The sequence below is a fragment of the Cystoisospora suis genome (assembly GCF_002600585.1).
Source record: "Cystoisospora suis strain Wien I chromosome Unknown contig_1237, whole genome shotgun sequence".
In the NCBI taxonomy this organism is placed as follows: Eukaryota; Apicomplexa; class Conoidasida; order Eucoccidiorida; family Sarcocystidae; genus Cystoisospora; species Cystoisospora suis.
The window spans coordinates 1-102,675 of record NW_027154038.1 but is presented as its reverse complement, the minus strand read 5'-3'; the positions used below and the strand labels follow the sequence as shown (position 1 = coordinate 102,675).

Genomic DNA, 102,675 nt, shown 5'->3' with positions numbered 1-102,675 from the left:
AGAGAAAGACCAAAAAAGAAGAAGAGAAAGAAAGGACGAAAGACAATCGATGCGCTAAAAACTCAATAGTCTGGAGAGAGAATGGACTGAGAGAAGAAATGAATCGCTTGAAAGACCAAGAAGAAAGAGCTCTGGAAGACCTTTAGAGAAAAGACAGACGAAGCGAAGAAGAAAACAAAGGTGTGGATATACATATATATAAAGACCTGCACAAATCTATACAGAAAGATGTATGTATCTATGCATATATATATAGACAGATATATATAGATATACGTGCTAGAAAGAGAAGGGGTGAGGAGAGAGGAGGACTTCTACTGAAGTCACCTCATCCTTTCCAGTTAAGAAAGAATCTCTCTGATGGTGTTCTATTGACGAACAGCTCTAAAGAAGGATCACGAAGAGATGTGATTCACTTCCATGACGACGTTTTCCTTCGGCTCTCCCCACTTCATTCAAGCTGAGGTGTACATACACCTGGTCTCCGCAGAAGTTCTCGTAGAGGGAAAGAGAGCGGAACTGTCGAGAGGGTCTATTGTACATTCAAGAAGAGAGGGAGTATGGTAGATGAAAAGAAGTGGAAACTTTTTATCAGACAAGAGAAAAAAGAATAAATGGCTCGGACAGTTTCTTTTATGGAAACCAGAAGTGCCCTCTCTCCTGTGAAAATGAAGGAGAGAGAGACAGGAAGAGAACGACGTGCTTGAATGAGGTGTTGTAAGGAGAAAGAAGCTGCTAAGGCGAATTCAGAAAGTGAAGAAGGAGAAAGAACTAGAAGACAGGGAACAGAGGGGACAAATGCCAGCTGCTCCGTCCACCAGTTGATATGAGTTAGCACTGAAGGGCATTCTTCCCGACGAAAGAAGGGAAGGCCGGGAGAGTAGTAGTGTGTGATGCGGGATTCCAGAGAGAAAAAGAGGTGGAGAAACGATTGTAAGACGGATGACATAAGAAAGAAGACGAGAAGGAAAGAAGACGGGAACAGCTCAACCCAACTGGAAGGGGATTCTTTCAGCGTGTCGCGTCTTGCGGAGTTCTCGAGAACTGAGCGGAAGAGAATAGAAACAGGACAGACGATTTGCTTCCTTCCATTCAAGAAGACAGACAGGAACGGAATGTTGCTAGTGAAAGAGGTAATTAGAAGTTGTTAACAGTCGATGTAAAGGCGAAACCCTCCGCCGATCTTTCGCACATCATGGTCATGATGGCTACACTCAGTTACCATCTACAACAGAATCAGAAAGACAGAATCTTGCGTAACACCACTGCCCGTAAAGTGAAGTGTTGCTCACGAAGCAGAAAGAGGTCTGGTTCTCATTGTGGTCGCACGAGATGAAGAAGAACAGGAGAAAAAGCAAGAAAAGGGGAAGAAGGAGAAGATAGAATGGTGGAGGAGGCGACGATTTCACATGAGGACCATGATGGAGCGTATGTGGTCTGAACAAGAAGATGTGAAAAGAAGAGAAGGAGGGAAAGAAGACACACCAGATAGGGGTAAAGAGAGACACAACAGCCGACAGAAAGCAGAGACAGCCAAGAATGAATGGAGGAGACCGTGTTCTTAGTGAAACAAGAGAAAACGCTCATTCCCCGTTGAGATCCTCTTGAAGAGAGAAACGTAACAAGGTGGTTCCCAGATGTTTCTTATTTCTTTTTTGATGTCAAGCAGCAAGAGGAGGAAGAGCAGCAGCTGGCAAAAAAAGAAGAGTATCGGGAAAAGAAGCAACAGCAGGAGCAGCACGAGGCGAGAATGACGCTGAGCGCCGAAGTAGTCATTCATTAGAAAGGTTTGCTCAGCTGTGAGGAAGCAGGTGAGCCAGTGAGAGGTGGCTGAATGACCGACTGGATGGATGCAGCGGGATGGATGTATTACAACGGCTCGCGATCAAGCTATTCAATAATACTTGTTGTTCGTCGAGAAGATGTGATGGTTTTGAGAACAAACAAGCAGTCTGGAAGTCACTTCGATGGAAGAAGCGCCTCTTTTCCCTTTAGACTTTCTTGCTTCAGATTCTCTCCAGTGCTCCCTGTGTTCCTGGTCGCGTAGTGCTATAGAGAACGCCAGCTGCGCCGCTCCCCCGTGCGCGCGGCGTGTGTGTAGAGAGGGTCTGCCATATGACAGCCGACGAGGAACCCTTTTGTCCCCGGTCGTCTTTGTCTATAAGTACCATGTAATGTATTAAAAAGTCAGTCGTCGAGAAATCGACGCTGTGCCGGTGTAGAGCCTGAACGTAGGACGCAATGCTATGAGTGGGAAGGGGCGCCGATCCCGTGAGGGAACGAAGGGTCCTAATGATTTCTGGGCATTGTGCGTGCGCGTGCTCAATGAGAGGCTTCTTATTCTCGACTTCCAAAGTTTTGCACCAGTCGCTGCAGCACGTGGGTTCTCGCGTGGTGACAGAAGTATAGCTGCCTGGAATGAAACGATTCCCCGAGAAACAGTCCTTTCACTATCGCAGCAATCTGCCGTGAGTTGGTCGGCATGCGTACGTTGTATTCCGCAAAGAGAAAGGATCGAATAGAGTTAGAAGGAGAAGAAACTTCGCTGGGCTTCGTTTCTCATGTGAAATAGTCATTTGTATAATGCTGATGAGTACGAGCTCTAGTGTTGGCCTCTGTTGTCTGACGGCTGGATTTCTAAACTGTTTCTTCTCGGGCTCAAGGATGCGGAGGCCGCACACACCACCGCAGGATGTCATTGTTTAGAAAGAATAGGGTACATTCGAAACCTCACCTCAGCTGATGCAGATCGGAGCTCTCCTCACCACTGACGCTCCCCGCACGCCGCAGCAGCTCTACGGCATAAGAAGGATTGAAGGTGATGTTGAAACAAATATTTCCGCACTGCGACGCCATGTCCATTGTACACACCAAGGATCCGAGACCATACAATACAGCGCACCGCCGTAGGGCAACCAGGTGTATTTTTATTGCAACGCAGTTTATGTGGTTGAAGGAGGCGGCAAAGGAACTAATGAGGTGACCCTAGAACTCCGGTGATTTGAAGAGTGGAACATTGGGGCATGGGCTTCGGAGAAACAGGGGCGCAGTCCACTTCTTCCTGGTAGCTCGACAACGATAAACGAACCTCCTCTCTCTCCCGCTTTTCTATCAGTAGAGTTGAATAGATGCACAGCGTGAACAGCTCTGCAGCTCCCTGGAGACACCGCGTCGCTTGGGTAAGAATGCGGGCTGGAGTCCACCCGCGCTTCCATAGAAGCTCCGGAACAAGTGGCAGGACAGCACGAAGGTGAATGATACCGCTGTCGGTTTGTTTACAACAACTACTCCACAGACCACTAAGAGCATATTCTTTTGGAAAGAGAAGCCGCCAGGTCGTCGCACACACCACACGTGCGCTGTGCTCCAACGTTGAGCCCCGGAGCGCCCTCCGATCACGGCGATCCGAAGAGGGAAAAGAACTCTTCTCACCTGCCGAAAGATTCTCTCAAGCGTTCGCGTCTGGTCTGACGTTACGGAAGGCTGTAATGCGTAACACGAGACACGGAGACCACCAGGGATACTCGTCAAGTCGTCGCTTTTCCAGGTAGTCTACCCCCAGACTGCTCCACTGATGGCAGCGTAGACCCATTCTCTACGCCAAAAGACAATACGATAACCCTCTGGTGCGTACAGTGGTTTGTCTCTAGGGACCCAGTGGAAAAGCAACGCAAACCACGGAAAAATGTGGCGACGGCGGTACTTTTTGTGAATCGTCCTCAGTCGGTGACTCAGATCGCGTCACAGCTCTGAGAAAAACGCGAGGGTTTGCTGGGCAACAAATCGGCTGGAGTCCGCCAGAACCGTGGGAAAAGCCGGACCGGTCTCCCTCGTATGGACAACTCCATTCTGCTAAGAGACACTGCGACTACAGAATTCCCAAGCCCCTTCCGTTCGCCGGACAGGGGATGGATCCCGTGAGCGACAATTCACACCCGGGGCGAACGAAAATCCGTTCCATTTTGAGGTGTCGACAGCAGTGAGTGCTTGTTCGCAAATTCTGTACCTTCGAGCAACCCCGCGGGCCGCCACGCCAAGAACAATTGATGTGAAGAAGAAATCAGCATCTTGTTCTGATCCTGCCTCTTACACCCACTCACCCTGCACGGTCTAAGCCAAAGAATTTTCGAACTCTGAGAGGTACCACTCTCGTCTGCCGGAGCCTTGATGAAACCTCAGAGGTCGTCCGAGGAGGTGTAACCAACTTCTTGCTGGCATCGCACCACGCGTTTGGCTAAAGCGCGTCGGTTGAAAAACCACTCTTTAAGTATTATCATGGCAGGAGAAACGCCGATCCTGTATAAAGCACGGGGCGCGCCATGGCCCCGGCCAGGTGCTGTACGACGCAGTCCAAGCCAGCGCGCCAAACAATTCGCAGAGGAACGAGCTGCATCTTTCTCCTGGTGGCTGACTGGAATGCTGATAAGTGTTCAGTACTCCGTCGGTTTGGCGTCTCGACAGCAGAAGAACAGTCGCCAATTCCCTCTGCCGCCCAGACCTTATTTGAGACGAGGAGCGGACCGCCTCAAACGGGCTTCAAGAGACGATAGAAGAACTGTTGCCTTTGAATACGACGACAGTCGGTCAGGTTATTGTTCCGTGGAACAGAATAGTTAGCATTTTTGTGGAGAGCTTTTACGCAATTTAAGAGAGGACTGAATGCTGACAGGGCTTCCTTTTTTTCCTTCTTTTTTCGTCTTTCGTTGGGGCTCCGACGCTGTCCTGCAGTTTAGCAATTTCATGTATTGGAGACGCCACTTCCACTTTACCAGATCAGAATGAAGTCAAGAAGTGCAGCCGTTGCGTGTATGTTTTTCTTCGCCGTGCAAGCGTTCGTTGCGGCTGAAACGAGTGAGCAGCAGTGGTCGTGGCCGTGGTCTAAGAAGAAACGGAACAAGAATGAAGGCTCATCAGGTATTGTCCAAGTGTTATCATCATGCTATCTCTTTGGGCCAGGCGCTGTGGTCGCAGTATGCCATGCTTAGTCTTCGCGTTCAGGGATCCTCTGTCTAGTGTTCGCGCGATTGAAAATGGTGCAGTTTGTATGTGATGGGTGGCGAGCAGTTTGTTCGTGAGAAGGAGGGCTGCTGTCTGGATGGACAACCCAGGCAGGTTTATTACATTTTCTTGTAGGTGGGTAGGTTCGTTTGATTTATTGTCCATACAGGATAGATGTGAAGCGCACAGTTGCGCTTTTGTGCAGACGGTGTGACCTGTACTTCGGTCCCAGACTGCAAAGCCGGGGAGAGCTGATCGGACCTGTAACCGAGCAGCGCTAACGCGTTGATGCCGGCCTTGCACGCCGTTGTCTGTGCGTTTTTGCAGTTGATCCGCAACCTGGTGAACCAGCCGGGGCTGGGTCCAAGGCGAGGACAGCCGTACCGGCAGAATCACAGATCAGCGTCCACGAAGGCTGCACGAAGAAGATGGACGTCTTGTTTCTTATCGATGAGTCTGGTAGTATTGGAGGACGCAACTTCGAGAAGGTGAAGCAATTTATTGCAGCGTTCATCAAAAGCCTCCCCATCTCCGTGGATGATGTAAACACCGCTCTATTGACTTTCGCATCTCGTGTTCGGCTACACTGGGGCTTGAAGAGCCCGTTAGCAACGAACAAAGAATTAGCTGTTGAGCGTGCGTTACGCCTTCCTTACGGTATGGGTGGGACCGACACAGCGGCAGGGCTGAGTGCGGCGTACAACCAGCTTTATACTTCCGCTAAGCTCGAACGAGCGGCAGTTCCCAAGCTGGTTATTCTGCTCACGGATGGAAAGTCCGAATCGGTATTCGCCACCAAGGCAACGGCCGCAAAGCTCCGGGAGAAGGGGGCGGTAATAGCGGTACTTGGTGTCGGCTACCGTATCAACACAATGGAGTGCCGCTGGGTAGCTGGGTGTCCTGAGTATGGGCCTTCTCCGTGCAGCTTGTTTCTACAGTCTAACTGGGAACAGCTTGTCTCGAACATTGACCCGATGTTGAAGGAGGTTTGTAAGAAAATGCCGAAGGACGCCGTTTGTACCGAGTGGTCGGAGTGGAGTCCCTGCTCTGCTTCATGTGGGACTGGACAACAACATTCTAGTCGGCGTGAGATCTCTCCTCCTGAGCCTGGCACTCCGACTTGCCCCACTTGTGAAGCCCCGATGGGCAGCTCTTGTGAACAGCAGGGGGGTTTGGAGCGAACGCGGGACTGCGATGCGGGAATTTGCCCGGTCGATGCTGGTTGTGGTTACTGGGGTGCGTGGACAGAATGGAGCTCTACGTGCGGAAGCGCCACACGAAAGCGCACTCGTATTGGATATAATCAGCCAGCCGCACAGGGGGCGGGGCTTCCCTGCGAGCTTCAGAGTCCACCTGTGAAACGTGAGGAGGTTCAGACAACTATGTTTTCTCCCTGCGTGGTTGTGCCCCCAACTCCTCCCGACTGGGGAGAATGGAGTGAGTGCTCCGTTAGTTGTGGCGGTGGAAAGCGTCACCGCACCAGGAGCGGGCTGAGCCCAAGTCAGGCAACGGGCAAGAGTGGAGCTTCTCTGTTCAGCGAGCAGTATCCTGGTTACGACCTCTATGAGGAAGGATCGTGCAATGAGTCGCCCTGCCCGGTCAACGCCGAATGCGGAGAATTTGGCGAGTGGAGTATATGTTCCGTTTCCTGTGGAGGTGGCATCTCAGTACGGGACAGAGCTTATTGGAGGAACAATCAAAAACATGGGGGTCTCAGTTGTCTGCAGCAGTTTCCTGAGGGTCCACATCAGGAAAAGGTGTGCAACACAGAGCCGTGTCCGGTCGATGAAGTCCCTGGTCCGTGGGAGGAGTGGAGCCAGTGTAGCGTCACCTGCGGCCAGGGAGTCCAGGTCCGAAATCGAGGAAGGAGTGCTGTTCCTGCTCAGTTTGGGGGCCGAACCATTGCAAAGCAGAATGAATCGTTACCTAAGGACAAGCAAATTCTTCTGCATGAAGAGCGAGCTTGCTCCATGGCTCCATGCGGCGGTAAGCTTCCGTCCGGCACGTTCCACCCGACACATGTAAAGCAAACTTTGAAAAGAATGCGATGAATCCTTCCCGGATGCTGTGTTTTTGCTGCGGTTTGTTCGCAGCGTCTTGCACTTTCCCTTTCACTGAGTGGAGTAAGTGCCAGTATTGTGAGAACGGCAGAGGACTTCAAGTCAGACACACCACTGTGGCGTTTGACTATCAGGACCGTCCGTGCGACGCCCCAACATTCGAAACGAGGTCTTGCACGGACTGTCCTGCATCCGTCCCACCGGCGGTGGTGACTCCTGTAGCTCCAACTCCGTCGCCGTCAGTCTCTCCCACCACTCCAGAAACTAACGTTCCTGGCGGTGGAGGAGAGGGCTCTGCTGCCCAACCTGGTGAAGAGGAGAAAGAGCGCGAAGAACGTACGGGGGCCCCAGCGGCAGCGATTGCAGGAGGCGTTGTCGGAGGTCTGCTGCTGCTGGCTGCTGCAGGTGGAGGTGGCTATTATTTCACTCACAGGTACGATTGTGGGACTGTTTTCTGCCGTGCAGAACTCTACGTTGGACGTACCGTGTGCTTAGGTATGCAGTTTGTACGCGCTCGGTCGGAGTACGTGTCCGAGTCTTGTGTAGTTGTAGCCTCTACGAGTGTTATGTAGGTGCAGACTGCACGAAACGCAGAGCGATAGTGTGATAGTCGAGTCTTCCAGGCTTGTAGGTCGGTCACTCTCAAATAGAGCGGGAGTAGATTTTGGGTGCAGTCGCGATGAAACGAAGCTCAGGTCAGAGTCTTAATGCGACGGTGTCAGGCGGGAGCGGACGAGTCACTGCGAGTATGCAAATAGCCCCGCCATTCGCTGTATGTGTGTTTCCCATGGCTTTATTTTGCCTCAGAGGGGGAGAAGGAGTCGGACGGCAGGCTGAGATAGAGTATGACCATGATGCGGGAACGAATGTGACGTTGGATGAAGACAAAGAAGCGATGGTTGAAGTCGACGAAGACTCAGGAATGTGGGCCGACGATCGTTAAGGCGGTTTTTTTTTTGTTGTTGTAACCTTCGGCGATTTTGACTAGGCCGAGAGCTTCCAGGACGACGTGGTATTCAAGTTCGAATCACAGGAAGTGTCCTGAGTATCTGTTTCCGTGTGAAAGGCAGACTATTTTGGGCACGGAAGAACTCAGCGTCCTTGGGTCACTGTTTCGTATTCGTTTTCTATATTCGAAACATCTACTGTGCGTAGTCCGTGAGATGGATATACGGAGGCTGGCTTGCGTTGAGAAAGCCAGCCCCCCTAATATACATCCCCTATTTCGGCGCCAGAAATATGAGAGCCGTTTTCATGGTGCAGATAAGTCGTCTGCAATGTGGCTTTTTTGTAGCCGCAACTTTCGATTGTGGAATGAAGTGTTAGTGTCGCGTTGGGTATTTCGAGTTGGATTCAGAGAAGAAAGAGAGCTGCTGAGCTTTCATGGTTTGAGAGCAGGAATGAAGCTGTTGAGCTTTCGTGGTTCGATCGTGTAGTTGTTCCAGGGCTTGTTGGCAAAGGCAAGCGGTGACACGGTCCACGGCTTTAAAATAGCATTGCCGTTCGCCTGAGCAAAGCCATTTTCTGACCAACGTCTGTGGTGCAGCGACACGGCGTTCAACGAGGCAGTCGGTGTCTTCGGAGGTACACGTACTCGTGTCCGAAATCGCGAATGCAATTTGTGCGACACGTTCCCAAGGGTGGAAGGCCGAAGGGGCCAAGTTATACTCTTCATTCCTGAACCCTGCGCTCTTTTTACTGAGTTCTATGAAGTAGTCCCGGGGCGTGACCACGCCAGTGATATGAACGGAGAATGAAGCTGCACTTCAGCAGCCGTCGTACGCATTCCGGCTGGTTGTGTTGTACAGACGAGACCCTGATTGTGCGGAGCGGTGAGCTGAAAGTTCTGGGTATGTTAGTTTCAGTACAGACAGGCTACAGCCAGCGAGCCGCGGCAGTCGTCGGAGTCTGCAGCACAGAGCTGGTAGAGGATGCCAAGTCTCTACTTGGTGATCCCGGTGAACCGCGCATACACACTGACGATCAGCTGACGGCGACCCTAGTGGAAACTCTGGTCCGGTTAAAGCACCTTAACGTGGCACGTTCGAACTTGCTGCGCACGGCGAACGAATGGTACGGTCGCGTAGATTATGGCTACGGAGCGGTACGTGACAGCCCCCGTCGGAACTTCCGCCGTCATCGGGGAACTCCGACAGGCTCCTGCTGTCTGGTGGGCTCCCACGGAGTCTGGCGGCTAACGGTTTTTTCAAGAGCCAGTCTTAAGCTGCCCATACTAGCATGCGAGAGTTCGTGAGGCTGCAGCTGCAACACCTGGAAGGTCGCGTGGACTCTCTGGTAGGAAATCCTTCCCCAGGCAATATTGTGAAAGCAAACACGTGCGTTAGTGATGCCGCATTGTTTGTCGCAGGGAGCGGGGCGGTCTTTTTCGCTGCGACACAGTACGCTGTTCCGCGTCGACTTGGACTCCGCCTCGGATGTCGATTTGGAGACCCGACATGACCCGGCACTCTCGTGCGTCTCTGAACGGTTAAGCTCGTTTGATGCAGATGATGTAACCGTACGGTTTTACGTTGTTGTGGAGAAGCTTTATTAGAGACGGGCCCTCATTGCCGCGACCGAAAGCCCGTTTGCTCACAAAAGATCTCCGTGAGGTCTCCGTGTCTCCTAGTGCTGTGCAACTTATCCTGACGTGAGCGCATACTTCGGCTTCCTACTGGAGAAAGGCAAGAGTATCGCAGTCCTTCACGGTCACTGCTGATACTCAAGCCTTACCGTCCAGTTTTAGTCAAGACGATGCGTGCACTCGTGGCCTGTGGCAGTCGGCACCGATATGGTGCAGTTTGTTTGGTTCTTGCCACAGTTTCTTCTCTCGTGATAGTAAGTCTTCTCCTCGCTTTTGTGGCCGTGAGCGTCGAACTCGGGCAGCCTGTCACTATACAGGAAGAAAGTAACGAGTTGGTGCAGGCACCGGGTGACGGTTCCGATATTGTGCCATCCGCCGGGCAGCAGAAAGTACGGGATGGACTTCCGATAAGGGATCGCCGCAGCCCGCGTCACCTGGGAGATAGGGATGCGGGAGCAGTGCCGGCACCCGGAGGCCGGCGGAGGGGGGAGACTAAGGCGGAGACACCTCCTCCAGACCCTGCATTGCTCGACATTCAAGGCCTGGAGCAGCTGAAACAGCACCTAGAGCTGATGCGCCATCAAAATAATGAACTCAGGAAACTGAAGAGCTTGGTGAAATCTCTCAATCGTAAGCAAGGACGTATCAAAGACGAGCTCAAGCGTTGGGACAGGGCAGATGTCCGGCGCAAGACCAAAGTGTCGAAAAAGCGTCTGGCAGTGAAGGCTTTTCTGTGGGCTTGCATCTCGTTGGTGGGCCTGGGCGTTACGTGCCTCTCAGATGATGAAGATGCTCGGCTCGCAGGCGTAGCTGCAGGTACGCTAGCTGGATATTTCTCTGGCAGCAATATTTGGTCCATAGCGATGTCTGATGACAAGTAGGGTGCTCCTGCCGGGGAGATGCTGATGTGTTGCTGTGCCCACCTGCGGGCGGGTACCCTCCCTGCTGGTCGGTGCACAAATAAGGGTGCGCAGGCTGTGGAAGTTCTCTTTCTCCTCGGGTCTCCCACAAAGTATAGTATCGGGGCAACTGGAAAAGGGGTGACATTTGAACGGAGTGAAGGGCCAGAGCACTTTCCACTCCTGCACACAACCTGGTTCGCGTACTCCCCTGGCATGACGAGGGCCCGGGGTGGTCGGGCAGGCTGCGGCTCACTTTTTTCGACACGTAGAAGTTCGCCAAGAAGCCGCTTATCATAGGAGACCCGGCTGAAGGGAAATTATCAGGGACGTGCTCGCTTCCTGGCTAAGCCGGCTGGGCCAAGTTGAGAAATCAAGATACCAATGACAGTTAGCACGGCTGGAGACAGTTCGACTCCGCAGCAGACTGTCCTTCGAAGCCGGGGCTGTGACCCCTCCTTTCCTAGGGGGTCGCCGACCCTCTCGTTTCTGTCTCCTCACCAGCAATAGACACCGCGTCGGTGCGTTGCAGAACTCGAGCACCTCAAGGATTTCAACTCGAACCGGGTATCCTTGTCACGCTGAAGTCGATGGACGGGGGGCGGCCGGGCGTAACTTGCCTGCTTCGAGGTTCACAGCTTTCCTACAACCCTGCCAGCAAGGCCGCTTGTTGCTATCGGCCTTGCGTCCTGTCACCACCTGAAAACTTGGCTTGCGGAGTTCTCAAAGACGGCCTCACCATCGCGCCACATTCACAGGCCGAGCGGGCTCAGATAACCCCATATTGTTTGTTCTGCAAAAACTGTTATGACGTTCTTTTCGCGTTACGCGCTAATAATCGCAGGAGAATCCATCCACACAACCCGCTCCGGCGCGGAAAACGGAAACGACTACAGGTTGTGTTTGCCGAGGTCTGGGGTTCTTTCCAGAAAATACCGAAAGTTTCGCCAGATGACATGCGTCAGGTTTCCGATCTGTTGGTAACACATAATCGGCGTGTTCTCTAATCGCACCAAGAACGGCTGGGATTTTCATTGGTTCCAAGTGAATCTAAACGTGTACAGGTCCGGCGGCTCGTACACATGGGAGCAGTCGCAGCAGTCAAAGAATGCTGGGGATTTGGTTAGTCCGTTCGGCGGTCACCTCACTGAGTAGGGTGTGGGACCCGTCAGTAGGGCCCAGGGTACCCGTTTTGTAGACACGAGGACAGCGGGCTAATGACCGGGGCTGTGACACGGTTGAATGTCGCTAGTCTCAGACTTTAAATGCAGATTGTATAGTCCGGCTTTTCCGTGGGAGCAAGATGCTGCGGACCCTCACGCGGGTTATTGAGTGAGGGCTTGTTTGTCAGCATGTCCTGCTCAGATGCACCTTCGACGCCGCGCTATGAGTGCGCCGTGGGATTGCCAGCTTTTTCCGTAGAGTCCGACGCCCCCCTTGTTTCGAATGCAGCGAACTGCACTCGGTGTCCGTGGACAGCGTACCGAATCGGTGCCGGCTAGGAGGCGGTCGGCACGCGAAGAAAACAACACTCTTCAACATTTTCGAAAGTACAGCGCAGTTAGCGGTAGCGCCGACGCCACGACGCGCGAACATTTTTGCCAAGGCGAAAAGCATTCCCTGGCAAGCTGTGATGCAGAATACATTCTTGGGTAGCGAACCGAGCGTTTCAGGACACGTTCAAGCAGCTGAGCCCCTTTCATGGTTTTGACCAGGGAATACGCTCGAGTTCGGTACGCAAAGAGGAGGGTTTCCGTCGAGGATGGAAATACAAATGAGGATATGCAGCAGGGTGGACTGCATCTGAGGATGCACCGGGGACTTGTGACAAACAAAAAGAACGCAGAGGGTTGTTACTTTTTGAATGCACCTCCGTCGTCTTCTTCACTCGAGAGACTCTACTTTTCAGCTCAAAGTGGTCCGGAAGGACTATGCGCAGTCCTTTGCCAGTCGAGACCGCGAGGTTCACGTGCACGGGTACATCTCGACTCCCGTGTACGACGATTTCCTCTGTTTGAAACACGGTATCCCAGGGCCTTAACTAAGCACACGCTGTTGACTGAACACCGGATGCAAAGCTTTATGAAGTGATCAACCGTAGCAACAAGAAATCTCACCCTTGTCTTCACCTCTCTCAAGCTGCGGAATCAGCTGGACTGGCAAGTCAGTCGTTACACGCGAACACTGCAGAACCGGATACTGCAGTCGGTTACCTGCTACGCAGGCTTGGCTTGATTCTCTAGGCACACGTCACTCTGGATTCTGCGGTTCAGATTTTCGCCACCCGCTTCTCCCAGGCGCGTACGTACGCACTGGGAGTCCAGTTAGTTATCTGTCCATCTGGATGTTTCCTCGCATGCGCGGCTTCTTTCCTTGATTGGTCTGCTTCTTCCCAAGGCAAGCGAGCTCTCTGTCAATGCTAGATGTGTCCACTTCGTTTCCTTGTAATCCACTTGAAGCACCTGTTATTTCCTAACCTATCGAATGCTTCGTGTACCTGCGTTGAGTCAGAGAGCCTCCTTCACTTCACCTGCGCATGCACAGTAAGGCTGTCAGGCCATCCACCAGTTTTCCAGCAAACCGCATACCCGTCTTCTGCTTCGGTTCAATCGAATGACTACAGCTATGCTCCTTGTTTCTTGTCCTCTGTCTGAGATTCTCTATCAATCTCTTTGCGGAGAAGCTGTTTCTGACTCCTGTTTCGGTTGGACTTCCCGTTCTCTGGTAGGCTCACTCAGCCACTCACCCGTCCTTCTGGGTTTTGTCAGGCTCCCCGATCTTCAGACTTCTTAGCAGGAACTTGAATAGCTGATAATCACCCAGACGTCTTGTCCTCACACTTTTGCAAAGAAGTTTTTCGTTGGGCGGAGACGATCTCTGCTTCAGAATGACTGTAGAACCCTTCGCAAACACCTTCATCGAACTCTTTACAGAAGAATGAGTCTTCTTCACCAAGGCATTTTTCTTTTCTTTGCCCAGCAACAGCGGACTTGCCTCCGTATCCATCACAGATATCCGCGATGATGTTTTATCGATCGGTCCGGAAAACCGTAGGTTTTCCGGTCATCTTCCCAAACCTTCCCTCAGCCTTGATCGTGCAGTGTGTGACCGCTTACTCTTCTTCTTCTTCACTGCAGTCATATCAGTCTTTTTGATACAGCGCCCAGTCACTCACCTTTTCATTGCATCTCAAACTCTGCCTCTAATATCCCTATTGTGAAAGACGACTCTATGGTGTTCCTTCAATGGGAAGAAAGATGGCTGAGTCAAAAAGAGACAGAGAGATCAACAATATTCGAGATAGAGATAAGTCAGACGGACCTCTCCATCGACGTTATTCCTCCCCATCGTCCTCTCCTTCTCCCCGACGAAAGAGACATGCTCACGAAGAAAAAGAAGATAGAAAGAAGCAGACAAGAGGAAGTCGTTACCCTGACTACCGACCTGAAGGGGGACGTAGTAGATCGGACCATGTAAGTGATGTCCCCAGAGGAGAAACTTTAAGAGCAGATGACAAGTACTCTTCTCCTTGTTCATCCCGTCCAAATCCACCACCTCCTCATCATAAAGCATCCTCTTCTTCTTCGTCTTCCTCTCATTTCTCCTCTGGAGACTTGCGTAGAACTTCTCCACCTTCTCACACTTCTGTATCATGCCTTGAGAGACGTTCTGAAAATGAAGATTTATCTCCTCCACGTTGCCGAGAGAAAAAGAATGAACTCTCTTCAACCTGTAAAGCCTATGAAACAAGAAACGCCCAGGGAACCCTCGAGAGTCCTCGAGAACGTGTCATTCAGTCTTCGTCTTCTTCTTCCTCCTCTTCTTCACTCGCAAAGAATTCCTCCTCTCCTTCTCTTTCAAACGACAAGAGACTCAGCAACACCTCACGTCATCATATCTCCACAGATGCACCTGTGACTCCCTGTCTATCTTCTTCGTCGTCTTTATCATCTTCGCTTCGCCATGAGAGACAACCTTCTCCATCCATATCCCGCCCAAGTTCTTCTGGACCTGGAATTAGTGCAGTAATGCCTTCTTTACCTCCACCTCTCTCAGCCTTCTCGTCATCTCGTCAGAAAAAAGCCGACATCCGGGGCCTTGTTCAACCCCCTACAAAGAAACCTCCTCCTTCTCTCCCGTCTCGTCTCCATCCACAGCCGAAGAATTCTCTTCTTCCGTCTGCGATATCAACATCAGATAAGAGACATGGAAATGAAAGATATTTCTCATCTCAACCCCAGTCTCTTTCTTCCTCTTCATCAAATCAGAAGGACCATGATCGACCAACCTTAGATGACGGACGAGGACATTCAGGTGTATCTACAGCATCATCTCTCCCACAGCCGTTAAATCAGAGAAGAGAAGAAGGAAGAGAGTTAGGAGGTGGGTTTGCTCGTCTTCTTTCTACTGCAGCGAATGCGAAATCCTTAGCTGAAAAAGAAGCTTATCTTCAACAAGAAAATCTTCGCCGTGGTGCAAGAGAAGCGGAAGAACGACTTTCGAGAAATCACAAAGGAAGAGGAGAACATCGTCCTCTTGGCTCACGTCAGCTAGATTCGGAAAGTCTTCGAGAGGCTTCGGCGGCTGATACTCCTCATCTTTCTATCAAACAAGAGCCAGATGAAGAGATAAATCGACTCCGTGTGAAGCGAATCAAGAGAGAACAAGAAGAAGAAGAAGAGACAGGGAATCAAAGACAGCGGAGAGAAAGAGAGGGAGGAGGAGAAGAATACGACCGCGTCAATGTGAAGCTCGAGAAGAGGCCATATAACTCTATAAGTGATGAAGGGAGAGAGAAAACTTTCAAGACGGAGAAGAAGTTCAACAAAGAAGAAGATTATGAATGGGGTGGCAAGGCAGATAAGAAATCGAAGCCACAAGAGAATCCCAAACCGGGTAAGAAGATTCTCCATCACCCAACAGAACACCTTGAGAGACGGAGAAAGAGAAAGAAAGAAAGAAAGAATGAAAGGAAAAGCAAAGAAGTTGAGACACGGGAAAGAGAAGAAAAGAAGGCATGTAGAATGCACTATCTGTGTCTTTGGAGAATCCTTTCAAAAGGAGAGATCAGAGGAAAGTCTTCTCCGTTTATACATATCTTTCTTTCGTCCTCTCTCACTCTTCTTTCTTCCTTTCTAATGTGCCCGGAGAGTCAGACTTAGTGAGGATGTGAGATACAACACGTCTCTTAAGAAGAAGAAAAAAGAAGAGAAAGGAGAAGAAGAAGAAGAAAGACAAACAGATGCATATGTGTTTCTTTGAAAGAATTTTAAGATCAAAATATGTAGAACGAAGAGTGCAGCAAGTAGATGCGAAGGGCTCACGACGGAAGGTTGCGTTGAGAGTTAGGAGATCCCTTCTTCTCTTTCTTGATTTCAGTTCCTTCTTAACTATGATTCTGTCATACAGTCTCGAGGGTCTCTGCGTTCTTAGCCTCCTTCACACACAACCCACTTCAGGTGTACATACACCTCAGGCTTCCCGACTATGTTCACACCAGTCTTCCGAGATCCCCGCAGGTACAAACGTTCCATCCATAGTAACTTCTCATGTCAAATATTTTCTTTTCTCATCAGATGTCTCGTGGCGGTGCGGCTAAGTCTCTTGTTTCATCTCACTCATGTCCCCTCGGACGTCTCCTTTGCAGGTGTAGTTTATTTCTATCTATGGCTCGCCGGGTAGATATGAAGTGAAGTGTATAGATTCATTGACAATACCTGCTGAAAGTGCTACGAGGCCTTGTCGTCCGTGTACAGAATCTTCTTAATCCCTCTCGCAGTCTTCTCTCATCCTCAGTCTTTCTCTTCCTCTCCACTCCTCTCCCTTGAGCTTCGCACCCTTCACTCAGACAATACGCAGAGGAAGAGAAGTGTCTTCTTTCTTTCTTTCATTCTTTCGTAATCTTTCTTTTTTTCTTGATCTTTCGTAGCTCTCAAGCCGAATTTCGAGCCCTCAGGCCTTTTGAAAGAAGAACAAGGGGAAAAAGAAGAGACGCTTAAAAACGGTATTCCTCTGAAGGTTCGTTTTCGGTCACTTCTCTTCGTCTTCATCTTCTTCTTTGCTTTTCCTCCAACTCCTTTCTACGGAAGCTATCATGAAGAAAGAAGCCTAGATATCGCTATGTCTGTCGTCCAAGTGCCCACCATACACACACTCACATCCATTCATCTACCACACCTACACAGACCTATTTCTCTCTCTCTCTATTTATATTTGTAGATAGATATACATGAGGCTGGGGTAACAAAGTCGCCAACACAGCATGTCTTCTCCGGATATAAGACGATCGCGTTTCTTCGTCCTCCTTATGTGTTGATGAGGGGAGTTTCTTCGTAGCTTCAGTTACGCGTAAAGTCATCGAGTGAAGGTACATGCAACAGCACGCCGCGGTACTATTTTCAAAGAATTCTAGGAGAATCTTTTCTTTGGAGTGATAGATGACACAGGTCCCCCTTTCTCCACGCGTCGATCTTTCAACACCCGCATTCATATCAAATCTTCGGACATACATATATAGACATGATCATACGTCTACACTCTTTCCTTCTACTTCTCTTTCTTTCATTCTATCTTTTTTAGTGCAACAGCTCACGGCGAGGGGGAGTCTCAAGCCTTCTTGAGTTGTCCGGAATGTCTATGTGCGTAGGTGTGGTTCTATAGTCGACTTACATGGATCTTCACACCATGCATCGCTAGTGAAGAAGCGCGTTTTCTTTATCTTTCTCCTTCTTTCTTTTTCTTTCTATCTTGCTTAGCATACAGAGCCGGCAGATTCGGCCATGCCTACAAAGAGATGGAGACTGTACATGTTCAAGAAAGATCGAAGTTCACAGGTCTCGACAGGAGCCTCGGCGGCATCTCAAGAGCCTGATAGTAAGCCCGGCAAAACAGTTGGCTTTGATGACTTCTCGTTGTTCTTGTCAGTTGCGTGAAGAGGGGGTGTCTCTCGAGCAGTCAGTCGATGTAGAGGGGCCCTACGAGCAGGAGGAGGAGAACTACAACGAGTAGTGGTAGTTGCTGTAGTTGGTGGTGTATGAGGAGGAGCTGTCGGAAGGGCCGTCGTCGTATGAGGGGCTAGTCCAAGTAATCGTAGTAGCAGTAGGAGTAGTGGTACTAGGAGTGGTGGTGCGAGGAATACCCGCAGAAGGACTACTTCTAGTGATAGGAATCATGCTAGGAGTGGCCGTGTACTAGTAGAGATTCAGCTGTAGTAGTGGTAGTCGTCTCAGTGTACTCGTAGTAGTAGTAGTAGTTACGGTAGGAAGAGTTGCTCTGATAGTGCTAGTTCTGGTATCGATATTAAATGATAGTAGCAGAAGTAGTAGTCGTAGTTGAACGGGAATCCGTAGTAGGAGAAGGAGTCGTTGTTGTCTTTATACTAGCCGTAACTGTCATAGTCTGCGTGTCTAGACAGTGCAGTACTGGTGTGGTAGTGCTAGCCATAGTTGTAGTAGTAGTAGTAGAAGTGATACTACTAGGAGGACGACTCGGTTAATATTATTATTAGTAGTAGTAGTAGCATGAGTCTATGCAGTTTTAAGCATTATGATGAAAAGCAGTTTTTCCCTAGTAGTAGCAGCGGGATTTTCCTACTAGGACTAGCAGTTGGAGTTGTGCTTCTATGACGGTGGTCGGACCGGTACTTCTCGTTGTTGGATTAGAGGAGGTTCCATCGTTTCCGCTTTACTTTCGATCTATTTTATATGAATTGTCCTGCTCCTATCAAACGGCTCTTTTCTTCAAAGAAGTGAGTGGCTGCCCTTGTCCTTGATTTTCTGTCCTTCCTTATCTCTCTCTCTCTCTCTTTCTTATCTCTTTCTTTCTGATCGCTTTCTTTCTTTTTCTCCTTGGCCTTTGCGTTCTTAGAGACTCTTCATCTTCATCGGCGTAGATCGTTTATCTTTGGGAAGGATAACCGTGTCGTCGATATTCTTCTTATGCATCCAACTATATCTAAACAGCATGCAGTTCTACAATTCCGAAAGAAACTTGGAGATGTCCAGTAAGCCTTTCTTCTTTCTCTTCCTCTTCTTCTAATATCTCTACTTACATACCTAGTCACCCATGTCTATACATACGTACGTACACTCGGATCAATCACCTTCATCCTACTATACATATAGATATATATTTATATCTATATCTATCTGTATATCTATATATAGCTGCCTGTATACTTGTATAGTAATAGGTATGGGGGGCGTCGTGTAGGGTGGATATGGTAATAGCGAAGAGGAGAAATATGAAGCTTACTTGAAGACGTTCTTTTCCGATGCTCGGTCTGCCTGTCTGTTTTCATGAGTTTAGATGTAGAGATCACCCAGAAGGAAAGACAGAGAGGGAATGACAGTGACATTCTTACGTGAAAGAAAAGCGCATGCATTCTGCATGCGTCAGGTCAAGTTGAGAGGTTTGCTTGATGGATGTGAAGCGTTCCCAATGTTTCTTCGTCTTCAAAAGGCAGTCTAGAGCACCATCTTCCATTCTTTCTCTCTCTTCTCTCTGAGCCTAGTTAATGCTGTTCTCATATATCTCTGTGTGAATTCACCGTGTGTATATACACCCGGCGGTTAGACATATACATGATGATTGTTAGGTGAAAACGTGTGGAAGCAGAAAGCTTGGAAAGGACTATCTTTCTATCTAGAGAGAAGTATAGATTGCAGTTGTGTTTGAAAGAAGAACACGACAGAAAGACAAAGGTAGAAGGAGAACAGTCCGGCGGATGTGAAGGGCTGTTGGTGTAGAATTCCGGGTGTATTTGCATCCAGCCATTTCCTTAGATTGCACTGGCAGTCTACCAGTTTCTTTTTTTTTCTGGGGTGTATATACACAAATACCTCCACATGCATGCAGCCCCTATATCATCGACCTGGAGAGTACCAACGGCACCTACCTCAACGGAACGAAAATTGATACATGTAGATACTATGAGCTCCGGTAAGGAAAGCAATCACGTCTTCTTCCTCTATCAAAAAGAAGAAAAGCCAGACTTCTTCAACACTTTGCATGCGGAGTGGTATGTATATGTGTATACGGATGCAGGTAAAGAGACTATCTTACTGACTACGGGTCCGTACGGAGGTATACATAGTATATCTATATCTCTCTATATGTATTTATGTATATCTACGTTACCAGCGTGAGCGAAACATGTGCTGGGTGTATAGATATGCTGAAGTGATCCTCTTTCTTATTTCACTTCTTTCGGCCTCCTTAGTTTCTCTTGGTTCTCTTCTCCACTCTGTATCTGTTTTGTTTTCATCCTAATTCCTACCTCCCTCTATCTGTGATGTATCTAGTTGCCTCTAGCCTATGGACCTATCTTTTAAATCTATCTATTTCTCTCGTTTACGATTTCATTCTTCAGATCGTTATCAGTACACACCCCAGACGTTTGTTTTTCTCTCTCCTGTTCAGCATACACTTCACTCTCCTCTGTAAGATCGTTCTCTCCGTCTCCACCTTCTTTTCTTCTTCTTCTTTTCCTTCATCGTCTTCTTGTTCTTTTTCCTCCTCTCCCCTCCACACATCTTTCCGACTACCCCCCCCCTTCAACCATGTACAGATAGATGTATATCCATAGAGCATCCATGCGTACTACATCCGTGAATGCGTGCGTATGTATATATAGATACATGTATATGTCTATATGTGCTTATGAGTCTATCGTGGTGTGTATTGGATTGTGTTCTTTCTGTCTGTTCTCTTGGCAGGGAGCAAGATGTCCTTCGCTTCGGAAAGAGTAGCCGAGAGTTTGTATTGTTGCATGCAGGGAGTGTAACTGTTGATCTTTCTTATCGTTCTTTCTTAGATTCACGAGGTTCCCATCAGAAAGAAGAAGACCAGCCACAGCAAGTCGCATGAAAAGAAGAGAATACAAATCTCTCCCCTCTCGCTAGCTCTCTCGTGTTGACCTTTTCTCGTGATAGCTCTCAATCATACACTTCTCGTGTCTTGACGAGGAAGATCTCCTCTCCTTGAAGATAGATGCAGAGATATCTTCCTCTTTTCCTGTCTCTCTATCTAGCTACCTCTACCATTTTATCTCTCAGACTTCTCCTGTCTGTCATCCTTATTGCTGTTGACATACATATGGATCAAAGTCTTGAGGAAACCGGGGAGAGATCCAGGAAGGGGGGGGAGAAGAAGAAGGAACCGAGGGGGGGAGGAGAAGAAGAACAGTTTTTCTGACTTTTCATGAGTTTGCTGGATGGATGGATGGATCATTCTTTGAAAGATTTCAAGCTCTCATCAGCGCCTTTTTTCTTTTCTTCTTTCTGTTCATCTCCTAAGCCACAGCTAATGCTTTTTCTTCTTCTCCATCGTTTTCTTCATTTTCTCTCTTCTTGCAAGCTGGGAGAAGTGAGACGCACGGGAGCACCAGGTTATCTTCTTCAAGTTTTCTTTGCTTTTCGAACGAGAAGGCTTGACGTCTTCTCCGACAGAGAGATTTTTCTCTTCTCTCTGGATCTTGTATAGAATATACATGTCACTTTTCTATTAGGAAGAAGATAAGCACGTCTTCTTCCTCTTCGCTCTTTCCTTCTGCTTCTCGAGAAGTCCTTCTTCCTCGGTCATGTGTGGAGGTTTCGACCAGGAGGAAAGAGAAAATTTCAAGCGGGCGAGGCTGCCTTTCTAGCGACAGACAAGACACAGGTGGTCGATTGATCGAGTGTATAGACAGTTGAATATACATAGAAAGAGAGGTATAATGATGATGATGATAGAGGGCAGGCTGTTGAGTTTAAAGAAGGGGAGACAAGCCCACTTAGAGTGAAGGCCTTCAGTTACTTAGAGAGATACGCAGATACTTATCTCCCTCTAAATAGATACACATAAATGACTGGAAGATAGATAAAGACACATATCTAGATCAAAGACAGAGAATCAGGGGTGTGGTGGGGGCTCTATACATGTAGGGGGAGCCAGTTGGGTAAAGACGTAGAGACGTACACATCTATATACAGATAGACACGCGTGTCTTTACACGTACGTACATGTTCATAAAGAGAATATCTATCTGTCTTTTACGTATCTGCGTAAAGTCTGGGGGAGATATGAAAGGAATCTGGCGCGAAGAAAGAAATACACCTTAATAAGACTGGAACTACTACCTTTGTGGGATAGTAAGAAAGGCTTGTCTTTATCCGTTCGATCTTCAAGTGTCTCCGTTACTTTCGAGTCTCTTCAGAGTGAAACGAAGAGAGCGGGGCTACTTTGTTTCTTTCTCTTCTCTTCAGGCAGTGATGGATACACCTAAGAAGAGAAAGGTGAATACCCATAGGTACATAGAGTACATAGGGCTGGTCACCCTCTATGTATCTATCTACCTCAATCAGCAGATCAGATGAAAGTGCATACAGGGAGAGTGAGAGATCATTCTTTCCAATGAGGGGAAGGGAGTGAGAGTTTGAGAGATGTCACGATCTTCTGTAGGAAGAAAGGAGAAAGGCCAGCATGCGTCTATCGTGGTGAACCCGAACAAAAGACATTCAGGTGTACATACACCTCTCAAAAAGACACTATATGAGAGAGAGAAGCACCCATGAACACTCCCGCGAAATGTATGGCCGCAAAATATATCCACCGATAGTACCCGCATGCATGCGTGGTTTACAAATAGCTAGAAGAGAAACAACTCTTCCTGGACTCTATTTCACTCCTCATGGATGATACCTTCTTTCGCTTTGATCATCTTCTGTAAGACATCTCTCTCTCTCACACACATAGCACATGCATGTATCTTGAAATCCCCTCCGTCCTAGTAGGACTGTTGAACAGAGAGAAAGACAGATCCATAGATACTCTGTCTCCTTCACAGAGACGAGAAGGTACATTCACTTTCCTAGATCACATCCAGTCACATTTCAACACGAACCGCAGGCCTCGTCGAAACGAAGAATGAAGAGAACACAGAAAGAAAACAAGACACGACAGAAAGGAGGAAATAAAAGAAAGAAATCGCACATGCAACACCACTTGGTTGATTAAGTAATAAGAGAGTTCATTCAGTCCATCCACCCCATCTTTCTCAGACACATTTCTCTTGCAATATTCTCTTCTTTCTTTCTATTTATCCTTTCTTTTCCTTCGTCGTCTTATCATGGGTTCTCTTTCATGCGACAGGCCAGTGCACGCGATATACATTAAGGTTATCTATACCAATATTGTGTGTGTAGGAGGCATAGGGTGAAGACAAACAGTCTCCAGACTTCTGCTGTTCAAGACGTTGAGCTTGTTCTATCGCACCTCGCGTCTCTTGAATCAAGTCAGCCGTCTGTACACCCGAAAAGAGGAAAAGGAGGAGAGAAAAAGGAGTTCTACATGCGAGCTGACAATCCAGATCTACTGACTTTGCAGGGACAGGGCTTTTCGATTCTTCTTCGTGGCTACTGTAGAAGCGAAGCTTCATTCGAATGAACAGAGAGAGTGAGAAAGAAAGAAAGAAAGAAAAGAAGCGAAAGAGGGAGAAAACTGGCTGGCGGACACGCTCGTAAAGAGGTCTGCCTTTCATATCATAGATTCATCGATGATACGTCTACCTCTTTGTCTTCTCTTACTGCATCTCTTACACGACCGACCGTGCCTCTGGTAGGAAGGGAGACATGGAAGCCCTCATAAAAATCTCTCTCTCTAAGATATATGTATATGTATAGATACACACGCACATGTATAAAGCATACATGCATGTACACGCATATGTACGTATGGATGTAGGTAGTATGTATGTACTGCCCATACCGACCGGAAAGCATGCAGAGGAACATGTATCCCTCTATATGAAGGTACCGTATCTCTAAGACACCGGTGACGAGGGAGGCACAAATTCTCTCTCTCTATAAATATGTATACTCTATGTATACATGTCAGAGAGAGGAAGACACATGGCTGTATGGATGCGGACTATAGCTTAGGTCATCATAAAGAAAAAGGAGGTGTGCCGTTGTCATTCTAATATGTCTACAAATAGGAGACGCTTCGAGAATGAGAGACAGGACTTGTAGCCTCTACAAGGAATCATCCAACATGCTTCCTTCTTCCTTGACTGCGAAGATCTCCAACTCATCCCCCATACACGAGACTGCATGCAATACAAGAGAGATGTATACATGACAAGATATACACCTGTATCTTTTACATAGTTATGTACGCAGTAAATGCATGCATGCATAAACGTATATAGGGAAAAACAGACAGCGGGACAGAATGACCCCCTGTCCGGTAGTGTGAAGCTTCAGGAGTGCTGAGGGAAGAAAAGAGAGCTGATATGTAGCTAGCTATCTAACATACACATACACAGCAGGCACCCACTCTTATGTAAGGAATGACGGCGGGACCGGACGAGAAGATGAAACTAGACAAATAGTTATCTACCTCTCTCTATATACACATACGTGTACGTATCCTTATAGACATATATTTATATACATGGATAGATACAGACTATGTATGCATATACATAGAAGAGAGACCTTACCGATTTCACCCCGCCGACTTTGTCTGTGATGAGCTGACGGAAAACATCGTCGTTCTTCATGACGACAATACTTGGCACGTTCTCCACCTATAAAGCATACATGTATATATATATATATACATATATATATGTATAGAGAGAGATGTATATGAACCAGCATATCTATATACATATTGGTTTATATACATTTGCAGTACAATGAGACAAGAATGAATCAATACACGGACTCGAATGTTTTTCTTCTTCTGAGGGAGGGGGTGTGTTTTCTATGTAGCTGTCTTAGGAGGTCTATCACTATAAGAAACTGTTTCTCCTGTTTGATGAGGAGACACAGAAGAAAAATCAGCTAGGAAACGAATGATGAATGGACTTGACTCCATACAATTTGCTATGAACTCCCCCCCTCACCTCATGAAACATCTACTCTTATATCTGTGCGAATACATACGCGGACTACCTATCTCTACATACACATACACAGGCTAGAGAAACATATCCTGTATCTACAGATCTCTACATACAGACGTGCTCGGATACACTGGACACTTGAGAACATAAATAAGGATTGATCGATCGAAGGAAGGGGCCTCCACGGGGAGCGGAGTCATCTGGCAAGAGAGAAGAGTGATATGGAATGAAGAATACGCTAGAGTTTCATGCCTGCACTGTTTCTTCTTCTCTCCGGCAAAGGAACACAATACGGTATATTCTTGGTTAAGAAAGAGATCGAGGTAAAATCGACAGAGAAGAGATGACTCACCCTAGCATGATAGGCAGCGCGAGGGACTTCATCACAATCGATAAGGAGAAAATGAACATTCGAAGCTGAGGCAGAAGCCGAAGTAGAGGAGGAAACTACGGCTAGATCAAGAAAAGGCTGAAGGAGCATTTTGCCTTGAAGAGAGAATCTAGCGGAAAACAGACATGCCAAGATCTTTTCGGGGTGTTCATACACCAGATGCTCGTACTCTTCCATGGAATGAATGCCTTTGATTGTGTCCTTTCCCAACTGTTCTATGGTAGTTTCATCATAAAATGAAGTTGTAGTTGTGGAGGTAGAAGAAGCTGACGGCGAACTTCCCGAGAAAACTCCTGAGGCGGGAGGTGAAGGAAACGGACGTAAAGGGTCAGCCAGTGCCGCAGAATTCGCAGGGGGAATCGAAGAAGAAAACATTCGAGAAGAGGAAGAGAAAGAAGAAAGTAAAGAAGACGACTGTGTCCTTAGGTTGGTATAAGAAGAGACGGGTGATGAGCTCGACAATGACGTCCGATTGAAGTGAGAGAAAGCAGGCATGAATACGGAAGCAAAAGGTTCTCCTCTCTTTCCCATGGATGTCTGCTTACTCGAGGCGCCGCGTGGGATAGTCATGAGAGCGCTGAAGAAACGAGGAGATGAGTGAGAGAGTCGCTTGAGCGACTGGGGAAGTCGACAGGAAGAAACAGAAAGCGAAGAAGATGCCATGATGTCGAGGGAAGCGAACTGTCTGGGCGCAGGAGAGCAAGAAAGAGACAAAATGGAAGCAAGACGAGAAGTGACCATGAAGAATGCAGGAGAGAGGGCTCTATAGTATGCTTTAAGAGGACGAGAGGTGATTTTGGACAGATGTAGAAAACGACAGAACAACGTTTGTATTATGAAAAAGGTCAGATTTGTCTCGGACAAGAAACCGATCCAGAGAAACAAGAGTGAAGTGTCGTCGTCGGAGCTTCGCAGAGAAGACCGGCCTGGGGGAAAGCCGGAGACGACAATGGAGAGCCACAACTTGAAAGGCGACTGTCCCATAGAAAACGAATCTCCTTAGTTCTGCTTCATTTCAAAAATCGGACTTTCCAAGAAGGACCTGAAGAGAAAATGCGACACACAGATGTAATATGACTGCAACAAGGCTCTTCTCTTCATGAACTCTCTATCCACACACATGGAAGAAAGCGGGAAGAAACGCAGCTGTTTCTGCGCGACTTGCTTCTTCCTTTCACAATCAAAACGTAAGAAAAGGCTCGATTTCGAATTTTTGTCTGTGTTGGTCTAAAAAGCAACACCAGTCGACCAGTCGTCTCACCCCCTGCAGTCGAAGACTTCCTTCCAGCTCCTGCCGGCTTAGATACGAAGAAGGCATTTTCACTCCTTGTGTAAAGAAGCAGCATCGGAGACGTCTCGGGAGATCGCGCCACCTCTCCCAGGGAGGCAGCCTGCTGTCAAAACTCTCATCGATCCTTTCTTGCTCTTCTCTCCTTGTTCTTTGGCTCCTGTCTGTTGTCTATCGACCGAAGTGAATGGAGACTTTGCTGTTCTCCGGTTCGCTCGGGTTCCTTCATGTTTCTTTTTTTTTCCCAGGTTTCCGATCCCGTTGCCCTTCTCCTACCCTCCCGTCCCCGGATCCTCCCCATTAACGCAATTCTCTTTTCCCGTCAGATATCTCCATGGCGGGTTACTATCTCTTTTTCAGAACAAGCGAGCAATCTCTTGCTTCTTAGGAGGGTATAGCTGCTTCCCGAATGCACGCATCCGCATCACACATGAGAAAATAGGAGCGGGATAGAGGCGAGAAAGCTTCTTGCAGAGAGAGTTCAGAGTCAGGCTTGATACCCGTCGTTGAAGGTAGAACACCAACGTCCCGGGTATCAGGAAAGAGGCATGTTCTATGCTGTTCTGTTCACATGCGAGGGAAAGAAAAAAGACGACGCGGAAAGAACAGATGGATATAGACACGGAGAGAGAAAAGAAGAAGAGTCAGCAGTAGGTGTGGCTTTACAGAGGCTATCCAGGAGTGATTAGCTTTTGTGCCTGGGACAGGATACTCAAGAAAAGATGAGGACTATGGAGAAAGGCAGGCTTGTGTCGGAGTTGAAGCTGTCGTGATGCTGAAGCAGAAGGAAGGAAGCAGAACGATATGAAAGACCAGAGACGATGTCCATGCTTCCGGCTGTTGTCATGCAACACAAAAGAAGGAAAGTGTTCAGTGCCTATACAACAGACAGGATGGTATACGAGAAGTTGTTTTTCTCTGTGTTGTATCTTCCTTCCGTCGCCATACGAGAAGATGCATCTTTTTTAGCTTCTTAGTATCACTCAACCAGTGCTGGCGTGCATGCGATTCTGTGGTTTGACATTCTTCCGATACCTGGTTTCTTGATTCACAAGCGCACTCCTGAGTGCTGCGGACGTGTCCGATACTTTTTCTGCTGCATAGAGAAGCTTATTTCCGTCAGTCAGGAGTGACTGCCTTTACGCATCGCTTTAATGTACAGCTGGCGTTCTGTTGTAAGCACAAAGAGTTTGCGTGGAGCTCTCGCCGGACAAACAAGAGACATTAAGGTGGATGAAGGAGGAGTGTGTCCTCACTGAGGTTGTTAGCTAGTTCGCGGTGTGTTTGTCGCCTCTGTGCTGGTCTTCATTCTCCCCTGTATGCTATCTCCCATGATTTGGACGGGTAGATGGATACACACCAAGATAATTAGATCTATAGATCGATACATAGACATATAGACTTCTAACAAAAGGTCTTTTTTTGTTGACAACCTGATTGATACGGATGCTGGTGTTACTTTTCGTGTCTCACGCAAGGTCTTTTATCACCTGGTAAGTTTCAGGAGGCTATGAATCCTAAAATTGAAGTTCGACGGTGACAGCGTCTTTTCCTTCCGGTCTCTTTCATTCGTGCAGTCCCCCTCGTCCCTCATTTGCACATCACGTGTGTTGATGACACTCACAGGAGGAAGGCATGCGTAGTGATTTGCTTTTGCCGTAGGTCAGCGCCGTTTGAAGAGCTTCGAAATCCAGCGGCCAACCGACATACGTGTAAGGGCAGTGAGCCTGCATGGCATCACGCACTATTCTTTACAGTGGGTAACCCTGTTACCTTGCGCACTCAGACCAGGTATATTTGTACCACGATTTCAACTCACGTTTCGTCGTTGCCGCTACTGGAAGTGTGCTTCAAAGTTTGAGACTGATCATCACATCGATCTAACCTGACGGTATCGAAGTGTTCATGTACATTATCGGACACGCGCCTAGTCAACTTGCATGAAGGAACAAAGTTGATTTCGCTGCGGTACGGTGATCTTATAGATATCTGTGCTTGCTGTTTGAATGAGGATATGTAACAAAGCAAATGAAAACCCCTGGGAGGAGGGTTTGTCTCCAGTGAGGAGAGCCGGTCAACAAGAGATAGATAGAATCACAGGTTTTTCGTGAGTGTATATTGCTACACACAAGATGTGTGTCTCTTCACACGTCTTTCCTGAGCGACGTGCTGTCAGCCTCAATACACGTGACAGATGCGTAGATGGAGAGCCGTGTGGTAGATGGGGTCCCATCTGTCGTCAGGATTGTCGGATGCGTACATGGAGAGTCGAAATGGGGTTCCATCTGTCGCCGGGAATGTAAACATTTTGTTTCGGGGCGTCATAGCAACAGGACCGAGGACGTCGAAAACAATGACACCTGGTTTATGGGCACTTGCTCGTTCGGAAACGCAGAGTAGCTGCGGGAGTAGTAGCAAAGACGACAAAACAGAATCCTTGTCTAACTCTCGGGTGGAGGCGTGGTTGCGTCCGAAAGTTTTGTGTCTGCTGCTGCCCTGCAAATGACTTTTGTGCTTCTGCGGATGATGACCGGTGTCGTTTCGAGTTACGGAAAAGTAGGCATGCTTTAATGACCCGCGTCTATTCCACGCGAAGATGTGTACCTACAGGCGAGGGCCGATGGAACGGGGACGCAGTTCAGCAGACAGTTCTGCAAGCCTGCGTGCCTCCTCAGTTCCATGGTAGGCGCCTCACGCGGATCGACGGTGGGCGCTTCATTTCTTGATGCCACGAGAGCACTCCTCGGAACACTAATTCGAACTGCTGCCACGAAGCGCATCCCCCCTGACCCTGACGGGTGTCAGCGGAGCAGGGATCTGACGCGACAACCGAAGAGTGTGAGGCGCTCGATCTTTGGTCGCTCAGGTGCTTCGCCTTTCATCCTTCCGGCGTTACAAAGAAGTGACCTGCTACTAACGAACGCGGCTATCGGCGGAGGTCCAAATGAGATTCTCATAATCTCTGGGGAAAACACACACTGGGCGCTAATAAAAAAAAACACGGCGGGTATCAGTAACGGTGCCCGTGTCCACTGCAGACGGATCTGTTGTACAAACCCCTCTCCGCCTCAAGACGGAAAACCGCCCATCACACGAGTCTGTTCTGCTACTCGCCGTGCCGCCCGATGTTCGAGCGGTACAAATCACAGAAATGTTTGATATCCGGACCTGGCAAATTGAACAACGCTGCTCGAGACGCTCACAGACTAAGTATCGCCGGGTACAATAGAACGGCCTGGACAAGGCGCTTCACTTCTCATTGCCTCTGAAAACGAAAGTCTCAGACACTGCAAGGCACATACACCTCCGAGAAAAACAAAAAGATCATCGCACATCCCCGTCGCTCGGTGAAAAATTTCTGTGAGCGAACATCCCGAAATTTCTCACCCGGGCAACGTCACATTAGCCGGCTAAAAGCAAACTGCACGGCGGTCTCCAAGTGTCGCCGTGAATGCCCTGACCGAGCTGTGACTATGCAAGGCAGTGCCATCTGCAGGACTCGCACCCACATCTGCACGAGTCGTAGGATTCGTAGGAGGGTCCAGCACAATTGACGAGGACGCCTCCAACAACTCAGGAGACCAGGTCCCCACAGCGATCTTTCGTGCCGCAGCGCGGCACTCACGACGGCCCTCGGTTCCGTCGCACAGTTGTGCTAACCACTGCGTTGAGGGCGAGTAACCGTGTCCGCACGTCATGACGTGCAGGGCGTTCCTGCGGCAATGAAGGAGCAGCTGCACCCAACATGCTAGGGGATGATCTGCTAGACTCCGGCAGCGGCGAAAGTAAACCGGCAGTGAGGAGATGCTGTCGGGTCCGCCACAACCATACAGAAGTACCAAGATTCCTTTCCCTCTGCTCTAGAGAGAGCCTACGCCTGCGACCTTCTGCGAGGTTGCTCTGGACCTTCTGCCGTGCTGCTGCGTGCTCGTTCAACTGGCGTCGTTTCTCCCGATGCACCCCCCCTTCCTTCTTTCCTTGCTCTAGAACAAGTCGCGTCTTCCGCAGCTGTTCTCGATAATCCGTGAGTTGACCGTGCTGAAGATGGGAGCGCATCGTTACAGGTATAAGCTCTAGCCTCATCACTTCATTTTCGAGAGAGGCCGCTGTAGCCAAGGCTGTCGCCTCCTTCTGAAGTCTCAACTCCTCATCCCGTTGCAAGCTTCTTACCAGCTGCTCCCTCAGCTCACACTTGCGACAGGGAGATATCAAAACCGAACTTGGTGGGCTGCTTCCGAACACATCAGGACCGGCCCTCTGCTCAAGCAGGAATCGCTCAACCGTCTCATCAGGGGGAATTGTGAACCCAGGACCACTTGGCCTAAAAGGCTCAGGGGACGGTACTTCCACTTCCTGTGTGCTGGAAGGAGATCTGTGCCGCCGTCGCCTAAATCTGTGCCAGGCAGCAGGCATCGTCAGCAAGACCGAGCTACGTCCCGAGGAGTCTGCAGAAGATTCCTGTCCTGGCAGTGATGACCGGGCTGTCCTCGTTTTTGTCTTCCTCGCGGAGGAGCTGCCGGCGGGGTCTTCAGACCCTTCGGCGGTTTCACCCTGCCGTGACGGGGGCTGCTGAAGGCCGCCCTCGTCCCCGGGTAGTCCAGGCAACGAAGCTGTTGGCTCTTCGCCTTGGCTTGAGGGAGAGTCTCGCCGACCGCCTCTGCGGATGCTTAGTCTCTGCATCAGCCAATCCACTCCCGGAACCTTCGGCCTCGCCCCGGTCCGGTTTGGATCATCTTCTGCCAGCCGTCTTGCCACTCCGCCACTCTCCAACCTCTGGTTATTGGATCCCGGAAGGAATGGGGCGGAGACAAAAGAGAACGGGTACTCACGACCAACGCCGTCCGCCGAAAACCTGAACACAACAATATTCACGGACATTTGCGCAAACAATGCAACGAAATCATCTGAAGGTGCCCTTCACGGCCACACAGTGTGACGCGTCCACACGATCGACTACTCGCTATGAGTTGGTTGGGACTGAAGCTTCTCTTCCAATCCGTGTGAAGCCACTACAGTCCCCGTCGCCTTGAGGGTGACATAGAGAACTGGGCTGATGCAGACCAGACGAACATCAACAGCCTTCCCACTTAACCCGAGCTACACGGCCAGCAATGAAGACGCCAGCCCGTCGCCTACTGGGGTCTCGACTGGCAAACAGTGTCCTGGATGAAAGACAACAGGCGCACTCCGGCTCAGAGGTATACACATGAGCCGGCTACGTGTTTCGCTCGAGGGAGCTGGCGGCTGCAAGGCGGAAAACACTGACGACGAGCGACCGCAGCAGAGAGGAAGTAACGAATCTCACCGGCTGCGTTCGGTGACCGTCTCCAACAACCCGTTCCGACCGGTGGGCCAAGCCGACAGCTCTTTCTCCGCCGAACTAGGAAAACCAGAAACGCTGACCAACCCGCCGGCGTCGTCGCCTTCGTGAACGTTCAGTCCCAGGTAAGTCGAAAAACGAGGCGGCCGCGTGACTAGCTCTAAACAGTTGACCGAATCAGGACATCCGGAAAGGAGAAAGCCGAGGCGAGCAGCCACATTCAACAGGCTCAACATTCTGGCTCTCTTTGCTTCTTCCCAGATCCAGCTCAACAGCCGCCTACAGCTCCCATGAGTATTCGCTTGTGTGATTGAACAGCCATGACCCACTGAGGCGGAAGTTCGGCTTGCCATCTTGACGACCTCTCCTGGGAACCACCACCGCCGACGAAGGCGAAATGCCCAAGAAAATGGTGTCCACAGCCTGATAGACGAAGAGGCGGACTGGTTGCCCCCAACAAAAATTTACGAGGACGCGCTCATTGTCACCACGGTCGCAGCGCGACAATTATACCTGAGTGAGTTACAGACCAAATGAGCCGACTCTTGCCATGATAATGTCCGAGCGTACCCGCCTGCAGCACCCCGAGACGCAACTAACGCGAGGCATGCACAGTGCTTTCCCTGCTCCGGAACGATGCATCACTCAATTAGACGCACTTGCGTGGAGTCCGCATTCCCGAAAGGCTGCGTTTACGTGATGTCCGGCGTCGGTCCGAGGCGGAGGGCCGCGAGACGCGAATGAGCAGCATCTCGTGGGGGAGGGGCTCAGCGCAGCGGCGCCAGGAGCCAGAGCGAGAGCGGACTGTAATTTCCTGCGGGCAGTTCTCGCCTGGTACACTGGTCGCGAGTGAGCGGACGGCGCTACCGGGACCAGGAGGAGGTGTACTGCCGAGACGCTTTGCCTGTGAGCGACACTGTGTATTACTCTAGGCGTATACTATATCGCCAGGCCGCAGGCTATGCGCGTCCGTGGTTGAACGGGAGCTCCAGGCGCTCCCAAGAAATGGTTGACGTGTATGTCCTGGGACGCCACCCGCGTCTCTCCAAAGAAATGTAAAAGAAGGTACAAAATGTATTCGCTTCGATGAATTTTGACTATATCCCCTGTAACTGCTGGAATTGTCGCTAAAGGTACACAGACATCATGTCAAATCATCCGATGTCTTTAGTCCCGTCACTGGGCGCCTGCTGTCTTGCAACCAGCGACGAGGTCCGCGACGTTCTCGCGCGCCCCGCGCGGGGTTCCAGCGCACGTGCAGTGTTGCATCGTCCGGGGTTTAACAGCGAGCTTGGCAGCTAGTTGGCCCGCTGTGAATCCCGTGCTGTGGTATCTTCCTGGTTGTTCGCGACTTGTCCGTAGCTTAACTCTCGGTGTCGCTATCGATCTTCTCCCCTGGATGATGAACAGAGTGCGACCAGCCAGGAGCGGCCTATCGGCGTTCACGCGGTTACGCCTCCACGCACGAAGTGAATATGCGGGCCCCCGTCAGGGCTGTCGAGACAGTAACTCAAATAATCAGCAAGTACGCGTAAACCAAGAAAAAACCTCTCCAGCAGTCCATTCTGATAGTTGGTACCTTTTCCGGGCGCATAGCCATTAGTCTGCGTGCTACGCCAACCGGGGCCAGCCCCAGAGACACAACGAACGATTACGGGTCCCGTTGCATGCAGGGAGCTGCCTAAACTGACACACTCTGGTGTTCGAGACAACACGCAGCTGAGTGTTTGCCGTGACCTCGTCTCTTTCATTCTGTAGAAAGACTACGCTGTTTTCACTTCTGACACGGTTATCCGAGGTCGCGAGTTTGCTCTGTGGTATTGGCCACTCTGCCGGGAAGAAGGACACGAGCGGAGTTGCATCTCTGCGGTGTGTGGCGTGTGAAGGAGACGGTAATTTTCATTCTCTAAACACGCGGCAAGCTAGCATGTTACAGAGTCCATCACGTAGAATTGACTCCGCGTGACTGGTACGAAGGTCGAAAACGTTCAATGACCCTTCTGCTTGAAGGTCGTCACTAATCTCGTGTCCTGCTGCACTCAGCGAAGGGAACTTCGCTACCAGCTACCGTTTTTGACTTTCTTTGCACAGGCACTGGTATAACGCTCCGGGTCAGTTGCCCGGTTTTTGCAGAAGACCGCGTCGGGAGAAAAAAAAAACAACCGGTGGACTGTAGACGGCGTAGCGTTGAACTATTTAGCTTTCTGAGGGGCCTTCCCGGGAATTTTCTTCTCGTCGCAGTTTTCTTCCGGCTTGGTTTCTTTTCCAGACCATGGCAGCGGCCTCTTCATCCGTCAGGGGCATCCTAACGAGCCCTATCCGCTGCGAAGACGGTTCTAGTTCCCTGTACGCGTCACTTCTGAGCGCAGATCCCTCGAGCGTGAGCTCCCCTGCGTCCGCACAGGAAAAGGAGGCTTCTTCGCGCGGCTGTAATCGCACCCAAGAGTTTTGGGTGAAGAGCAAATGTCGCCTCCGCCATTTTCTTCGAGAGATTGTACTATCTTCCTGGAAGAGAACAAGGCTTGTGTTTTCAGGATTCGGAAGAGATAACAAAGACCGTCGTCTGAATTCAGGGTTATTCATGCGCGTGTGTTTCCTTTGTCTGTTTCTCGGGGCCATATTCTTCACGCTCTACGGATTCGTGAGGTTACAGTCTAACGGCGATGATAGCAGGACTCCGGTGCAGTCACCGAGTTTAAGTGACCTTAGTTTTGATCGACTACGAGGGCGAACAAATTCTCGAGTGATCCCCCCGGTGGGCAGTGGCTCCGAATTTCCCGGGGAGGGCACTCCCAGTGACTATCCTCACAGTTCACCGGAACTTCAATGGCTTCAAGATTCCGTCTCTGGCGACTATTTGCCTTCTCTTGTGTCGAGCAGCCTCAAAAACGGTCAGGATTTCCTCCTGCGCACTATGAAGATTCCGACCAACAGCCGCGGTCTCAACCGTTTACAGTCTACCTGTCAGATCGCTGCTTTGCCTTCTCCTGTCTCCGTAGTGGAGACGCCGCCTTGTTACCGAGCAATTCCAGCTCGCAGTTTTGCTGTTTCTCGTGCGCTTTTCTTGTGAAGGGCAGTCCCAACGAATGATACAGAAATATTTCACTATGTACCCCGTTGCTGAAGGTACACTCAGTGGCACATGTCAGTGTATCTTCAGTCGCTTCAGCTCATCCGCCCATACATGTATGGTCCATGTGTTTTGATTTCTAGATTCGTAGCTGCAAATAGCTACCCTCGTTCATGGCTAGGCAAATTCGTTACTCTGGACAGCGTAGACACACCACACGCACGAATCGGTCTGGTGTATCTCTCTTCTGCCCTAGCTCTGTCTGTTGTTCTCTGAGCAACTGAGCGCCTCGTCTTCAAGCTCTTTCTATTGTACAGAGGAGTCTGTCTGGAGATTTTGCTTTCTCTGCAATGTAGGTGAGGTAGCGATCATGCCAATGCGTAAGATGAAGCCTCTTCGCGAGATTGGCTGGGAGAGGAACACGGTGCTTGTTCCTCAGCTGCATCAGCATCTCAAAGATACCTTGGAGCGTCATGAGAAAGCCACTCAACGGGAACCTGGTGATGGCGATGACATAAGTATTCATGACTACATGAATGCGCAGTACTACACGGAGATATACTTGGGGTAAGGAAAAGACCGGTCACGAGAGCGGACTTCCAATCATGTATACATATATATGGGTCTTCTTTTATGCATGCGCAGCTGTTTATGTACTTTACCGAACATACGTAAGTATGTAGATACAGTGATGGGAACCCCGCACTATTTACCTGTATGTCTATTTGCCTATGAGAAGTTATTCGCTCACAACTTCATTGCTGAGTAGAAAATACCCGCGGTATCGGCATAGCAGACTCGAACAACTAAGTAATTTTGTCTTGTGCTCTTGAACTCCGATTGAGAGGTTTCTCTTTCGGCTGATGTAGTAGGGGCGGTTGTCTGTTGGCGCAAAGAAATCTCAAGAACGGTATTTCTATTCCTTCAGTCTCGAGATCTTACGCTTATCTGGTCAACACCCTTTCTCACTCACTTTTGTTAGCCCAAAGATAAGGAGAGCATCCTCGCTTGCACGAGAGCAAAGAGATCAGAGATTCCATATGTATGAATGAATGTACGTACGTGTGTACGGATGAGTGAATGGACGTGTTGATAGCACTTGCTATCTCCGCCGTGTGAATGAGTTCCTAGCTTCCCTGCAGGACATCGTTCTGTGCACGGCCAAGGCAGCAGATACAATTGTAGAGACAGGCGAGATTCCTTTTCTATATTGCAGGAGACCCACTATATACGAAGCAGCATCAAGTGTAGACATGTTTGTTCATCGTGCGCGCCTGCAAGACTTGGGATCACATTCGAAGAACTTGTCGTAGGAATTACAGACAATCACATACGTGTTCATGGGATTGTATGTATCTGTGTACCTCTATACGCTTGTAGGCCCAACTGGATATACGAGGCCGTTCACATACGAAGGATCGTTCAGTTATCTCTATGTACAGGTGTCTATTCGTATAACTATGGGGATCTAGTCCCAGTCCACTGTTCTCTTTTCAGATACTTGGAGACAACAACAACAACAACAGCCAAGGTCGTGGTGTTTCTCGTGTAGTATACAAATATATGTATGCCTTCTGTAGATATGTGTATGTATGTATTCATATATATGAATATCTACTGCACTGTGGATGTATGCCCCGCGGTAACGTGGGAGTAATGCATATGCATACAGGCCGTTCTCGTTTGATACATCGCTCCCTGTCTGTCTGTATATCTTTATGTTGTGTATGGTATTTTTCTTGTTAAGTTCTCCAGGACAGAAGGTTCGCGTAGTTGTCGACACGGGCAGCAGTGATCTCTGGGCGTGCAGTAAGAAATGTGGTGTCTTCTGTATGCTACATAAGACGTATGATCATGACAAATCAAGTACTTACGAAGAAGACGGAACCGAATACCGCGTCCAGGTGAGGAAGGGGGGGAAGTAAGGGCTTTGTAAGGAGCTCCTCCACCTTCGTTGAAAACGGCGCTGTGAGCTAGGCGGAAGAAAGAGAAAGCAGTCTTCTCGTCGTCCTGTCATCCTGTTTTCTTCAGTATTCATAACTGCATGTGCTAGGAGCGTTTCAGTGGTGGACATCAAAGAGTGCGGTACATGTGAACAGTAGGTATACAGGAATTACTTGCATATCAGCGGGGTTGCTCTCTATATGCATATATGCGTAGATAGAGAGGTAGATACATGTATATGTGTGTATAAATATAGATAGATAGATATATATAGATGTACGTATATATATAGGTATATATATGGGTGCTTTTGTACAGCGAGCATGCCCCGCTGGAGAAACTTGTATGTAGATCGTGGAGATTCAAGTTACAGTCTGATAAATGTCTCCGTTTACGTCATACACTCCTTGGATGCAGGAGCTCTCTTGTGTATAACGATCCACTGTATCTTCGCATCTTTCGTGAAACCGTGCGAAGCTTCTGCCCTCACTTACGTCGGAGACGAGAGACAAGTAAAGCAAAAAGACGACGTGGGGAGGACTGATGGGACTATACAATCATATATGAAGGCGTGCTTTCTTTCTTTACACGGACTGCATGCATTCACTTTGTTCTCATTACCGGGCCTGTATTCCTCTCAATCCATGTATGAAGTGGAGGAGAGGGATTACCCCTACCTTTTTCGCTACTTTACCGAAGTCTGAGTCAGACTACGGACAAGAGTTTTGTTTGTAAGTGTTGGTTCTCAAAATGAGTAGGAGGTCTGTTTATGCAAAATGCGGTGCATGCAGTCTTCTTCACACAAATTGATTCTCTCATACACGATGTACCCAATCTAGAAACCTTTCGAAATAGAGATATATATGTATATATTCACTTCACTTCAAGTTTCTTGGAGATTCTCCTATACACGATGTACCCAATCTAGAAACCTATCGATAGAGCGATATCTACGTCTATACACGGCGAGAGAGAAATAAGACGTCCAGAACTGCGACACATGTGTGTGACATATACAAGGTATCTTCGTATACAATATTGTTGTCTTGTTTCTGTTGCCTGTATAGTACGCATCTGGGCCAGTCGGGGGATTTCTCTCGAATGATCAAGTAACTCTCGCTTCTCTTCGAGTAGAAAACTATCTTTTCGCTGAGGCTGATGATCTAAGTGGCTTGGGGACTGCCTTCTTCTTTGGAAAGTTCGATGGAATTCTTGGTAAGAACATTGTGAAAAAGCACTCTTCCTTCACCATGATTCACACGGTGAGCTGCGTGAAAGAAGCTCGTCAAAACGCTGTCGTCTTCTGAGGGAAGCTCTTATAGACTCAGAGAATACACTACACCCTATCCTACTTCCCAGCCGGTAGCATCGTATGTATACATATATATATATATATTTATGGGGATGTGTAGTATATGTATACGGCCATACCCAACAGGTGTCATCCTAGATATATATATATATATATAAGCTTCATCCATTCTTGGTAAGGGAGATATACCTTGCAATTTTGACTAGCTAACGAACAAAACAACCAACAGGGTGATACACCAAAACGAAGACGTTTTTGATATAGAACTCATGAACGTGAGCGATGAAAGATGAGAGAGGAATCGATTGAATCGATGCACAGCTTCATTGTTGCTTCCTCAAGAATCAGTTTACTCAAAGAAAAGAACAAGCAGCTGTACGTACATGGAGGGAATCGACAAATCTCGATTTGACGTCTCTGCCGTAATGTAGTATGCGTTTTTGATCGGTCCCTTCTTTCATTCGTTCTTTCCTTCTTTCTTTCTGTCTTTCTGTCTGTCTTCGGATCTCTTTCCCTCTTTCTTTCTTTATCAGGCATGGGTTTCCCTACGCTTGCTACGAAGGGCTTGAAGCCTTTCATGCAGGCAGCACTGGAACAGAGGGTTGTTAAAAGATGGATGTTTGCCTTCTATCTATGTAGGTTTTTGATCTTCTCCTCCTTTTTCATCTCTTTTGGATGATCTATCTGGACAGAGTTGAGGTTTCTCGGCGGGTCATCCATTTAGGAATAAAGAAAAGAAGAAGGATCTGATCGCTGCAACTACACTGCGGAAAAGGTGACTTGTTTTTTCATTTATGTATGGGAAAGGGTTCTTTTCTAGATCTCTCCCTGTTCATCTCTTTCTTCTTCTTCTTCTGCGTCCCTTGGTTATTCTGTGTGTTCAGCGTCAGAGAATGGTGTCGACGGTGAACTAGCGCTAGGTGGGGTGAATGAAGATCGATTCATTGGAGATATCAACTTCTCTCCTGTCGTCGATGAAAGATACTGGATGATCAACACAAAGGGCTTGAAATGTGATGGAGAGTTAGTAGCTCCGACGACAAAGGTAAGGGAGACATTCATGGGACACTGGTCTGTTTCTGCTGCTCAAGGAAGAAAAGGAAGAAAGGAAAAGGGGGATGTCGTGAAGTTCTCTGCTTTAGGTCGATTTTGTAATTGTCGTCATGGTGGTATTTTAGATTTTCTTAGCTCTTCTCGTTTCGTAGTACAAGGAGGAGGACGTTTCTTTCCTCGGCTTATATACGAAGTGGTGTCTGTTTCGATGTCCGCCTTGTAAGTACTGCCCCTGGGGTATGATATAGGCAGTTGGGTCTAACGAGAGTCAGTTAAATTGAAGGCGTCTAAAAATAGGACGTGAAGAACGGTGTACGTACACCTTAATGAGTCGTCACTCTATTTGACCATCGTTCGAAGCCGAGGCGAGATATGAGGGACTACCTATGAAGGTGCATGTGGGAGATGAGATGGGCATCTCATCTGATATCCAGAGAACAAGCTTGATAGTGCTCAGCGTTTGATCTAGTTGTTTAGCACAGGAAAGACGAACCAGTAGAAAAGTTCCTTGTAGAACGATGGTGGTCCCGAAAGAGACCCGAGTGGTTTTCTCTTCTTCTTTTGAAGAAGGGAGATCTGTCATCCGTCTATCATAACGTCTGTCGTCCCCCAAGCGGGTGTCAAATATAAGAGTTCCTTCATAGCTGCTTCAAATAAAGTATAGGAGATACAGTATTCAGGCGGTCTTGAATCTCCTCTGAGTCATATGGTGTATATTGATATATGTATATATACTCTCGTACTGTAGACGTGTGTATGCCTACGTAGGATCTATATATATAGATATGCTATACTTCCTTATCCACAGAGTGGACATCTCTGTGGTGTGGTTTCGATGATGACGACGACCGATTCAAGGAAACTTTGTCTGTGTAGGAATAGATTGTGTTTTCTGCTTCTAGGGCATGAATTTCGTCCTAAGTTATGGTCGACAGATTCAAGAGAATAATGTGCTTGTTTCTTTAAGTCTGGAGTGTAGAGGTGTTTTGTTCTTCCATTCCACTGTAAGAAGATCTAGGCTATTGTCGATGTGTGCGTCTGACTGTATGTGCCGTGGGTTTCCTGTCACCTTGTTTTAGATGGTGATTGATAGCGGGACGTCTCTGATAGCCGGGCCTCTCGATGAAGTCACACGCATAGCGGCCATGGTTGGAGCCTTCAAAGTTCCTCTCCTTCCCGCTGGTCAGTCGAAACAGGGTGAAAGCTGTTTACTTACATGCCTATGTATCGTTGTTTGTCCTTTATCTCCATGAGCATCTGCTCCGCTTCTTGCCGTGATTGACTTGAATACAATCCTTTTGCTTCTTTTTTTTAGACAGACTTAGTGAATGGCTCGCCCACATCTGTGTGACTCACTACATTTGTTCCTCATACATCTATACAAACAGACGTACACATGCACAGATATATATTCATACAGACAGACGTACGTACACAGACAGACAGACGCCCATACATACACATCGTTCTTTCATCACTGGGTAAACACTTCGTTCCAGGGAACTGCGCCCCTCTTTTTTCTCCATTGAGTTTTCAACCAAAGTGCTAACTGTTTCGGTAGGCCGGGGTGTATACGGAAGAGGGTCAGCCTGTTTGCCGCAGATGGTTCATCATGTCAGGAGGAATCTTCGTAGGCATGTCTAGAATTCGTATCACCGCTGTACGGTGACACGTGTGCACTTCCTTGCACTGTATCGTCGCACGTCATCACCTTTAGACGGCTGTCCATACATCGACACCGAGATACGGAACATTCATTTACAGTGTTCATACCTTTCTTGTGTATATGACAGGTGTCTGAGAGAACTGCCTGTCTTTCGCGTTGGGAAACTTCTTCACTCATGCGTACAGTCTGTCGGGGATACCTTTCCCCTCTCTAGATTATCTGTTCATCACCGTGTTGCTTTGCTTGTCATGAGGTGTGTTCTTTTTTAGGGACTTTCTTCATCTCGTGTGACAAGGCGAAGGTCCTGAGAGATTTCGTGGTTGAAGTAGGAGGCCAAGACTATCCTATCAGAGTGAAAGATCTGATTATACCGGTATGACTCTGCTGCATGCATGTCTCGGGTAGGAGGTAATCTCGTTTCATGACTTCGTGTTTTGCTGATCAAGTACGACGATCAGTCCTTCTCTTTTCTCCTAAATTCGTGAGTGAACACAAAGGGGTTTCATATGTGTGGCTTACACTAGTAACTGACGACAGTTCTGATTGCACGCAGACGTGAATGCGGTGTGAACCTTTGCTAGGGGTCTCTACTGACAGTGGGTCAGACTTCCGCACTTGGCAGCAGGTGTTCCGTCACCAAGTCAGGACTTTCGACCCTACCTACATACACCCCTAAACACGCGTATGCATATGTGGATATCTGTATGTATGGCAATGAATAATATATACATCGGCACAATATTTCATATTCAGAAGACACAGGCAACTCTGTGGAAACCGCTGCTCAAGCTCACATCTCGCTCCTGAACGAGTAGGCCCTATGAAGGTGAAAGGAAAGTATCCCAGCAATCCACAGAACAAGCACACCTACTACCAGTTAGTTCACGGTGATAAAATCCGAGTGAAACGGCCTTCGAGAGGTATAGGTATGAATGTGTAGCCATGAGGAAGCGTTGATTGAGATAGGAGCACAGTCATGAAAGCTTTCACGTCATACGACGGGGATAAGTCATTTGAGTTTCCCTGTTCTAGTAGTAGTAGGTTCCGTTCAACCGTCTGTGTGTCTACTAGTTCTAACAGAACGACCGGCACTGTCAAGACGTTTTCTATGTACACTTCTTTGGTTTGTGAACGGAAACCACGGAAACAACACCGTAGCTCGCGTTTGACATAACATGACGAGGTGTACAGACACCTGGGAGATCGACTACGAGCGTCGCTTGTTCGGAGGGATTGACCATGTGCCCCGAACGAAGTCGAGTTTTTTTTCCTTTTTCTGTTCTTTTTCGTTCTCAGGTGAGCACATCACAAGGGACACCGTGTCTGTTTGGTATGATGGGACTGAAGGCGCTTGAAGGTCACAAGAAGAAACAACATGAGGATTTCGAAGAGGAAGAAAGACGATTATCTCGATTTGTTGCTTCGGCACGAGGCTCTATAGGCCGCACATGGATTCTAGGAGATCTGTTTATGAGAAATGTCTATACGGTTTTTGACTACGATAATAAACAAATCGGGTTTGCGATGCTAAGGAAGTGATTACCCCTCCCATGTGAAGTGTACGATGTCTGAAGGATACAGCTTTTTGACTATTGATGTTTGGCCGGTTTTGTTCCATTGAAAGAGCGTAGGTACATAGGTATGTGTGTGAAGGAGGAAGTGAGAAGAGTATAGAAGATATTGTGATATCTTGGTATCTGAGGTGCGACTGCTTGGCTGGCCGTGTTTACATGTTGGCAATGTAGGTGAGAGAAGAGTGTTTCTCGAGGGAAGTGATGAGTCGTCATTATCGTTGATCATGCGAAAGAAAGAAGTGAACTCAGGTTTCAGGTTCTTCCGAGGACTGTGAGTGAAGAGAAGGCTGTAATGTTCTTCTCATGTATGTACAGCAGACACATGTGTATGTATGTATGCGCGTGTGCCTGTGTCTCAGTACGTGCACAAAGCGAACCAGGTATTCTCACAGATTCATCATCTAAGTCGTTTGTTTGATGTTCTTGTACTTCTCTTTCGGTCGTTATCGTGGAGTGTGTTGGTGGATAAAGACCGCAAGCTAGGATTTTACTGATCAGTCTTCGACAGGGATAATCGACACATTTGGGAGGGAAGCGAGGAGTAAAGGGGACTTCACATGCAAGCGGCGATGCATGCTAGAATGGTGTCTGAAGGAAGAGTATGAGAGACAACAAGGAACAGAACTGTTAAGCTTGCAACGAGAGAAGCCACAGTAGGCTGTACAAGTAACAGACGGCGTATTCCTGCTTAGTTAATTGAACTGTAGATCACGGTAGCAATCACTTGTATCCCCCTGTCCATCTCTTTGCCGCTGTGAACGATCTGGGACGCACGCGTCCACGTCTGCGGAAGTTAGCCGTTAATGTTTCCGGTGCTAGGTACGAGGCGACTCGAAAATCAGGGAAAACACTCCAGAGCTTCCGGGGATGCATTGTGAAGTCGCGCTGTTTTCAAATCTCTTTGACTAGGTTTCCCTTGCGCCATTTACAAGCACACTATCCTGTCACCGGGTTACCTACCTGGTAGACCGTCTCCTGACCAGACAGCTAGCCCCTTCTGTGTGCGCCGGACACGGCGATGCTATAGCGACACTCAGCCTGCCGACTTTCTCGACTTCAGTTCCTGCCCGTGAGACTGCTGCCGATTGCGTGGCCACATTACAACAGAGAAAGATCAGCCGAGTCCAGGAATTACTTCAGACGCCACTCTTTCACCCCTCATAACAACAGCTATGTATACGGACTCTTTGCTTGGTTGTCCTCTCTAGTGCGGACGAGGGCCTTGAACTTCCATCTTCTGTCCTCCACATGAGCAGATGATGGAAGTTCAGCTGCTTACAGAAGCGCCGATCTGCTTCGCTCGCACACTCCACACGCCTGCAGTGACCAGATGCATAGACTAGAGGGAGCCAGTCGCTTCTTTATATAGTGACGGTGTTTACGGGAAGATTCGGTTATGTTGACAACACGTTAGAGCTCGGGCCACCGGGGAATCAATAAAGGATCCGGGTGGCGGGTAGACATGACGGATTCTCCTTCTGATTAGTTGTGTGAAGAGTTTTTCGTACCATTTGCATGCGTCAACATACACAGCGGAAGGCCAAGAGTAAAACTGCGCATGCGTTATGGTTATAGCCTCTACATGAAAAAGCTATCGGAACGAGCGATAACAGGGGGTAGTTCCTGTCGAAAGGACAACCCAAGACTGCTTGCTAAATCAGACTTTTTTTTCGCGGACGCAGTTGCGTGAGGCTCATCGGTCCTGGTTGTTTAGTCACTTCCACATCACCGTTTCCTTTGTCTTTCGGTGGTGTACACTGGACTTCTTTCTTCTCGGGGCGAAGAGTTACTCTCGTCCTCAGCGCCGTCGTTCTTTCTTCTCCGCCTGATCGAGCTTGAGTGCGCGCCGGAATCTTTGTGTCTGGCAAGTGAAGCCAGACTGAAATCTGCCCTATTTGCCCAGCTGAGTTACAAGAACACACCCACCAACCACCGACCCGCTTTCATCTTTCTTCTCTCATCAAGGTGTCCAGTTTCACCAGGACGCGCGAGAAATTTCTCCGTGAAAAACGGGACAATGAGGAGGAGCCATGTATGCAGCAATCTTCCCCTGGTCTACAAAACCTACTCACGCCGGAACATGGATACCCATCCGGGGTACGGCCTTCCGAACCCCAGCGTCACCTCCACGCTTTTTCACGCACGTTATTTTTCTTTATTCACGGTCCTCATCGGTGTGATTGGTGATTTCACAGTGGAAATGGGTCCGGTAAGCTCTGCTTACCATTCACTCGTTGGTCTTCTTTCTTGTAGTGTCGCCTGAGGCGTATAAATCCTTCGGAAAAAATACTCGGGTCGTTTGCCTGCTCCTGCAAAAAGAAAGCTTCGTCTCTCTATTACTCAAGAGCCTACTTTTCGTCGCCCAACCACTTCCCCGGTTTGGAATTCTTTGCCTTAGGGGTCGTGTTCTTCAGGGTCGATGTATTCTCCAAGAGCATCACACTCTGTTCTGATGGAGGGAGGCTAAGTGTCTCTTCGATTGTTATCCCTTTCAACCTTCGTACTCGAGAATGCTTGTCACTTTGCGGCTTCGTCCTTGCCTGTTTATGACAGTATTCTAGGTCGCGCCTTTAAGGGATCGGAGCTCCTGTGTCTTCGGATTCTAAACGACCGACTCTTAGAACGGGGATACTCAGCTGAGGTCTCCATCTTCTTCACCTTCGGGCTGTTTCAAGAGCAGAAGCTGTGAGTACAGCAGAGGAGCAATTCGGCTGAGCTTTCCGTAGATTGGAGAGTATTTGGGCTCTATGATCCATGAAGATGCCCTTCACAGTCCAGCCGTAAGAATAGTCGTCGTAACAATCGCTATTTATTCCCCTTTCAGAACCTCCTGCCCCTCTTTTGTACGCTCGTTTTGCCCTTGTCTTGGCCCTCCATCATCATCATCATTATCCTAATGAAGCCGTTCCCCCCAGTTTTGCTCTGTTGTGGTCAGGCGGCCAGAAGCTGGGGTGTCCTTACACTCGTGAAGGAAATGAGGCCACCTCACTTGCACTACTCCCCGTCATGCACCATCTTTCCTCCTTTCCTTTCTAGAAATGTAAGAAAGGGTTGGGGAAACAGCAACAACCCGAGGCTAGTAGCCACACACAATACTCAAGAGAAAGTGAATCTAACTACTACTACTCCACTCTCGTCTTCGCCACCTCCCCCCAGACGTATGAGTGAAGAAAAAATACATCAAAGGCTGCCCTTGTCAAATGCCTATGAAAACAGTAGGAGTGACACTAGTAGCCTGGACTCGGTGGAGCATCCGTCGATTCCTGCTTTGTTATCTCAGGATATCGTCTTTCCACAGACACTTCTTCATCTTTCATCAATACGTCTCGCACCAAAGAAGAAAGGTGGGGCGGCTAGTGCACAGAAGAAAGGACAGTCCGGAGGTCCTTCAGGAGGAGCATCGGCGGGAAAAGGGATCGGAGGAGCAAATCATATTTTCAACATCTATAAGGACATCCCGACAGATCACAAAATTCTTGAAGATAAAGACTATCCCCCTTGGTTATTCACCTTGGATAAACCTGAGAAAACGTACGGAGAACTTGCTATGATGTTCCTATATGGAGTGGTAAGTCAAAAAGAAGAATCCCAGATCTGCATATATATATCTATATGATTAGTCCAGAATACCACAGTCTTACACTTCTATTAGGTGTATCGCAGGTTTCTTTGACCTATGGAGAATGGACTGAGTATGGTGCAGGTGCTACCTCTGAGGAAAAACTTGTCGGAGAAGACCGAGAGAAAGCGAAATAGCAAGTATGCACTTGTCTCCTTTTGTCTTTCACTCTTTGAAATGAACGTCGTGAACGTGGCGGGAGTTTGAAAGTAAGGAAGCGTTCTTTTCAGTAGGAACGAGAGCACTCAAAGAAAAATTCTTGTACGCTTCAAAAGCTATATGTGACGCACTGTATACGACCGAGGTGTGGCAGAGGGTAGAGGACTCTAGGTACAGCGTGTGTACGGTGAGTAGTCGGAGGGGGAGATATGCCTAGTTGTTCTCTTGGAAGAAATAGACGGGGCCCTCTAGTCAAGCTGACATATGCGTGTGTATCGATCTTGTTTGAAGGCAGCCCAAGGGGTGGAACCGACCATGGACGGGAAAAAGACGGGTATGCAGGAAGATGACTATTTTGGTGTCGACTTCACTTGGTATTTTACGTAGAGCACGTATTGTCGAAATATTCCGGGGGTATGACATTTTCGATGCCTTCAGTCTCCTCAAGATCGCTGTGTGTTCGCATCTTCTCGTGCCCTCGTGCGATCAGGATATTGAAAAGGCGACTTTACAAGAGTACTTGCGGTTCACGAGACTCCATACAAAAAATCTTATCAAGCTGAACAACATGCGCCTTAAGAAGTCAAAACGTAGCTCTGTGAAGCCTCTCTTCTGGGACGTCTGAAGTCTCTCCTGTCTGGTGTACGTACACTGTGAGCTGAGTGCACCTACCGCCCTATGACCACTCTTTGAAGCTCAGTTGTCGCTGATTGACTCGTTTCTTCTCTTGAACTATACTTTTCCCAAACTGGTCTCAAATCATCTGCTCGTTTCTCACGTGGTACTGTTGCGTTCTGGGCAGCTCGAATATGTCAGCGATGTATGCGGGCACAGCGGCATGCTGACGTGTTCTTCCCGGTTGTCTAATACTCATGGTACTACACCGGCTCGTCGCAGCCGGGTTGCGAGGCCAGCAGATGCCCCCGCGGATGTGTGTACAAATAGAGTTCAGGATTCTTCAACCAAACCGGAAAGGACAAGTAGGAGAGTGTAGTCAGCAATTGACGGTCTAGACATTGCTCTGACAGTCACATTTTCACACCCTGTAGACACATGAGTTGTGATCTTTGTCATGGAGTGCAGTAAAGTCAGAAGCCCACCAGCCAACGAGTGGTCGGCTGTCGTGGTTATAATACCCACGAGACAATTGCCTAGGGATCAAAGGACCCTCTGTGCGGCGGTAACGGTCGTCTGGTCATGGACCTGAAGAATCTTTGATATGCAAAGGCGAAGGAGGCTCCGTTTGCACCGATGAGAACGCCGGGTGGCCCAGGTGGACGTCGTGAGACCAAGCTCACACGCTTCCCTGAACGCAGTGTTAGCCATCGTGTTGCCAAGGAACGAGCCGAATTGTAAATCATCGGCAAACTGTTCCAAGGAAAGAAGCGACAAAGGCTCAAAAGGTAGTGCACACACCGAAGCAACAAGCAGAAAAGAGCGAGACCGACTGCGACACGGGGCTGCCCGCAGTGCACTCCCAGCCACCGCCCAAGCGGACTGCCTGTCGACTTCATAAAGTAGCCAGTCATGCAACTGCCGTACACGAGCAAATGACGTGTTACCGTCTCCGCAACGATGTCCACTTGGAACGGGAGACGCTAGTAGATGTCTTCTCAGGAGGAACTCGGGAGGCCTTTTGATTACTCCAAACTACGCGACCCCGGTGACGGGACACTTCACGAGATGTCGCTGCTCTCCAGTATTTCAGAGAGGTACCCTCGCAGCTGCATTACCATGTTTTCTTCTGCCTGAGTATCAGGACGCTACACCGACTTCTTTTAGTGAAACGTTATTGCTTCTCGCAAGGACCCCTGGCACCGGCAGACCGATTACTTGCTACACCAGCCGCCCATGTGTGCGGTAGGCACGTGGACGACCCGGGTATGTGTGTCTCACGTGCCCACGCTGCGTCGGTTCCCGTTGTCGCATAATGAAGGAGTGTTTCTGTCCATCCCCAAGTGGTCAGCGGAACCGCTGTCAAGCGGAAACTGCAGGGCAGGTGGTTGATCTTGCTGGCAATACCTTGGTTGCCACAAGATGCGACCGTGGAGAGATGTTGAATCCTGTTCTCGCTCGTACTAAGACCAGCTGGTGCGGTTCTGCTTCTGTTGGTGGTTGTACCGCTAAGGATGATTCCATCCGTCAGCTGCTGTTTCCCGACCACCCGGTAGCACCCCCGCCCTTCGGGGCCTTTGACATCTCCGAGCCGCGGTGGTTATTGAGTCCGTGCGGGCCTGACGCGAGACAGAGGTGATACTGCGAAGTGCCCCACGTCGCCACACGTATCATCCTCGAAAAAGAGACAACCGGGTTCTGTCCGAACGCTCGTCATGGTACGGGTGGTCCCTCTTCGAGTACACTGCAATACCAGAAGCAGCCTTCCAGGGCCGCTCGAGCAAAGAGAGGCTGCGGCGGAGACTGGGAACGAATGGCCGGGGCAGGCGCATCTCCGGCTCAGCATTTAGCAACGGCTCCTACGAAGAAGGTTCGGAACAGGCTTTCGCTGATAATGGTTTCCGGACCATGAGGCCGAAGGTCTGGCGGCCCGAGTCTATGCCTGCTTCCAAGTACCCCCTTCGGCGTCCTGTCTCGATTGACCGCTCCTGAAAGGGCGAGGCGAGAGCGCAGGTCAAAAAGACGGAGCATGTCACAGAGCTCGCTTTCTTAGTCATTTTCTTTCCCCGACAAGGATGAGTTACCTCTTTTCAGTCGGAGTCCCCAGACGGTTTCGCAGGTGTCCCTTCCAGATCCTCTGACTCGTATAGATCCCGGAAGCGGCTTTAGCAGACCAAAAAACGTCCCGCCTCCAAGGGGCACCTACTTGCCTTGACGATGGTGCTTAGTGCTGTTTCGTGCTTCCTGTTTCAATGTGTCTGGCGGGCATCGCCCTCTTGAATGTCTGACTTCACACGGCAGCCTCCTCTGCGTTATGTCATGGAGCCGGAACACGAGGACGAGCTGCGCTGCACCCTAGCAGCGGTGAGGAGTCGTGTTCCGGCTTCATGATATGCCTTCTCTTCTTAAATAGACTGTCGAAAACTAGCGGCGGTGTGGCCGTTGTGTAGTTTCGCTCTTTCTGGAAGAGTAGCGCTAAGAGCCGACCGTCTCTGGGGATGCCTTTGGAAACCCAGTTCCAACGAAACATTGTAGAGGATTTTTCGCACTCGCAGCAGTTCTACGAAGCTAGAGTGCAGCATGTCCGTTAGATACTTCACCGTCTCTGAGTGGACAGCAGAGACGGTTCCAGAGATGTCTCCTCTTGCTGGAGACATGGTGTTTGACATTGTTTCGCCACACGTGGGGCTCCTGTCGTAGCTCTGTTTCTGTACGGCCTTTTGGCTGGAGCTAGCGTGTGTGCTTGTACGACGGCCACCGAAGAGTCCTCGGGCAGGCTTCCGCCGCCCTCCTGAGTCTCGTTGACCACTTGGGGAAGATGCTAAGTGGTCAGGGACTCTTCGTTCCCGAACAGGCCTGCAAAGCTGTCCGGTGGGAAGCCCAGACTGTGCCCTTGCCGTTGTGCGGCCAGTGTTGTCAGTTCTCGCCGTTTCGCCCGGATCTGTTGGCAGTTGGGACTGCCGAGCTCTTTGGCATAACGGGCCCCGGTGGACTCCATGTGTTTTTATTCGCGGAGGCTGTATCAGCTGAAGAGCATCGCTCCGAGGAAACTCTGAGAGGACGGGGGGGAACGACCTCACTGGCTAACAACGCAGACTCGTGGCGCGGGTGCTCTGTAAGGGAGATAGCGTTTTTCAGGACCGCCGACGCCGTTACTGACTGCGCGTGGTCCGAGACCAACGAGAATACGATTGCGACAGCCGGCGCCGATGGTGTTGTGAGACTGTGGGACATCCGGAATCGAGTTTCCTCCGGTCCCAGCAAGGAGGACTCTTCCACATCTGTCGAACTGAAAGGGCATGCTGCAGAAGTCAGCTGCATTGAGTGGCCCTCTGTGTCTCGCCACTTGCTGCTTTCGGCTTCATGGGACGGCTCCGCCCGAGTTTGGCACATACCGGCGTTGAAGTGCACGCAAGTGCTGCCTCACCCCCAGTGTGTATATGCCGCGTCATTCTCGCCTCATCGACCAGACCTAGTGGGATCCGTTAGCGCCGACGGTCGGCTGCGGCTGTTCGATCTCAACGCGGGAGTGGCAAGACCCGGGGGAAGTCCGGGCCAGCTGGAGGCATTGGCTGGTGGCATACGGCGCCACCGCCTAGCCGGCGAGGTAGTAGCTCATGCTGCAGAGGCTCTGAGTCTCGACTGGTCGAAATATCAAGACACTCAGATTTTTACAGGCGGGTCCGATGGTACTCTTAGCGCATGGGACATCCGACTACTGGGCCGCGGGCCCCTTCTCTCGTTTCAGGCTCACGGACTCGCTGTTCGGGCTCTCCGCTGCAGCCCCTTTTCTTCCGGTATCATTGCCACAGCGTCTTACGACACATCGGTGAAGGTTTTCTCTATAGGCGCAGAAGGACCGAGTCCACAGAAATTCGAACAGCGTGTGGAGGCGGGAAAAGCCGTGCCAGTGACAAAACGTCAGCCAGCAGGCCTGGTCCTTTCTGGGGAAAAAGTGTTCGATCACCACATCGAGTTTGTTGTCGGTATCGATTGGTCCCTGTTTCATGAGCACCTCCTTGCATCCGCATCCTGGGATCGGCACGTCTGCCTGTGGTCACCTCTTGTTGCCGGTGCGGGCAGCCAGCCTCCGCCTCGGATCGTTCCCCGTCAGCTGGCACGGAGTACTCCTGGTGCCAGGGGTCGTATTCAGGCTCCCTCAGGCTAACGGTTTGAAGGCTAGCGGGCCGGGTGGTACAGTAGGAGCGCAGCTCGCGTATTCCCGTGTCCCGGTATGAGCGAGGGGAGTGTTGACGGTAGACAGTGGCGGATCTCGTCGCATGCCTACAGGCTTCCAACTCATTATCTGACCAGTTACCTGTGTCTGCCTACAGCTACGGCGTTCGCTGTTACGCGCCTTAGTGTCCTTTTAGCTTGGCAGTGAGATGTCAGTCCCTCCCTCGCAAGGAATCTCTGCGGGGCCAGGCAGTCATAGAAAAAGAAAACAACAGTTTGAGCACAGTTCGTCTGGAGGGTAGATTTACTCCAGCAGGCTAGTAACACATTGACTATGCCCCTTCGGTACAATGAATGGTAGACATCCAGCCAATTGTCTTTCCAGGGCTTGTACGCGTCCATAGCAATTCAGTTTCTCGTAGATTAAGAGCCAAATGCTTAAAAGACGGTGGGCGTCGCTGGGTCCTTCAAGTCCCAAGTCTCCGCCGATGGTTCTGTATCGGCTGACAGCTACGGGTATACAAACCTGAACTGTCAGGCAGACTGCCGCGGGTTGCGGGGTTGGCAACTGGTCCCCCGGAGGAGGTAGCTTATCAGTCGGAGCGTCCAGGGTCTCAGATATAGACATCTTAGCCAGCTGCGAAATGCACAGCACGACCCCCGAGGAGCCGCTGGCACAAAGTCTCGTACAAGGGCAGTGTGCAAGCTCTCGTAGCAGGGCAAAATCCTCCAAGCCAGAAGACTGTCCAGTCTGAACGAAAGTGAAAAAAGAAGTGTAAGTGATCTGCTGCTTCACCTCCACGACAACGCTTAACCACTACGCAGCATAACTGACGTCTCGCCGCCGCACGGTTTCGGACCCTGCTGGCAGGCTGAATGAAGTTGCATTAACTCACTAGTCCGCTCAGAGGATTCAGGTACGCAGGACAAAGGAGGCAGAGGTTAGACACGCCCTGTTCCGCTTGTGCTTCTAGCCTTTGATCAAAATTGTTCGCAGGTCTCCTTGCCGTCAACGGGTTTCCACAAAGGAAATTGCATGCTACTAGCCTCGTGCTCCTGTAAGATCCTGACAGAAAAGGGCTTCACATCAAGAGTGCCCAGCTGCATCGGAGGTACAGAAAAAGTAGAACAACTCAATAGCGTCGACAGACACAGCGCTCGCTTGTAAGCAAGAGCAAAGCAATATCTTCACGGGCGGAGCCCAGCTCAGGCGCGCCCTGTCGGCACGGCATTCTGTGTACACATTAGTGCTCAAACTTCTGCACGTGTGTGATCTTCCTTTTTGTCCGAGAATCTACCCAAGTGCTGCTGTGACCATCGCCGCATGCAGCCACATCATTGACTCCGCTTTCTCGACGTCATGAAACCCTTCCACAAGGCCAAAGCGCCGCCGCTGTTCTTCGGCCTCGATATTAGCCGCACTCCATGCTGCCTCGGGTGTCAGCGGCATGGCACTACGAAGGACATCCGGTTCCTTTGCAGAGTCTACGTTTTCGTCGACCGGTGAAGCCTGGCTTTCACCGGTTGATCGTCGGTCACCAGCAATGCAGACAGAGTGTAAAAGCTCATCGGCAAGAATAAGCGATCTCAGCTGCATGGCTGCCACTTGAAGCGCAGCTAGGTAAAGAGGCGACTTAGCTGCAAATATGTCTGCAAGTACCTACAAACACCAGAAGCCGGCGAACAGATCCAACAACCGGAGGCATTCAGTCCAACAAAAACTAACTGCAGCCTCCACATAGTCGTGAAGGAAGCCGATCTAGACGCTGCTCGTTGAGGTCAGGGAACGCCTGGTTAAGCAGTACGCTGGGGGAAAAAACGCCAAGTGTATGTGCCGCTTAAGGGTCAACTCATACAGCACCCCACTCTGGAAAATAGTTGGGACGTGATAGTCGTGAAGCCGCCAACAGTCGTGAGTCTCCAAGATTTCACGCGCTCTCATGACTCTATTTTGAGTGCTCATGACAAGAGAATACGGTTGACGGGCGGTCCAAGTCGGGCAGCGAAAAGTCGTCAGTGTTCTCCGTGTTCTGGGCTTACCTGAAGAACTTCAGGGGTCTGCGGTACTAGAGTAATGCCATGACTGCGGTGTAGAGACACTCCCTCATGACGGGCTTCGAACGATTTCACGTGCTTCTCTAGCACGTCCTGTTCTCTTACTCGCACTCGTTCTTTCCAGGGCGCTGCACAGAATCTATCTCTAAGGAAGGTCGCAGCGGAGTTGAGCTCCTCTTCTCTTTCGCCCGATAGGGGCGGAGAACATTCAGAGGAGGGGCGAAGAGTAAAAGAAGAGGAAGTGGACGGAATGGTTGTCGACAAAGAGAGACACGGAGAAGCACTATTACTATGAGTAGCACTCTGGACCGTCCCTGAGGAATTCTCTCTCTCTTCTCCGAACGTGGATTCCCTTGAAAGAGCGGTGTCACCGTGGACAAGACTCACGAGGGTAGAAGCTGTGCTTCTTGGGTCATCAGCTATGACATCTATAGCGGTAAAAACAATGGAGGAGACAGGCTGTCTCCAAGTCAAAGGTCTCTGGCTCAAAAAATTCCTTAGTCTCTTGGCCTTGATAGCCATAGAATCATCTCTCCGCCTCTCGTGAGATGCTGAATTGACGTTCCCGTCCACTCTGTTGCCCTCGTTATCTAACGGCGGGACAGACACCTCACTTGAAAACGAAGACGGAGATATCTCTGAGTTTTGTTCTTCTCTTGCGTGCCCCATCACTTTGGCTTCTTCCTCTTTTTCTCCATCTCGCCTTTCCCGGACTCCCAAACACCCAGAATGCACTCGCTCTTCTTCTCGGCTCTCCCCTCCCGTATTCTCACCCGTCCCCGCTGTGAGACACTGGCGAAGCGCGGTTTGAAGGCTGATATGCTCCGCAGCCACAAGGAGAAGGAGATCCTTTGAGGGAAGAACAACCTCGCGATGTTTCGGACTGTGAAGTGCTCGTTCTCCTACCAGCACACGGTATAGCTTAGATCCGCCGAAAGGTGCACCTGAAGATACTACCGGTGAAACAGACGGAGAAGAGGGTAAGCGGGAGCAAACAAGAGGTGACTGAGAAGTCTCAGTCACCTCTTCTACTCGGATTTTGGAAGGACGCGACGTAGAGATGTGGTTACAGAAACCAGCAAAGATGAGAAATCTAGAGGTTAACGTGGGTGACGTCCTGAGGAACAACACGTGAGATCTTGGACTGGCGTCATCCCTCTCGAGATTGTACAGAGGCGGGAGAGTGAAGGCAGATGCAGTTTGATGACCTGATATTTGAGGCCACGAGTTTTTTCTTGGTGGCATCCATGTCGGTTGCCTGGTGGCCTCGGAGTTTTTTCCATGACGGCGTCTTTCTACTGCTTCTGGTGGGCCGTGTGACGGAGTGTACATACACCCCGAAGATAGTGCGGAGAAAGGCCTTGTAGCGACAGAGGGTACTGCGCCGGACAAATCTGGCACTGTAGCCTCCTTAAAGAAAGTGCGCTCAGTGGTCTTGTCCCGTGCGCCAGCAGAACCAGAAAATGAAAGACCTCTCTTCATGTTCGCCGCGGTGGGAAGCAAGAAACGGGAGGGTGTATGCGGGGACGCTTGCCGACTAAGTCGGGGCAAGAAAACACGATTCATAGTGACTGAAGAAGAAACGCGGAAGCCATCCAAACAGTTTGGCAAGTACTCCATGGTGACCAACGGTGTCTGAAGAGCGCTGAAAGAAGTAGACTCTACAATCCGTGTAGAGGAAAGAGGAAGCGCTCATTCATATACCATGGCACAGCGCCAGTCGCGTCCCAACAAAAGTCACCATTTCCTCGGAGCTAAAAAAAAAACATGATACATGAATGAAAGACACCAAGGAAATGAGCTAAAAACCTCGTACACGCTTGCTGCGTACAACGGCTTACGTACAATTACTTTCTCATGAAGACATCAAACAACATCTCTCAGGAGAACCCTAAACTCTTGCCAACGCGCATCATGCGCACTCGCCGCCATTTTCCCAGAATGCCTTCCCGTGGGTTGTTCATGGCTGATAAAAGAGACAGTGTAACAACCGAAATGTGCCCTAGGCACAAGGCAACCCCAGAGTAGACGTCTACGTACGAACACGGTCCCTGTTATCCGGGAGTCGCAGGGGTCTTCAGTTTGCCCTGAGTCTCGATGACCGAGAAAGGAGAGGCTAACTACGACGTAAGGCTGGCAGGAGAATGTTAGTGAAAAGACAAAGCGCAGGATGTTGCGGTATTGCTGGGTTGGCCTCTTAACGGAGACGGGGACACTTGTCGGTATTCTTGTCGAACAGCTATTTGCCGTGGACCAAAAAGAATCGACCGCGGCTGAAGCGCAATCGACATACCAAGGGACTCAAGAAAGTCGGGAGTTAGTCTGCTTTAGCGGGCACAGCGATACATTAATAGACGATACACGGAATAAAAGAGAACGGACGCAGATAGGCAAAACATGCACGATGAACTCACAGACGGACTATTTAAGTCACGTCTTCATGAGCATACAACAGATCACTAGATGCAGACAGATGCCTGGACAAAACCGCATTTGAGAAGCCAGACCCTCTACAATGTAGAAGAAGATGAGAGACCCAAGGGTATAGCGTACAATCACTGTGGATGGTCTGAATCCGCTTCACCGCAAGGCCAACCTGCAGTCGATGTGGCCCAAACGAGTAGCAGTGAAAAGGCACGACACTTTTCTTACGCTTGCATGCGATGCATCTCGAGAAGAATTCCCTAAAAAGCTCTTCCGAAACACATTGTCTAAGCCAGTATAGACTATGTTCTTTGCTTTTGTCTTTCTGATTGCTCTCTCCTCTTCTTCCCAGCTCCCTGCCTGGTCTGTCGCTTCTTTTGTCAATCGGGTCGCTAGGCAGACTTCTGGGGAGTGCGGAGATCCTGTTCCCGCGTCCTTGGTATATCGCTACCTCCCCATCGTACTTTCTTCTCCTTTTTCTGTGCCGGTAATTCCCTGGCTTTTCACCCAGCTCTCCATTGTGTTTTCTATTCCTTCGTCTGTGCGTCCACGCCGGTTCCTTCTCTTGTCGTACGCCCTGGGCATGGCCGTCGGAACCTCCTGTGTGTTCTGTAAAGATACGAGACCAATTTCTCCCTTTCCGGCATCTGTGCGTCTCCCGAATGAAACTGCTATTTGACGGTTTTGAGTGGGTGTTTAGTGTCACATCCAGACTTCTGGATCTTCGGCCTTTCTGTCTTTTTTCTTCGGTTCCGCGCGCCCGTGCTTTCTCCGTTACACTCGGAACCGATTAGCCACTTGCTGATCCCTTCTGCTTCATATTCCTTTCTTTCCCTCCCTTCCTTCTTTTTGTCCTGCTCTTTCGGGGTTCCCCATGGTAGACACGTCTGGTTTCTTTCTCTTTGCAGAAGGATGGCTTCCACACCAACCTCTCCAGCGCTTTGTGCGCCTTTAGCTCCACCATCTTATCCTTTCAGCACATTCGCTTCTCCTTCTCTTTCACTTTCAGCTCAACTTCGCACTCTCCTTCCACCACATCACCCTCTCGTCCAGTCTCTTCAGAGGTCAAAGACGACATATGGCAAGAAGAGGAAAAGGCCAGTCGCCGTGTCGCCTTCCCCTTCCCCTTCCCCACAGCCATCATCTCAACCGTCTGCTCTGACAGATCCCGGTTTCCACTTTTCTTTTGAAGATGCGGTTGAAAAACAATTAGAAGAGGAGGGTCGGTTATTGAATGAGCAAGGAGTCCCTAGGGCGGACTGTGTTAGTGGTAGACACTGGGGAAAACACACGGTGGTTTGCCGTCATTGGTGGAAGGGCATGTGCATGAAAGGGGACTTCTGTGACTTCCTACATCAGTTGATTTACCATCGCATGCCCGTCTGCCGGAATGAGGTCTGCTGTCCAGACACACGAAGGTAGGTATGGACGTCGGCTTTTCAAGCCTTCTGACTTTCTTCACAATCACCAGTAGGAAAGGTCACGCAATTGGAGCTGCACTATTCCTACTTTACTACTTCTCAGGACTTCTCACGCGGGCACCATTCATACACGTGTGCGTGTATCTAGCTGTGCAATATTTTGGAGCTGAAGAGCAGTAAGGGGATCTTTAGGGCTACATAATGTTTTGAGACCTGTGGCAAAATGCACGTGTGTGTATACATTCATGTGAGCAAGCCCAGGCACGTGGGTTTGTCTGTGCATCAGTGGTGTTGTTAAATACATGTCCATGTATACATGTGCATCATATCTGTACAGAAGGAGAAAAACGTTTGCGTACAGGTGAATCCTATTCCTCACCCAACCCGCAAGTGCCATGTAGTTCTCGTATATTAACTTATGTGTATGTATATCTATATATATATATATATTTGTATTACAGGTGTATCGCGTCGGGGGAGCAGTTGAGTGTCACCTGTTTGCATGTGTTTTTCCTTCAGAGGGTGTTGTCCGTTCAAGCATGAAGATCTCCCCGCTGCCGCTGCGCCAGGGACATCAAGCAGTTCCGCTCATTCCGGTGTGCCTACACCAGGGGACTTGAGCACAGTGCCAGACTTCACTTCGACAGACTACGTCTCTGGAGTAGTCGGTGTACAGCAGCAGCAGGAGTGCATTCATTACTTTCTAGGTTTCTGCAAACTAGGGCCTAAATGTAGACGGAAGCATACGCCCCGGAATCGAAATGAGATTCCTCCTGTTCTCCCTTCTTGGTACCTTGACCTTATTCTCGCTAATCCCGTAAGTTTTCACGTGGCGTTTCTTACGTACTGTACATCTGGTCAGTCGTTGCATTCATGGTTCCCCGTATGTAGTACCCCTACACCAACGGCCTCTCCAGCCGTAGGCTCTCTCTTCGTGAGGTCTTTCACGTTGGTCTTGTCCAGGCGCCTCTCTCTTCTCTGTCCTTCTTTGAAATGTTCTCTGCCTTTGTGTCTTTGTATCTTCAACCGGGGACGTCGTTACCTCAGGATATACTCTCCACTCGGAGATGAACACCTGTGGTGAGCCTACATAGAGTCCCTTGTACATGTGTTGATGCCTTGACATTGCAGAATGTTTTTCCTCAAGAGATTGATCCAGAGACTCAGGATCAATTTCTTCAAGTTGCAGCTCAAATTCGTCAGTTGACCCGGTCGTCTAAGGCATCGTCGACTAGTACGACGAGTACGTCGAATCATGTAACCCAATCTAGTACAAGCGTGTCATCAACAGCGCGTAAACTGCCTAGCCAGCCTCGATCTCTCTATGATCGTTCTAATGGAGGGGGAGGTGGAACTCATTCCTCGTCTTCTCCAACTACCACTCATGGTAATATGTCTGGGTCTGCTCCGTATGCTAGTGGCGATAGTAACGCCTATTTCTCTCGCGGGTCTTCTCTTTCTAATGCGCGAAGTGTCTCGGGGAGAAATGGAGGTGATAGAATCGATCTCCCAAATTCATCTCCTACAACAACATGTGTTGTTCCTCTTCTTATAGATGTCTTTTCAAATCAGCCTGCGTCTCCTCAAAGCACCAAGAGATTCTTCATCATCAAAAGTAACAAAATGAGCAATGTCTATACCTCCGTACAGCATGGTGTATGGGCAACAAGTAAAGGAAACACAAGAAAGCTAACATCAGCCTTCAATACTACAGATCATGTACTTCTTCTCTTCTCTGCGAATGAAAGCGGAGGCTTCCAAGGATACGGAAGAATGATGACTTTACCTGACACACAACTTCTCCCGGGTATATGGGGGACGGTTCAACTAAGGCTAGGAGGAAACTTTCGCGTTATGTGGCTGAAGCAATGTAAAATGGAGTTTGAGGAGTTAGGAAGAGTCACAAATCCTTGGAATGAGGATCTCCCTCTCAGAAAAAGTCGCGATGGAACGGTAAGCGGAAACTCTCATTGTCATTCGCTTTGGAGTTGTATATTGCATGCAAGAAAATGATTCGCGAAGGACATGAATGTGTGGGAGTCTTCGCTTTGGACAGATGCGCAGCTAGTGCGTGTTGGAGCTGCTGGGACGTCTTGAGAATCTGTACGCGTGTTCGTAAGGTTCTCGTAGATTCAGTCTCTACTGAGTTTGTATAGGCGCAGATTCTTGTAGCAGAAAGGGTGGGAAGAGTATGGTGTAAGAAAACTGTGCATTGTCTCGGGTTGCCGTCTGCTACGTAACTTCGAAGATGTCGATATTGGTTTTTGTGCCTTGAAGACAGAGATGAGAGGTGAGCTTGAATGTCCTTGCGCGCACAGTCCTTACAGCTTCCTGATTCTATGTAGGTGATTGCTGGCACTAAGGTTTCTGAGGCCTACCAGATTCTTGGATGGCCGGGCAGTCTCTGTGTGCGTTTCCGTGTGTGGTATGGGGCTCACTCCACTTTTCTAATCACGGGTATCTGGAAGAGGACAGGCTGCCTGCGACGTCTAAGAAGTTGCGTTTGGGATACGACTGGTAGACCTTCATACATCATTACATGTGTCTACACCTATCCATCTGTGTATACTGGGTCTAGGCTTCGAAAGGACGTGTGGCACCCTCCTGACTGGTCTTTTTTCCTCTCCTTCCGCAGATCTTCTAGCTTATAGTAGGCAATGTCAAAACACGACAACAGCTTTTTTCCAATCTCAGAACGCCTTAACAACTTCGCTGATGGTAACACTAGCTTTCTTAAGACTTACAGATGTATAAAAGCAACTTGATGTTGTTTAAAAAAATGAGGGACAGGAAACCTCGCTTGGACTTGTATTGACTTTGATTGGTCCTTTTGTGTCGCGTTTTCTGCTGCAGGAAGTTCCACCTGCTCTAGGTTCTCTGCTGTGTACGTGGATGTCACAAAGACCTTCAGAAGATCTTCTTGCTGGCACAGGGGTGCACGCGAGTGCTCGGATTGACCACTCAACGTTCTTTACTAGGCTCGCACAAAGTAATTTGCTTCCTCATCCTACTCCTCGTAGTACCGAAGGCACTCTACAAGCCACCGCACCTGTCGATATTGGAGACAGAAACTTTCAAAATCCTTTAGGAGGAGGCAAAGGACCGCAGCAACAGCATCAACAACCACAGACATGGGGAGGAGGCTAAAGGCCCAACCTTCACTGCCTCATGATGTTCAAGCTCGAGCCTCAGGGAGGTCGGTCGCCAAGAATACATAGGAAGCGTGGTGTATGTATCTGTCTGTGTGTATCCTGAAAGCTACCGGCCAGGGTGCCGGATTTGGCGCGAGCGGTGTTGGAGCTCTATTTTGCTGGAATCATGAAGGGGTACTGCCTCCTTGGGTAGGCTATAATGGCTAGCTCACGCCCCTTTGTTTCGCCGGCAGAGCATGTAGGATCTCGAAGGAGAAAGTCATGTGGAGAAAGAACGCACCCGTGCTACTGTCATAGTCGGCTGCTACCTCGAGAGTCCGACTTCCACGGAAGCGCGCCTATATGAGCATGGTCAAGACGTAGATAGAGAGTCGTGTGTGTACACTACATATACCGTCTGAGTACGTTTTGCGATCAAGGGTATTGGCAATGGCAAATCTGTCTGCAAAAAGACTTCACATTGTCGGCCGTATCAACGCTGTCAAACATCAAAGTGAAGTTGGCTGGAGAAGAATTTCTCGACCTCTCCGTAGCAGGCGTTGTCTGCCTTCAGTCACCTGCTGCCTTTCCGGTGCGTATTTGCCGATAGCTTCCTGCTGGGAAACCGGTCCATGATGTGGCAGTACATAGAGTGGACACGGGAAACTGAAGCTCAGTAGCCTAGATTTCAGAGTTCACTAAGCGAACCTACCGACGTCCGAGAAGCGTGAGAAGCATGTATCCGTGGGATCCTGTTGGACAGGCATACGTCCGTTGCTTCCGTTCTTTACTGCAGTGAGGACGTAACCGCTTCCCGAGGGAAGATGAAATTGAAGCCAGAAGTGTAGAGACTTCAGAAAAATGCGGAAGCCAGTGGCTGTATGGCTCAGTGCCTAAGCCAAGCGGATCTGCGGAATCCTTTTGGTTACAAGCTTGAGAATCTTTTGATAAGGAAGTTTGAGGGCTCGAGAGCATACAAGATACTCACACACTCAATTAGGGAAGTGACCTCTTGAAAAAACACGGGAAAAGCTCGGTCTGTCAGATTCTTCCTTTTTCTGGGGCTCTCCTTTTTGATCGCTGCAGAGCAGAAATGGTTCCTCTAGACAGTTTCATCGGCAAGGGGATTAGATCTGTTTCTCCTCGTGTCATTCAGCTTGTGCTAAACATCCTTTCTTCCTTCCTCGGTACTACAACTACCGAGCCACGTCTGCTCCGTCCACGACTTTCCCTGAAGGTAATGACCCAGTCGCATGCACGCTTTCAGCTTTGTCTTCAAGTTCTGCAGCCGTCTTACAGGCAAACCGGAAAAACCTCCGTTGTCCTTTGGCTTCTTCTGAATGACTCTTCTCGCTGCGGATGCAAGCGTTTGTGTATTCACACTAACACTCCTCTCACAATGGAAAAGATGTGTACGCTGTCAGACTATTTCATCCCTTGAGACACATCGAAGCTTCTCCATCACGGAAGGATGATGCCGATGGTTTCGCATTGACAAGAAAAAAACAAGTTTATCTTATTCAAAGGGTCCACACTTTCAAGCCCAATTGGGAAGCTCGTGTCCTCTCAGGGGCGAACTGAACCGGGAAGTAGCCCTGGGAAGCCCAGACGTTCCCGTCCTTGTCAACCCCGTAGTTGTACTGCGTCTGAAAGCATGGGGACATCACCAAACGCCAAGCAGGAGCGTGTGTGTAAGATCCATTGCTCATCCGCAGAGAGGCGCGAATGCTATGCGTCAGTTCTGACTATAGTTACAAACCGTAGCATTCATGTACACAGACGACCTCTCTATAGGGCCGCGGGTCCGCACGGGAGTCATGCTGTCAAAACTTGCCATACTGCACACAGGCTCTAGCTTTCCTTGTACGGAAGAAGAAACCGCTTACCTGCAGAATATACGAGTAGTTGGCCTTGATACTGTCATACATGGCGTGGGCAAGAAGAGCATTCATGTCACCCTGATTTGGCTCTTCAAAATTTGGATAAGGCGACCCTGTTGTCCCTTCCTGTCTAGCCGCAGGCTTAGCATCGTAGTGGTACGACCAGAATACTGGGGAACTGGTCATGTATTGCTGCGGAGCCGCGCAAGGCAGTTGCTGCCTGGTGGTTGATCCTGCAAGGAACGCAACAAAAAATCTCTCGCGTGATTGTTAGTGCGCAGATTCGTCGGATACACGCGCAGTGCCCAGCCTGCTGGCGACGTTGAGTGTACCAGTAAAAAAGTCCTTTTACGAACAAACACACCAAACACGGCCTTTCATCTACAGTCCAAACTCTATTCAGAAAGGAACAAACATGAAGATTGCTATAGGCCTCAGGCAGGAAACTGATGAAGTTACACGTAAACAGCTCGAAGAACCTGAAGAACAACAGCGAGTCCCGAGGTTTCGACGGCTCCAGCCATCGTTCTCCAAGACCTCTACAGTTAGCAACCCAACGAGGGATGCCGTTTGTGGTTGAGTTCCGTGTCTCTTACCTGAGGCTTGCTGCGCCATTGTGCAAGGGAAGACCGGCAGGCGGAAAGATTGCTGAAAGTGTGACACAGCCACGGGTAACAAAGCAAGCCGACGGAGCGTCGACGTCTCGTACAGCCTGTTGGCTTCGCCTTGTCGACAAAACTAACCGAACCGAGTCCTTTTAGAGTACAGGAAGGCACGCCGAAAGCAAGGAGAGAAAGCTGCAGAACTCTGACTAACGTGAAAGTACTTGGAATCGGGAAGTGACGCGAAATGATTTGACTACTTGTCGCTAGCCAGCACGCTGGCGGTCGTACGGGCACAGCCGTCAGCAAGTGAGCCCGGGAGGAAGGAGGAGAGCGGTCGCTACAGCTGGCGCGGCTGCGCAGGTTGTAGCCGCCCACAATCGACCAGTCCGGGGTGACACAAGACGCTCACCCGTCCCGGATATCAAACCGGTGAGAACGCTGTCCCTACACAGGCACGTTACTCCGAAGCCATCATCGCAGCTCGCCGTCTGCTTCGCGGTGAAGGACCCTGGGTGATGCCTTGGCGGTCTGCCGCTATCGGATATATCCGTCGATGCTGGGGCATAGCTAGATCCTCTCTCCAGTCATTCTCGCCCCGTGCGTACGCGTGTTTCCTCACTTTCTTCAGATAGTTACACTCAGTTGCGTGAAGCAATGAACGCGCTTCCTTATGGGGAGTTGCTTTCGGCTATTCAGCTTGGACTGGGGAGGGGCCAAGTACCAAGGCTACACCGTCAACAGTCTCTTCGCAAGGTCAAAGTGAAAACAATGACACGCCTCGTGTGCCGAGCCCCTAAAAAAATTCGACGCATCCAGCCATACTTCTTTTGAAGAAAGAGGAAGGTAGACCGACGCCCAGGCTCTGCTTCCCGCATTAGTAAGCCACTCTTCCGAAGGAGACGCCTCAGCTCGGCTGTACTACCATCGTCCCCAGTCCCTGTCGTCGAGCAGAGGTGAAGCCTGTGTAAGGGACGCCCCAGCGGAGCTGCCGACATGTTACCGAGTAAGCAAAACAAATTCCTGGAATCCCCGTGTACCGGCAATTCGGTATTCGGCCACCTCCTGGAAGAGAGAGAGCTGCTTCTATCGCGTTATCGGACAGGCACCTAGAAATCTGAGTAGAAGGGAGTTGCTCCGAGTCGTTTGTCAGGTTGCAGATTTTGGCACGGAACTTCTCATTCTTCTGAGGTGGTGTCCATTGCTTCTAGGCTGAAGACGGGCACTAGAGGCGATCCCTGTTTGCTGCCTCTCATGTTGCTCTTCTTTGCTTTCTTCATGATACGCTCCCGTCCTCCCGTCACGGCTCGAAGCAGTGGCATGTGTGATCCCGGGATGGCTCTTGCACACAGCCGGCACCTCCCTTGTTGTGAGGCAAGCTTGGTGCCTAGTCTCCCTTTCTGGACCAGAGTTCAGTGTCACTCCTGGTGAACTGGTGAACTCACACAACGAACCTCAGTTGTATCGTTCTGTACTATCCGTTGTACAGGACGCACTCCGGAGCGCTGTTCATTTTTTCACTTTCGATCGAAGAAAATTCATTCCTCCTGAGGAAAGAGCTTCGTGTCCGACGCTGCGCGTGAACCCTTGCTGGGCAGTAGCCGAGTGTGTATTTCACTCCGTTCCGCCGCCATTCGTCCACGGCTTTCGGGCTCTGTGACTGTAAGCACCACCGACGCATCGGGGACCTTCTGTTTACCTTGTCGAACACAGCGGCAGACTGTCACACGTGTACGGCATTCTGTCATTTGATGGCGTGCTGCGACGGCCGTCTCCTGTTTGACTCTTTGAACGCTCCGTCCTTGCAGTAGCTGGCCTTCTACGGAGGGCATGCGACGCAGTGATTGCTGGTGGCTGACCTAGTTGATTCCACCTGAGCCACCTTTTCATCATGTTGACGGCACGTTCCTGTCATATGAGGACCGTCGACACGTACAAGGGCGCTACTAAGTCAGCCCGTTTGTATGGCGGCGGAGAAACGGTCTTCAAGACGCCCGGACAAGGCCGGATCTGATAGAGGGGAACATTCTGTGAGTGAGTTGCTCTCCGTGATGGGGAAGAAAGCATACTCACGTTTGTCTCCGGTACAAGCTCCCGCTGCTAGAGGCAGCAAACGCAGCTGTTCCGTCACGTACATCAGACGCGAAGTCGACTCCCCAGCCGTCGCGGTCCCTAGTGCTGCTGCCCGCGCATACTAGTGCACGACAGGAAAGGTCCCTTTCTTCGGAGAAAATCGGAAGCTTCGGCCGGTGCCGAGTGACTTCGTGTCTGCTCAGTCCCCCTTTGCAACGCAACATTCGCTCCATTAATGGGGTCGGCTCGTGGAGTAGTGCGCAGTGCAACGCTGTATAATTTAAATATTTATGTAGGTAGTTTTCAAAGATAAAGTAAACTCGTAGTGAGGCCCTCCGAAGATTGACCCGTACGTCGGCCGCTAGCGGGAAGGCGGCTCGACCACTTCTTTTCGCGCAGGGTATCGCGCGCGTGTAACCGCTCCGACTGAATTCTTAAGTGAATCCTTTGACGCTCCTGACGGTCCAGGGCACGTCAGGTACCGTTTCGCCTGTGCACTGTGGTCGCCATGGCCGTACTTGGGTTGGAGTCTGTCGGAAGGTTCTTCTGCATTTTCCTCCGTGTGTACCGCACTGTAAATATATGCTTCTTGCGCGGGTGTCCTGTGTCCTTCCGCTACCAGCGCGTGCTCCCCAAAAAAGGAATCTTCGGCAGCAGCCACGCTGCGAAACAGTAGCCGACGGGGGGGGGCAGAGCAGCCTAATGGACAAGCCGAGCACGCACCCATACTCGGTCGAAGCGACTTTGGCCTCACGGCTGCGCCAGGAGCGTAACGGGGCGAAAGAGTGGGGTTTCCAGTGAAATGGGCCAACCCGGAACTCGGCCAGACGCGGGAGAGCCGTAGCTTCCTACCGGATGTGCTGACACGTGACGATCTACAGCTTCTGAAAGAAGTTAACGGTGGCGAGAACCCTGGAAGGCGTGGGGGTAGTGTAATGCGTGTGTGGTGACTATGTGTTGGCCACGTGTACGCGTGGGAGTAAGCATTGCGCTTTGGCCATCGAGCATGGTATGTCGCCCCTGCCGGGCGCTGTGCTATCAAATGCCCACCCTACTGCGGCAAGTGTCGTGGAGGCCCGTGCGCTCGCAGCGGGGCCGGGCACTTGGGAAACTGGTAAAGTACATCTCTACAGAGGACGCCGCTGAAGGCGGGGTGGTGGTATAATGCCTGCGGCGACTACGCGCCAGCCCATACGCGTTGCAGTCAGCGCTGTGCTTTGACCGTGATGCAACGTCCATGGGGCCGCCGGGCACTGTACTGTGGAATGCCCGGCCTACTGCTACTACTGTGTTGTGCCAGCGTCTTTCGGTCGCAGCAGGGGCTGGACAGTTGGAAAACATGTACCGTAAACGCGATATCAGGTCCACTCCTTGCGCGGCTGCGGGGCGTTCAGCCGGACGGCCTGTGAACGTTCGGGGCAACAGCCGAGCTTCCATGCTGTGAACTGATGACACAGTTGCTGTATGCGAGGCGGGTGGTCCGACTCCTCTTCACCGGCACAAGCCCAGCTCGCACACGAGGGCACAACCGACTGGGGCGACGCTCAAATTGCTCTAATTATTCCAGCCTTAGGGGTTCTGTGCGGAGTTTTCCGGACTGCTGTGCTGTAAGCTAGCCAGTTTGCGGATCCTCATGAAGTCTGTTGCCGGCCTGAACCGTCATTAGCTACAGCTGATGTGAGTTGGCATGGAGGGCTCTTTTCTTGTTGCAAGTTCGCTCCTTCCACACCGTCATCCAAACTAGGGGGCACTTCGCAAGAAGGAAAACCCGTCAGACGCGACCTCCATCTGTACCGAGCAGTTTCCTCAGATCACCACCAATCAAGTGCGGAATCCTCGTGTGGTCCGCGACTTGCTCAACTCTTTAACTAACTGTTACGCGAGATGCGCTGCAACAGTAAACACTGAGGGGCTGTTGAACGATTCTTCGTGTACGCGACAACAGTTCACTCGGATCTACCTACTGTTCATTCTGTCAGGGTCCGCCAACATGCAGCATTGCGGCAACTTCGCAGATGCAACGCTGATTTATTTCTATTCTACGTCTCCTACAGCATTGGGAGGTTTTTCGAGGCGCGGCAACGAAGTATTTGCACTACAGTCAGGAAAGAATCAGTTAGGAAGCGCGTTCAGACCGGTGAAAGCTACTGCAACGCGGGGAGGGAATCGGCTTAATTGTGAGGACGGCAGCGGCCGAGGAAACTCCACAAATTTGCGAGAGAAGCAGGCGTAAACGCACACCCCACTGTAGTCCCTACGCTCAGAGGCATTTCAGCTGACCTTTTTTTGTACCGAAGTGGGCTTCTCTGCTCTCTTTTCATGACGGCCTTTGGCAAAGGCAGACAGGATCGAAAGCCGTTTTCACGCTTTTCATCGTCAAGCCCGGATATCTCTGCATCAAATAGCTGTTCCGGGGGTTGTTTTGTTGTCCAGTCTTTTTCATCGTCTCTCTCGTTCTCCCAAGCAAACACCGTTCGCCAAGGAAGACGGGGAAATCCGCCAGTTGTTTTTGTCGAACAGTACTCCCGGGTGTGCGGGGGTGCCGCCGTATCCGCTACACGACACCGCGCTAGGCTGGAAGTAGTTTTGGAGCTCCGAGTAGAACGAAGTATGCTTCTCTCATAGGCCGGGAGTTTTGCGTAATTCCAGGTGTGCTTCTCTAATCATTGTAGTTTCTTGCTCTTCCTCTTCTCATGTCTTATCCGTGACGGTACGGAGTGATACCACATACGAGATCATTGTGCACTCTGTACGTTTGACAGCGGGTCTCTCCTCCGGGGTGAGGCAGTAATGGGTCCGTATGATTCGGGCTGCTCCGTCCTCTATCTCTCTGACCTGTATCTGGTGTTTTTTCTGTAGGCTCGGAGGAAGAGCCTGAGCTCCTCTCGGCTAGGTTCACCTGAACCCAGTATATCAGTGCCGAGGTCTCTGTGTTCTGTAGTTTGTCATATCGTCGTCTCAGTCTTTGTCCGCGTACCTCGTTTTCTCGGGGGCGATCTACCCCCGCGCACTTGCCAGTTCATCGCGCTGCAGCGCCACTGTGTTTATACTGGCAGCTTGCCCGCGCATCGTGAGCTGTGCGCCGTGCAGGAAAGTGTTACCGTCCTTATTTTTTTTTATGTGAACTCTGCATCGCTTCTTCTGTGCTTTTCGCTGCCATATTGTTCCCTTCCTCTGACGGGAGGAACATGGACAGCTTCAAGTCGATGCAGCAAGCATCTCCAGCGATCGCGTCGATCGGAGGCCCGCCGCCGTCTTTTGGTCCGAGTGGATGCGCACTCAGCGTTCCATCAACGTGCCCGCGCATATCTGGATCCCATCTGATGCCCTGTGTCGTTTCTCACCAGTCTTCTTCGTTCATTCCGACAACATCAACAGGAGCAAGCAACTCGTGGCAGTCGAGCGTTCTCACGTCCAATTGTTCTTACCCTGTGGGTCCCCCAATCACTCATGTCGAGCGCTGTCCTTCAGTCATCTCCACACCGGCTCTGTCACGAAGAAGTTCTGTGACAGATGAAGAAGAGAAGCCTTGTGTTGTATCGAGCGAGGATAAGAACAGACTAGAACGGACTGGAGATACGACAGGAGATTCCTCGGAACCTGTCGAGCCTGCGGCTATCAGTACGTGTTTAGTGGCCACCTCTCAAAGTGGTCCTAGAGACAACATCGATATGGCAGAGAATTGTTCGTTTTCTTTTGGATCGTCTTATCATCGTGCTTCTTCTCTAACACGTGGGAGAGAAGATACACGCGACGGACGCGCACGCGAGCATTCGTCGTTATCACGTAGCCGGGACTCTCCTTCCAGGCGAGAGAGGGGTCTCAGGAGAGAAGATGGACGAAGTAGGTTCAGCAAGTATTCGGATGATGTAGGAAGGCGAATGCATAGAACTCGCAGCATGAGTGGGGAAGGACTTTCCGGCTATGGTGACAAACGGTGGTCAACCCGAGTAGGAGGAAAAGGACGAAGAGAAGACAGTCGGGATGTTGTCGACTCTTGCAGTAGTCGGGACGGCTATTCAACTGATCACCATCGAAGGAGGGCAGGGGCGGTTAGTCATTCTTCTCGAAGCAGAGGAAGAGAAGAACATACTTATAGAAGACACCGACGAGATGGAGTGTCTTACTCGCATAGAAGCAGGAGCAGAAGTCCTGAGGGAGGCAGAGCATCAAGTGGTCGGAGACGAGGAGATGAAGAACGAAGCCGAGGAGCGGAAAGAAGAGATAGGTCGAAATGGTATCGAACAGAAGGATCCTCCCCTCATGCGTCGTCACGAAGACATGAGGATTCTCGGAAAGAATCTGATATTGGAGGAGAGGGAGAGGGAGACAGGGGAAGAGCTGGAAGGCGATGCGAGAAACTGGAAGAGGATGAACTCTCGACGAGAGAAGAACAAGGGAACCCTCGCCTAAGAGATCCTTACTCCGTAGACAGTTCTGAACCATCAAGACACCATGAGGAAAACGACACATGTCAGGGCGGAGGCCCCGGAGATCCGCAGACGAGGGGGGGATCTACAGGTGAGAAAAAGACAAAACACACAAGACTCCCGCGTGCGCGTGTTCGAAACTTTCTAGTTTGTTTTTTCATCGGAGGCACTTTATACCTGTCCCTCGTCACGGCAGAAAGGCAGGAGCCGAATACAGGAATTAAGTCGTGAGTATTCCTGAGTGTGACGGGTGGATGCTCTGAAGACGAGCGAAATAGTAGGAGAAAAGGTACGGAGGGGCTTTTTCCGACCACAAACTAATGCCGCTTCTGCGTTGTTGCCACGCTCTTCATTAGGCGGACACCGGAGAGTCTTCATCGTGCACGCGGTGAGGTATCTGCGTTACGCCAGAGCCAGGGCAGACGGTTCACTTGGAAGTGAAGTGTCCGAATGTCTCGTACAACATAGAAGGTTGTTAGATCTGTATTTGGCGAAGGACTTCGTGCTATCTCACATGGAACAAGGGGAGACGGCTATGGGGACGAAACGGAAGCCGCGCGTGGGGGGGAAGCAGAGGCTAAGTGGGCGGGAGTTTCTATGTCAGGCGGACTGGAGTCAGCGGACTGCCAAGCGTGTTTTTCACGAAGAGCCTGTGTAGGTACAGTAGACTGGGCACAAAGTATGAGGGCTCTCACAGACTTCCTCCTATTTGTAGGGGCGTCTGGAACACGGCAGTACGGTAACCTACTCAAGCATGTACCCGTACCATGAGTGTCTGGTATGTCTTTCTGTCTACACTTCTCACAAACACGGAAAGACTTCTAGGCTAATATTCCTCTTATTGGTGGAGTGTCTCTTTTCTTTCAGCTCGTAGCCCTCCATGTACAGCTGCTCCTTCCGCACCTTCCATGAATCTCGTGTTTACTTCCGGTTCGACTACGGTCGCACTGTCTCCGTCTTCATGCCCGGCGAGCGAGCACCGGTCACCTCCACCCTCTTCCACACCGTCTTCTGGTCCCTCTCACTTGATACTCCGTCCGCGGGCAGCCTCAGGAGGCCCCCCTCCTGGGTCTCACTTCCGGACAGCAAGCCCGTCACCCGAGAGAGACACGGAGCCTGGAGCTCCGGAGCCGATACAAGGAGTGGAGGATGAAGCAGAGTTTCTTGTTCTTTCACCTAACCAGGTGTACACAGTGAAAGCGAGTGAAATGCAACAACAAGGCGTGATGGGCGGTCTTGTTGGAATCCGAGGAATCGGACAGGCTCAGGGAGGGAGACTCGATATTGTTCCGGGCCATCCTCACCCTCGGCCGCAGCAGCAGCACATGCAGCATCAACTGTCTCCGTTACGGCAGGAAAATCCAGGATTCTTCGAACCTCCTGGTAAATCGTAAAACCCTATTTTCTAAAAAAACCGCACCGGCATGCAGATGAGGGGCAGTCGACATAATTCCATCTCAGGAAAAGAGTCCGGATTAATATAGGCTTAGATACATCGTGCAGATACGCGCTATGGATTGAAGTGGCTCATGACCGATGTTAGGCGTGACACCGGGTGCCTAGGTTATCAGACCCATGCGTTACACTTTTTTTGCGATCTTGACAATGTCACGCGAAGCAGTCTTCTCCTTGTCTCTCTTCTCACGTACTTCTCACTACTGTCTCGAACTTGTTCAACCGGGAGGCCATTTCTCGGTGCAACCAGCTTCGACACTTGGTTGTCGTTTTGTCCACCCGCCCTCTTCCTGTGTGTCTTCTGTATCGTATCGTTCTTCGTCCATTTCCACTCTTGGCTTGTTTCCAAACCGTTTTTTTTAGACCTCCGAATACGTGCTTTTTTCGTCAGGCGGGCGCTGGCAAGCGGTCCCACCCCCGCTGCAGCCGGAGTGTTTCTCTTTTTTGCCCACCTGTAGGTAGCTAAGCTAGCGTAGGCCTCCTTCATTTCTGGTGTTGTAGACATGCCGTTTCTCCCTTGAGTTGCGGCCACTTTTGTACCCACCTTCTATCTAACGTTTCGGTGATTCATGTTTGTTCTTCGGCCTATGGCTTGTCTGTCGCTCGCCCAGGTTCTCTCCGACCGTTTCCTTCGCCTGGAGGTACACCAGGAGGAGCATTTCTCTCATCGAACAGTGGTATGCCCGTGCCGTCCAATTCACTGCGACCTCCTCCCCATCATCCGTTTTCTTCTCACCCGCCGTCAGGTGCGCCTGGTCCGTTCCGTCCTTTTCTTCGACCCCCTCCGGCTCCTTCTGGAGGAGGACCGCCTTCGGGCCATCCGGGTTACTGTCATCCTCGCATGCCGTTCCCCCCCCGTGCCCCTCCACCCCCTCAAAGCGATAGCGAGACACCCCCGCGTCCCCCTGTCAATCCCGGCCTTCGTCCTCATCATTTGTATCCGTCTGGACAAGTGCCTTTCCCCCCGAACTCCTCTGGTGTACGTCCACCTCATCCGACACGTGCAGGAGGAATTCCCCCTCCTCCAGCCTCAAAACCAACATACTTCAATGAGCACCGTGGGGGACTTGGACCCCGTAGTCGTCCGCCATGGCCGCCTCAGAGAGAACCAGCAGCTTCTTCGTTTGTTCCGGGCGGTGGCCCTGTGGATGCAGCTGCGCCTTCCCCTGGCGGACGGGGCGGAAACGGGGAGTCATTCCTTGAGTTCTCTAACCCGAGAGCAGGCAATGGACCGTCCGCTGGGGGGCTGCCGTTTTCTCAGCAGGACGGTGGAGGCGGATCGGGAGCGGGGGAGGGGACCTTACCTGTTGTCCTTAGGATGTCTGGTGTGCCTGGAGCCTTATTAACATATGATAATATTCTCTCTTTCTGCTCTATGGTAAGAATCTTGCCACAGTAGCTTAGTTCACGTACTGAAACTGCGGTGCATCGTTTCGTGTTCGGATAGAGATAGACTTTGTTGTGTGGCATCCGTGGCAATGGAAATTCTGTTTCTTTGTGGTTCAAGAGCCAGGGGGAAGGTAGTGGGTTTATCGTGGTTCGGCGCGCTTCTCGATGCTTCGTCCCACCGAGTGTGGAGAATCTTATACGCTCCTGTGTGCGGGGCTTTTGCGGGGTAAAGTCTCTTGTCTGAACGGCTAAGAAAGGAAAGCAGAATGTCACACAGGATACAGCGCAATTGGTAGCACTACCGTTACTTCGGCATTCTTATAAGTAAGGAACTGTCGGCATTCTGCTGTAAGGAAAAGTTTCTTCTTCTGGAAGCATTGTTCTCTTTGGGGGAAACGACAGGAAGCAGACACAAGCTAATGTGGATGACTTTTGGTCTCGTAGCCAACGAGACCAAGATAATACTTTCTTTTTGGTGTTGTCTTTCTGTTCTTTCGTTTCAGTATGGCCAAGTTGAATCTGTGGAACTGAGCACGGGGCCTGATCAGACGGCGCGGGTGACGTTCCTCGATCGCCTGGCAGCTGAAGAGGCCGGCAGCGCGGCTTCGAGAGCCTTTGAGTCCCCGGACCTTGTTGTAAGTCCGACTCTCAAGTCTGGGGTCGGAGAATGACTAGGTTGTGGCCCCCCAGTGTAGTTAGTTAGAGTTCTCCGTCAGGTATAGGGGCGTACCTCTGCCCACGCAGTATCGGATACCATGAGTAGGCGCATGTAGAAAACTTGGTGTCAGTGTCCCTTCTTTCTCTCCTGTCTTACAGGTAGAAATCATCTCAAAACCTCGCGGATCTTTCCCCTCTGCTAGTTCTGCGGCCTCATTATCTTCGTCTGCAGCTGTCACATCCATGCCCGGGGGAGATTTGCGTCCCCGGTGGCCGCCTCCAGTGTTTGATGTCCAGCTGGGTGCACACAAGTTCGAATCCGCGTCATACTTAGAGAAAAAAGTAAGAAGGGACTGTTCGGTTGAGCAAGTTTTTTCTCCTCACTGGGACACAATGCCGCGCCTCTATACTTCTGGAGAGATAGTGGAATGCTCTTCCATGCGTCATGTGTATGTACAGCGGGGTTCTACATGCGCATAGACATACAGGTCTGACAGTCAGGTGGAGCGGAAAAAAGCCGTCTGAGTTGGAGTTTCCGTGAATGTGAGGGCGTTGGGAAGATATGCACAGGTCTGCTGTAAAGTGCTGTCCACCTGAACAGTATAACAGCGGCATGTATCCACCGTGCTTATGCCTGAGCAGTCTACATACGATCACGGATGTTCGTCGTTTGACGTGTTCTTTTTGTCGTGTGTGCTCGTTGGCTCTGTAGTCCCTGCTCAAGTAACGATCTGCACCACAGCGGACTTTGGATCCGTCTGAGCCTGCTGGTCTGCACCCGGTAGCTTCTTCGATAGGCCGGTGTTAAGGACGCTTATTTCAAACATACGTGATATGCACTTTTCTGATGGCTCTCGTTGGGTGAGCGGTACGGGGCGAAAGGGAGTGTGTGTGATATAGGAAAGACTGTGTGTTCTCGCTCCGTGTACACCAAAGGCTGGGTGGAGACGTGTGTCCCGATTGGTGATTACAGAAAAGGATGGAGGAGCTGCAAAAACAGAAAGAGCGATGTGAGCAGAAGAAACAGGAGCTTCTTGTAAAGCTGACGGCGAGTCTTAAGGTGAGAGAGAAGTGCTCTTACCACAGAGCTTCTTTGACAATGCACAAAGATGTTTCTGCATACACGTATGTATATTAATACAGGGCTATCAAGGTGTGTGTTGGGTTCCGTAGCTTTGAGGACGTAGTTTCCATGTGAGAATGACGGCCTAGACGGCTGTGAGAGCAGATACAAAAAACAGACATGCGCCTTTCTCGGGTTGGGAACCTGGGCGTTTTTATGCACGCGTAGCCGCGTAAGTGGTTCGGTGAAAGCGTGGGGGGGGAGGCAGGGATCGGGTCAGTAACGCTACGGTATGTGAAAGGAAGAAACACTCTGTATTTAGGACGTCCTAGTGTACTCAGAGTATTTTTCCCGGGTACCCTCGTAATAACAGCCAATGGGAGTCTTCCTGCATTCACCGCGGCTGTGAATTGCACACCTGTCGGTCCTAACTCGTTGTAGTCGGGCCACACATTTGGCCTGATCAACGTGCATGTGAGTCTCGTCTGTTTTCAAGCATGTAGCTGTTGGAGCCTCACCAGAGTGATACTGTCTTTTGTCTTGTATGTCTTCAGCAAGCTATAGCACAGCTGACGGACCCGAAAACGCCAGACAGTGAGAAGGAGGCCATTCGCAATATGATTCAAACCATCAAAGAGAAAATTTCTCTTCTTTCGTCCGAGGGTTCAAAATCCAAAGGTATTATTTCTTACACGACTCCCCGCGCTTGCGTCTTCTAAGCCCAGACTTATATCTGTCTGGTATTCGAGAGAGATTACGAATAGTCGATCCGCAGAGTTAAGCAGATTCCCTGCAGTGCTCGGCGACGCTCAAGGGGCAGCTGATAGAAAGAGGATGATGTTTTCTAGGGTTGGTCTAGCCAGCGAGCAGCTGTTCGTTCTTCTTGTGCACGTTGATTAGGGTCTGTTCAGGAGACACGGTTTAACCTTGGAATTATCACTCAAAGATATTCTTATGTAGGCAAAGCCAGGGAATCATGGTCCAAACCGTTGTGTCGGTCTTTGGAGTTGAGTCGCGACGCTCGTGTAAGTGACGCTGAAGTTGTGTCGCGTATCTTCCTATAGATGAGGAGGAAGCACGTCTAGAGGAGCGACTGAAGAAGCTTCAGGCAGAGGCGGTTGCCAGGGGGTTGAACCCGAATGTCGTACTTCGTCAAGCAGCAGCTCAGAATCCCTATAAACTAGACTTCCGGACAACATACGTTAAATGCACCGGAGCACCTGTAGAGGGTATACGAGGTAAGAGAATGCGGCCAGTATCAGGACTCACATCCATATACCGGACATGGTACTTTCTTTTCATAAGGGGCGCTTGTACGAGAGACAATAGGTGATAGACTCCTTATTCTTTGAATGCCTCTTGAGGTACAACAGAGTGAGTATGCGTAGACATACAGAGAGAGCGGTTCTGTTGCACAGGGCATGTGCATATTCCGACGAAAATGTTCAATGGCGGAGAAGGGGCAAATGTGTCCGCACCCGGGCATATGTATACGTATCTCCACTCAAGTGTATGTCACTCAGGAACGCGTTTTGCGATTGTAGGTTTACTTGTGGGTCGCATTGGCTGTTGCATGAAGAACCGACCAAACTTCCTTAGCTCCTTTGGAGCCTTTAATCTCATAAACTCGGTTTTAAAAAAAAAACAAACTCGGTTGTGGGTCGCATTGAATACATGCGAATTGTCTGTATACAGAGTGACAGATACAAGGAAAACACCACTCGAAAACTTCTCCCCCGTTCCCCGTATCACGCGTTTATTATGTGTGAACACCTGAGACAACACCTATATCCAGTTCCTAAGAGGCCGGGGCGTGTCAGTGTTTCTCAGTATCAGTTAACCTCACACCTCTCTGGAGTCTTGTGTTGGTGTAATATCACAGACTTTGTCTGTATATGTAATCGGAACACTAATCGGTATATGTTGCAAGTTCTGTCAAAAGCCCCGGACTTCAAAGTAGTAGGAAATTGATATACCATGCTTTTCTATCTACAAAGCTTACTACACAACCTGCTCACACAATCTACAATCCACTAGAGGGACGTCGAGGCCACTATACCTGCAGTTGTACTGTTCGTTCATTCTCTAGAAATGACAAACGCTCTTGTCTAAATCTTGTCTAAATTCAGTATAAAACTAACCCGTGTGATGTCGCGATCCCCTCGTTGCTGTTCAGACCGGGATGCCTTCGCGGAGTGGGTTTTCTCACAGCCTGATGCACTCTTAACTGACGCGATTGAGCTTGTATCCCTCGAAGTTGATGAGGAGGGTCGCGGTTTTGGCTGCCTCAAGTATCTCACGCGTCAAACGGCTGAACAGGTACAGTCGGGACTGTGGTGTCTCTTCTTGCATTGTCCTCTGTATGAGGACGAGCGAAGGGACTGGTCAGGCTTCGCCTTCACAGCACAACCCTTAGGGAGACGCGCTACAAGATACATTCGATACGCTGACGGGGATATGCTCCAGGGAGAGTCACGAGGCGAGCTGTCGGCTCATCTCATCTTTATATAGGTCGCAAGGTCATTATCCCGTTAGCTGCGCACCCCCTGCGACGTGGGCCGTGTCTCGTTGAAGGGTAGATCCGAAGTAGAGTCAGCAGTTCTCTAGGACAAAACGTTGGTCTGTATCTGTTGATTTCTTTGCAGGTAATACGTAATCAAGCCAATCAGCCCTTCACGCTGGAGTGGATGGATCCTCCGCTATCCGATGTGCCACCATCAGAGGCTTTCCTTGGCCCTTCCTCGGACGGCGCTAACCACATGGGAGAAGCCGTTCAGGAAGAGGGGATGGAAGGAGAACGGTGCGCGAACGGTGACTTTGATAGCGCAGGAAATGCTGAAGGGACTCAACGGCTTGTTGACGAAGAAGGTACTCCAGGTAGCTATGCTGCGACACCGGATGATCCTGGCAATCAGCAAAGTCACAATTCCGGGGGGAAGCCGATGCTTGGGGCAGCCGGTAGTCGAGAAGGAGGCAAGTCTTTTGAAGGAGGAGCGCATCATCACGACACAGAAGTCGATTACGACTTCGAGTAAGGTTGCCAAGGGGAGAGCTTGGCTCATTTGGAAAGCGATATCTGTTTGCATAGTTACATTCTGCTACGCTTGCTCTGAGCGCACCCCTGTACCGGACACTTGTGCAGTTCGCGCTATGGTCCACACCGGCGTATGATTATGTTGTTTCCGTGGAGGTGTATACATTTGTTTGTATGAGCCCTCGTGCATGACTACATAGACATTCTTACGTGAAAACTCGACAGTACCTTTCGTTGGTCGAGCCAGTATTCAGCTCGGTGCAGCGTGAGTCTTATGGGAGAAGCAACAATGTCCGCTAGACTGTCAATTTTAGGAAGAAAGAACAGAAGAATGAACCCGGAAAAACAGGGCACCTTGTAGCGCCAGCGCATTCTCAAGGGAACCCAGACATGCAGAAGTATGAATGCGACCGTGAAACCGCTGTGTGCGCCCGGCGGAGGGTCGGGGCGTTGGAAGCTTTTCTGGCGGAGTCACGTGAAGTTCCGATGATCCCACACGAAAGTAGCCTTTTCGCTACTGTTGCGGTCTGCTTTTTGGTTTCCTCCTTCGCTGTGGACGGCGAGTTCGAAAAAGACAGCTGACAGTGGCAATCCCTCTCGTGGCTTATCAGAAGTTACAGCTGTCGGCACCGGCTGCTTGTACTCTATAACCCGAAAGCGGCTTACAGATGACGGACGTTCTGCGTATGTCCCTTTCAGAGATGGCTGCGAAGATCACGACGAGAGCGTTTGACTGTCAGATTATACACTCGTCCTCAGCCTGGTTTGCCTGTCCTGCGTGGCGGATGGCAGGCTTTCAAGTCCAGGCCGGGTCACCAGGTGCTGTAGTAGTTTCCGCCAACATGCGGAGTGCAGACACCGGTTTTTTCCCTGAAGTTGGACGCAGTTGGTTATTTTCAAAATTCCAAGCAGGATACAGACGTTTGTCCAGCGTAGTGTAGCAATGTAGCATCATAAATGCACTTCCGAACTGCCCCCGTACTTCGGAGCAGCCGGCCCCTCGATACCTTCGCTACAGATTATACTGGAGGGAACGTAGAAGTGCACAAGGAATATACGGAGGTGAAGTACACGTTTGTTTCATCTTTCTAACTCCGCCATGATTGGAGCGTTCTCCCAAACGGCAGAAGGCGGACCACGAACTGTCCTTTATGGTTCTGCAGTGGAAAACTAGCTACTCGAACTCCATGAATGTTTGAGTGCACTCGCCCTTCGGAACGATGTTCATCTGGAAAAGCAGTTGTTGAGAAGCTCCAGCTATCCAGTCTGAGAACGGATGCACTGGACTCCCAACCTAACTGGAGGGTCGCAGCTTGGTCAGCGGACTGAGCTGTTAGTGGCAGATGGTACAAGCATTCCAAACAACGGACTCAAGAAATAAGGCATGCAAGAATGGACTGAACTGACTGTAGATAGACAGAAATACGAGGAAAAAGAGAGACTCCTTCTCCTTTTCTTTTCCCGTGCTTGGCAATCATATTCAAATCAAGGCGATTACACAGTAGTCTCGCGAAAGATTAGAGGTACCAAAGTGGTGAGTGCAACGTTTCCCGCTCTCCTTCACTCTAGTGCGGGGGCAGTATTACCATGCAACCAGAGGCCCTGCTAATGGGACCCTTTCGGTTGCAGAGCCGTGGGCCGACTTCACGACTGATGTGGCCTCAGAAGTTAGTGCACTCACTCTGCTAATAGTCAGCTAGTGAGCTGCTACAGCAACGCTGTGATAAACAGCTAGGAGTACTGCGCATACACACGGGCGCCGTGTGGCGCTTACCTGCTCCAGGACACCTGGTGCCGTTGCAACGGCCAGGGTACAATAGTCTCTGTTACGGAACCGGGAAGACGCTGGACCTGCTATTCGGGCGGAGAATGTACACCGGTTGCTCCGCGGGCGAAGCGAAAGAATGCCGTTTCTATGGAAAAACTGCCAGAAGTTGCTCAACTCTTACACGAGAGAGCTGAGCTGTAGCCCATCATCTCTCTCCTACCAGACAGCAAAGGAGTCTACGAACACGCGATGAGAACGAGCAACACGTTTCTGTAGGACTCAATACTAAACACCTGCAGGGATGGGCACGGGCTCCTCCGACGAGATCGGACGCAACGGCGAACTCTCTGAACAACTTATAAGCGCGGCAGGAACAGGTATCCGACGTGACAGTACTCCAGTTGCTCGCCTGTACCGCCTGCTCAGGGTCCTGGAAACTTCCCTGGCGCAGGAGGGTTAGAGAAAAGAAAACTAGGAGTAACCGCGACCGTCGGACCGCGTCTCATGTTCCGCTCCCTATCTCGACCCGCTGAGCATACAGGCCGGCAAGCTCTAAACGATGGTCCAGCTGCGTTAACCCTTCTGGTCGGAGCTGAACTCCGCGTTCAGTCTTGTAGACGAGCTGAGGTACTAGCAACAGGGCGCAGGGCTCCGAACGACTCCGGCCACTCGACCGACCTGTGTTTATGTTACGTCATAGTAGTGGATCTGTAGCGTGACGCTACAAAGAACACGCGGCTGTCGCGACTCGGGCCACTGTCGAACCCTGGTGCCCAGTGCCTCCCCTTGTAGAGCGGGCAGCACAGCGACCTGCCCGGTGAAAGTCGATCATTTCCAATTGAAACAACGTCAGTACCCTCTTCAAAAGCACACGCGTACTACCGCTTTGCAGGACCAAGAACTGGTGGTCCAGCAGTAAGGGTTACGTTCTGTCCTCCGGTTCTCCAGACTTCTACACCCCCATGGCGCGGGAAAAAAGGGAAGATTATCCAAAGCAGCGAAGCCATGAGCCGACGCGATTTACGGACTCATGCTATTAAGCGTGTGTAGACCTGGGGTGGTCCGGTAAGTATTCCTGTCAGCAAGAAGAGAAGCTTCCTGACCAGCAGGTGCGTCAGTCCCGCGATAGCCGCCATTCTTCCTTGCATTTTCTCTTTTCTTTGCGCCAGCGTCTTGATCCGTGAAGCAGATCCGTCGCGGGGAACACATACGGAAGGCCTTCTGACGGTGAGGAAAAGCAACTTCGCTGAGTTTTTTCCTTTTCTGCGTGTCATCTCTCTGTGCAGGTTCTCGCGGCTAGCTCAGTTCTGTCTTGCGCGTGCAGCCGGGCGCGGAGGGCTCAGTGACGGCAGAGACACATGCAACTGGAAAGCAGTCGACCAACAACGGTGGCGGACTTCCCTTTCTTCACAGTTCCGTTCCTGTCCCGCATTATTTCTTTTTCTCGGGTCTTTCTGGCCAGGAATGAGGGAGGAGGATATTCAATGTCTCAGTCCAGAAAACAGCTGAAGAGCTGAAGCCGCGGCTCACGACGTACGTGACGACGAGCAGACTTTTGCGTCTTTTGTCCCGGCTGGACTCAAAGCAAGACAGCAAATTCGTGTCGCGCAGAGAAAAGGAATACACGTCGTATTCGCTAAGTAGCTGGATCGTAGGACTTTCTCCTCTTCTCTCTTACCATGCTGCCACGTGAGCTCGAGTAGAGCGACGGCTTTCGGCCTGTAGCAATGCGTCTCCCCGTTCCGTCATCCCTGCCGTAACACGAGTTCTCTCCTCATTCTTGTCCCCCCAATTACCTCTTCAAGTGAAACTCTCTTGTCTTTTTTGGCGCGCCTCTCCGCCAGGCGCGCCGTTACGGAGAACGTGAGCCTCAGAGATCTTACACGTTAGATGGGCGGCCGTTCTGACACGGATGTGCACTCTATTCATTTACGTTGGAAACCGGGTCTCAAGTATGATGTACCTGCACAGTTTCTTAGTTGTCGCGCTCTTGTGGGGCGACATTCCAAGTGTTCGTGACCGGGGAGGTCTCAGGGTTCACGCGGCAGCCCGGGCAGTATCCTCCCGTGGGGCCCGTCCCGGTGTAAGGCTTCCACAGCCGCCTTACCAAGAAGAGTTTCTTGATGGCATTGCGACGGGGCAATCGATGTTGCAGGAGCACGTAGATCGCGACGGGCCGACGGCGCGGCGCCTTTCCGGAGCGCGACCGAAGACTTCAGTCTCTCGTCTTGCGCGTTCTTTGGGGCGACTTCGCACCTGGGGACGACACGGCGGGGGGGCTCAGGAGTTCGATGCAGCCAGTCCGGCGGTACCGGGACCCTCGGTCCGTGGAGCTCCCTCTGGGGGTGCTCTTGTACACTTTTTCGCTCCTATGCCAGGCGAAGGGTTTTCTGGTGGCTCCGGTTCTGATATGTGTCCAAGATGTACCGCGAGGGAGAAAATACTGCGAGATCTCCGAGCAGCCGAAGCCGGAAACAATTTGATGAGGCATGAGCTACAACTGCGTTTGTACGGTGGGCAGCAAGCGACGCCTTACGCCAGCGCACCTTTCTTGGCGCGAAGCGGGGCTAGTCATGATCGGAGAATAGAACAGATCGAGCTGCGCGCTAGTCTGAGGGACCGTTTATCACGAGAAAATGAAAGACGAGAAGTTTTAGTTCAGAGGCGTCACGATTTTGATAACTATGCTGCCATTCGCGAGGGCTTCGCTGCATCCAACCTGGAGAGTCGGCAAGAGGAGCTACGGAGAGAACAACAAGCGAGATCTCATAGGGCTCGTTTTTTGTTACAAGCGATGCGACAGGAGGTTATGCAGAATGGGGCTGGACCACCTCCCGTGCAAGCCCCACGTTCTTCGCGCGGTCGAGGCCTGTTTCGCCGCTCCTCACATGATGTACAGCAAGCCCAAGCTGCCCCTCCACCTTCGCAGGCCGCCCAGGCCGCCATTGCAATTGTTGCTGATACTACATCGCGGAGAAACAGAAGACCAGGCTGAAGCCCCTACTGGCTAATCTTCACAGATCGAGGAGAAATGCTTCGAACCCGTACTATTACGTCCGGTGCTTGGTACAGGCATCGTCAGTTACTCCTGACCGGCAGGCCGTTCTTCTTTGCTCGTCGGTCGGAAACCAAATGAGAACAGCTAATCATGGCGGCCAAAACACGCTTGTAGGTGACCCCTGTCAAGTAATTCTCTGCCAACAGGGTTCTTAGTTACAACACGAGACTATCGCCACAAGCAGGTATGGACTTGGAAACGGTTTGTGAAACCGGCAGATGCAATGACACTCTACTCTTCGACGTCCATGCCAGAGTTCAGTCCCCGCGTTACGTTTGGACTTGTACAGGTATGGTCGTCAGGGCACGCAGAGCCCAATTGTTTCTGAGTGCTCCGCCACACTTTGTTGCGATGGCAGGTGGACTGGAAGAAGGTGAAGAGTGAAGCTCTAACGAAACGAAGGTACACTGTTGTTGTACTGTGAAGTGTTATGCGACATCACTCCGCTTTTGGATACGGAGCTTCGGAATGTATTTCTTTTCCGAGTAGGATTCACCGATGTGTCTACTTGTCACTTCGTGAATAGGCGTGCTGTCTCTGGAAGTTCGCTTCCATCCTAGGGCTTTGTTTGGGCCATACTGGTCTCACCTCACCGGGGGCTACACTGTTGTTAGCCGGTAATGATGAGCTTTGCCGGGAGGTCAGTCCCGGCGTCAGTTCAGTTGTGACTGTCGTTGCCTCCGGCAATCACGTCGTGAAAAGGTGCTCGCAGCTCGGGCCCAGGATTTGAGTTTACATCTTGCGCGTTTTCCCATCGCTGGGGAATTCCTGTTCTTTGGCCCCAGGCATTCATCGTGCTTAGTCGCGCAGGAAGACTCTCTTTCGGTAGAGAAAAATGCGTTAGAGGAGACATGCAGGCCTGGTGCGATGGAATTGAATTTTTCCGGGTTGCCCCGTTGCTACCTGTCTGTCGACAAACGACCTAGGTAGGACGTTCTGCGGCAGATATTTGTTTAGGCGCAGTGATTTATTTGCTATGAGTATTGGTTTGTCACTTCACAGTACTGCCCTTGGGGTATAGGAGCAGGTGAGGTTCTGCTCTTGGTTTTTTTTTTCTTTTTCTGTGACTGCCTGGGGATCAGGCTGCTCTTGTCATGTAAGTGACAGCACGCAAAAAGGGCTTGTTTTTGCGGTCAAATATGGCTTGAACGGTGGTTGTGGTGGTAGCTGGCCGTCCGGACCATTCAGTGGATCAAGAGGTTCGCGCCGGCGTTCACCGCTGGTACTTGCAAACGACTCTTGTACGATAATTGTATGCTGCCCAGTCAGTTGAGGTTCGCCGTCCCCCCCTCCAACTACTGTTGTGACGCCGCGGCTAGGCTTTTACTGCAATGGCGACGGTGTCGCCAGTGTCAGTCAGTCGGAGTATCGAAGTGGAGGTTCCCATAGTATCACTGTATCATGGCAGTTCAGTCACCACATGCTGGCACGGCCTAGGGTTTGAATAACGAGAAACGAAGACGTGCACGTAAGACCATCTTATCTGACTCTGCCGGAGTCTCTTCTATGCCATAGCGTCGTTGTTTTCACTGCCGGACGTTCCGATAGTGCTTACAAACGCTTCCAGAGGAACCTGGGCACCGGTGACCGTCAAAAAACCGGATATGCTTCGGAGGTAGTGATAGTGTTGAAAAACACTGGTTCACGAACACGACTTTATATTTCATGCTCCGCGTCTCATTACTGGTGACGATTTCTGGTGCTGGGAGGGTCTGGCAATGGGGCAACAGCTACAGGAGTACTTGGAAGAGCAGTACGACAAAGGATAAAATTCGCGATCTTCACCCGACGCCTCCTCTTGAGGGAAGGCCTGCATACCAGCGAGCCTTGCGCAGCATTCAGCAGACTGTGCTCGCGGACGCAGTAGCTGGCTTTCGTTGAAGAGGGTGCACAGAAGGCCGGGAAGGTTTAGTTCTTCCTCCGAAGCCCGTGACATGGCGTGACACCTGTTGCTCCTGCAGTCACACTGCTTGGAGACAACTGCACTCGTCGGGGTCGCACTGTGAGCGTGCCCACACCCCTTTTTTGGGTCAGCTTGTCGTTTCAGACATCTTCTGCAAAGGTTGTTTCACTGGTATAATTGCTCTGTCCCTTCTTGATAGGTCCGTTGAACATGCAGGGCCTCTACAGGGAACTGTGGTCTCCCCGGGGACATGCGCTACGCTCGCACCTTGCGGGCAGCCGGGCTTCCTCAAATCGTAGTTCGGTAACCGGCGTCCCTGCTTTCCGCGCGCCCCTGCCGCTGCTGCCCGCTGCGAAATTTCTATGTGCTTCAGCAGTAACGCAAGGGCGTTTCCCGTTTTTCGTTTCTAATTCTTTTTCTCTCGGTTGTTGCATACGTCGGCTTACATGCGCCTCCGGGCGCGTTTCCGTGCTACGGCATATTTGCCATCGCAGGCGTGGCCGTCCACTGTCGGCGGGCCCCGCTGTCACTGTTCCCGGTGTTTCTTCTAGAACAGGTCCTCGGAGCAGTAGACCCCTGTTAATGTCGTCTCCGCCTGGCTTCGAAACTCCATCACTTATGAATTTGCGCGGCGTGTTGCTCCGCGTTTTGGCTCGTCGTCTTTAATTTTTTCCGGGTGCGTCCGGTGGTCTTGTCTCCGATCCTCAGCGCCCAGCGGCCTCCAATTCACCGGCGCTACGTTTTTTTTTTCTCCTGTCCGCCATCACTCCATGGTGAGGATAGCAGGCACGTCCCTCTTTGGTTTCACAGGGGGAATTCTTCTCCTTCCACTTGCTTTGCTGCGCGTCCGTTCATCATGACTCGATTCAGCTTTCTCGCTTTCGTCTGCGGCCTTTGGGTCCTCTACGGGGCATGCCCCGCTGCCGGCAGACCTCGTGGTGGCGACTCCGACCGTGGCGCCGAAGGTCTTTGGAGACGAAGACGGGAAGTCATAGTTATCCTTTCTTCTGTTGAGGATCTCCTTCAGGATGTTCTGGCGCTCAAAGACGATTCTCGCGAGGAGCTGGGAATTTCCACTAAAATCTTCCCTGGCACACTTAGGCGGTTCCTGCGGGAAGTTCAGGCATGCAAGGCACTACTCGAAACATCGTGGCCAAAAGATAAACAGGGCAAACATATAGAGAAACCGTGCAAAAATATAAGGTTCCCGGAGGTCGCAGGCAGGGTCAACGCGGGTCGTCAGGCCGCTCCGGCCAAAGCGGTCGCCGGGACGTCTGAAGCCCGGACGAAAAAGCCTGAAGGCCAGACAGCGAAGCTTGCGTCCCCAGTTGCAGTCAAAAAGACTGCTGGGACAAAGAAACCAGCCACCGCGGCTCGCAGCAAGTAAGCATCGACGTACAGTTCGGAGATCTTGCGCTTGCTCGGGTATCTTGCAACTCGGTTCTTCTTCTGCCCACTCGTGCTGGTGCTTCAACACACAAGAGAAAAGTGTCTCATCTCGCACAGCAGGACGTACTCGTGGAAAGTCTCCAACCGGTGAATTAGAAACTGGCACAGCTAAGAGGCGGAAATTCTGGTCAGCCCCACACAGTTCGCCGTAGGGAGGCACGTAAAGAGCTGGACATTGCGCGAGGATGAGTGGGTTTCAGCCTGCTAACTCACCAGAGTTCGGCGAAGGTGACTGCACATTTCTGCTCAGAGGAACTCCAGGAAACGTGGCGATCATAGCATCACTACATCAAGTTTACGCGGCGCCATCCTTACAAGTATCAGTCCAGTATCAAAAGTTGTTCGGTGACACGGCGGAGCCATGTGCCCACTTAGCAATGGTAGCACATGTTCTTTAGCTGCGGAACGCAACAGAGGTTGCTTTGAACTAAGACATACGGCGCGACGGCTTATTCAGCCGGTGAATGAGGCAAGCACATTGCCGTTACCTGGAGTTCGTATTTCGAGGCGGTCTTACTGGGAGCCAAGACGTCTTCTGTTAGCTCCGAATGTGTCACAGCATAAGCAGGAGGCGCAATCAGGCCTGCTTGTGTGGAAGCGTGCGATCTGTGGCTCTGTCGTCCGATTTCTAGGAGGTCGAGACTCGCCGCGTTTGGGAGGGGAGCCTGGAATGTCATTTCCAACCTTCCTCGGTCCGCCCGCGTTCTTGCGAAGAGAATCACTCTTATTACCAGAAGTACGTCACTGAATACTTACCTACCTGCAACACCTGTTTACCCTAGGGTTTATATTTTTTAGCACCACCTAGTCTGGCTGCTGTAAGAAAAGCTAATACACAGAGTCCGTTTCTGTCGAAAGAGCACATATGGTGGTAGAAAAATAGCGTCCCTCATTGGATTCCAGATATGTAGAAGGAAGCCGATGAGGAACGCTTTTTTCCTACATATACTCGGAGTATATGCAGTTGGTGCGTTGTTTTCCTGGGAGGAGTTCAGAGCCACTTGTGTGCAGTCGTGTGCGTGGAGCCTTTAGTCAAGCGACAATACGTAATCAGCTGCCCTACGGAGCCACCGGGCTAGACACGCACGTCCACGAGATTTCAGAGAATTTATGCGTCTGGCGCAGAGCTTCGCGGGAGGCGTCCCGCGGATTTTCGGAGTTAGTGTCTTGTTATGCGAACCCAAATATGACAGTATTTCCTGTTCTCGTCTTCCTTTGTCAGGGAAGCTTCCCCTGTCCTGGAAACGCTTTGTCTGGGGGTTGCCGAGAACAGACCCGGCTATGGTACCCGAATTCAAGGCGGTGCTGGATCAGCTGACTAACAAAGACCGAACGGTCATGCTGGTAGACAGGCCGTCACCGGCTCTTCAGAAGCTGTTGGCGAAAGCGGCGGAGACCCACAAGGTCGACTCACGGAAAGGAACCTTCCAGCCCGGCCAGCTCGCGGTCAAGGGGCGGGTGTTCAATCCGTCTGGTGCTTCTCTGGTAGGCTTGGAAGTGAATGGCCAACTGCGAATAGCCCCGAGGAGTGCATTCATCCTTCCTGCGTACGGTGCCTGGGTGGCAGGACTGGATAAATCGTTGGTGAAAACAACAGAAGTAAAGGAGGAAAATGCTCCGAAAGCGATTGTTTACATGGTTATGCCTAGAGTCCGGGGGGATGTCCAAGATTATTTGTACGAGTCGAAGCAGCCGATGGACTTCAGATACACAGCGGCGGAGATGATCTATTCTCTTTACCAGTTGCACAATGCAGGATTTCTGCACCGCGACATCAAACTCATGAATTTCTTTCTCAGCTATTCCGGTCACGTGCTCCTGGCTGATTTTGATGGCGTTTGGCCTATCGGTATACCCGTCACTGAAGAAGAGTATATGGTGTTTACCGACGGGTATCTCGCTCCGGAGGTAGATATGGATCAACCTGCAGTCTTGTATACGGTGAAATCGGATATATACGCGGTAGGTGTTTGCTTGGGGGAGTTCCTGGAGGCGAGGCCTAATGTTCCTGACGCGGCATTGCTGAAGCACTTGAGTGAACTGATGACCAAAGAGGATCCAGAGAAGCGAATAAGTCTCGAAGAGGCCATGAGACATGCGTATTTCGCCGGTATCGATTTTGAAACGCTGGAGAACATGGACTACCCTCCTCCAATGCCGGGAGATTTCCGGTTAAATAAGACTTTCTACAATCGTTAAGTAGGAGAGTTACGTTGAACATGGGAAGAACAGGTACAACATGTGCAACCTGCAGGGACTCCGTGTCTGCGTGATACAACCTCCGAACATCTTGTCTCATTCTATTGGGGGGCAGCGCAGGGCGAGCAAAGGAAGAGTGACCGGGGAGTCGACAGGAGGGCTCCTACCGCGTAAAGGCGGACCAAAGGAGCAGCAAGGTAGTGCCAGTTGCCCTTTTTCACCGCTTCCCGGGGACGGGAAGTCTTCCAGACGCGTAACTCCTGCGGACCCGATGACATGCATACGGTTACGGGAAGCACCAAACAGTGGTGCCCCGGCCGTGACCGTGTTTTCGTAGCTCCGCTCGTTTCAGTCTGTTCTGCAAGAAGCTGGAGAGGCCCACGTCAGAGTACTGGAGGACCCGCGCGTGGTACCCCGCAGTTGCCCACGTCGGTCGACCATGAGGTCAGCGCACTCCGGAAGAGGCAAGGAGCTATCGAGCTCGGCAGGCGAGGTGCTCAGTTGGACGCTCCATGAGGGAGCGGCAGAGAGCAGGCAGAGTGAGCTGTGGGAGCAGCTGGCGTGGCACAGAGACTGGTGCATTCTGCGCCTTCTCCGTCAGAAGAGGCTGAAAAGCCGCAACTGCGTGGGCGCTCTTTTTTTCTCGCAGCAGAATTCGCAGACGTGTCTATTGTTTCACACGGCAGAGTGTCGCGGACATCTCCGTACCTCACGGGTTGCCTTGTGTTGGTGTGACGCGCGTCCGCCGCGTTCACCTCTTGGCGTAAATCAAATACTGGTTCGAGGGCGGTCGCTGTTTGCCTGTATGTGTTACTCCGAGTGTGATGCCTCTCTCGTCGTGGCGTAGAATGCAGACCCGTTAAGCGTTCGTATATTTGAATAGGCGAGTTACCACCTCCCAAGGTCGCCCGCTAGGCACGTTTAAAACCTCAACTGCTACTCGCGTAGAACAACCCAAATGACCAGAGTGTCGTTTCAATGTCATCGTACAGGGCTCAGGTGTGATCTGGGAACTCGTACCGCGTTAACTGCCAGGTTTCTCATAGGCTCCTCGCTGGCAAGCGAATGATGCCGGCGCGGTGACAGGCTAGAAGGACGCCGAAATAAGCTGCACTCACTCGAAGTTCATTCAAGACGTCACTCGAGTAGTATTCCTTCGTGCTCTTTTCTGTCTTCTCGACCTCCGATCGTGCCTGCCATCGTCAGATCTATCACTGTAGTAAGCTGGGTGGGGGGTGAAGCAAACTGCAGCCGGTGGCGCCTGCGACCCGGGCAGTTCAGTTCTTTTGAGTTTGGCGCCAAACAATGTTCCATTCCACTCTCAAGAGTAGGGCTTACTCTGCGCCTAAGCACAATAAGTGTGCCCATTCGGTTAGTCTCACCTATCCTGGACATGCCAAGTTGCTGCAGCGCTGACGAGACGTGAGCGGGTTTTACGCCACAGGCTAGACACAGGATGAGGCCGTCTGAGCTGGCTTGGAGTACAGGGCACGGCCGCACGAGAGAGTTTACGTATACAGTGCTCTGCCTTGGGAATTGAAACTAACGCACCGCTGATTCTGGAGCTCACAGCCGCGCCCACGTCACTGTTGTTGACCACGAAAAGACGACCTGCCTGTATCCACGACAAAACACAGTTTCCTCGGGCCACACATTCTCGGCAGCAAGAACGAGGCGATCGATCGCATGTGTACTCTCATGACTTCTTTATGACCTCCGCGTACCGCTCACATTTGCAGGCCTGAGGCCCCGTTCGTGTCACCTTCGCCCGTCGAGGGGCGGCACACTGCGATGGGGTTACCGCCGCTTCTGCGGGATCGCCTTGCAAGCCGGCGTACCAGCCGTCCACTATCTGCAGACCTGTTCTCATCAGCAGGGCTCTACAGCCTCTTTCCTTTTGGTGAGGCAGGAACGGGCACTTCTGCTCAGTGACGGTCAGCATGGCAGGGCCGCGGCCTTTTTGCCTGGCAAGATGACAGAGCCACGGGAGGCTGCGTGAACGCTCGCCGGAAATAAGCAGCCAGCCGCATGAGCAGGGTACCGACAGTCGTGCCCTCGCTATATAATTCGGCAGAGAACAACGTAGGCGCTCCACCCTCGTCGGCTGCATCAGGGAAGTAAAGATAAAAGTGGGAGCAAAATTCTCCTCCCGCCCTCCTACCCGTTTGCGCGACGTAGTCCAGGTATCGCAGGGTGCACCTGCCCCTTCCGCTGCCTTCGTCTTGTTTCCTCCCAGGCAGTAGTGGCTGTGTTTTCGTGAACTGTTGGGAAGCCGGCAGCGCTGGTTTGCTAAAAATCATCCACAAATCGCTTCACTTGTAGCATTTCTTTGAAGAAAAATCCCTCGTGACGGCCAACGCAGCGAAGAAAAAGGAGCTCTGAACAAGGCAGCAGGACCGACAGCGCCGCGAGTCGGCTCACTGCTTTCCGGGGAATTCATCGGTTAAAGGCGGCGGCGCCCCCGGAGACTTATTGCGAGTCCTCATCTCTCAGCCTATGTCTTTTTAAGAAAACGATTCCCGATTTGTTTTTCCTCCTTCGCGATTTTGGGGCTTGCAAGCTTGACACGGCTTGGTAATTCCCATGCGCGTTCTGCGGGTTCTGTCGCGCTCGTGCGTAATTTTTTCAACAATCTGAGACTTTTCTCTTTCTCAAGCTGTTGCCGGGCCTTTTTCTCATCCGAGCTTGATCCTGCTTTGACGCTGCGTCTCCCGCAGCCCTTTTCTTCGTATTCGTTCGGACCGAGGTTCCCAGTTCGTACTGGAGTAAAGTGGGCGTCACGCCTCTCGCACATTCAAACGGTCTGCATACTCAGGCCACGGTCGCTTCTCGCGTTCTACTGCAGACCGGGTCAGAGGCCGACAGACTCACCGGCCTCCCTCGCCGCTTCTGACTCAACAGCAGACCTTCGCATGCGTTCAGGGTGTGTACAACACCGCCGTCCAGAGTTAGACTCAGTCGCAGAGGGAATTTCCTCTTGGATATGTAGGTTAACGATCCGCTGGACCCAGGTTGCTTCGGCGCCAGGGGGCCCGGCTGAATGGCGAACAGCCATGGAGTAGACGCATTTGCTCTGAAGGTTTCCCGCTCTGGCAACCGGCCGTATACGTACCGAGGTAGCGAGTTTCTTCCTGCCGCACAGCGGTCTGGGGTCCCGAGTCTGTTTGACGACGGACGATGGCGAGGCATCTATCTCTACCTTATCGTGCCGTCCCCTGTCCTCTTGGATTCCTCGAGGGGGAACCCGGTTCCAAACCCCCTGTGTCCTCCTCTTGTAGATCTCAAGAGGCTGGTGGTGGTGTAACTTGTTTTCTCGGTTTGGCTAACAGGAGGGAACAGCTGGCTATCTCATTGGTCGTCATACTCTCCGAACAACTGAGTTCCCATCAGCTCGTGTGTCTCTGTTTCCAAACCACAGTAACCTCAGGAGGCTCTTCCGGACAAGCCCCTCAAAACCTTCTGAAAGTGCCGAAGTGTCACCCAGTTTCCTCCTCTCCAGGCTTGCCTTCCCTTATAGCGCGGGTGCAATCTGGGTCATTTCGCCGTCTCTATAGGCGATTCCCTTTTATTTCCTGCTCTACTCAAAAAAATCATCTTGGTGACACCGGGCTAGTATGTCCAGGTAGCTTTGTCTCGCAGCGCGTTCCGGGTCCGTTTGGTTCGAAACAGGCTGCGGCCAGCTCCCGAGACGACAGCTTTTCTTCCTCACAACTGCCAGTGAGTTCCTCAGACATACCCCCAGACTCTTCAATAGAATCGCCGATGTTTTTTTGCGCCCAGGGTGACGAACAAGTTCCCTCGCCTTCTCTCTCTGTTTCAAAAAGTATTTTCAGTCCGGTCCCCAGTCATACATTATCGTCCGGTTTTGTCGACTCTTCGCAAGGAACAAGGAGGAAAACGTTTGCACTGGAGAGTGGTGCCCCGTGGGGAGAAGACTCGCAGTGCACATATACTCTGCCAGCACAAGAAGCGGCCCAATCAAAAATCGTGCTGAAGACCCCGTTCATCAGTAGTGAAGTCACTACCGCGCTGTGTCACAACGAGACGGACACTGAGAGGACGGGTTATTTGTCACAGACGATGCAGTATTCCCAGGGAAGCGATCGGGAGAGGGAGGGGCGGGCTTCTTACGCCGGGGAGATGTCCCTCGACGTAGATTTCGGTGTTGACAAATCGTGCGGAGGCGCCGCCCCGAGTAGGATCTCGTCACCGAGTTCTGGACACCATGCATCTGAGGACCCTTGCTGGCTTGCTTCCGTGATTCCCGCACGGGAGAAAGGCACAGCTGTTATCCCAGCTCGTTCTCTGCACTCCACCGGTGACTCACAGACGCCCACGTTAACAGTCACGAGTAAGCCAATGGATGCAGGAGCAGGCGCTAGGCCTTGTGGTCTGGGTTGTTCCTTTGTCACTGAAGTCGAAGCTGGCCGAGGGAACGGCGATTCGAGGAGAAACCAAGATTTTCTTGCAGCTGTCCCTCCTGTCCCGCCGTCTCCCGTGGGCTTGCCTGTTTCATCTGCGTCTCGTCGACAGTCTGCTCGGCAGTCATCCGCCCTGGCGCGTTCAGATACGAGAACCTGTGGCAGTACCCGACATGCTACGGGCAACCCGGGCTCTTCTATGACGAGACAGCAGGCACCCTCGTCACCGAGTATGTGTTGTCCCCGTATTTTAGCCGTCTCCCCACTGGTTCTGCAACCTGTTATTCTCCCCCCTTCATCACGCGCCTTGGCGGGACTCCCGAGCAGCCCCCGCGGTATCGCAAGTTCGCCCTCAAGCTCATCTCGCAAAGGTTCCTCCTTAGCTTTCGAACAAGAAGAGGACGTTCTTGTACCGGTCTCTCATTCCCAAACGCAAGGAAAGATGAAGCTCTTTCCTGACAGCCGACAGGATTCTCCCCGGGGTCCGCGTGTGTGTGTGTCTGTACCCTTTACATGCACCAGTCCTCCATGTCGCCCGTCTTCTCCTGTTTCTTTTTATCTCTCGAGGCCTCGTAAGTCACGAGCTCCCTCTTCATCCCCCTCTCGCGTGATGAACGCATCTCTACAGAACTTGACACGCGCTCCCCCCCCACTGTCCACCTCCAGAGCTGCTCGAAGTATCATTGTCTCTTCGCAGCAGGCCGCTAGCAAGAGCTGCGCCTTCAGTGACGCCAGGGGTCCTGGGTCGCCCCCACAGCACAATGCTAGAGGAGGCGCACGTGCACTGGTTGCTTCTTCTCTAACTCAAGGTTCTCTAGACAGCCGGGCTCGCTGTTCTGTTCGGTCGACGTTGGCACCCCACGGTGGACCTGGTATAGCTGGGACGAATCCCTCCCTGTCATCCTCTGTCTCTTTGGGCGCTGCGACGGTGAAGGACCGTGACCCCCCAGTTGGCTTGAAGGCGAAATACGCCGCTAGGAGAGGAGACAGAGAGGCTGTGAGAACTAACCCCGAGAGACTTGACCGGGGGCGGGGAGACGAGCGTCGGAGGCGCGCCCGTCAGCGGAGTAGCGGCAGTTCTTCGGAAGAGGAACGAGGATTATTGTCAGAGGGACAGCTGCATACGCCGTGGAGTCAAGGTCTAGAAAGCACGAGGCACCAAGCAAGATATACTCTGTCAAGCAGCAAACTAAATGCAGGACAAGGAGACATTTTCGGTTCCAGGCGTTGGCGCGGGGGAGACTTCTTAGTCTCCAGAGGAAACAGTCGGGACCCGGCAGGTAGTGCTATGAGAAGGATTTTGCAGAGGGAGACGGCAGCTGCAGCTGTCGCTGCTGCAGCTGTCGAAGGCAGAGGCGACATTGCAAGAGGCCCAGATTCTGAAAACTTTCTTATGCAGAGATCGACCTTCAGCGGTAAGAAATCGAGGCAGTGTTGTCTAGCGAGCAATTTTTCTGTTACCGATGTCAGGAAAGTTTTCACGGGTGTAAGGATTCTTCCTGCTGTTTTTTCTTTTCCGCCGCCGTAGGTTCGGTTTGCGGGCAGCTGAGCTGTAGGCGCCTATGTGTAATCTAGAGGCGTACGTGCTCCATATGCGGTGCGTATAAGTTCTTAGGTGAGAGTTGGAGTTAGGGGCTTACGTACGCTCTTACGTGTGTAGGCCTTTGCAAGTCAATGTCTCTACGTATACCTGCAGCGTCGCGTCAGGCATGTTTTTGGTGCCCGTCTATGACGCACCTGCTCCCGAGGTTCACGGAGTATGTCAGGAGACTTTACCAGGCGGAGACAGATGTCCTGTCCGGCGTGAACGGCTTTTGTTCTGTTGCTCAGGCATGTGCAAATGGCTCCAGCATCGGTTCTACGGACGCGGCGAACTGGAGCGACTGTGTGGGGTCTACTCCCCTCATGAAGTAGAAAGGGTAGTACTTCAAAGCAAGACTCTTTCTAGGAAAGATAAGCACAAGCTGATGTTACTTACTCTTTCGGGGAACTCGAGTTCTTTCGAGGAACTTCTTCGTTCCTCGGATTCTTCGGCTAGCTCAACTGGGCGCTCCCTTATGGGTGGCTCTCGTCGTCGCCGGGCGACACGCCGGAGACGACGAAGCTTGGTGTCTCGCGAATCGCCCTCTGACTGTCAAAGAGAGCACAGCGGTGGGCGTGCAAGCGATGTTTCTCAGGGTGATGCAAAGGGCAAAAAGAAGGCTGGCAGGCAGCTCGCCAATGAGCGCAGGCGACTAAAAGGCAGGACCAAAGAGTCGAGAGGACTTTCCCGTACAGCATCGCCAGCTATGGCAAGTGGCAGTGAGAGGGATGTGGTCTCTTCTAGAGGAGAAAAGGAAGGCCGACGAAGAGACGGCGGATATAAAGAAAGGGAAGGACGAACAAGAGCGGTGGAAAGAGGACGGAGTGGATGTCGCTCTGTAGAAGGAACGTTGGCTTTTTCGACCTATGAGGAGAGGACAAGAGGAAGAGAAAACATCGGGAGAGAAAGACAGCCACGACGACAAGAAATAGCCTCTGACCATTCAGCGGAAGAGGCACTAGCGTGGGAAGATCAGACAGAGAGGGCGGTTCTGGAGGAGTGCGTGGAGGAAGTTCAGAAAAAGAAACTGGTGAAGGACGCAGAGAACTTCAGAATCGGTAAGTAAATGGCGGTGGAGTGAACGCGGAGGCGACGATCTCTGCTCCTGCGTTGTAGACAGGACAGCGGCACCAGGATAAGTTCATGTTGATCCGCCATGGTCTGATGCAGACCACCCCAAGATATCAGCTTCACAGTGTACGATTGCCCCTTCCCACTGTTCCCCTGTCTGTCGACTATCAGAGACGTAGCTAGCCCTTTGAGGACAGGAGGAGGGTGTAAAAAAAGTTGGGAGGTGGCCTCAGTGAGGACTTCAACGGTTCACCTTTCTTGCAGGAGTCAAGGGAAAAACGTTGATCGCAGCCGTTCTCATTTTCTCCTGGAGATGTAGTGTTCCCGAAGCAACAGGAGGAACAGAAAAGGGCTACTGCGTGTTCTTCGGTCATCGGGATCATGTATTTTGCCGCTTGTTGCTTGGGGTGGGCTCCCTGTCTGTAGGATTTCTACGGAACTTAGCGGCACTACGAGGAGTGGCGTTTGCGGTACAGCATCTGAGTACTTTGCAGCGACGGCCTGTAGACAGTGGAGACGTAGAGCATCAAGAAAAATTCTCACGTCTTTGGGGCCTCCTTATGCCTCGACAGAGACTTCCAGGTCGCATATGTAAAGAGTGGAAGGAACTTGGTTTCCAGGTAAGAAAACCAGAAAAAGAGATTCCTTCTCTTTTCTTCGCTACACAGACGTCCAATTTGTCCAGCGGAAAATGAGGAGTCTTGGTTTCCGCGTTGATGATTTTCTCTCGGTATCCATGTGGCACTCTTTGTGGTACTTGACAAGGTGGAGGGTTATGAGCGTCCGTTGGCTCCGCTCCTTAGCTGGCTTGGAAACACACAGCCAGCCGTCGGGGTCGCCTGTAGTCTAGCGTACATGTATACGCCGGTGGTAGGGCTCCCCATATGATGATTTCTCGGCGCCACGCTGTCTCTTTTGTCAGGCATGGGCGGTTTTGCCGATGTCAGCGTGTGTCTGGAGTGTCACCCGGTAGTCTTTTGAGCTGTGAGATAGGGGGGGGGGGTTTAGCCGCTGTATCGCGTCTTTGGGGTCAAAGAGGGTGTACTGAGACTCAGTCACTGGCAGCCGATCAGCTGATAGCACACCGTGCGTTGTTCGAAGACGTGATACAAAGCTTTCTCCTCTTTTCTTCACGTTCTCATCTTTATTTGCATTGGCTTGTGGATGTTCTCTCAGGGTGAGGATCCCGCGACAGACTTCCGCGGGTGTGGTCAGCTGGGCTTGGACTCCCTCGTATTTCTTGCCTCCCGGTTTCCCACGCATGCGCGGGCTATGCTAGAAGCATCACATGACAGTCGGTACTGGTATTCATTCGCCATAACCAGCATCAACGTGACGTCTTGGGTGTGGGAATGGCTAGTCCAGAGACGACCACAAGTGGCCGCTTTCTTCTTTTGTGCCCATATCCCCGAGGCCGCGGAGCTGGCCTTCCATTTCCTTTTCTCATACGTCTTCACGCACTTCCATCATTTCTGGTTTTCTAGAAAGCCAGCATCTATCATGGAATTTCCTTTCGTAGCCGGCGAATTCAAACAGACTGTACGGCTGCCCTCAACCTTACCAGCGTGCGCGCTTCTTAGTCCTAGAGGCATCTGCAACTCGGATGAAAGGCGCGAGGAAGCATGGTGCTACATGGCGGCAGTACAAGCGTATCAACGTGCTCGAAAGTTACGAGATGAATGTCGGGAGGATTACGACGGCAGCGGGGTAGGCCCGTCGTTGTCTTTCATTTCCCCAGTTCGGTCTGACGGACAGGGAAGTGGGGATAAAGTAAGTGCAGAAGGAGGTAATGCAGGCACGAACAGAGCAACCGGAGAAGGGATTTCCGGTCCGAAGATGCGAAGTAGTCGCGATGAGGGCAGTGGCGTGGTGTTGCCTTTTCCCGGCAGTAATAAGAGCAGCAACAGCATCGTCGCTGACCCTTCGGGAAGGACCACTGAAAACTTGGGGGCATGCAAACAAAGAAATCAGAGCCTTCTCAGGAAGTGGGGGAGATTCTCCTTGGAAAGCATATCCCCACGCAGAGCCTCAAAGGACACTGAGAAAGACTGGGATGACAGAGAGGAAGGGAAAGGAAACCACAACACATGCGGTCATGATGTCAGAGGGACGAACACAGCCGTGAAGCCAAAGAATGGTAGCGAGCCACGCAGCTTGGGGTTTCTCAGCGGCAATTCCTTAAACTTACCCTTCCGTCTCTTAGGCTCAGCCTCTAGTACCTGTTTTGGTAGGGGGGAACGAGAGGGCAGTGGAAGCGGCTGTCAGGGCTCTGACCATTATGTGTCGAGTGTGGCATCGGAGAGGCACGGAGCTACAGGAGCCAACTTGAAAGCTTCTACAGCCGGGGTGGAAAACCAAAGCGAGTGTGTAGGGAGAGAAGATGAACGCACTGACAGATCAACGACCTCGGATGGCCGTAACAAAAGATGGGGTGCTTCCAGTCAGAAGAGGACTGGTTCTTTTCTCTTCTCGAACGAGAGAATGGAAAACAAACAAAACCAGGGTCTTCTGGAGACCGAACGACACTTCGGCGCGTGCCCCTGCTGTGTCTCGTGGCACCCATTAGGCGGAGACACTGGTACAAGTGTCCAGGGGTGTGCTGGAACAGATCGAAGAAAGGGAGGGAGGAGTAGAAGCCTCCGGCGATTGCCGAGCTGTCTGCAGTGGGCTAGATCTTCTAGTCGAAAGAGGTATAGCAGTAACGGATTTCGTTTCCCGGCAATCTGCCGAGGTCGTTCTGGAGTTGCAGATGAGAGCAGCCTTGAGAAGCGCAAACGACTAGTCCAAGGAGAGGAAGGAGACGGAGAGAACCGCTCTTCTTCATCGTCTGTTTCTTCGGAGGAAGAAGGAAGCAGACGTCAACGAAGGGCAAGGAGTATAAGGAGAAGACCAGGTCGCGGCTTTTCAGCGTCTTCATCCTCATCCTGCGATGAAGCAGAAAATGCAGTGGAAAGAAGAGGATTTAAGAAGCGAGGAGAGAGAAACGCCCGCATGTATAGACACCTCTCGAGTGTTTCGCGTCGCTCTACTTCCCACAAGGACCCAGACGAGAATAGTCTAACGGCAGAAAGCGGGAGCAGCGTGCGCGAGAGCAGCTCGGGGACCTCACGTAGTCGGTCCAGCAGTCCTGAGCCAGCTGGCAAGAAAGAAACGAGCCGTCGTGCCACTGCTGGGGTGTCGTGTTGCGGGCGAGAAGCTGATTCTCCGTTTGCTTCGCATGCAGCTGGAAGGGGTGGGAGGCCGCCGAACGTTGGATCCGTTGTTGCACCGTCTTCTCCAGTCCGGAAAAGCAGGGAACTGCTATCGCAGCAACACCCCCGGCTTTCCGCTGCGTCTCGCAAAGATCTCTGTCCTAGACGGGGTATGGTCCCACCGTCGGGGGGGGTGACAGGCGACAGTGTGGATCACGTGGTCTATCAAATCGCAGCCGAGGGCCAAGGCAGCACATACCGTGATGGACTGAATAAGGAGCACCCACTACTGTTTCCTGTCAGGCCCATGGTAGCCCCAGGTGGCCCCGGGCCGGCCACATGGAATCGACAGCCTGCAGGGGGGGTTGCTGAGCACCGACCGTGTACGATGCCTAGCGCCATTGCTAACCCAGTTGGGCCTTCACATTCTGTATGTGGCAGTGACCCCCGCAGCAACTACGGTAATGCAATAGAGACACAGCCCCCGCACCCACAAAATTTGAGTGTCAACCTGGTGAGCGTCGCTGTCCCACGTCCTCTTCAGGCTCCCTCCCGAGGCCACTACCCGAGTAGTGTTGCAGGAACCCCCGGTGATTCAATACGGGATGAAGCAGGTTCTCAAGAGGCACAGCTGGGGCCTGGACATCAGAATCTCACCTCGTCGCGTTTCGCTGGTCTCTCTACATCAAACTCACGAGGCAGCCACGAGCTGTTCCGTTCTGCATCTGTGGCCTCGTCTTTGTCTTCTCTTTCCTCTACATTTGTCTCTCCCGGTCCCACTGCAACAGCCGCCGCGCCCAGCGGGGGACAGCTTGGGCCGGCGAGATCCTTCGTTCAGCAATCATACAACTTGGGAGGCTCAAGCTCGTCCACGGGGTCGGGTACGCCATTGTTTCTTTCGCCGGTGAGTGGAGCGCCTTCTGGTAGCGCATTCGCTGTGGACGATCGGCCGGCACTACGGCAGAAAGGTATGCAACATTCGAAGCCTGGAGGAGGTCAAGGGCTATACTGTGACGCGTCACGGCGAGGTAGCCGAGGTCCTTCGCAGCAGCTGCAGGGAAGTGTGCAAAGAATTTCTGAGAGTACAGGTGGGCACGACACTGGCGACGCGACGGCGGTGATAAAAGGACCGGCTTTTGACTTGCTTTCATAACAGTGCTTAAGGAGGGGAAAGGAACAGCTGAGAGGCATGCCCAACAGCGGACGGACGAGAACTTGGTGGGCGTCACGCACGGAACATGGATCGGAGGATAGGACGCGAAGATTACGCCGACAGGGACAGATAGGGGGCTGAGATCATGTTTCAGATTGCATTTTGCGCTCTCGGACGCCCCCCCACGAGTGACCGACAACGGAAAGACAAGTAGCGGGTTAGAGCAGAGGGTGAGGGGCTCACGAGGAAACCGCGGCCGTGACGTATCAGGAGACGATGCGGGACGGACACGCCTATAGACGCCTGAAGTTCAGGCAAGAGGCCGAAGGGGGGGACCGTATGTGGGACTCAGCGCACTGACAGGCTCTGCGGATCAGCAGCCAGACGCGCCCGGCCAACGAAGAGTGAACGATGGTGGTCACCTGCGTCCCCGTGTCGCGAGTTGTAGCTGCTGCACATATCTAAAGCAAGGGGTGCAATGTGCAATGACAGGATGGATACGAGTCTTCCAGGTCTGTATTAGCACTTTTTGTTACAGAAAAAGCGAGCGTTCACGAGAGGTAGAACCATCGTCGAATGCAGACGACGTTCTATCCCTCTGGAGTCCTTGCATTCTCTCATTTGTTGCCGAGCGGTGTCACCTGCCGGCCGGTGTACCCGTTCCTCTGTATCCGGTGCAACTAAATTCTGTCTGTAAATTCACAAGCAGGCCACCTTCGATGCGGGCCGATGTCATCCGTGGTCCGGCCTCGGACTATTCGTAGACGGCAGTGTGTGCCCTATGGTAGCAGACAGAAAAAGAAACAAAATTGTTTTGTTTGTCGGGTTCGGCACCACCGGACCACAGTGGCGGCCCCCGGTGCTTTTTTTGTAATGGTATTGTTCTGGCAGACGTCCGACAGGTCACGGGCCGAGATACGGATGTGGATGGCTCCCGCTAGCCTAGAGGTGTTCCCGACGCACCTACCCAAATCCAGCACCCAGTCTCGTGGGGCGTGCGCCGCCAGTGAGCAGAGGGGGCGGCTGCAAATGAACACACTGTGGCCGTATATAGCTCCCAAGGGGGACAGCGCACAAGTGCTGTCGAAGTTTGGCGCCTTCAACCAACTCGAAAAACGCCGTTCCCGGAAAAAAGCGAAAGCTCCTTTTTCCGTCTCCCCCCGCCGGAGAGCCATTGCGTCTATATTTTTCAGGAGCGCCAGCCGACTTGAAAGATACGAGACCGATGGTGTAACGCACGGGGTCGCGCCAGCAGCAGTCCGGACAACAAGGCTTACAAAAGGAACACCTTTACATATATATATATATATGAGCCCTAGCCTACTGGAACATCGAGTACTCGGACACGGGGTGAAGAGAGCGGTGCCTGAAACGGCCGCGGGTGACGACATCCGAACTGGTGTGCGGCTGCACGGCTGGTGTAGCTTCACACCGGCTTTGTCTTTTGGGCACCGGCTGAACAGTCCTCGCTGCCTGTGAACCGACAAAAGTCCTGCGCACGTCTCATGGCACACCTCTCTGGTCCCCGTTTTTTTATTCGCTTTCTGTAGAAGTCACAATCGCTGACTGTTGGCAGCTGAGACGAGTTTTTCGTACCCGGGCGCAACAGGTTGTTCCTTTGCCCCGCTGCATCTGCCAGGCGCATGCTACTTTGACATGCGTGCTGCACGCATTGAGTTCCACATCCGGGAGAACTCTTCTACGTGCTGGCTTAATGACGTCCCATAACAACAAACACCAAGTCCCACCGCGTCTTGGGAGCTCGGCGTTGCACCGATGCCACCCCTTACGTCAGCAAGACGACAGCAACTCTTCGAGTCCCGCCCTAGCCGGCGTTTCCTGGATGTCTTCCCTCATTGGCCTCACCCTGTGCAGAGTCTCGGCATGAAATATGGTGGCATGCTGATCTGTTCTACGCTCCGCGCGAGGATTACTGAACTGTACATCGAGTTCCTCTCCCGAGTACTGCGAAAATGAATCGTACTGAGGCCTCTTCACACCATCGTGGAACAAGAGAGAATCGCTGCGAAAGCACGGACAAACCGGTCATAAGTCACCATCGGTCCCCTCCCGATAGTCGTTAGAGCAGAAGTTACTCCGAAGGAATAGTGACGGCCGCTGCAAGGACACAAGGAAAGACCACGGGCCTGGCAATGTGAAACACAAGACTCCTCTCGCGACTTGACGGTTGCACTTAGCTGCACTGCGCTGCCACAGCTTTCGTACGCTTTTGCCTGAGGAATAAACTGCTTGGCCCTTCTTGGTTGTGCACACACGGGGTATATGGCAGTAAGGAAAAAACTAGAGGTTACATACTTGTGCCCCCGGACACACACATGTTTCATGTGCCGGGCGCATATCGTCATCTGTCTCGGCCGATGCCCAACGAGGGGATCTAGAGAAAAGCATTCAGAAAAGATATCTTGTGGCCTTCACAGTACCGATGGCCCACCGCAAAACAGACCGGGGCTCGCGCCGGCACTCCGCGGTTCACCTACGTACCCATGGTCTGATCGCGATGACAGTGACTGCCCGCGACAGCTGAAGAATCCTGTAACAAATATCACGATGTGATTGCGGTCTCACATAGGACTGTATCTGCGCCCCGAGGGCACTTCATGAAGTGAGCAGGTAGCGGAAACACTGCGCAGGCGACTGATCAACCAGAAGAACGACTCGTGCTCTATCTGTCGGCGTTCCCTTCTCACCTTGGCGGGCAGCCCTCCGGGCTTTAACGCGCTGCCAGAACTCCTCCTCCCTGATCTCCTCTTCAGCTTTCTTCTTCGCCTCATTCACTGTATAGACTGAGTAGAATCCAGACAGGCACATGGCGGTCTCAAGTCCCATACCCACCACAAACATTGACGCGGCAAGTAACGGCAACTTCCGCCACAGATTGGGCCGCGCGAGTGCCTGCACGCCCTGAAAAAAAAAGAAATCAAAATCTGTCGCTCTTCTACCAGGATCGATCTCACTGATGTACTCAGGGGGGTGCGCTTGGTGACGAGCTGCTTTGACAATGAATACACGAGTATACAAGTTCGCTCCCCCCACTGCAATCGCGAAGCAAGGAAACGTCCCTCGGCAAGACAACGTCACACCACGCGGAACGACACGCATAGAGGTCTCATCCGGCACCCATACCACGTCCGCGTAGACAACCACACGAAGGAAAAGCCACTTTTGAGAAATGCACGCAATGCTCCAAGACATGTAAGCACTGCACAAGGACCCGCAGTAGCTTCTAACGAAGGAATCATTATATTCATATCAGACCAGCAGTCCCACGCACGTCGGGTTCATCCGCTTTCTATACTTTAGAACAGTCGTACATGCGGCAGAGGGTTTTCGATAGGAGTCCAAGACGATAACCGGCAATACACATACGTGGCTCTGGCCGTGCGATGCTCTGACTTCATCGCGTCTTCTGATCCTTACCGGCTTATTGGCACGCGACCGAAGCCGTGCAGTAGAGGGCAATAGAGTACGCAATAGGGCACAAGGTCATTACCATATGCTTGTTCTGCTGAGAACGCGATGCAGCACGGCAGAGCAGGTGGACTCATTAGTAACCCTATTGCCTCGGTGCGGAGAAAATCCCGGAAAGATCAAAGAGAGGAAGAAATATGTGCAGAAAGACGCGACGTTCAGGGGGCCTTCCCCGTAACACACCTTGATGAGAATGACATCCGCCCACACTCACCTCCATGAGGAAAACGATACGAGAAAGACCCAGAAACGAAAGAAGACAGGAGATAAGATGGCGCGCTTGGGTAAAGAAGCCAGGGAGATGACGACACAACTGCGGAAGACGCCGGGATGGACGCAGAACGAAGAGCCGGGGGAGGCGTAGCGGCACCGGCAGAACTAGAGGATAGAGAAAGACTGAGAGGAGGTATTCTGTCCGACGTCGGGAGAGAGCCGAGAGACATCGGCTAAACGTCTCCAGAACGACGAAACCGAGAACGCGCCAGAATCCACCCGAAGATGGAGATTGAGAGGAAAAGACTACCTTAGGACACGCAACCACATAAGAAGCTGTGGCCCGAAACGTGTTGGGAAATGAAATGAAAGTTCAACGGGTGCCGAACAAAGCAAGAATCACGGGAAAGTGTACTAGCTTATGCGAAAGTGCCTCAAAGCAATGAAGTCTTGGAAGAACGATGCCAGACTGCATCCGTCCGGATGATAGCGCACTAAAGAAGACACGTCATCCCGCTGCGGGAAGAGTCTCCAAACAATCAGAAGCTGTACACAGACTCGAATAGAGCAAGCAACCCGACTGACTCGGCTCAGAAAGGAACATGTTAGTACGGCAAGATGACGCCAGCTACTTTGTCAGCGTGCAAAACGCATGCCATTCCAGGCACTCTGCATGCTTTTTCGGCAGATTTCCCACAAGGCGAACGTACGAATAACGTGGCAGAATGAAGTGACCGAAATAAGACAAAAAAGAAGAGATCACAGCTCGTGAGAATAAGAACTGCCACTCTGCAGGCAAAAACAGTATCAAGGGTTCGCGCGATAGCCGCTGAATCCCCGCTGGCGACCCGACAATTCGATCGGCAAGTGGTACAACCGATCCGACCGGCCCGCCAGCAAGCGGTCGCCAGGCGGACCCAAGGCAGCAGTGGGTCAGTTCTATTAGTT

General features: G+C 51.1%; 19 protein-coding genes across 19 annotated transcripts; 12 read left to right on the top strand and 7 right to left on the bottom strand.

The window, feature by feature from the left end:
- Positions 1 to 277: 277 nt before the first annotated feature.
- Positions 278 to 1,739, bottom strand: CSUI_002937 (uncharacterized protein). The gene has a single exon (XM_068063135.1). The coding sequence runs from the start codon at positions 947 to 949 to the stop codon at positions 533 to 535; it is 417 nt and encodes a 138-aa protein (XP_067924906.1). The 5' UTR covers positions 950 to 1,739; the 3' UTR covers positions 278 to 532.
- A 3,586-nt stretch (positions 1,740 to 5,325) lies between these two features.
- Positions 5,326 to 8,001, top strand: CSUI_002936 (microneme protein; the record flags this gene model as incomplete). Its single annotated transcript, XM_068063134.1, has 3 exons — positions 5,326 to 6,984; positions 7,092 to 7,491; positions 7,866 to 8,001. Exons 1-3 carry the CDS (start codon positions 5,427 to 5,429, stop codon positions 7,999 to 8,001), a joined length of 2,094 nt encoding a protein of 697 aa, XP_067924905.1. The 5' UTR covers positions 5,326 to 5,426.
- A 1,811-nt stretch (positions 8,002 to 9,812) lies between these two features.
- Positions 9,813 to 10,523, top strand: CSUI_002935 (uncharacterized protein; the record flags this gene model as incomplete). Its single annotated transcript, XM_068063133.1, has 2 exons — positions 9,813 to 10,272; positions 10,423 to 10,523. 2 exons carry the CDS (start codon positions 9,813 to 9,815, stop codon positions 10,521 to 10,523), a joined length of 561 nt encoding a protein of 186 aa, XP_067924904.1.
- A 2,450-nt stretch (positions 10,524 to 12,973) lies between these two features.
- CSUI_002934 (fha domain-containing protein) lies at positions 12,974 to 21,947 on the top strand. The gene is made up of 6 exons (XM_068063132.1): positions 12,974 to 15,437; positions 16,471 to 16,559; positions 17,297 to 17,414; positions 18,408 to 18,543; positions 19,398 to 19,481; positions 20,258 to 21,947. Exons 1-6 carry the CDS (start codon positions 13,787 to 13,789, stop codon positions 20,406 to 20,408), a joined length of 2,229 nt encoding a protein of 742 aa, XP_067924903.1. The 5' UTR covers positions 12,974 to 13,786; the 3' UTR covers positions 20,409 to 21,947.
- Positions 21,948 to 22,096: 149 nt separating this feature from the next.
- Positions 22,097 to 26,042, bottom strand: CSUI_002933 (rna-binding protein). Its single transcript, XM_068063131.1, has 3 exons — positions 24,782 to 26,042; positions 24,022 to 24,108; positions 22,097 to 22,821 (listed from the first exon to the last, which is right to left on the bottom strand). Exons 1-3 carry the CDS (start codon positions 25,802 to 25,804, stop codon positions 22,660 to 22,662), a joined length of 1,272 nt encoding a protein of 423 aa, XP_067924902.1. The 5' UTR covers positions 25,805 to 26,042; the 3' UTR covers positions 22,097 to 22,659.
- A 7-nt stretch (positions 26,043 to 26,049) lies between these two features.
- CSUI_002932 (uncharacterized protein) lies at positions 26,050 to 28,719 on the top strand. The gene has a single exon (XM_068063130.1). It carries the CDS (start codon positions 28,330 to 28,332, stop codon positions 28,612 to 28,614), a length of 285 nt encoding a protein of 94 aa, XP_067924901.1. The 5' UTR covers positions 26,050 to 28,329; the 3' UTR covers positions 28,615 to 28,719.
- A 2,097-nt stretch (positions 28,720 to 30,816) lies between these two features.
- Positions 30,817 to 32,588, bottom strand: CSUI_002931 (uncharacterized protein; the record flags this gene model as incomplete). The annotated part of the gene is made up of 2 exons (XM_068063129.1): positions 31,414 to 32,588; positions 30,817 to 30,960 (listed from the first exon to the last, which is right to left on the bottom strand). Coding segments are annotated over exons 1-2 (510 nt in total), but the record flags the coding sequence as incomplete, so codon positions are not given.
- A 546-nt stretch (positions 32,589 to 33,134) lies between these two features.
- CSUI_002930 (aspartyl protease asp1) lies at positions 33,135 to 42,568 on the top strand. The gene is made up of 9 exons (XM_068063128.1): positions 33,135 to 34,319; positions 34,855 to 35,065; positions 36,246 to 36,402; positions 37,510 to 37,657; positions 38,288 to 38,389; positions 38,639 to 38,799; positions 39,887 to 39,989; positions 40,743 to 40,846; positions 41,770 to 42,568. Exons 1-9 carry the CDS (start codon positions 33,701 to 33,703, stop codon positions 42,010 to 42,012), a joined length of 1,848 nt encoding a protein of 615 aa, XP_067924899.1. The 5' UTR covers positions 33,135 to 33,700; the 3' UTR covers positions 42,013 to 42,568.
- A 1,135-nt stretch (positions 42,569 to 43,703) lies between these two features.
- Positions 43,704 to 46,504, top strand: CSUI_002929 (mitochondrial ribosomal protein l37 protein). Its single transcript, XM_068063127.1, has 2 exons — positions 43,704 to 45,615; positions 46,316 to 46,504. Exons 1-2 carry the CDS (start codon positions 44,944 to 44,946, stop codon positions 46,448 to 46,450), a joined length of 807 nt encoding a protein of 268 aa, XP_067924898.1. The 5' UTR covers positions 43,704 to 44,943; the 3' UTR covers positions 46,451 to 46,504.
- Positions 46,505 to 48,803: 2,299 nt separating this feature from the next.
- On the top strand, positions 48,804 to 50,686 carry CSUI_002928 (wd g-beta repeat-containing protein). Its single transcript, XM_068063126.1, has one exon. It carries the CDS (start codon positions 49,259 to 49,261, stop codon positions 50,606 to 50,608), a length of 1,350 nt encoding a protein of 449 aa, XP_067924897.1. The 5' UTR covers positions 48,804 to 49,258; the 3' UTR covers positions 50,609 to 50,686.
- A 574-nt stretch (positions 50,687 to 51,260) lies between these two features.
- On the bottom strand, positions 51,261 to 55,224 carry CSUI_002927 (uncharacterized protein). The gene is made up of 2 exons (XM_068063125.1): positions 52,657 to 55,224; positions 51,261 to 52,276 (listed from the first exon to the last, which is right to left on the bottom strand). The coding sequence occupies exons 1-2, from the start codon at positions 54,289 to 54,291 to the stop codon at positions 51,911 to 51,913; spliced, it is 2,001 nt and encodes a 666-aa protein (XP_067924896.1). The 5' UTR covers positions 54,292 to 55,224; the 3' UTR covers positions 51,261 to 51,910.
- Positions 55,225 to 55,389: 165 nt separating this feature from the next.
- On the top strand, positions 55,390 to 60,175 carry CSUI_002926 (zinc finger (ccch type) motif-containing protein). Its single transcript, XM_068063124.1, has 4 exons — positions 55,390 to 56,513; positions 57,036 to 57,333; positions 57,648 to 58,469; positions 59,370 to 60,175. Exons 1-4 carry the CDS (start codon positions 56,008 to 56,010, stop codon positions 59,661 to 59,663), a joined length of 1,920 nt encoding a protein of 639 aa, XP_067924895.1. The 5' UTR covers positions 55,390 to 56,007; the 3' UTR covers positions 59,664 to 60,175.
- A 461-nt stretch (positions 60,176 to 60,636) lies between these two features.
- On the bottom strand, positions 60,637 to 62,631 carry CSUI_002925 (uncharacterized protein). Its single transcript, XM_068063123.1, has 3 exons — positions 62,124 to 62,631; positions 61,534 to 61,760; positions 60,637 to 61,293 (listed from the first exon to the last, which is right to left on the bottom strand). The coding sequence occupies exons 1-3, from the start codon at positions 62,140 to 62,142 to the stop codon at positions 61,168 to 61,170; spliced, it is 372 nt and encodes a 123-aa protein (XP_067924894.1). The 5' UTR covers positions 62,143 to 62,631; the 3' UTR covers positions 60,637 to 61,167.
- A 3,530-nt stretch (positions 62,632 to 66,161) lies between these two features.
- On the top strand, positions 66,162 to 76,609 carry CSUI_002924 (proline rich). Its single transcript, XM_068063122.1, has 10 exons — positions 66,162 to 68,723; positions 69,500 to 70,015; positions 70,699 to 71,465; positions 71,980 to 72,111; positions 72,293 to 72,475; positions 73,107 to 73,193; positions 73,751 to 73,874; positions 74,261 to 74,434; positions 75,373 to 75,515; positions 75,842 to 76,609. The coding sequence occupies exons 1-10, from the start codon at positions 67,391 to 67,393 to the stop codon at positions 76,229 to 76,231; spliced, it is 3,849 nt and encodes a 1,282-aa protein (XP_067924893.1). The 5' UTR covers positions 66,162 to 67,390; the 3' UTR covers positions 76,232 to 76,609.
- A 1,444-nt stretch (positions 76,610 to 78,053) lies between these two features.
- CSUI_002923 (uncharacterized protein) lies at positions 78,054 to 79,249 on the bottom strand. Its single transcript, XM_068063121.1, has one exon. It carries the CDS (start codon positions 79,205 to 79,207, stop codon positions 79,019 to 79,021), a length of 189 nt encoding a protein of 62 aa, XP_067924892.1. The 5' UTR covers positions 79,208 to 79,249; the 3' UTR covers positions 78,054 to 79,018.
- Positions 79,250 to 79,410: 161 nt separating this feature from the next.
- On the top strand, positions 79,411 to 82,319 carry CSUI_002922 (uncharacterized protein). The gene has a single exon (XM_068063120.1). The coding sequence runs from the start codon at positions 79,911 to 79,913 to the stop codon at positions 80,991 to 80,993; it is 1,083 nt and encodes a 360-aa protein (XP_067924891.1). The 5' UTR covers positions 79,411 to 79,910; the 3' UTR covers positions 80,994 to 82,319.
- A 602-nt stretch (positions 82,320 to 82,921) lies between these two features.
- CSUI_002921 (rhoptry kinase family protein rop35) lies at positions 82,922 to 87,599 on the top strand. Its single transcript, XM_068063119.1, has 3 exons — positions 82,922 to 84,342; positions 85,041 to 85,144; positions 85,631 to 87,599. The coding sequence occupies exons 1-3, from the start codon at positions 83,816 to 83,818 to the stop codon at positions 86,605 to 86,607; spliced, it is 1,608 nt and encodes a 535-aa protein (XP_067924890.1). The 5' UTR covers positions 82,922 to 83,815; the 3' UTR covers positions 86,608 to 87,599.
- Positions 87,600 to 88,023: 424 nt separating this feature from the next.
- CSUI_002920 (elmo domain-containing protein 2) lies at positions 88,024 to 98,894 on the top strand. Its single transcript, XM_068063118.1, has 4 exons — positions 88,024 to 92,443; positions 92,859 to 93,668; positions 94,108 to 94,301; positions 94,858 to 98,894. The coding sequence occupies exons 1-4, from the start codon at positions 89,785 to 89,787 to the stop codon at positions 98,023 to 98,025; spliced, it is 6,831 nt and encodes a 2,276-aa protein (XP_067924889.1). The 5' UTR covers positions 88,024 to 89,784; the 3' UTR covers positions 98,026 to 98,894.
- A 1,126-nt stretch (positions 98,895 to 100,020) lies between these two features.
- CSUI_002919 (uncharacterized protein) lies at positions 100,021 to 102,496 on the bottom strand. The gene is made up of 3 exons (XM_068063117.1): positions 101,729 to 102,496; positions 100,734 to 100,947; positions 100,021 to 100,143 (listed from the first exon to the last, which is right to left on the bottom strand). Exons 1-2 carry the CDS (start codon positions 101,955 to 101,957, stop codon positions 100,862 to 100,864), a joined length of 315 nt encoding a protein of 104 aa, XP_067924888.1. The 5' UTR covers positions 101,958 to 102,496; the 3' UTR covers positions 100,021 to 100,143; positions 100,734 to 100,861.
- Positions 102,497 to 102,675: the final 179 nt, after the last annotated feature.

Bases quoted from the DNA above. Each gene is read 5' to 3' on its own strand.
- CSUI_002937 (XM_068063135.1), bottom strand. From the start codon at position 949: ATGTCATCCGTCTTACAATCGTTTCTCCACCTCTTTTTCTCTCTGGAA.
- CSUI_002934 (XM_068063132.1), top strand. From the start codon at position 13,787: ATGGGAAGAAAGATGGCTGAGTCAAAAAGAGACAGAGAGATCAACAAT. The intron at 17,415-18,407 runs GTAAGCCCGGCA...TTGCGTTCTTAG, and splicing joins GGCATCTCAAGAGCCTGATA to AGACTCTTCATCTTCATCGG. The intron at 19,482-20,257 runs GTAAGGAAAGCA...TTCTCTTGGCAG, and splicing joins TGTAGATACTATGAGCTCCG to GGAGCAAGATGTCCTTCGCT.
- CSUI_002933 (XM_068063131.1), bottom strand. From the start codon at position 25,804: ATGGGACAGTCGCCTTTCAAGTTGTGGCTCTCCATTGTCGTCTCCGGC. The intron at 24,109-24,781 runs GTGAGTCATCTC...TATGCTTTATAG, and splicing joins GCGCTGCCTATCATGCTAGG to GTGGAGAACGTGCCAAGTAT. The intron at 22,822-24,021 runs GTAAGGTCTCTC...TCGGGTGTACAG, and splicing joins AAGTCGGCGGGGTGAAATCG to ACGGCTGACTTGATTCAAGA.
- CSUI_002932 (XM_068063130.1), top strand. From the start codon at position 28,330: ATGGGGTCCCATCTGTCGTCAGGATTGTCGGATGCGTACATGGAGAGT.
- CSUI_002930 (XM_068063128.1), top strand. From the start codon at position 33,701: ATGGCAGCGGCCTCTTCATCCGTCAGGGGCATCCTAACGAGCCCTATC. The intron at 36,403-37,509 runs GTGAGGAAGGGG...TTGCCTGTATAG, and splicing joins GAACCGAATACCGCGTCCAG to TACGCATCTGGGCCAGTCGG. The intron at 40,847-41,769 runs GTATGACTCTGC...TTTCGTTCTCAG, and splicing joins TGAAAGATCTGATTATACCG to GTGAGCACATCACAAGGGAC.
- CSUI_002929 (XM_068063127.1), top strand. From the start codon at position 44,944: ATGAAGCCGTTCCCCCCAGTTTTGCTCTGTTGTGGTCAGGCGGCCAGA. The intron at 45,616-46,315 runs GTAAGTCAAAAA...TCGTGCGATCAG, and splicing joins TGATGTTCCTATATGGAGTG to GATATTGAAAAGGCGACTTT.
- CSUI_002928 (XM_068063126.1), top strand. From the start codon at position 49,259: ATGCTAAGTGGTCAGGGACTCTTCGTTCCCGAACAGGCCTGCAAAGCT.
- CSUI_002927 (XM_068063125.1), bottom strand. From the start codon at position 54,291: ATGGAGTACTTGCCAAACTGTTTGGATGGCTTCCGCGTTTCTTCTTCA. The intron at 52,277-52,656 runs GTAAGCCCAGAA...TGGTGTTTGTAG, and splicing joins AGACCCCTGAAGTTCTTCAG to GTACTTGCAGACATATTTGC.
- CSUI_002926 (XM_068063124.1), top strand. From the start codon at position 56,008: ATGGCTTCCACACCAACCTCTCCAGCGCTTTGTGCGCCTTTAGCTCCA. The intron at 56,514-57,035 runs GTAGGTATGGAC...TTTTTCCTTCAG, and splicing joins TGCTGTCCAGACACACGAAG to AGGGTGTTGTCCGTTCAAGC. The intron at 58,470-59,369 runs GTAAGCGGAAAC...TTTCTGCTGCAG, and splicing joins GAAAAAGTCGCGATGGAACG to GAAGTTCCACCTGCTCTAGG.
- CSUI_002925 (XM_068063123.1), bottom strand. The intron at 61,294-61,533 runs GTAAGCGGTTTC...CCATGCTTTCAG, and splicing joins ACTACTCGTATATTCTGCAG to ACGCAGTACAACTACGGGGT.
- CSUI_002924 (XM_068063122.1), top strand. From the start codon at position 67,391: ATGGACAGCTTCAAGTCGATGCAGCAAGCATCTCCAGCGATCGCGTCG. The intron at 71,466-71,979 runs GTAAGAATCTTG...CTTTCGTTTCAG, and splicing joins TTCTCTCTTTCTGCTCTATG to TATGGCCAAGTTGAATCTGT. The intron at 73,194-73,750 runs GTGAGAGAGAAG...GTATGTCTTCAG, and splicing joins AGCTGACGGCGAGTCTTAAG to CAAGCTATAGCACAGCTGAC.
- CSUI_002923 (XM_068063121.1), bottom strand. From the start codon at position 79,207: ATGTGTTCCCCGCGACGGATCTGCTTCACGGATCAAGACGCTGGCGCA.
- CSUI_002922 (XM_068063120.1), top strand. From the start codon at position 79,911: ATGTGCACTCTATTCATTTACGTTGGAAACCGGGTCTCAAGTATGATG.
- CSUI_002921 (XM_068063119.1), top strand. From the start codon at position 83,816: ATGACTCGATTCAGCTTTCTCGCTTTCGTCTGCGGCCTTTGGGTCCTC. The intron at 84,343-85,040 runs GTAAGCATCGAC...TCCGATTTCTAG, and splicing joins GCCACCGCGGCTCGCAGCAA to GAGGTCGAGACTCGCCGCGT. The intron at 85,145-85,630 runs GTACGTCACTGA...TTCCTTTGTCAG, and splicing joins AATCACTCTTATTACCAGAA to GGAAGCTTCCCCTGTCCTGG.
- CSUI_002920 (XM_068063118.1), top strand. From the start codon at position 89,785: ATGGCGAGGCATCTATCTCTACCTTATCGTGCCGTCCCCTGTCCTCTT. The intron at 92,444-92,858 runs GTAAGAAATCGA...TCTGTTGCTCAG, and splicing joins GCAGAGATCGACCTTCAGCG to GCATGTGCAAATGGCTCCAG. The intron at 94,302-94,857 runs GTAAGAAAACCA...ATGTTCTCTCAG, and splicing joins GGAAGGAACTTGGTTTCCAG to GGTGAGGATCCCGCGACAGA.
- CSUI_002919 (XM_068063117.1), bottom strand. From the start codon at position 101,957: ATGTCTCTCGGCTCTCTCCCGACGTCGGACAGAATACCTCCTCTCAGT. The intron at 100,948-101,728 runs GTGAGTGTGGGC...TTTTTTTTTCAG, and splicing joins GTATCGTTTTCCTCATGGAG to GGCGTGCAGGCACTCGCGCG.